General features: G+C 54.0%; 5 protein-coding genes across 6 annotated transcripts; 4 read left to right on the top strand and 1 right to left on the bottom strand.

The window, feature by feature from the left end:
* Positions 1 to 12120: 12120 nt before the first annotated feature.
* SUN5 (Sad1 and UNC84 domain containing 5) lies at positions 12121 to 26480 on the bottom strand. The gene is made up of 13 exons (XM_045833611.1): positions 26395 to 26480; positions 25932 to 25990; positions 25643 to 25717; positions 24623 to 24689; positions 23679 to 23740; positions 20415 to 20464; positions 19235 to 19269; positions 18559 to 18667; positions 15593 to 15671; positions 14535 to 14650; positions 13801 to 13968; positions 13228 to 13314; positions 12121 to 12255 (listed from the first exon to the last, which is right to left on the bottom strand). The coding sequence occupies exons 1-13, from the start codon at positions 26478 to 26480 to the stop codon at positions 12121 to 12123; spliced, it is 1128 nt and encodes a 375-aa protein (XP_045689567.1).
* A 1447-nt stretch (positions 26481 to 27927) lies between these two features.
* On the top strand, positions 27928 to 45283 carry BPIFB2 (BPI fold containing family B member 2). 2 transcript variants are annotated; one of them, XM_045833331.1, is made up of 16 exons: positions 27928 to 27999; positions 30310 to 30452; positions 32585 to 32678; positions 34159 to 34263; positions 34932 to 35078; positions 36455 to 36515; positions 37856 to 37916; positions 39780 to 39871; positions 40112 to 40297; positions 40538 to 40591; positions 41155 to 41325; positions 41840 to 41907; positions 42058 to 42103; positions 42872 to 42935; positions 43306 to 43382; positions 44891 to 45283. In XM_045833331.1, exons 2-16 carry the CDS (start codon positions 30344 to 30346, stop codon positions 44930 to 44932), a joined length of 1377 nt encoding a protein of 458 aa, XP_045689287.1. In that variant the 5' UTR covers positions 27928 to 27999; positions 30310 to 30343; the 3' UTR covers positions 44933 to 45283. The 2 variants fall into 2 exon arrangements, with proteins under 2 accessions (XP_045689287.1, XP_045689286.1); XM_045833330.1 differs by lacking the exon at positions 27928 to 27999 and adding an exon at positions 29521 to 29567.
* A 5261-nt stretch (positions 45284 to 50544) lies between these two features.
* On the top strand, positions 50545 to 62973 carry BPIFB6 (BPI fold containing family B member 6). Its single transcript, XM_045833517.1, has 16 exons — positions 50545 to 50645; positions 51313 to 51420; positions 52710 to 52809; positions 53811 to 53915; positions 54380 to 54529; positions 54691 to 54754; positions 55214 to 55274; positions 56044 to 56135; positions 56932 to 57108; positions 58000 to 58053; positions 58423 to 58596; positions 59290 to 59357; positions 60847 to 60892; positions 61708 to 61771; positions 62207 to 62283; positions 62941 to 62973. Exons 2-16 carry the CDS (start codon positions 51321 to 51323, stop codon positions 62971 to 62973), a joined length of 1365 nt encoding a protein of 454 aa, XP_045689473.1. The 5' UTR covers positions 50545 to 50645; positions 51313 to 51320.
* Positions 62974 to 70578: 7605 nt separating this feature from the next.
* BPIFB3 (BPI fold containing family B member 3) lies at positions 70579 to 87962 on the top strand. The gene is made up of 15 exons (XM_045833304.1): positions 70579 to 70690; positions 71407 to 71563; positions 73704 to 73808; positions 74285 to 74425; positions 75855 to 75918; positions 77972 to 78032; positions 78733 to 78824; positions 78961 to 79149; positions 81004 to 81057; positions 82966 to 83136; positions 84036 to 84103; positions 85322 to 85364; positions 86139 to 86202; positions 86727 to 86803; positions 87660 to 87962. The coding sequence occupies exons 1-15, from the start codon at positions 70579 to 70581 to the stop codon at positions 87687 to 87689; spliced, it is 1428 nt and encodes a 475-aa protein (XP_045689260.1). The 3' UTR covers positions 87690 to 87962.
* Positions 87963 to 93774: 5812 nt separating this feature from the next.
* On the top strand, positions 93775 to 116519 carry BPIFB4 (BPI fold containing family B member 4). Its single transcript, XM_045833489.1, has 16 exons — positions 93775 to 93880; positions 94808 to 94870; positions 95447 to 95966; positions 96883 to 96987; positions 97786 to 97929; positions 100726 to 100789; positions 101244 to 101304; positions 102403 to 102494; positions 104057 to 104257; positions 104926 to 104979; positions 107427 to 107597; positions 109855 to 109922; positions 111909 to 111951; positions 113701 to 113764; positions 115735 to 115811; positions 116496 to 116519. Exons 1-16 carry the CDS (start codon positions 93775 to 93777, stop codon positions 116517 to 116519), a joined length of 1857 nt encoding a protein of 618 aa, XP_045689445.1.
* Positions 116520 to 127101: the final 10582 nt, after the last annotated feature.

Below are 127101 nucleotides of genomic sequence, written 5' to 3'. Positions count from 1 at the left end.
AGGCTCTGCCTTCGCACCCTGGACCCAGAGCAGGCTCCTCCTCGGGGCGCGGGCCCGAGGCCACCTGCACTTGGGGTCACAGCTGCCGGGTCCAGGTTCCGGCTTCCCTGTGGGACCGTGGGCCTCCTGTCTCCTCTGTAAGCGAGATTCCACTGGATGTCCATTCCGCTTCGATGGCCAACAGATGTGTCAAACCCACTTAGTCCAACCGAGTGTCGCTGTAGCCCTGTCTGCCCCCCAGGCTCCTCCTGTGTCCCCTTCTCAGAGGAAGGGTTCCCTGCTGGAGATCATTCCCCTTCCCTGCTTCATCGCACCCGCTCCGTCAGCACATCCTGCGGATCCAAACTCTTTGCCTGGCCAGGCAGGAGGTCACAGTGGCTGTGAGCCTGGCTGCCGGAGCCCCACCCACCGCCCGGCTTAGAACCCCAGCGCACCCCCTTCCAGCTCTGTGACCTCGGACTCATTACCGTGGAGCTCTCCGTGCCTCATTTTCCTTGTCTGTCAAATGGGACAGGACAGTCGGGAGGATTTAGTGACAGGCGATTCATACATGGTGCTCTGAGCACAGCACACAGCAAGCACCCGGAGAACGTAAGCTGCGTGTGCTCCTTGGTTTCTTGCCATCACTTCCTGGCCACACACTGTGGGTGGGAAAACGCTTGGGGAAACCCACTGTGTGCTTGTGTTGCCAGGCCGGTCTAGAACCCTCCAGCAAATGCAGGCCCAGCTCTCGGGAGGAGAGGCTAACAACCGAGATGCTGCCGGCAGTGTGGGCGCTTTTACCCGCCCGTGTAACTGCAGAGGGCTTTACAGCTGCAGCAGGGGTTGCGCCCTCGGGTGGGGGGCTATGGATGGTCTCCCCCCACCGCCTCCTAGTCGCTGAGGGTGGGAACTAAGGTCCGGGGAGGTCCAGTGACTCCCCTGGGTGCGCTGGGTAGCCCAGGACCGGGGGGGATTCACACCGTGCTCCTGAGGCTGGGGTTTCTGGCACACTTGCCCCTCTTTTTCTCTGTGTGTTTCCTGGGGGAGGGGGCACACTGTAGCCTAAGCTCCTGGTTCTGGCTGCTACCTGGTCACCTTAGTGCCCCTCAAGGGCCAAAGCCCAGGAGGGCCGAGGAGGACAGAGGGAGGTTCTCCTGGAAGGTCCAGGAGACCTGGGTATTCTTCCTTGAGGGGCTGCTTTCAAGTAGATGTCGTCAAGGGTGAGTCACCAGGCACCTGCCACGACCATTAGCTAGCTGCACACCCACGGCCATGCAGATGGAGACTCCTGGAGTTTGGGGCAGGGCCTGGGCTTCCCCTACTAGCTGTGCGCCCTTGGGCAGGTCACTGAAACCCTCTAGGGCTCCCAGTCTCTCACCTGAACACGGGGTGACAGGGGTTACTGTCGTCTCCCTTGTGTGTAGGTGAGCAGCGTCGAGGGGGGGCCTGGCCCACTGTCCTCACTGCCCCAGCCGTTGGTGCAGGCCCCTGCTCCTGGTGCTCTGAGTTCTGTCCGCACATTCTGCTTCCGGCCTCCGCCTTCGCCTTCCCTTCCGAGTATCCGCCTGCAGGAGCTGCCTAGAAATGCCCCTCCCTTTTGTCTCCAGATGGAATCCCTCTCTTCCTTCTTCAGTTCGGAGTCTGTGCAGTGATCCAGAAAGTAAAATACAAGTTCCTTAGCTGGCCGCCCCAAGTCACCTCCCGTCTCCTCCCACCCAGGCCTGTCAGGCTGGCCTCTCTTCCTTGGACATAGCAGTTTGTTTCTGGGACAGGCCTTTGCTGGTGGTGTCCCCTCCCTGGTGGCCTGTGTGAATTCCGTCCACGTACGTGCTAAGGGAGGTTGGCGCAGGCGCAGAAGGGCACCTGGCCTGCCTGGCTCCCACCGACTGCTGGGCAGCGCACCAGACGCTTCAGCTGCCATGGTTCCATTCATCCCTCGCAGCCTGGCAGGTCGACTTCCCCTTAGTGCGCCGTGCAGACCGGGGTTGCCAGCAGGTGTAAACCAGATGGGACGAAACAAACTGTTATACGTCAGTTACATCTCAGTAAAACTGGGGGAGCAACACTGGGGCACACCGAGGGGCAGACAGTGGACAGTCAGTCTTCCTGCCCCCAGACCCTAATGCTTCTCCCTGGAGGCAGCTGCTCTGACAAGTTTTGGGGTGCTCTTCCATGGATAGCCTATTCAGACACCACCCCCTTTCTTGTTAAGTATACAGATGGTAGCACATTATAATGCTGCTTTTCGTCTTGCTTTTTTGCTTAATAATGTATCTTGGCAACTGTTCTTTATTGGTATGTACGCAGTTCCTTCACCGTTGATGTCTGTGTGGGGTCCCTTGCACGTACTGCTCTGTGAGTGCATGTGAGCACGTCCATAGTCATGCTCAGGAAGTGGGTCCTGGGCCGCAGACTCTGCACATTTACAACTTTGAAGAAATGGTCAAACTTCTCTAAAGGGTTGTAAAGATACCGGTTTTTTAAGCCCATTTTACAGATGTGGAAACTGAGACTCAGGGAGTTTATCCAAGGCTTGGTCATTAATAGCTGGTGGTCACGCTAGGCTTGTGACCAGGTCTCTGCCTGGCTCCATCACCTCAGGTGGCAGGGGAGGCTGCACGGGGACCCCGTGCTCCTGGTGTGCTCTCCTGGGGAAGCCCCCCAGCCCAGGTCTCCTCTGCTCTTCCCCTGGCCGGATAACCAGATCCAGCTGCTCCACAACCAGCAGATGTGGGTCACCGACCTGGTGTGTCTCCATGACATGAGCCTAGTTGCGACTGTGTCTACTGACCAGAGGAGAGGTGAGCGCCGGCAGCCGCCCCACCCTGCTCTCTGCCCTTGGGAGTGGTGCATCTGCACTTGGAGAGGTCTGTCACCTCCCCGGGATGACTGCGAGCATGGATTAAAATCCTCTGGGGCATTGCCGGGTGGTGAGCAGAGACTGCTCACTGTCCCCAGAGACCCCGAGGCCTGGGCCGTAGCTTTGGGTTCTGTGCTTGCCTCTCCCCTGTCTCTTCCCAGAGTCCTTTCATTTTAGTAACCACACATGTGTCCGGGCTTCACCTCCATCCGCCTGGCCAGCTGTGTCCCGGTCATGGACTGCTGGGGAGTCTCACAGGAGACTGGGGCCGGGCCTTGGCCGCAGCCACATCTCTCGGTCCAGATAGCGGTGAGTCTTTATGGGCACTTTATTCAGACGGCTGGCGAGCTGAGAAGACGGATGGTTATGGACTCGAACAGACCATCTTACGTTTCCTTCTTTATAAGGAGGAGAAAGTGTAGGGAAGGGACTTGGAATTCAGGAAGGAGGTTGCTCAGATAAAAGCTGCAGTTCAGGACTGCCCCGACATCCTCTCGTCCGGTGACCAGTGATTCTCTGCCTGTGCCCTGTGTCCCCTTGGAGGAGGAGGAGTGAGGAAGGGCACTGGACGATGGCTTGAAAAAGTCCCTTTGAGCCCCACTCATGGGCCGGAACCCTGGTTCTTGTACTGGGCCTCTGAGTCTATCACGTTTCCTGTTTAAGGTGGTCTGGTCGATGTGGAGAAGCTATTGTTAACCAGAGCCACCCTTAACCAGCAAAACACAAGTACGCACACATCAAATACACCCACACATGCATGCACACATGTGTATACACACGTGCACACATACATGCACACACATACATTTCTTCCATGGGCTTTGATCATTGCAGTGAGGGTCCTGGAGTCATGCAATTTTTTAAAAAATATATGTACTTTCCTGGGCAGGTATAATATACATTTACATAGTTCAGAAATTGGTATTTCCCTGATGACTAATGAACTTGAGCACCTTTTCATTAGTTATCAGCGAAATGCAATCACAGCCATAATGTGATACCACTGCACACCCACTAAAACGACTAAAACTAAAGAGGCAGGCAATCCAAAATATTGGCAAGGATCCACCTACCTCGCCTGGAGTTTTCACAGCTGGTGGGAGTGTAAATTGGTGTAATCACTTTGGGGACTGTTTGGGGAGCTCTAGCTCCTAAAGCCAATGTGCCTACTCTACAACCCAGCAACTTCTAAGTTTATACCGAAGAGAAATCTATGCTCTAAGAAGTGTGGGTAAGAATGTGTGAGTAAGTGTGAGTAAGAATGATAGGATTACTATTTGTGTAACTTCACCTTTGAAACATCTCAAGTGCTCATCGGCGTAGACTGGAGAAGGGAACCGTGGCCAACATGCTGTATCGGGTGATACCCGGCATCGGAAATGGGTGGTTTGCATCTGTTCACTGCAGAATGGGGAGCTCTTCCAACGCTTTCAGTGAAAGAAGTCAGACACAGGAGCACATGCACCGAATGTTGCATTTATGTAACACAAAACAGACACCACACACCTATTCCATTAGAAGGGATGACCCATGCGGGGCTGGGGGTGGGGGGAGCGAAGGGGCCGGAAGACGCCACGGGAGGGACCTCAGAGGCCGGCAGTGCTCTGCCTCGTTATCTGGGTCTGATCGAACGGTCGTGTTCTGTTTGTGAAAACGTACGATGCCTGTACTTTCCTGTGTGTATATTACACACCCATGAAAACTTTGAAAATCAGGTGATGTAAAAAGGCTATTAAAATGAGGAGTGCAGCCTTACTCCTGTTCTTCCCCAAAATAGTTCTTGTTCCCTGAAGTAACCACTTCTGTTGGTTTTGGCTGTTCTTCCAGTATTTATTTACGCAAACACGCATGTGTAAAGTCATTTCTTCCTATTTACATAAAGGTAGCATGGCATACACACTGGTGTTCACCTTACTTTTACTGCGTACTGTATCCTGGAGATCTTTGAATATCATCAGTACATTACTTTTTATAGCTGTGTAGTAAGCCATAGGATATATTATTGATATAGATTCCTTTGAAGGGGAATTGAAGCTGAAAATTTTACCCTTTGCAACAGCATGGATGGACCTGGAGAACATTATGCTAAGTGAAATGAGCCAGCCAGAGAAAGACAAACACCACGTGATTTCACCCACATGTGGAATCTAATGAACAAACTGAACTAACAAGCAAGACACACAGACTCATAGATGGAGAGCAGGTGACAGCTAGGGGGGCTGGAGGAGAGGTTGGGGGTGGAGGGACTGAGCAAAAAGAAAGATTCATGGACACGAACAGCTGTGTGATGATTGCTGGGGGGCAGGGGGTATAAGGGGACTAAATGGTAATGGAAAAATAAACGTTTCTAGTAAAAAATCTTTGTTTTTTTTATTCCAACAATTTTAACACTACTAGATTTCTTCAATTCTCAGACATCATTTTATTTCTCTTTTAAAGTACATTAATCAAATTAAATGCCACTATTTCAGACATTATTATAAAGTTGTGTTAAGGAACAATCTTAAAAAGGTTTAAGAAATTGGGATGCAGCCCTGGCTGGCATAGCTCAGTGGATTGAGCTCGGGCTGCGAACCAAAGTGTCGCAGGTTCGATTCCCAGTCAGGGTACATGCCTGGGTTGCAGGCCATGACCCTCAGCAAGCGCACATTGATGTTTCTCTCTCTCTCTCTTTCTCCCTCCCTTCCCTCTCTAAAAATAAATAAATGAAATCTAAAAAAAAAAGAAATTGGAATGTGTCTCACGATTGATGGTTGCATTCAGTGGATTTTTCCCCTTGGACAGCGGGCATTTCAGGGGTGGTGTATTCTAGAACAGAACCAAAGCACTAGACAATGAGGGCAATCCTGTGGGGGAGGGAGCGCCCCCTCGTGGAATGAGAGTCTCATGGCGTTGGTGTTTCTTTCTCAACAGACAGAGCTGGCTTCACTCTGGGGGCCACGAGGACCCCTCCCCTGTTCTCCACCCTTCCTCCCGCCCCCCCCGCCCCGCCCTTCCAGGTAGAGAAGGTGCAGGCCCCGGTAATACCCAGCCTTTCTCTACAGGTCTGAAGACAGGAAGTATTGACAAGGCAGATGAAACCCACACACACAGGGAGACCTTCAGATGTGGGGTGGTGGTGGCTCCAGGAAGGTTAATGGAACGAGGGGGTGGTTGTTCAATAAGCAGACACTTGTAGGGAAGAAGACGCTGGGAGCCAGGCAAGGTTGCTGGGCCTGGCCTGCACCCAACCATTGCAGGGACCCTCTGTCCAGCGTCCTGGATGTCAATGTAGTGGTGTCACCATGAAGACTGTCCAAGCAAGCGTCCGTGGCGTGAGCCCCGCTACCAGCTCTGGGCCTGCCTGAGCTCAGGAGATAGGCCTGTCTCTCCGTGGCCCCCGCCCCAGAGCCTCGCTCTCCTGGTGAGAAATGGCATCATTCCGCCTCTCCGAAGGCTTTTCCTACCTCTCACCCCCAGAGGAAGCCAAAGGGCAGGAGGCGGCCCGACCGCTGTGCAGACAGGGTGGCTGAGGCCTGCCGGGGACTTGGCTGGGTCTCAGGCCTCCTGCTTTCCAACCCGGCCCCTCCTGCCCACCTGAGCCTCCGTGTTCTCCAGGGAGCACTGCTCCTGTGTCACTGACCCCAGACTTGGCAAGGATGGTCAAGGAGTGTCCCCTCCGGACGTGAGGAGCCTGGTCCACACCCGGGCTCATCCTTAACGGGCCTTACGCCACATCAGTGCCCTGTTGCCCTGTCTTTGTTTGTCCTTGATTCTGAGAGTCTGAGCCTTGCTGTCCCTACTGCTGGACAGTTCAGGGTGTCAGCACTCCTCCCGTGCACTGTCTGCTCCTCCAGCTCATGTTTATTGACCACCCAGTGTGTGACAGGCTCTGGGGACGTGGCGTGGATAAGACCAACATGGTACCCGCCCGCGGGGCCCTCGTGTGCAGCAACGAGGGAAGAACAATCAAGTGGTGAACCAACGTCTGATAGAGGAGCTAACGAAGCAGCGGGTGGGAGAGACAGCTGATGCGGGGGCAGGTGACAAGGAGTCCATCAGGACGTGTGATCAGGGAAGACTTGCAGGAGAGTGATGTCTGAACAGAGACCCGCGGGACTGAGAAGCCAGCTGGGTGAGCGTGTGCAGGGAGAGTCCCAGGTGGGGACACAGCAGAGCCCACGGCCCTGCAGTGGGAGTGAGGCCAGTGTTCAGGGAGCAGCGGGGCAGCTGGTGCCGAGGAAGCCAGGGTGGGGGCAGTGGAGCAGAGGGGCTCAGCCAGGGTGATGAGAAGGGGCGTGGAGGTCACTGCTAGTGAGATGCAGCCACGTCTGGGGGTGCAGCTGGGGAGTGGCGTGGTCAGATTGGAGTGGGCCGTGGAGGAGGCTGCTATGAGCAGTGGTGGTTAAAAAGAGGGGTGCATGGGGGTGTCCAGGCTCCCCACTGTGACCACACCTTTGGCTCCTCCTCTCCAGGGAGCTCCCGAAGGGTGACAGTGACCTGAAAAATGACCACTCTGGGACACCCATTGGCTTGGGTGTATGGGGACGCAGAGTCAGATTTGACCTGAGGGAATAAAGACTGTGATACTCCCCTCCCTTCTTTATGTGAGGGGTTCATACCCATTTCCAGCTAGGATCTTGGGGGCCTCCTCAGTCCACCTCTGTCCAGGAAAAGGGGAGGAATGCACATGGGGAAACTGAGGCTAAGAGGGTGACTCCCTGCAGGTCACACAGTGAGGGAGCACAGGGCAGGGGTGGGGCCCAATGCACTGTCTCGTCACTGGTCCAGGGTCCCTGAGTCTCAGAGAAGCCAAGGCCCTGCCTGCGTGCCCGACCCTACCGGCCTGGTGTCCAAGGATTATGGGATTAGCTCAAATCACCGGGCTGCCAGTAGGCTTAACAGAGGCGCCACTCTGGGGGCCTGGGGGTGGCTTGGCACTCTGTACCTCCGGCCCTGTCTTGGTCACCACAGATCGCTGGCTGTCCCCCTGGCCGGCTGCCCACTCCTCTGCTCCAGTCCCGTGGGTTGGCCACGTGGTGGGCAGGCGGCCAGCCTTGTGCATTGTGGACCTGGAATGAGGGTGGGAGAGCAAGGCCTCGGCGGGGGGGGCGGCCTTCCTTCTGCTGCAGGACCCTGCCCCAAGAAAGAGCCCTTCGTGGGCCGGAGCAGGCCCCTGACCCTACTGGGCTGTTGGGCTCCTGATGTGGGCCTGGGGGTGGGGCTGGATTCCTCTCAGGGCCTGTTCCTTATTCACGTGCTCTGCAGACAATAGTGCCCACCCCAGGGCCCACCCCAGGGTCCATTGACCTTGGAGGACAGGAGCTATGGGGTGTGGGGACACATGTATGGGACAGGGGAAAGGGGGCCTGTGGTGAATAAAGGGGAGCTGGTAGCCCGGGCAGGCTGAGCTGCATGGAGTGGGTGTTTCTCACGAAGGGCAGGGCTCCCCATGGACTGAGCGCCTACGGGCTCTGCTGTTTCTGTGTGGTCCTGCGGTGGGGCTGGGCGGGCAGCCTGACCCCCAGGGCGCAGCTGGGGCAGAGCCCAGGAATCCTGCTTCCTCCCCTCACGGTTCCACCGTTGGTTCACCCGGACCTACAGGGACCCGGCATGTCTGTGGGGCGGGTTGGAGGGGACAGCAAGCACTTTGGGGCCTGGAAGGTCAGGGCTGGGGCTGCAGGTCCACCAGGACTCACCGTGAGACCTTAGGAAGGAGGCTCACCACTCTGTGCCTCAGTTTCCTCATCTGTGGGGATGCTCCATTCCTATAGTGAGCATCCCCACAGATGAGGAAATGTGCGTGAGAGGCGATGTGCGTGAACACACCTGTGCATTACGGAATGCTTGTGGAGGACATGAATGTCCTTCTAGAACACTAGGGAGAGTTTACCTCAACCCTCAAGAGGGAGGGGACGGGGTTGGGGCCAGTGCCACGTGAGTGTCAAACAGCCAGAGTTCCCTCCACAGCAGCTCTAAGCACAGAAAATGACAATGAGGGCTAAGATCCCATTTATAATCCCCCTAAAGCTGATAAAATACCCAGGATTAAATCTGACCAGGCAAGTGCAGAATTCATTTGAAGAAAGCAATGACACTTTACTAAAGATGCTGAAGGAGAAAACCTGAGGACGTGGAAAGAAGATCCCATGTTCCGGAAAGAGAAGGGCTGCCATGGCTGAGAAATGCATTCTCCATCCACGAATCTGTAAAACCGGTGCCGGTCCAGCTGCTGATGGATGCGGCCTGACTCGCTGATTCTGAGGGTCGCCTGGAAGAGAGGTGCATGAGGAACAGAGAAATCAGGAGGACGGTACCCACTACAGCACACATCCATAACTAGAGGATCCCGAAGGGCCTGGTGCTGGTGCGGGCCGAGGCGGGGGCTGGATGAAGTGCGAAAGAGGCAGCACCTCCACACTGACCCCATTTCTGAGCTACAGAGGGGAGATGGGGGCTTCCAGGATGGTTCCGCATGTGGCCTTTGGGTAGTAAGTTGGCAAAAATTAAACTAGACCCCTACCTGACACCACGCACAAAAGTCAAGTCCGGATGCAATAACGCTTTTTTACATCTGAGTCTTGTGTGTGCACCAGAAAGCATGTCTGTCTCTCTGCCCTTACACGTGACAGATATGATAACGTTGGTAGAAGGAAATACGGGAGCATATTGCTATAGTCTCGGAACTGTGAGGCCCTTCCTGCAATGCATGCCAGTTATCAGCCATAAAGGAAACGGCCGATGTAGCTACATACAAATTTCCAAAAGACCTGTTGAACACAAGCACGTTACACAGAGCTCAAAGACAATCCAGGGGAGAAAACATGTAGAGCAGCGGGAGGAGCGAGGCTGGGGGAGCGTCTGCGGAGGAAGTGGGCTGTCTACGGGCTCGCTTGTCACCAAACCCCGGTATGGTGTGGACTTTAAACTTTTATTTTCTTCTAATCCTCGCCCAAGGATATATTTATTGAGAGAGAGGGAGGGAGAGAGAGGGGGGAGAGAGAGAGACAGACAGACAGACTTCAGCTGCCTGCCCCCCGTAGGCATCCCCAGTGGGGATTGAATCTGAAAACTTTGGGTGCGTGGGACGGCACTCTAACCAACTGAGACACCGTCCAAACCAACATGATTTTTTTGTTGTTGTTACTGATTTTTTTAATCTTCGCCTGGAGACATGTTTATTGATTTTCAGAGAGAGAGGAGGGAGGGGAAGAGAGAGAATGTGAGAGAGAGACAGAAACACCGATGTGGTTATACAGGATGGCACTCAACCAACTGAGCAATACGACCAGGGCCCTGGAGTGGCTTTTTAATGACAAGAGTGGTTCTTACAGAAGTTACAGCAATAATGCCAGGCTGAGCAAGTGTGGCTCCCAGGTCCACTGATTTCTGGGAGGGAGCAGGGAGTGAGTGGCAGGAGTGTGAGGTGACCACTAGAAGCCCACCTACTCTGGAAACCACTGGAGGGCAGGCCCCAGAGCTGGATGCTGGAGAGTTCCAGGGGCTGGTGGGGAGCCTGGCAGATGGCTAGGGGGGTGGGTTCTGCACCAGCGCAGGGCCTGCCCACTGCGCCCTCCCAGGAAACAAGCACATTGCCAACTTGTCTGCCCTTTTAATGCCCGGCTGGACCCGCACCAGGCTCTCCCTCCACCTGCCTCCCCTGCCCATAGGAATTCCCTCCCTTGCAGGCTCTTGTCCATGCCCTTTCTGTCTTGGCCACCCTGCTGCACTCTGGGGCCCTTGGTAGGGGCAGCCTCACCCCTCCCAGAGGACTGGGCCTCCTGCCATCTGCCCAGGGCTGGAGGTTTTCAGTGATCAGTCACCCAGCACCTGCAGAGCAGAGCTGTGTGCCCTGCTCTGTGCTGACGGCTCCGTGGGTGGAGTCATAGTGGATTCTGGCAGTAGAACCAACTGCAAGCTCTCCAGTGAATACTAAAACAGGCAGGACTCAGCTACAGCGAAGACGATGTATGCAACGTGAGTGACCAGTATAATTTTTTTTTGTTGTGACAAAACATAACATAAAATGCACCATCTTAACCATTTTTAAGTGTACAGTTCAGTGGCATTAAACACATTCATAATGTTGTGCTGCCATTGCCACCATGCATCTCCACGGCGCTTTTCATCGTGCACCTCAGCATTTCTTTCCTTTTGAACTCTGAATACCACCCCCCGACGTGTACACCATTCACTTGTTTATCTGTTCCTCTGTTGATGGACATCTGCTTGGTTCCGAGGTTTAGCTACTGGGGACAATGCTATGAATGTGGGGTACAGATTTCTCTGAGACCCTGCTTTGAATTCTGTGGGCGCATGCCAACTGGGGTTGCTGGACCCTAAGGACACTTCTGTTTTTAACTTTCTGAGGAACGACAAGTTTTCCACGGTGGTCACACCTTTCCAGGTTCCTGCAACAGTGCACACGGGTTCCAGTGCCTTACATCCTTTTTGACACTTACTATTTTTTTTTTTGACAGTGGCCATCGTAATGGGTATGAGGTAGTATCTCACTGTAGGTTAGATTTTCGTTTCCATAATGATCAGTGATAGAATTTTGCATGTGCTTATTGGCTGTTTGGATATCTCTTTGGAGAAATGTCTGTTGAGGTCCTTAGTTCACTTTTTATTTGGGTTGTTGTTCTTTTGTGGTTTTTTAGAAATTCTCTATATAACCTGGATATTAATTCTTTATGAAATATATGATTTACAAATATGTTCTCTTATTCTGTGGGTTGCCTTTATATTTTGTTGATGTCTTTTGATTCACAAAAGGGAAAATAAATGTTTATACCTGGAAAAACTAAGGTCCAGAGAGGGTGCGTGTTCTGCCGAATATCACACAGTGAATTGTTTGCATGATGTTGAAATACTCCAAGGTGGGCAGGGGTGAGATTTCCCATTTCCCACCTCATGTGGTATAACAGCCAGATGTCCCCATTGTACAGATGCAGAGACTGAGGTCCTGAGAGAGCGGGTTGGGGCAGGCCTTGAAGCAAGGGAGACAACTCAGGGACAGACGTCAGACTGCCTGGGTTTGAGTCCTGGTGCTGCCGTTTGCTGGCTGTGACTTCTGGCAAGTCACTCTGTTGCTGGGAGCCTTCGCTGTCCCCATCCGTGAAATGGGGCCTCGTGGGGCTCCTGCGAGGACATCTGGGCACCCAGTACAGGATCAATAATCGCTGACTGTGGTGTCAGACAGCAAATGCTAGCCCACCCTCCTCCCTCTTTGGGGCCAAAGATGCACAGACTTGGGCTGGGCCATGAAGAATAAACTTTAATCTGTCTCAGGGTAGGGGTCAGTTAGGCTGCTGCCCTCTGGGTGGGGTCACAGAGCCGTGCACACGCACGCGGTACAGGCAGGTGAAGCGCGGGTTCCCCCAGTTGCTCGATATCTTCACCTTGACGGCCCCAAAAGTCCGGGTGGGCTGGTTCTAAAAGCAAGTCACAGACACGGGGCTGTTCACTCCCAGAACCCCACTCCGCCTGTCCAGAAGGCCGTTTGGGAGTGGAAGGGACCCATTTCATAGGAGGGGAAACCGAGGCTCAGAGAGGAAAGTGGGCAAGTCCAAGGCCACTCAGAGAGCCAATTCTCAGGGGCTGGGTAGAAGGTGCTGATGCCAGAAGACAGACGCTGTGATTAGAGGAGTGTCCAGCTTCGGGGCCCTGGCACGTAAGTGCTGTGGGACTCCGAAGAAACTGCTACCCCTCTCTGGGCGTTAGTTTCCCCCTCTGTAGAACCGGAGTGGTAACATCTGCTCCCCGTGGTTGCTCTGAGCATGAAACGAGATCTTGGAGCTGGAGGCACTTGGAACATAGATGTACAAGACTGGGTGGTCTCTGTGTCCCAGGGAACTACACACGGAAGACTGAGGCCCGGCCGGAAATGGAATGGCCCAGATGACACAAGATTTATGGCCGGGCCAGGATTTGGGCCAGTGTGGGCTCCCAAGCCTAGACCTCCCACTGAGTCTCAGGGCCATGCCAGCAGCCACCCCTCCAGTCCTGCTTCCATCCCCTGCTCCCTCCCCTCCGGGCCTCAGTTTTCCCTGGACCAGTGCTGACAATGGACCTCCCCGTATGGAGATGCTAAGTCTGAGGCCCGGATTTCTAGCCCAGTGGGCCCCTCTTGCTCAACATCTGCTGCCCCTGGAGGGCTCCTGGGCGGAGAAGGGAACTGGGCAACTGCCAGATGCTGCGTGGTTCTCCCCAGGGCCCCGCTCTTGGCCTGGGGAGCGGCCCCCTCACTCTGAGCCTCAGTTTCCTTCTCTGGCAAGTGGGTTTGTGACAGTTGTGTACTTTCTGGGGCTGTTGGGAGATAAAGGAGGGTCTCCTGGGTAAAGGCCGGCACACAGTAGGTGCTGTGCGTTCAGTAGGTGCTCAGCAGGGCATCTTTTCTCAGGTACCTGGAGCGGGAACATCTGAATGATGTTTTCCGGCTGAAATTGAAATGCCCCCAGGAACACCTCCTCCTTGGGGGAGCCTTCCATGCCCTGTAGACTCGGAACCAAGAAGAAAGTGTCAGGTACAGGCAAGGCCTTCAGAGAGTGCTGCCACTCTCCAGCTGGGACTTGCACACCTCCCAGGTTGGGGAGCTCCCTACCTCTTTGGGGACCATTCTGCTGCAGTACAGAGTAATGGATAGAAAAGAGCACTTCACTAGGAGTCAGAAGGCTGAGGGTGCAGGTCTATTCTGCTTATAGGATTTGGGTGCTTCCCTTAGTGTTCTGTGGGTGTTGGGCTCCTTATCAGTGAAAAGGGACTCTGGCCTCTGAGGACTAAAGCAGCTCTGCAAAGCTTGGGTTGAAATAGGGTCGTTTATCCCCTGTCGTTGGAGGCTGCGATCTGACTCTGACATTGGACATGCCCAGCCCCTCCAGCCGCATGAGTTGTGCTGTTTACCACTGTGCCTGCAATACTGCCATAATGAGCCTATCCCTTAAGGAAATACTGCTCCCTGCCTGCCAGGGCGTGCTCACATAGATGACAAAGTCCTTGGGGGCCGTGTCCAGGCTGCCTGACAGTGAGATGGTCTTGGGAATATGCTGCAGGGTCAGGTTGGACAGGTAGACCTTTTGGGCCAGCCGGATGGTCACCTGACCACGGTCACCTGCGAAGGCCCAGCAGTTGCCAGGTGTCACGTTGGGCTGGAAGGGCAGATGCAATGAGGTTATGTTGGGTGGGACGGATTCCTCACCCACCCTGGCTCCCCTAGACTTCCTCTGCCTTACTGGATGAGCCAGACCCTACCTGACTACAAAGCTTGGCTTCAGTGCCACCAACTCCAGGAAGCCCCCCTGATTGCAGGCAGTGAGGATGAGTCTTTCCTTCAGCCCAGTGCAGTGAGGGCAGGGGCCTGCCTGCTCGGGGCCCTGAGGGTTCTCTGACCCTCAGTCTTTAGGGCTGCATGGGGCCCCTTCTAGTGCTAAAGCAGGCTGTCCCCTACCCCTGTGCCTGTCTCCTGCTGCTGCCCAGCCCCTCAGTGGTCCCTGCTGTCTGTCCTTGTGCCTGACTCCTCCCTCTTCATGGATTGTGGCCTTCCTCTGCCCCCTGCCCCCTGCCCCCTGCCCCATCTCTGTCTCCTTCCTTAATCCCCTGACCCAGGCCCAGGCCCCATCCCCTTCACTCTCACCCCCAACCTCAGTTTTCAGCAGTGACCCCAGACCCCTGACCACACCCCTGACACTCTCTCCTTGCCCGCCATTCTCCCTGCCTCGAGGATCACGTCCGGGGGCTGTGCATAGTTCCACAGCCGGATCCAGTTCCAGTAGGAGCGGGCCTTGTTGTGGTTGTACGTGGCTGACGTTTGCTCGAAGTCAATGGAGGCCCCTGTGCGGGAGGCGGAGGGTGGGAGGGTCTCAGCCCAGCGGCCCGACTCCTGCCTGGTGGAGGGGAGCCTCACTGATTGGGCGCTGACTCTGTGCCCATGCACTTTGGCCGAGTCACTGGCCCGCTCTGGACCTCAGTGATCTTCTCTGGGAAATGGGAGTAACAGTAACAATAATAGAAGTAACGATAGATAGCATCCACTTCACAGGGTTGTTGTGAGGTTGAAATGAGTTAATACTACAGAGTATTTGTCCAGCAGTGCCTGGTGCTGAGTCAGTGCTCACGTCTGTCATTATCATTACTGTGGCTGTTATCACACCCATTCCCAGAGCAGGGGACTCTGGCCCTGGGTGAGTAAGCTGATGACCTCTGACCCTGCACCTCCTTGGGCCTGGGGGTGCCTGGGTCAGCTGACGGCTGCCTGGCAGAGGCAGTCTGCCCTGCTGGCCCCGCCCCCCTTCCTCCGGTGTGCCCCCGCCTGCTCCTGCTGTGTCCTCACGGGGGCACCTTTCAGGTCGGTTCCTTTGGCCTGGAATGCTTTTTTCTCCTCGCCAGGTTTCAGCCCAAATGTCCCCCCATTCTGTCCAGGTCCCCTCTGTCCCAGCCACCTGCTTCATTTTTCCAAAGCAACACTTGCCAACCGTAATTTGGACTGGGTTGGCTTTTAATGTGGCCAGGCTGGGGTGGGGACAGCTCTGCAGACCACTAGGTTGCAGGATGGTGAGTGGGTGGAGGGGTGGTAGAGGGCCTCCCCTCCTGACGTCAGACCCCCATTAAAGAAAACTGAAAATTGTAGCAAGAAAGCCAGCTGGGCAGGGGAGGTTTGCTCTGAGGATGGACTGCCCAGCAGTAGGGGGTGCGCTGGATGAGAACTGAACTCCACTCTCCAAAGAGTTTCTGAGGAAACCTGAGGGGAGCAGGCTGGGGGCGGGGATCACTGACCTATAGACTTTAGGGCGAAGTCCGGCTTTTCAATGTAGTCTCCTTGGATCATCTTCATTATTTTCTGGGCCATTTTTTGCTGGAGGGGCAGAAAACACAAGCTGTGCACTGGTGTGTTCCCACAGACCACGGTCCGCCGGTGTGTTCGCCCGGGTGACAGGCAGCTGCGGGCCACCCCGGGCCCCTAACCGCTTGCCCCTGCCTGTGGGAGCTGTGGCTGGTGCACGCACAGGATCGCCCCGTCACGGTACCGAGGAAGCCCAGGTGACCCAGGGCCACCCCTGCCCCACCCACTGGGTGTACTCAGTGCTTTCAAACCCACTGTGACAGGGTATCCCATGTGGGAATGGAGTCTCAGTGAAGTTAAGGGCAGGGGGCCTGGAGTCAGACAGGCCTTCACTGCTGCGGGGCCTTGACTTTCTCATCTGTGAGATGGGGCAACAGTCACTGGCGTGAGGCCTGGACCTAGGACTTAGGGAGTCGCCACTGTGTGCCACAACTCCTCAGCCTCACACATGTTTACTCCTGGTTCCTCTCAGCAGCCCCGGGAGGTAGGCACTGTCATCATCCCCACTTTAAAGATGCGAATCCTGAGGCGCAAAAGGATGACTTGTCCATGGTCACACGGCTGGTAAGCGGCAGAGCCAGGCAGTTTGGTTCCAGAGTTCAGGCTCCTAGCCATTCCACCGTGCTGCCGGATGAAGACTGTGGAGCACACAGCAGTCAGTGCTCGACAAATGCCAGCTGTTACTTTGATTAGACTCTTCACAGCTCCGGCAGATTGTATTTTCCAAAAATGGCTGCAACGAGATCTCCCATTCCACGCTCTTCTTTCAATGTGACTTTGACATTCTTCCCATTGGGAGATGGGACTGAAATTCCCTCCTCATCAGCCTGAGTGGGCCTGTGATCATGGCAGGAGGGGTGCCCTGTGACTTCTGAGCTAAGTCCTATGAGGTGATACAGCACTGCTTTGTTCTCTGGGGACACTCCCTCTTGGAAGTCAGCCGCCATGTGGTGAGGAAGCCCAGACCACATGGGGAGGCCAGTTTGGGTGCATTAGTCAGCAGCCCCGAGTTCCCAGTTGGCAGCCAGCATCAACCTCCAGACATGGGAGTGAAGACACCCCCAGATGACTTCAGGCCCAGCTGTCGAGTCACCCCCAGCCTTCAAGTCTTCTCACGTGAGGGCCCAGGCATCATGAAGCAATGAGAAACCACCCCTGCTGTGTCCTATCTGAACTCCCAACCTGCAGAATCTTGGAGCATGATAAAATGGTTGTTTTGCACCACTAAGTCTTGGGGTGGTTTGTTATGCAGCAGCAGTAACCACAACAGTCGCACGGGTGCTCGCAGGGCAGTAATTCTGACTCTCTTTTGTTGATGTGGAAACTGAGGTGCAGAGAGGTTGGTTCCCATCTTAAAACTACACGTATAATTCAGTAAGTCTGGGAGGGGCCCATTAATTTGAATTTGTAACATTTTTCCAGGTAATGCTAATTTTGCTGGTGTAGGGGCCACACTTAGAGAACTACCTCTCTAGAAGGAGTGGTGAATCAATACCGAGCGGCTACAGCTGGTATGGACTTCATCTGGGGGCACTACACCAGTTATGGGCACAATTAAAGGCTGAGAGTCCAAGCTTGCCCCCGGCAGGAAGTCTGCCACCAGGGTCAGAAACTGCACCTGTGCAAGGTGAGGGGGAAAAGTAGGAAACTTGAGAGGCTCAAACATGGGGTTAGTCTTTCCCATCAGGACAATTATCAAATTTTTGAAGCTGCATGGGCAGGAGGCTAAAGGGTTAAACTGAAAACCTCTGTCTAAATCTTATAAAAATTGTAATCCAGGTCACAGCCAGCTTGACACACATCTACATAGATGGGATCAAGGTACTTGGTCATCCTCACAAAGAAAAGGGGGAACACTCACTGGTAGAAGTTGTAATTATCTGGCATACCTACAGTTCTTTTGCATACGATGTCCAGAAAACACTAAAAAATTACTAGACATGAAGAGGCAAGACCATATGATTGATACCTTAAAGAAAAAACAGACAATAAAAGGAGACCATAGATGGTTCAGATATTGGATTTGGCAGGTGAGGATTTTAATACAACTATGACCAGTATGTTAAATAAAATAAAGGAAAAGATGGACAGCGCAGATGAAATGTTGGAAAGTTTCACTGTAAAATTAAAATCTGAAAAATAATCAAATGTATACTCTAGAACTGAACAATGCAATAGAGGAAATTAAGAACTTAGTGGAAATATTTAAGAGTAGACTGGACAGAACAGAATACAGGATTATCAGTTAACCTAAATAAATGTAAATAGAAAATAACAAAACTTAAGCACACTGAAAAAAAGAATGAAAACAAACAAACAAACCACATAATAGCATAGCAGTTACGTGGAACACATTTGAAAGGTCTAGCATAAATATAATTGGAGCCTAAGGAAAGGATGCAGGTAATAAGGAAGAAGAAATATTTTAAGAGATAATAGCTAAGAATTTTCCAAAACTATTGAATAACATCAATCCATAGATCTGATAAACTTAGCACCCCACAAGTGAGTTCAATATGGAGTACTGAGGATAAAAAGAATGTCCTACAAACTCCCATGGATGAAAGAAACAGACCATACTCAAAGGACCTATAGTACAAGTACTATTATGCTTCTCAGCAGAAATAGTATAAACTACAACACAATAGTGCACTGTTTCAAAATTCTCAGAGAAAAGTATTTCCTATCTATAATTCTATACTTAGCCAAACTATCAATCAAGTATAAGGGTGGAATAAAAACATTTTCAAACATGCAAGTTCTAAAAAAATAAATGCACCTCTTATTTCACTCTTCTTCAGGAAGTTGTTGGGCAATGCGCCACACCAAAACTTGGGATATGGGAAACCGCATCCAACAGAGGAGTTCGGTGTTTGGGGCAGAATGACCAGCATCTCACCTCATCTGACATGGCTTCCATCTCCTGGAGCTTGGCAATGAGCTGGGTTATGTTACCGCGGAGGTCCTGGATTTCCCCAGTGTGATGTCGCACCTTCTCCTGGTACATCCTTATAAGGAAGGAGTGATTTGTGATGCTGTTACCACCCTCAGCTTCTACCTTTCCCAGTCAGCCCATTAAAAACTAGCTTTACACTTTTCCACTCTCTTGGGCCCATCCCTGACATATCCAGGTTCTTAGCTCTAAAACAGTACTCATGCTCCTCCTCCTGCTTGGGATATTCTTTAACTCAGCTCCTTTCAAATATTCCCAAGTATTTCATCTGCAATTAAGGATACTGCCACCAGGGAATATCTTGGTTAAAATTCTTCTCAGCTACCTTTTGCTGAGCACTAACTATGGGCTAGGAGTTATTCAAGACAGCTTATATCTTTTTTAACATCCATAATTACCCAGATAAAATGGGTGTTATGTCTCATGTCATAAATGAGGCATCAAAGGACCAGAGAGGTAAAGTGTCTTGCATGCGATTAGCTAGGTAGGGAGTGTGGGGGTGGGGATTTTAACCCAGGCTGGTCTGACTTCAGTGCCCACGTTGTTAGTCAATACATCCCAGATCCTGGCCGTAGCTCTGGTTTTTAGGTGTTAATAGAACTATTTAGCAAATTCTTCTTACCTCAAACTCTGCAGTGGACTATTTATACTGTCATCCTGGTGGGGGGTTGAGGAAGCAAGGAATCTCCTTCAGATGGTCTAATCTGGGTTCAACAGAGCTTCACCCATCCATTTTCCCACAACCATAAATCTGTCCATTCATCTACCTTCCTATTTACTCTTCTATCCATCCACCCATCCACCATCTACCCCAAGTCCAATTTACCTTCCTTTCTATCCATCCATCCATTCACATCCACGTTCACCTACCCTCCCGTCCACCCACCATCCCATCCATCTACTCCATTTATCCAGTCTTCCTCATCCATCCACACTCCCATCTACTTACTTTACCTTATCCATTAATCCTCCCATCAATCCATTTATCCCATCTATCCAACCATCCATCCATCCATCCACCCACCCACCCACCCATATACTCCATCTGCCTGTCTACCCATTTTCTCATCCATCCACTTTTCCATTCATTCATCTAGCCCCCAAACACTTCCTCCAACCCCTACATCCATCACTTTCATTCTCTCAAATTTTTTAGTGTTTTCTGGACATTGTATACTCCAGTTGTATTTATGTTAAACCTTTAGAATGTGTTCCACATAACTGCTCTCCTATTACTTGGTTGGTTGGTTTGTTTTTCATTATGCCTCTTTCCATTCACACTCCCATGTGGCCGTACTGTCATCCTACATTGATAGTGTCAACCCTGTGCTTGGCCCTGAGGCAGACAGACACTGCTGGAATGGATAGGACCTGGCTCTGCCTTCAATGTTGCCCGTACAGTTGGGAGAATAGCCATGATTCCCCCAGGAACCACAGAGCAAATGGTCTCATCTTATTGGAGCAGAACAAACTGTCTTGAGTGGAGAGAGTGATGTGTTTCCTGGCCTCACCCTCCCACTTTATGTGGGGGCCTTGATAAAGAAGAGCTGGGTTGTCTCTGCGAGTGAGTGACAGGAGGGGCATCCTGGAGGAGAGAATATTGCATCTTGTCTCTGAAAGCCACGTTTTGGTGGGAGAGATGAGTTCCAGGTGAGTGGCATGCCAAAGGCAGAGATTTGGAGTGGGGATGAATAAGAAACTGATTAGGGCCCAGGTGTGGCGACAGTGAGAGGAGCCTATAGAGGTGACACTGACCAGGGAGAGGCCAGTCAGCGATAGGGCTGACGAGAGCACATACTCACCTGCCAGAATTCCACTTTGGATGGTAAGTGTATAGAAAACATCCAGAATCCTGTGGGGCCAGAGGAACGAGGATGAGCCATTTGCGATGAAAGGTTAAGAACTTATGGTCTGGAGTTAAGGCATCTGGGTTCAAATCCCAACTTTGACTCTTACTAATATTGTGCAGCTTTGGGAGAAGTTACTTAGCCTCCGTATGCCTCAGTTTCCTCATCTGTAAATGGGATAACAGTAATACACACTTCATGGCTGAATGATGTCATGTATGCAGAGTATCTCACATAAACCGAACAATCCATGTCTTCTCTCCCTCACCTGTCCCAATCCTACCATGGGTAATTGATGAAGTGAAGAAGAGGGGGTGCTCTCCCCTGCATTTTATGATATCTGTGTTGTCTGAAATCCTACTGTTCAAGCCATTAATAAAAGCATAAAAACCTACTGGTTGTTCAAATGAAAACGCTCAACAAAATAGAAATAGAAAGGAACTTCTTCAATGTGATAAAGGCCATTTATAAAAACCCACAGCTAACATTATCTTTAAGGATGAAAGATTGGATGCTTTCTTTCTAAGATCAGGAACAAGACAGGGATGTCTGCTCTTGCCATTTCAATGTAAAGTTGTCCTGGAGGTTCCAGCCAGGTCAATTAATCAACAAAAAGAAATAAAAAGCAGATGACATGATCTTGCATATAGAATCCTAAAGTATTCAAGACTGTGTATCTTGCCCGGTGTCAGAAGTAATAAATGAGTTCAGCAAGATTGCAGAATACCAGACCAATATATAAAAATCAACTTATTTCTAAACACTAGGAATGAATAATCTGAAAATAAAATTAAGAAAACAATTTCATTTACAATAAATCTCATAGAATAAAATACTTAGGAATAAGTTTAACAAAAAAGTACAAAACTACAAAACTATAAAACATTGTGGAAATCAATTAAAGAAGACACAGAGATGCCCATCAACAGTGGAAAGACAGCCACGTGCCTGGGTTGAAAGACTGCATGTTGCTAATACTTTAACAATACAGAACAGTGCTCCCTATTGATCCATCTGTGGGCCAATGCAATCCCTGTCAAACTCCCAAGAATATATTATTTTTCACAGAAATGAAAAAGTTGATTCTAAAATTCATATTGAAACATTAGGGACCCACAATAACCAAAACAACGCTGAAAAGAACAAAACTGGGGGACTCAGACCTCTAGATTTCAAAACTCACCACGAAGCTAGAGCAGTCAACCCAGGGCTGTGCTGGCAGACAGAGGGACACATGGGTCAGTGAGACCGGACCGAGAGTCCAGGAATAAACTCTCCCATTTATGGTCACATGACTTTCAATAAGTGTGCCTAGACAATCCAATGGGAAAAAGAACATGCTTCTCAATAAATGGTGGGGAAGCTACTGGGTATCTATACTCAAAAGAATGAAGTTGGACCTGACCTCACACCATATACAAAAATTAACTAAAAAATGGATCCTGGACCTAAATGTAATGGTCAATCTATAAAAATCTTATAAGAATACATGGGAATAAATCTTCATGGCTATGACACCAAAAACACAGATAACAAAAGAAAATAGATAAATTGACTTCATCAAAATTAAAAAAAATTGTGCTGCAAAGGACACTATCAGGAAAGTGGAAAGACAGCCAATAGAATGAGAGAAAGTGTCTGCAAATCACACATCTGATAAGGGACATGTAACCAGACTATACAAGAAATGCTCACAACTTAATCACACAAAGACAAACAGCCCAACTTAAATATAGGCAAAGCCCTGACCGGCATGGCTCAGTTGGTTGAGCGTTGTCCTGCAGAGTGAAAGGTCACTGGTTTGGTTCCCAGTCCGGGCACATGCCTGGGTTGTGGACCGGTCCCCAGTTGGGGGCATGTGAGAGGCAACCAATCGATGTTTCTCTCACACAGTAATATTTCTATCTCTTTATCCCTCCCTTCCCCTCTCTTTAACAATAAATAAATCATTTTTTTAAAAAAGTAAAATAAAAATGGGCGAAGATATGAATAGACATTTCTCCAAAGAAGATATACCAATGGCCAATAACACATAAAAAGATGCTCACCATTACTAATAGTTAGAGAATGAAATAAAAACCAGTGAGATACCACTTTACATCCACTAGGATGGCTAACATAAGAAAGACAATAACAAGTGTTGGTGAGCATGTGAAGAAACTGAAACCCTCGTGCGTTGCTGCTAGGAACGTAAATGGTGCAGCCACTCTGGAAGACAGTTTGGCAGCTCCCCAGATAAGCATAGGGTTACCACATGACCCAGGAACGTTGTGCCTAGACATACACCCAAGAGAACTGGAAACACATGTTCACGCATGTCCCTGAAAAATTTCACAGGGACATTAATAGCAGCATTATTAATAATAAACCCAAAAAGCAGAAACAACTGTAGTATCTATCAACTGATGAGTGGACAAACAAAATGCCATGTGTCCTTTTATTCAGCTACAACAAGAAGTAAAATGCTAACATATTCTACAACACAGGGAACTTTGAAAACATTATCGGTAAAAGAAGCCACAAAGACCGCATGTCGTGTGATTCCATCTATAGGAAGTGTCCAGAGTAGACTAATCCGTAACGACAGAAAACAGATGAGTGGTGTCCGGGTCTGGGGCCAGGAGCACGGGAGTGACTGGGGAGCTGCTTTACGGGGCAGCTGTGAAGACCCTGGGCTTTGCCAGTGCTGGTGAGCCCTCAGCTTTGTGAACACACCCGAGTGACCGAATTACACACTTTAAAAGGCTGATCTTTATGGTACAAGGATTGCATCTCAAAGCTGTTATTTTAAATTATCTTATTGGTTGGGCTAAGTTTCCTGGGAATTTCTGGGAAATCCACCCCTGTCCGCTTACATCGGAGGGCAGGGAGAATACTTCCTGGGAGCAGAGCTGTCATGTGGGAGGAGGGGGTGGTGGCTGGAAGGAAGCCATGGAAACCCAGAGAGGGGGAGTAAAAGTCACCATAGCATGGTTTTTGGGGAGCTTTACAGTTGTCCAGGCTTCTCTGAGCTTTCAAAAAAAACTGTATTGGTCATCATTTTAATTAATCCTCACAGCAACACTCATCAGACAGATGGGGAAACTGAGGCTCAGAGAGGGGCAGTGTTTTACCCACTGTCACCTAGGCAGTGCCAGAGCCCTCACTCTTTCCCTCCCCGGGATGGGCGGGAGCCAGGGACACCTCCACCCAGGATGGGGCAGAGCCCCGGGAACTTACCAAAAGCACAGAGGACCAGGACACCTGTCTTTTCCACGAGCTTCTGGAAGAGCAACTTGCATCTGGAAGACAGAGAAGCAGTGACCGAGGTGAGGTAGGGCTTTGCACAGGCTGGCCAGTCCCTTGTGCAAAGGCCTTTGGCTCTTTCCCACCCTGGGGGAGGGTCCTTCTCTGGGCAGTGACACCCTCTCCAAGACGCTGGCCATGTTCCATGGCTCCGAAGCATCACAGAGGAGAGCAAGCTCTTACCCCAGCATTTGGGGCCATCAGGGATCAACTCACGGTGGCCATGGCCATCGTGTCCTCACCACTCCCCTTCTCCATCTACACCCTGTTTGTTCCCTCCCATCTTCCCTCCTGGAGAACACATTCTTCAGGGTTCAGCTCAAAGGTCCCCTCTTCCTACAACCTCCAGACTCACACTCCCCACATTCATACGGTTTTTGGTGTCTGCTTTCCCCACCCAGCTGGGAGCCAAGGCTGAGCCCAGAGTAGGTGTTAAGGAAACATTTAGTGTGTAAACAAGTGAATGAATGAGGGGGAAAGCTCTGCAGGAATTCAGAGGAGTCTGCAGAGGCAGAAGGGTAAAGGGAAGGGATGGGATGGGCATTCCAGGCAGGAAGAAAAGCGTAAACAAAGGTGTGGACGCAGGCATAGAAAGAGTGGGTCCAGGGAGTGAGAACCCTAGCCCTGCTGGCCCAACAGGTCCACAGCTGGAAGTAGAATGAGGGCAGCTCGGAAAGAAAGGATGAGACAGGGTTTCAGAGGACTGCAGGCCAAGGTGGTGGAGCAATGGGGAGCCACAGTAGGTTCTGGGGTGAGGAGGTCTGATAAAAGCCAGGTGTGGGATAGGTTATCTGGTCTGGAGATCGAGGGGAGGTTCAAACCGGGGAGGGGGCTGCTACAGTCCCCCTATCACCCGTCCCTCACATGCCCCTGCTCACCTGCAGGTGTTGAATAAAATGTGTTGGGCCTGAGTCCTCAGGAAGCAGGCCAGGCAGGTGATCCAGGCTGCAGAGGAGATAGAAGACCAAGGAGTATTTGCACCCTTGTTCTTATTCTACAATGACTCGCCGACTGTCCTGGAGCTGGGAAACTCCCCTTGACTTGCTCGCTGAGCCCAGGGCAGCCCCACTCGGCTTATGGGTAAGGGGCAGTGTGGAGTGGGTATGAGTGCTGTAGGTGAGCACTGCTTACTAGTGACACGGGAACACAAAAAATGTCTGGGATGTGTGAATGCCCATTCCTAGACTCTGGGAGCTTCTCAAGGACATGATCCTTGTCTGGCCCATCGTGAGTACCCAGCATTGCCCAGTGTGGAGCTCGACAAAAAGCAGGAAACCAGGATGGATGAGTAGGTGGGAGGATATGCAGATAGAATGGTTTGGAAGATGTATCAATAGAAAGATGGCTGAGAGGATGGGAGAATGAGAGGAAGAGTGGAAGGATGGAGGGGCCAATGACTGATGGATGAAATATTAACAAAGGTGGGCGAATTAGTGGATGACTTGGTGAACGGATGGATGGAGGAACTAAGGGATGCACGGGTGCATTGCAACAGGTGGCGGCATGGACAGATGGTTGGATACAGGACTGTGTGGATGAATAAATGGAAGGATGGGCAATGAACACAGAAGTAAAAGGCCCACCTTTAGGTGGACTGAAGTGAGGGCAAGCTGCACCAGACCACTCCCCTGACTTCACCGGGGTTCTCTCCTGACCCAGTGGCCAGGCTGGTGTCAGAGTCGGGGAGGGCTGGCGGTCAGCTCCTCCTCCAAACTGCACGTCTCTCTTCCACTCCCTCCAACCACTAAAGAGATCCTGGCTGGAATGACATCCCTGATGCCTCTGATGGGAAGACCTCCAGAACTCAACCTGCAGCTCCCTCCCTCCCCTGCAACCCAGCGCAGACCTTACCCCCCAACCCCAGGTCAGCCCGGCCTGAGGTGGTTGGATATACGTACACACACATCCCAGCATGCACTGAGTCAGGACTGGGGTTGTGGTGTTGAGACGAATTGACGTCAGCAAGTCATTATCTGCAGAGAACACAGGGTTGTCGTGTCACCTCTGACCTCTGGGCCATGGTGCCTGCAGACAGCTGGGAAGCTCCTAGAGCTTGGCGAGAGCATCCCTGCCCCGTGTCCTCCCCCTTGCCACACGCGTCCCTGGGTTGCCCTTCTGACCTTTCTGAGCCTCAGCCCCTTGCTGTCCACAAAGACCCCAGGGCTCCCTTCTCCCCTCCTGGCTTACTCGTGTTCAGCAAGGACTCCTCTGTGGTCCTGTTGGGATTCCGGCCTCTTTGGACGACCCTAGGGCTGACAAGAGTCACAGTGACGTTTTACAGTTCACAAGGAACATGGTGCCCACGTTCCAGACTGAAAAACGGAGTTGCAGAGAAGCTTGCCCAAGACCACCAGCTGCTGAATCAGGGACAGACCCGGGTCTGCTGACCCTGAGCGGGCACAACACTGGGCTCCCAGCGCTCCGCCCAGTGCCTGGCACGCGGCAGGAGCTCAGTAGACACAGGCTGAAAGGATGGCCGTTCCACCACTCCCTGGCAGGGGGACTTTAGAAAAGCCACTGTCAGACCCTCTGACCTCAGTTGCTGTGTCTGTGAAGTGCAGGTGGCAATGCCGGCTCACCTCCCAGAGCAGAAGGGAAGGACTGTGTGAACTGGAAAGGGCTGGGCAGAGGGAGGGGCTGCCAGCCTCACCTCCGGGGCCTGGGATTCCTGCAGGGGGGCGCCATATCTTCGGGTGGGTCACACAGGTCCCTGGGGCTCCTTGGGCACCGTGGCATCGATGTCCTTCTCTGGGAGTCGGCGAGGAGGAAGCTGCTGCTGCCGGAGCCTCCTAGCGTTCCCTGGAACCTGTCATGTGGAATCTGCCTGGGTCACGTGGAGCTGTGGGCACTGTGACCTCACAGAGCAGGGGTGGGGGGTGGGGTCTGCCCTGTCACCAGCTTGGCCCTGGAACTTTCTCTTGGAGGAACCCACTCTGACCAGCTTTCCACTTTTAAGATGGGGAGATGGAGGGCTCCAGACAGGAAGGGTCACGTCAGGGCCTTAGAGGTGGGACAGGGGCAAGAGCTGAGGCTCCAATATCCGGGCCATATGTTTTCCTGCTCCAGAGCCCTTCCTGCCCCAAGTGTCCTAGACTTGCCATCTTCTTAGGTTCCTTGTTTGTTTGTATTTCTGTTGGCCCTGCCTGTGGAGAGGGCCTATTTGGATTGTGAAGCTGAAATGAATTCACTTTGCCCCCTGGTGGCCATTGCTCAAATTGCAGGCTAAGTACCTGTGGGTAGCTGAATAATGGTCCCCCAAAAAGGCCTGTGTACTAAAACTTGAACATGTGAATATGTTTGGTTACATACAAAGGGGAGTTAAAGCTTGCAGATGGGATTAAGGTTGCTAATCAGCTGACCTTGAGATGGGAGAATCTCCTAGATTATGCAGGTGGGCCCAGTGTAATGACAAGGGTCCTTCCTTATAAGTGGAAGAGGGAGGCAAAGGAGAAGAGGGATGGCAGCCTGAGGAGCGCTCAGCCCAACCTGCTGGCTTTAAAGATGGAGGAGGGAGCCATGAGCCCAGGAATGGAGGTGAGGGAACAGATCCTCTTCTACAGCCTCTAGAGAGAGAACAATACCCTGGTTTTAGCCCAGGGAGACCCAGTTTGGATTTCCAACCTCCTATAATGCTAAGACAATAATTTGTGTTTTAACTTACTAAGTTTGGGCTAATTTGTTATAGCAGCAATAGGAAACTCATACAGTGCCCTGAAGAATATTTGGTGGAGGGGAAGCCCAGAAATGTTGCCATTATAATTGTTACAAGGGTCTTACAATTGTACATTCATTATTCATGCAGCCTATACTTTATGCTGAATTACGAAGCACCTGGTGTGTTCCAGGCAGAGGCTGCAGGGGCGAGCAGACGCAGCCCCCGCCCCTGCGGATGAGGCAAAGGGACTGGCAGAATATCGTGCACGGAGCAGGTGCCGCTGGATGGTGCTTGCCATGAGGTATGGAGGAGGGGCTGGTGAGAATCTCCCTCTTTTGTGTCTGCTGGCTGCCCTCGGTGCCCCTGAGCTGGAGATGCTGAGGAAGAGGAAGTGCTCATGCTGAGAGCAAACACTGCGAGTGGATTCTGTCAATATTTGAGCCCCTCTTCACGGACTCTGCTGTTTGTCTCCGCTACGGTGAGGGCCAGGAGGGCTGGACAAACCAAGGCTGGGAGTAGGGAGTTAGTGAGTGCGCAGCTGGCTCGTCTCACTCCTCTTCACCTACAGGATAGGGCAGGGGCACTCTGGCCGGAAGGCAGGTGGGTCCACGTGAGCTCTGGCCCCTGGGGGAGGGGGAGGTGGTGTCTGTGGACTCCATTGGTTCTGTTGCTCTAGTGGGGACCCAGCATGGGGTGGGCCTGGGTTCTGGGTCTGACATTTGGGCTAGTGTGGAGTCAGTGGGAGCCGTGGAGGGCTCTGGAGTGAGCGGGCCTGAGGTTTTTATCCTTGTACCCCAGGTGGGTCACACAGAGAAACAAAGGGGACTCCCCTGCAGTTATGCCACCACCTCCGGTGCCCACACATGTGTGCACACACACACATGTGCACCCCTCCCAACACAGGAGGCAGCTCACGGTACGCATGCACACACACACACATGCACTTAGCACCATGCACACACGGTCCCGCAGGCATACTCAGTACACCAAGCCCACATACACCGAGTCCTGCAAAAGTAATGCCTGCTTGAGTGTGGTTGGTGGGGTAATAATATGGGTGTAATAACTTATAGTTTTACTTTGAACATTTCACCTAAAGTGTCATAGGGTATACTTGAGTCATATTGTTATGTTGCAGAATTCTATGCTTATGATTTTGTAATAAAAGATTTTGTAATAAAAACAGGCGTTATTTGTGCCAGACCCTGTGTGTACTATGTACAGAACTCCCCACACCTGCACTCACGTAAGGTCACATGACCAGGCATGTAACACCATAAACCAATGCGACAACATGACCTTTTCATGGACACACACACACTTTCCTCTGGTGTTGATAATTATGGCCTAACACATGTGTACATATGACTAGGCATGCATAACCACACACAAACACAAACACACACAAAACCCTCACACACATGCATATGCAAACTTTCTTCACATTTGCCCAGTTCCTTGGGCCCATATAGCCAAGGTGGAGCCCGGGGTTTATACTGCAGAAGGAGATAACGGGCTAAATCCATTCTGAGTGGGATTGGCATTTGGAGCGAGTTTGGGGTGTTAAGTAGTGGCGACTGGGCCATCCACACTCCCTTGTCTGTTGTCTTTTGAATTAGGGCTCAATGTCTGATGAGGATCAGGGTGGCGTCTGTGACAAGGGATGGGGTTCTTGTGAGACCGGGATCAGGACCCAGCCAGTCACTGGGGTTGGGGCTCAGGCAGCCTCCTGTCCCTCCTAAAAGGGTCAAGTTTCTGGGCCAGCGTGGAGGCACCAGGCCTGAGAGGTAACTGCGGCCCTCCCCCTGACTTCGGGCACTCCCTCCTGCCTGGGCTTGGCCAGGCCTGGCTGGGGTGATGAGGGGTCCCTACTGGGAGCAGACCTCCCCACAGAGATCTCCAGAGCTGTCCAACCCTAGGGTCTTGCAGCAGTTGGCAGCGAGGCCAGGCTACGTGGCAGCCCCACCGCTGCTGTGGGATGAGACACCTTGGCACAGGCCGTGTTTGCAGGGAAAACACTTTCAACCACAAGCAAACCTGTCCCTCCCCATGTCCCTTCCCTGTGGGTCCTACGCACCAGGGAGGCTTATAAAGCAGCCTCCATACCTGCCTGGGGCAGAGGAGGGCTTGGCTGGGGCTGAGAGTCCACCCGTCCCGGGACGCCTGAGGTAGGACTCAGGATGAGCTGGCATTCCTCCAAGGAGGAACCTCACCTTCTCTGTCTATTCAATGGGGACACTACTTTCAATGGCCTTCTGCAGAAGGGCTCATCCCTGGTCTTGCTGTGGGACTCTGGGGAGGGGCTGCCTTAGCAGGACTCAGCCCATTTGAGCAGTGGCCCCTCATTCCTGAGTAGCTCCTTCTCTCTGAGCTGGACACGGGTCTATCTGCCCACTTGGCTGGGTAGGGGTAAATAGGGCCAGGGGGTGATGAAGAGGCCCACTTTCTGGACATTTCCTTACCCTGGCACAGGACAGGATGAGGACAGGAGCCACCCTAGGTCCTCCGCTGGCTAGACTAGGACAGCTGGACCCCAGAATGGGCTGTCACACTGGGCTGTACTCCTGGTATCAGGTGACGCAGCCCTGGGCCTCGGGGCGGTGGGCCTGGGCTTCAGTTTCCCTGTTTGGGAGTCCCACCATCCTCTTCTGGCATGGCTTGGGTCCTGCACTGACCCCAGTGTTCTGTGTGGCCTTGGGCAAAGCCATGTCTTCTCTGGGCCTAGGGGCCCACACCCCTCGAGGTTCCTGACAAAGCAGGCATGGGAAGGCAATCTTCCAGATGCAGAGATGCAAAGCTGTGTAGAGCCTGGGGCGGGGCTGGGATCCCGCTCAAGACTTTCGGCCTCCAGGCTGGGGTGGGGTTTGGGGAGATTCTGGACAAGCTCCCTGATGCTTGTCCCCACCCCAGCCCACAGATTTGGGGGGCAGTGACCAGGACCACCATGGCTCAGGTGTGCAGGCTGGGCCTGCTGCTGGTGCTGCTCCTGCCTGCGGTGGGCGCCTCCATGCCAGGCACTGTGATCAGACTCAACAAGGCCATGCTGAGCTACGGTAAGAGTCGCGTCACTGGGCTGCCCCGCGTGGGTCTGTGCTTGAGCGTGTGCGAGTGAGTGTGTGTGCAATCCTAAGTGTGTGTGTGCATCTATGAACTCAAAAGCCCACTGAGGACCCACTCGGATCTTATCTGTCACTGTGTCCCTCACCCCCAAGAAGTTCCTGACACAGTGCTTGCTGCTCAACAAATATTAAGTGAATGCACAAATGGGGGCGTTTGTCATGTCCAATGTGCACGTGTGCCCGCAGGGTTGGGCACACGGGCCTAAGAGGAGGCATGGCCAGCTTGAGTGGGAACTTTGCTTGTGTGTGCCTGTGTGGGGGTTTGACAATTCATGGTGATGTGCCCACACGTGTCCTTGAGTGTCGGGCAGGTGCCTGACCATGGGCATGTGTGCAAATGCCATGGTGCATGGATGTGTGTTTGCAGGTGTGGCTGCCCACCCTGGTTGTACGTGTGTGTCCATGGAGGGGTCTCTGTGTGCATGTGTGTGGGAGAGCATCCTGGAGTTAGATCCCTGCCAGGGTCACAGCGGGAAGAACCGCCGCTCACCGGCCCAGCCAAGGCCTTTGTCCTAGACTCTGCTCCATCCCCTGGGGAAGGTGCAGTGAGGAAAACTAGGCCCAGGGAGGGACAGAAGCTGTCCCCCCAGCTGCCCCTAGGGTGGCTTTCGGGGTCCAGGCTACAGTGTGAGGGATTGAGGGATTCGGGTCAGAATGTAGAAGGGACTTTCCGAGCGAGGCCCAGGCTACGAAGCAGTGAGGCAGCGGCTCAGGGAAGCAGCAGGGCGTCCTGGTCGTGCACGCCTTTCAAGACCCTGTATCTGGACAGACAGGCAGGTGGTGAAAGGGGGTCAGTGATCCGTGTTAGAGCATGACTGGCACAAGGGACCAGGCACGGATGCCTGCAGGGAGGGACATGAGACCACTGCCCCCCACTGGCCACCTTCTCTCCACCTGTCCCATGTGAGCCTCCTTTGTCCCAGACAGCCACGCAGGTGCACCTGGCCATGTTTGTTCTCGGTGGAAATGTGGCAGGAGGCCCGGGCCCCACACGCCTCCTTCCAAGGCCAGGCTGGCTGGCTGGCTTCTTACCAGTGTCGTCTAATCTCTGCCCTGTGCGGGGAGCGCCGTAGATATAGTCCAGAGGCCTGGGCATGAGCCTTGGCTCAGCCACAGATGGTCAGGCTAAGAAGAGGGGCATTGGGAACATAGAGACCACTGCCTTTATGCTTGGGTCTGGGGAAACTGAGGCCCAGAGGGATCCAGAGGCCACAGTGAGTCTGAGCAGAGCCTGGGCCTTTGGACTCCTCATGTCATGCTCTCGCAGCACCATCCCCTCCATTAATCCCAGTCACATGTAGTCAGCACCTTTCCTGGCCCAGCAGTACAGCTGTGTGAGGAAGTCCAGGGCCTTGGGAACCGGGTGCCTCAGCCCAGATCTGACTTCTCCTTGCCAGGTGTCCTCACCTCTAGGTAACCGGGGCGTCATACAGGACCTACAGCACTGAGTTGTGCTGGCACAAAGGAGGCACTATAGAATGATAGCCATTACTATCCCCAGAACAAATAGCAGCAGGGAGAGTGAATGTTAATTGTGCACTGATATGGTTATAAGGACCCTCTGTAATGGGTACCATTGTAATCTCTGCAAATTTATAGGTGGGGAAACTGAGGCACAGAGCAGTCACACAGATAGTAGCAGAGCTGGGGTTTGCACCCAGAACCTGAGGGACTCCAGAGTCCTCAGCACCCAGCTCCCAGGCCTCCCCACTCCTGTTTGATTAGGGGTCCCCTTCGGCTTGGGGACTTGAGGGGGCTCCAGAGGAGGTAGGCTTCCTGCCAGAGTCTGGGAAAAGGACAAAAGATGTTACTGTTTCTGAGGAGCAGGGTAGACAAGCAGGGACTGGAGAGACAGAGAGAGAGGGAAGGCATGGCTGGCGGGCCTGGTGTGAGAAGTGCACCCAAGGAGGGCGTGAGGAGGGCTTGGCCCCCGTGTGCCGGGTGACAAGCCTGACCCTTCCAGGCTCTGCGGCCTCTCTGCTCAGGATGGGGTGCAGGTGCTGGGTGGTGTGGTCTCCCTCAGTGGCTCCTGAGACCGCCTAACCTCGCCCTGTCTGGCCCCACAGTGTCTAAAGTCGGGAAAGACCCCCTCCAGCAGGCCCTGCAGGTCCCTGTCCCATACTTCCTGGAACAGAGAGGAGAGGGGTTTCAGCCCACCAGGTGAGTGCTCCTGTCCTCCAGATAAGGTGCTCGCACCATCACCAGGTGAGTGTTCGCACCGGTGGGTGCGCGCTCTCACCCCCTGGGAAAGACGCTCCAGCCCAGCAGACAGGCGCCCTGGTCCGCAGCGGACGCCTCCTAGAACAGCTGGGTGTGGCCCCCTCACCAGGTCGGACACCCCCACCCACTCGGCGAGCGGTCACAAGAGGACTTGGAGATGGGACCAAAGTGGAGACGTGGGGACTGGTGCCTCTGAATTGGTAGCATTCTGTCCCCAGGGGCCAAGACTGTGGCCTCTGGGTCCCCAGGGCTGGCAGGACTCTTGGCTACTTCCTCCAGAAGCTAGGCACCGAATTTAGGGTGCAAGTGGGAGCCTAATTTTCCTCCACACCCCTCGCAATGCACAGAAACTCCGAGGCAGAGACAGGCAGGGGTGTCTCCGACTCAGCTGTCCCCGGGGCCTGGGCCAGGTGACCCCATCCACGTGGGGATGCAGACTCCCTGTTGTAGGTGTCTGGATTCCCGAGAGAACTTACAGAATCTGTCAAGGTTTGAATGATGACAATTAAGTATAAACATTTAACACCTGGGTGGGCACAAGCCCAGTTTGCTCGAAGGCCCCCAGTGTGAGTTCCCTGCGGCTGGGACACCGCTCAAGGCCCGGCTGGTCACAGTGGAGAGCGGGGAATGACAGCAACCCCTATGGCTGAGGGCTCCTGAGTGACCTGTGGCCTGGCCACAGGCGGGCAGCGTGCTGCTGGTTAGGGACAACTCGAGTGTCCTTGTTGGTAGGTGTGGGAACACACCCAGGATGGCTGTCAAGGGAAAAGAAACAGGTTCTAGGTCAGCCTGTGTCCTAGGGAGAGTCACGGAAGGATGTCACCCAAGTGCTAACAGTGAGGGCTTTTGAGGGTGGAGTTTTGATGTGACTTTAAAAACTTACACCATTTGTAGCATCTGAATCACACCCCCCCCCAAGTACTGTGTAGGGAAAAAATGACTTTCATTTAGGGGGGAAAAAAGCAAACATAGGTTAGTTGGAAAGTCTTAGCAATCTGAATAACTTTGAAGGGAGTGAGTTTCCCATTGCTGGAGGGCTACAAGCCAAAGCTGTTCACTAGAATGGTATAGAGGGGATTTCTGCTCTCTGTGCCTCTCAAAGTTTTTCTTTCCCCGCATTCCCAGCGTTCCAGACCTCAGTCAGACACTAAAATCCTTCCAAGGCCTGAGAAATCATCTGACCCTGTCCAGGGCTAGGGTGCTCTCTGTACCTTTTCCCTACCTGGTGCTTGTCTATGTAGGGCTTGCATGCCCTCGTGATGGGGAACTTGCTGCCTCTTCCTTGTCCCATATTTCCAATCGTCAGAAAGTTGTTCTTTATTTATAACGTGGCCAGTGTGGCTGTGGCCCGGGGCACCCACCCAAGTTGATTCCGCAGTTTAGCGGGAGCTCCCTCGTCACCTCCTCTCCTACCCGGCAGGATCCAGATTCTGGACGTCCACGTGCCCCGCCTTTACCTGAACTTCATTGACGGTTTGGGGGTACGCTTGCGGGCAGCAGCCAACTTCACTGTCAAGGTCTTTCGGTGAGTGAATCTGCTGGTTGCAGGGGGCGGGGCAGGTCAATTTTCAGGGGCAGTTAGAGTCATTTCATTTCTCCAACCCTCAGTTTTGTCCTCTGCCAATGGGATGAATGTTTGCAGCAAGACTATGAGGGTCGCAGCAAATGGATTCATTGCTGTAACTAAAATTGCATCCCTCTTTTCACAGCACAAGGCACATAGTAGGTGCTCAATAAACAGCTATTAGAATTATTTCTGTGCACCAGCCACTTTACATTCATTTAGTTTTCAAAATGTGAGCTGGGCCTTCAGAGGGATCTCTTATTTGAACCCTGGGCACTTCATTCTACCAGTGCTTAGTGCGGGCCAGGCTCTAGGCAGGGTGTCATCACGTGACCACTGCGTGGAAAACGCAGCACAGCCCTGTGAGGTCGGCACCACCAGTCTTATGCCCCTTTACAGAAGAGAAAACAGGCTCCGTGCGGGGAGTGACTGGCCCAGGGCCTTGCCATGAGAGGGCATGGAGAGCCAGAGTCCACACCCATTGCTGTAGCGTCTGTGACCCTGAGTGGGGGTCCTGTCTGTGTTTGCTGGGGGGCAGACTTGGCCTGGGGGTTTGCAGGGCCTGGCACCAGTCTACACGGGGCCTTGCTGGGCGGTGCTGCTGGGGCTCAGGTCTGGCATCTCCGTAGAGCCCCCGAGCCCCTGGAGCTGGTCGTGCCTGTGGTGCTGCTGGCTGACGCCCACGTGGCCCAGGGCTCCATCGGGACCCCCGTGGTCAGCATCTCCACCTGCTTGTTACTCTTCAACAAAGCCATCGTGTTTGATGACACTCACAGGTAGGTGCCTGGGCTGTGGTCCTTTCTTGAACTTCCTACTCAAGCCTTTATCCAGTCACTACAATGGGTTTAGAGGCCCCTAGTATCACACCTGTTTCAAGGCTGAGTACACTGAGGCTCAGAGAGGGGGAGGGACTTGCCCAAGGTCACACACGGCCTGGGCCGTGTCCCCTCCACCGCCCAGCCCCACACCATACGACAGTGCACACACACACACACACACACACACACACACTATTTTTGAAAGGATTCAGGACTGATGCCTCTGTTAGAGATTTCGGAGGGCTGCCCCTCCCTGCAGAGATGGGGCGTCCGAGGTTCGGGGTTGGGGTGGGGGGGCTGGCGCATGCCAAGCTCTCACTGTGTCGGGTGGCCCTTCCATGTCCTCATCTAAAGCGAGCAGCAGTGCTGCCTCCAGCGCGCCTGCTGTGTGCTGGGTGGGATCCCGGCCCTTCCTGAGCAGGGTCCACAGTAATCCTACCGGGAGGGTGTCAGTATTTCCCCCATTTCACAGGGGAACAAACAGAGGCCCAGAGCAGTTAAGTGACTTGCCTAAGACCACACAGCTGGCAGATGGTGGTGTTCAAATCCCCGCAGCCTGACTGACCTACTGCTTGGGAATCCTCTGACTGATGTCCACACCTTCCCACACGTGGCTGGGGGTTCCTGGGGAGGCGCTCGAGCCTTCTGACAGGACTGTTCCCCGGAGAAGAGCTGGGTACAAATTCACCCGGGCTTGTGTCCCCCGGTCACCGCGTGGAACTCTCATCCCCTCACGGTGCTGCCCATGGACGAAAGCCCCGAGGTCGATGGCAGTAAAAACACAGATGCCGTTCTCCCACCTCCCCTGGAGGCAAGCCAGTGAGCTTGGGCTGCAGCCTGGACCAACATTTTAGCGAGGTTCCTAGGCGTTCACTGAGACACAGGAACCCAGACCCATCTCTCGTTGTTCAGAGAGGACACTGGGGCCCAGGCCCAGGAAGGGGACTTGATGAAGGGTGTCACGGGGAACTGGAGTCCGAGCAGGAAGCAGCCGCGCCTTACTGGGCTCGGAGTGGATGTAGGGCCAGCTGCTCACGGACACGGCACAGCCCAGCTTTGGCAATGCCCTCTCCGTCTCCCGCAAGCCCGGCCTCGTTTTCACGTCTCAGCCACTTCCAAACCCCGAGATCAGCGACCTCTTCTTTGAGGTTCAGTTTCCTCATCTGTGGGCACAAGGGTGCCAGCACCGTGTCCAGCCCACGCAGGGTGTGGAATGGGGATCACCGGCCCCTGGCTGAGGGGAGAGATTCTCTTCCTGACCGTGGCCTTGCCAAAGAGACAGGCCTGGAGGCACCGACCCCGGCTCAGGAGCCCTTTCCGTGTCCCTCCCTCAGCGCACCCCCCGAGCTGCTGGTCCTGGTGCAGCAACACATCCGAGCCGTCCTGCGCAACAAGGTAAAGAGCGGCCGGCCAGGCCTCGCGGGCAGGAGGGCACCGCTTGCCTCGCAGGCACGGTGAAGGCGGGGGCACGGCAGGCATGGGGAGACGGGGATGGGTACGGCTTATTTATTTTTGTTTGTTTCAGAAGAAGGCCCTTCATGGGGCTCCTTCCCTTTTCCCAGGAGAGCGGGGAGGGGGCTGTGGCAACAGGCCAGGGCAGTGCCGGGGAGGCGCGAAGGAGGGCGGGTGTGGGGCTGACGGGGGAGGGAGGCTCAGTCTCTGAGGCCAGCCCCAATTTTGTGCTGGAGGGTGGGATGGGGACAGAGCTTTCAGGGACCACGTGGCTGTGAAAAGAAGACAAAACGGGACTGGACAAGGGTGTGGGCCCTGGGTTCGAAGCCCCGTTCCCCTTCTTCCCAGCTCCAAACCTTGGATGGGTCACCTAACCAGTCTCTGCCCACCTGATCCGTCTGGGCCTTTCCCCTCCGGGCCCTGATCCCACCTGTGCAGTGCAGAGAGATGGGCTGGCTGTGGGCTGAGGGGCATTAACACCCACGAGGCGGTTAGGACAGTTTGGGCAGTGTGAGTGACGCTGTTAGTGTTTTAGCCCTTGTCACTCGCTGCCTCTGGCTGACTTGGTGAGAGCTGGCGCCCCAGGTGCCAGGGTCCCCCTGCTGACGGGGGAGCCGGTTCTCCAACTCTGCCTCTTCCTACCCCGCCTCCCTTAAGGGGCAGTAGTGGAGACCAAACCAGCCCACTGCATGCCATCCCCCCATCTTGCAGGTGAGAAAACTGAGGTTTGAGGGTTGAAGGCAGCACAGCCTGACCCGGCCCTCTCCTCTGCCTCCTGGCCTCGCCTAGCCCAGCGTCACCAGCTCTGGCCTGGACCAGGCAGTGACTGCCCTGGCATTGCAGTCTCTCTCCTGCCCCACCCTCTGTCACAGTGACCCCACCTTAGTGTGCTTCTCTGGCCCCACTGTGCCCCGGAGAACACTAGTCTCCCGGGCCTTGCTTGCTGACCGCTGCCTGCCTCCACTTTGGGTGGCATCCTCCCACCGCTGGCCCTCTGACACAGCAGGCTCCTGCCTCTGCTGCCCAGGCCCCGCTGTGGCCACCTCCGCGGTGTCCCACGGTCCTGTTCTTTCTTGGTGCTCATGGGTCCCAGCTTCCCCCCCCGACTCTCCAGTGCCCAGAGGAGGTGCCCAAAGATGCCCACTGGTGTGGAGAAAGAGGGTATTCCAAGTCTCGGTGTCCAGTTTGGGGGAAGCTTCCATATGGGGACCCTAGATTCTCCCAGGTTCACTCCCTCCAGCGCTGAGCGCCGCTCTAGCCCAGGCCGCTTTGTCTTGTCACAGGCGTGTCTGAGCATCTCCAACCTCGTGCAGAGCCTCAATGTCCACCTGGGAACTTTGATTGGTAAGGCTGGGCAGTCTCGGGGTGGGGGAGGGGAGCTCTGAGACCCTCTGAGAGCCCTAAGACCCTTCAAGATGCCCTCTTTGGATCAGCTTAGACCTCCGGGAAGTCACCTGTAAGATGACTGAACAGTTATTGATGGAATCTGGGAATCTTCAAATTCTAGAATGTCTTTGAGTGTCTGGGGCACCTATGCATGTGTGTGTGAGGGAGGCACATATGTGTGTGTGTGTGTGAGGGAAGCACACGCAGCTTGCTGTTGCCTCCTGCCCTGCCTGGAGATTCAGAGACCCCCTCCTCCGCTGGCTTTGCTCCCACATCTCCCGCATTCTTCGCTGGACTCTCTGCCCCTCTCCCCTTTCAGGGCTAGGGTGCTTATATCCCATTTCCTCCTGGACGCCTCCCTGCGGGTCCCACAGACCCCTCCGACTCAGCATGTCCTCCACAGGACTCCAGCCCTTCTACCCCCAAGGGCCCTGCCCCCAAGGGCCCCGCCCCCGGTTGCCTCCTCAGGGGCCACCGCCATCCAGGGTCACAGCTCCCTCTCCCTCCACCTTCCGTCAGGCTTGTCCCACCTCTGGTTTCTCCAGGGGGCCTCATTATCCAGGGGGTGCTAGGAATATACTAGCAGAAGGCCCTGTCTTAGGCTAATCCCCCAGAAACAGATCCTAGGATGAGGATTTTAGTGTAAGAGGCTCAGGCGGGGGTGGCTTTAGGGGAGCCCTGGCTGAGGAGAGGAGTGGTGAGAGAGATGTGTTCACGAGCAGGTACTGCTGTGGGCACCTGAGGCTCACCCCCAGGGGAGCTCTGGGACTCCGAGTGGAACACACCGAACACCCTCCCGAGGGGCGGGGCTGGGCATACATCCGCCAACTCCCATCAGCCATTGCTCACCTCCCCACCGCCCCGAACACCTTCCACCCCTGCTCCTGTCTGATTTTTCCCTTTTTTAAAAAAGAAAAAAAGAGACAGAAATCTGAATGGACACACACACATACCTCTCTGCTATCCAGAGACTTTGGGGGAGGAGCTAAGAGCTGTGCTTTCCCGACAGCGGGGTTGAGTCCTCACCTGCCAGCCCACCTAGCCTGGCCAGCTGTGTGCAGGGGTGTGGTTCCCACGAGGGCCTCGCCCTTTCCAGTGGGAATATTCTGAGCCTTGGGGGAACTCCTCCTCCTCCTCCAGGAAATGGACTGTTGGCTGCGCCTCCCCGGAAGGCACTGCTGTGCACCTGAACTGAATGGCCCGGGGGCCTGGGCCTTTTGAGTTTCTGTAGGAGGCAGTGTGATTAGGGGAGAGTGAGAGGGGCTTCTGAGCCGGCTGGACCAGGTGTACACTCCTAGGCACGACTGCAGTCACCAGAGTTTGTGTGCGCGCTCACGTGTGTGTGTGCGTGCACGTGTGTGTGTGTGTGTGTGTGTAAAATGGGCTCCTAACCTTACAGGACTGCGGTGAGGATCGAATGAGACGGTGTAAGTCAGTCAAATGTCTGGACCGTGGGAAATGTGGACTCCCTGCTTTTTCCTTGTTGCCTCTAGCATTTCTCTGTGGCTCCGTGCCTAGGGTGACCCTTCCCCTTCCTTCTGATTTGGGGTCTCTAGTCTTCCACCGACGGGGAAAGCAGAAGGCAAACCTGTTGGAAGTGTGTCTGCGCTAAGAGTCAACAGGTCTAAGGGGTTGAGTCTTCGGTGCTCGCACTTTGCAACTTCAGTTTGCTTCCGCGGGGGCCTTCTCCTACCCACTTTGTTCCCTGGCCCGGGGCTGGCTAACCGAGGCAGTTGCAACACGGAGTGTTCTGGATAGACGAGGCACTGGTAGATGAGGCTAAGTATGCCCTCTTTTCTCCTTCATTCCGGTTTCCTTGAGGCCTCAAACCTGTGGGTCCGGAGTCCCAGATTCGCTACTTCATGATCAATGCACCCAACATCACTAAGGACTACATTTCCTTGGATGTCAACGTGAGTGGGTCCTTGTCATCCCAGAGCTGGAGGCCGGTGCCTCTGGAGTCCTCGTGTTCTGCGAGATGCCTCAGAGAGCAGGGGAGTTGAGGGGAGAAGGGCTGGAATGGCATTCCAGGTGTGAGACTTGGATGTGTGGCATCTCGGGGTGGGTGGCATCTCTTTGCGCCCAGGTTATGTGATGGAGCCATCTCCCTACTGATGTCCACCGCTTGTTTCCCTCTCTGGCCGCCCCCATAGGCTGTTCTCTTCCTTCTGAGCAAGCCCATTCCCATTCCCGTGAATTCCACCCCCTTTACGCTGCCGGAGCACGTGGGCACCAGCGGTGCCATGGTGACCTTGGGCCTCTCCCAGGATGTGTTTGACTCTGCTCTCCTGCTGCTGCAGAAAGCTGGTACCCTCAACCTGGACGTCACAGGGCAGCTGGTGAGGGCCAGACCTGCTGCCTGGGGAACGTGGGGCAGGCACATCTTGTGGCCCAGCCTGGGGAGACCCCACGGAAGCCAAACCATGGGCGGGTGGGGCGGCTGGAGCTTTAGGGTTACAGGGGGGCTGTTGGAAGGGTTAAGCGGGGTTAAGTTGGAAGGGGTAAGTGGGAGGCAAGACGTGGTCTAGCTGGGGAGCTGCTGCCCTAAAAGCTGTCATGGTGTGGGGGGCCAATTTCAGAAGTCCAAGGACAACCTGCTGAACACCTCGATGCTGGGCCAGCTCATCCCCGAGGTTGGTGACATTTCTGGTCATTCCCGGGACCCAGACCCAGGATTGGGGTCGGGGGGGAGGCGCTGTCTGGGCTGTGGGATCTCTGCTGGCTCATATCTATCCGGAGTGGGGTTTAGCATCCACCCTCACATCGGCACCGCGCCCTCTCAGGCAGGGCCCCTGCTGCCCGGACATCACACTCTTTTCTCCTCCATAGAGAAGTACCCAAGCACCGCCTTCCGCTCGTAGTATCCCTTCTGTTTCCTTCCCCTTGTCCATCTTCAAGACCCAGCTCAGGATTTCTTCCTGGGACCAACCCCCTAGTCTGGTTCAGGAGGCTCCTTGACCTTCCATGGCCCCCCAGCTTCCCTCCCTCCTGGCACAGACCGCACAGGCTATGCCTGTTCTCATGCCCATTTCCCATCAGACCGGCGTTCCCAAGGGCAGGGGCCTGGGACGGTCCTGATCTGTGGACTAGTTACGTACAAGATGGTTTGATCAGCGTCAGAGGAATGAGGAATGGAGAGCCCACCCAGCCTTAGCCCCCTCATGGCCTCCTTCCTCTCTCCCCTCTGCCTCCCCAGGTGGCCCACCAGTTCCCTGAGCCCATGCCTGTGGTGCTCAAGGCGCGGCTAAGTAGCACCCCTGAGGTCATGATCCACACCAACAACGCCACGCTGCAGCTGCAGCCTTACATTGAGGTCCTGGCTGTGGCCTCCAACTCGGCTTTCCAATCCCTTTTCTCCATCAACGTGGTGAGTGAGGTGGGCTGGGTGGGGCTGGCCGGGAGGGTGTGGACTCTCAGGGAGACCTCACTTCCTGCCCCAGGCTCCTCATTTGCTCAGCTCAGTCCACACTGTTCTCGTTATTCCTTTGATGTTCCAGGATATTTCTCCCTCAGGGCCTTTGCACATGCCATACCCTGTGCCTAGGACACTCTTTCCCTGGTTCTTGGCATGGCTGGCTTTTCGGGTCTCAGCTTAAATGTTGCAGCCTTCCTCAGGGCAGCCTTCCAGGACCACTCTGAGAAAGATGGGCCCTATCAGCCAGCTCTCTCCATGCCACCATTCTGCCTTCATGGCACCCACTACTCCCTGAAAGGATCCTGTCTGGTTACTTTAGTTATTGTTTACCACCCCCATTGGCGACCTGTGCCCCACAAATACCTGAATGAGTGGGGGATGGGTGGGAGTCAGGGGTCACTGGTGGCCAGCTGAAAGGTTTCACATGTCCCTGCGCCCTTTCACCCTGCTGTCTCTACTCACCTAGACAGTGAACCTTAGCCTCCAGCTCTCTGTGTCCAGGGTGAAGCTTCAGGGGACAACGTCTGTGTTGGGGTAAGTGAGGCCTCCTGGACCCACAGCCTCAGTGTGTTCCTCTGCACCATGGGCTGGAAACCACCCTTCACAGAGCCTTGGGTGCAGCAGTCGTGGCATGGGGGCGGACGGCGCTGGCCTTTGCCTCTAGCTCTCTTGCTTCCCTTTCAGGGATATCCAGCTCACTGTGGCCTCTTCCAATGTGGGGTCCATTGAGGTAAGTGTGGGGGTCTCCAGATACCCCCTCACTGGGTGGGCAGGCCATGAGCCTGGGCAAGGGGCACGTGTGCATGTGTGCCTGTGTGTATATGTGCCTGTATATGCCGCCACGACCAGGCTCCCTTCTGGGGTGCCCAGGGACAGTGGTCGGTCAGCAGCCCGTCCATCTACGATCAGCTTTTCCCGTGATGTTTCTCTGCTGACCAGCCATTCAGTCAGCCTTGGCTCTTCAGGGGGGTCAGTCAGTGGGTCTGCCTGTCACTCTGCCTGGTGGTCGACAACCTGTTAGCCCAAGAATCACTGACACCACTGGTAAATTGGCCAAGCCAACGTGAGATGGTGTTGGCTGCTCCGTCAGTCAGGGGACACGGCTGGGCCACCATGTTTCCCTTCGTCCACAATGGCCTGCAAGTCAATATGCCCCATCAGTCTTTCTACTGGCCAGTCCACCTGTCAGGCAGCGTCAGTAGGACAGCCAGCCTCCTGTTTGTCACACAGGGAGAGAGTGTCAGTCAGATATCTACAGGTGCTGTCTCTCAGCCTTTCCACAGGCGGGTGGTTCCTGGGTGCCTTATGCTCAGAAGGCTGACCTGACCTGGGATAGCTGGTCTCTGCTTGAAGCCGGGACAAGAGTGACCTGCCCTCCTCCCTCCCTCTGTTCCTGCTCTGTCTGTGTGTCTGTCTGTGTGTTCACGTGTGTACTGCTTGTCTGTCTCGCCCCACCCCTTGCTGGGTGGGCCCTGTCTCCGTGGCTCCGCGGCTGCAGATGCATAAGTTGCGAGCACTCATAAACACCGTGTTCAAGAAGCCCCTGCTGGACCACCTCAATGGTAAGCCCTGCCCTCCCCCCAGTTTGGTCCTTTGGCCCCCTCCTGCCTTACACCTGCTCCAGGCTGTGTCCCGGCCCCTCTCCCATCTCCGAGGCTCGGAGGGTAAGAGGGCGGCTTCCGGAGTCCAGCTGCCCATGTGCACCTGTTGGCTTGGCTGTTCAGCAGCTGCGGGATCTCAGCTAAGTTCCTTTCCCTTTCTAAGCCTCCACTTTCCCTCCTGCAAAGTGAGTCTAATAATGGCTCCCACCTCTGGTGTATCTGTGGAACTCAGTGTCGCAGTGCACATGAGAACTTCAGCACTGACCAGGCTTAAGATGACGCTCCATCACTGCCTTCCGGCTGAACTTGGTTTCTCTTTCTCTGCCTGCAGCTCTCTTGCGCATAGGGGTTACCCTTCCCAACGTGGTCAACCTAAACTATGACAACCCTGAGATCTTCATCCGAGAGGTGAGAGCTTGTGGATACGACTCAGTCCTTGGAGGGAAGCTGGGCTTTGCGATATGGGTGTCACCTCTTCCTCCCTCCCTGCCAGTGCAAACACCGGGACCTCGAGGTCAGCCAGTCCTGAGGGTGCCCCCTGCCTCTGCCAAGACCACACCATGAATCCTTAGGGGCAACAAGATGGGACATCCAGGACTTGAAGAGACACTGGAGGGAGGGTCTCACCAGCGCTTTAGTCCCTATCAAATATCACACCAGGCCACAGCCAGGGGCCTTCAATTGTCCCTTGATTCTGTGCCCTGGGTGGGCACAGCCCCTTGAGGGTGTCTGGGGCAGAATGACAAAGGGGTCCCTCCGGGCTTTGCACACAAACCTCTGCAGGCTGGACGGGAGAAGGGGCTTCCCAACCCTCTTAAAATCACTTTCCCAGGTCAGAAATTGAGGGTCCAGAGTGACACTGATCACATGGCTGCCCAGCATGAGACCCCACAGCTGCTTTCCGTTTCACCCAGGACATAAAAAGATAATATTCTTCCTAATTCACTCAATGAGACATGTGTAGGGCAGCAATCTTAGCCAAGGTGCCTCAAGTCCAACATCTGGGTGTTATGGACCCCCCTCCCTGAGTGAGAACTGCTGATGTATTTCCAGGGAGGATGTCCTTGTTGCTTAAGAACTATGGCCCCAAGGCACTTGGGTGATCCACTCCCCTAAGAAGGAGCAATAGGCACAGCAAGCAGCCAGGGCTATTACTGGGAATTTCCCCAAGACTCCTCCAAACAGGCATGGGCAGTGGTGGACCCACAAATCCAACCAGCTGGGTCTGAAGTCAAAGGTCCCTGCACTGGGGCTGTTCAATAGGACGGACTCTGCACTGTCCATCACAGTAGCCACTGTCGGCCACTGGGTACATGTGGCTCTTGGGCACTTGAAATGGGGCCAGTGCAACTGAGGAGCTGAATTTTTAATTTTATTTAGTTTTAATGTGATCAGCCACAGGTGGCTAATGGCCACCATATTGGATCGTATAAGAGCTCCATGTGGGAGGGACTTGGTCTGGCTCGTGGCCTGCTGGGTCCCCATCACCTGTCACAGGGCTTGGGGCACACAGTAAAGACGTGCTAACTGAATGAATGACAGGCAGGCCCCCAGGGTGTTCTGCAGTGCACTGTAGACAGTAGAAGACATCCAGGGAGTGCCTGGCTCTGCTGAGGAGCCTTGGACTTGGAGGAGACACTCAGTGGTCTGGACTCCCAGTCATAAAACTGAGATGGTGCCGACCATGTGCGGACGCATCTTGTGCAGGCCCCATGCTGAGAGCTCTGCCTGCGTGGTCTCACTGTGTCCTCGTGGTAGCATTTCTGAGGTGGGCCCAGAGAGGCAAAGGACTGTCCTCAGGACACAGAGCAAGAGGGACAGAGCATGAACTCAGAGCCAGGCTGATGGGACAGCGGAGGGTCCTACGGGTCCTCGTGTGGCCTCTGACTTGGCCCACGGCCTTCTTTGCCCTTCAGGGTTACGTGGTGGTATCCAGCGAACTCTCCTACCAGAGCTGAGGCAGGACGACTGGGAAGGCTGAGAGCGGGTCGGCTCCCTGCTCCGGGGGCCCCTCTTGTCTCAAGCCACTTGGAAAATGGAGGCAAAGCCACATGTAGCCTTCTCCGACAAGCCGTATGGCCCAGGCGGGCTGTTCAGTCTTTGCTGCGTGCCTGGACTCCTCTCCTTCACTCCCTCCCTTCGTTTCTCTTCTCCTTTAACCCTCCCCCTTCCATCATCTATTCCCTCCTCCCTCTAACACCCCCTCAGTGTGGGGAGCACATTGCCCCTCCAGGCTGTGCAGACTGGTGCCTGCCCTCTTGTATTAAATATCTTCTCTTGAGCTGCAACTTCCAGCCAAGCCCAGCGAACTCTTTGCATAACTGATGCCAGTTCCCTGTGTGCAGTTCCTGGGCCCAGCCTGTCCCTGGAGCCACCAAAGCTGCCTGGGAGAGGAAGAAGACGTGACCCCACCCCTGTTGTCTTCCTTGCCCTCCTGGCCCAGGGGAGCTCATGTTTTGAGAGGACCATGGAGAATGACCCAGACAACGTGGAAGTCAGGGCTGCCATAGGGGCCCTCGAGCCACCGTGCCCTACCCGGTGGCATGCTCCATGCCTTTTTCCCCCTTCAGTGTCACATCCCATCCTGTTGCTAGGATCCCGTAAGAGCCCTGTGAATCGGAAAGGCAGGATGTGGAGTCCCATTTCACAGATTCAGGGACTGAGGGATCCAGTGAGGAGAGAAACGCAGCCAGAGTCTTAGAGCGGGATGGTGGCCGATCCCCAGGCCTGGGACCGTGCTAGAATCCAGGCATAAGATGTCCAGTTTCCTCTTCCATTCACCCCCATCTCCACCTGGCTCTTGTCCTCGAGTCACGAGCCCCGGGTGTCAGAGAGTTCCCTGCCTTCTCATGCGCGTCTCCACCCCTGGTTTACTTGTGAGCAACATTTTTGTTCGAAGGAGGCAAGATCCACCTCCTGAGCCCATGGCCTCACTGAACACGTCTAAGTCTCTCTCCCTCCGAAAGCTCCTCTAACTCAGCGGGTCACACGTGACAAGATGGCCTAGGGAAGGCAGGCTGAGGGACACAATCACGAGGGACCAAAGCCACGTGGTTTTCTGCTCCTGCACCCCCACCCCCAAAGCTGATCTTTTAGCGAAAGACACTTTGCCTTCCTGCCTAGATACACAGGATTTGTGTTTTGCTTAGGTTTCCCTCTGGAGTAAAATGTGCCCGGATTTCCACCACCAGAGAGTGAAGTCTTCGGTACTGACGCCTCCTTCTGTGTTGGCTCATCCCTCAAGTCCCAGTGAGACACGCTGAGGGCTTGGAGCCAGCACAGAGTCTGGGTGGCGAGGAGGAGACGGGGGAGGAGCTGAGAGCATGGCGAGGGCAGACTGTAAAGTCCAACCTCATAATTTTGCTCAGGACAGCATGGCCTTTATTTCATTTGGTTGCTTGTTAATTAATTCATTAACCCCACTTTTACTGGGATTTAATATTGGATCAGCCCAAGGCTGAGGTGGTTTGGAATATGGGAGACAAAAATTTTAAGGCACAGACCCAGCCCGTAAAGGTAGTAATGGCAAAGATCATGAGTTCAATATGTAAGGTCCATCCATCAAGCAGACGGTCCAGTGACCCAATCTTTCTTCCATCTGTTCAACTACCCACCTATCAGACACCCATCCATTTGTCCATCCGTCCGTCCATCCATCCATCCATCCATCCGTCCATCTTGCCATTCGCACATCCACCCATTTATCCAATCACTTTTTCCAACCAGCTAGGTCTTTGTACCCATGATGCACTCTGTTCTACATGCTCTTTTAGTAGCAGGGGAAGAAATGCCCGAGTTGAGCTCCATGGCCAGGAGGGAGCTATGGTCTGTAGAAAGAGAGATAACTAGCTCAGTCCCGAAGGGGACACAAGAGTGTGGCAGTCTGTGTCCATTCAGAAGGTAGAAACCACACAGTAGCTTAAACAGGGGACATCTAATACGAAGAATTATTAACTGTGGGAAAACAAGAACTAGAAAAAAACTGCATGGTGCTCTGAGGCAGAGGGAGAGTACCCACGGAAGGAAAAGTTTGGAAGGGCTCTGACCTCACTGGAGAGAAAGGGTGTTACTCAACTTCCTGGATGGCAGAGAAGTTTGCCGCTTTGACCGGGTTGGAGCCGGCCCAGAGTTGCTGGGCAGACCCTGGACAGCTGAGCCCTCCGGTGTGCACGTGCAAGCAGCATGGGGGGAGGGGAGAGAGGGGGAGGGGGCTGGGGGAGTGAGGGAGGGAAGGTGGTGGGGGGGCGTTGCGCTTGCCTTTTTTGTGTCTGTTCTGCGTGTGACCATGCAGGGGCGCTTACAGAGGTGGTCAGGCACTGCATGGGCAAGAGGCCTTCAGAGTGGGTGGGCCAGGGGCGGGGCTGGGATGAGCTCTCCGGTTCCGTCTGGAAAGGGCTGTGTGCCGAAAGGCTGTCCCCAGGATGCCGCTGCCAGGTTACAGAGGGATCTCATTCTGGGCCCCCAGGAAAGGCTCTCTGTTTCCTTAAAAAATTTTATTTTTGTTTATACCTGGCCTTTGGAACTTGGTTGGGACCGCTTTACTTTGCATTTAGGGTACCAGGGAATGGCATGACTGTCCTTTTCCTGTCCAGCATCGCTGTTGTTACTTTGCCCACTCACCATAAAGAGCATAAAACAGCAGCTCAGGGAGGTTCAGGGAGCCCCCCCAGGCCACACAGCTTATGAGGGCAGTGGCTGGGGCCCAGATCCTTGAACCTGTGCAAGGAGGTTTCTCCAGCCTCTCCCACCCCATGTCCTTCCCGCTCTCCTTCATCCCCCAATGCCCAGGATGGCCCTGGGAGGAGGCAGGGAGGGGCCAGGTGACCAGAGGCGCACCGGGTGGATTTGTGTGCAGGAGGAGGTGAGGCCTGCCTGCCCCTCAGTCACTGGGGGCAGATCCACAGGGATAAAGCGATGCTATCTGTAGCCTTGATTCTCCAGCTCAGGGTGGAGACCAGGCTGGGCCAACCTGGGTTCTCTTACCCTGTCCCGACCCTGGTTTCAGCCCCCTGACATCAGGCAGGGCCCTGCTCCACCCCCCACTTTGGTGGCCCCATGTGCACAGTAGGCATGTAGCTTCCTCAGTCTTTCAGACCTGTGGGTTCCCTGTGTGGTGGGTGAGGACAACCTCAGGTGCCCAGTAGCCCTCCCCAGCCAGGCCTCCCTAGGGCCTCATGGAGAGCAGAGCCGAGGCTGGTACCCCGAGACCTGGGTTCTAGCCTCTGAGGCCAGCTCGCTGTGTGGCCTCTCGGGCTTCACTGCGCTTCAGCTCTGGATACAGAAAGAAGCCCTGTCCCCCTGGAATTTATCATCCCCTGGCATCTCCTCCAGGAGCTCCCCCACCAGACAATTAGCTCCTTGTGCCCCTTGTGAGTCTCAGAGGGGGCACAAGGCCTGATGGTCCAGCTAACATCTCCCAGGCCTTTGCCCTTGGCAGCCCCCTCCCGAAACACCTTTGCCTGCCTTATAGAGCTGGCTCTGCGCACCGTCAGACATCAGCTCCAACATCCCCTGCTCCAGCGGTCTTCGGCTCTGACCACAACCCTGTTCTTCCCTCCCGGCTCGTCCCCCGGTTCCGTGGCTTCCACCACTTTTATCCCTGGGGAATGACCTGGCTTTGTGGCTGTTGACTTGCAGTGTTCATCCCCCCCCACAGTGCCAGGAGACCCCTCAGGACAAGAACTCAGCTGCTTGTTCATGAGGCATCCCTGCAGCCCTGCACAGGCCTGGCACATAGTAGGAGCTCAATAGATGTTTGTGGAAGGGACAGAAGAGTGCCCACTGTGTGCCCAGTCTTGTGGGAGGCACTGGGTCTAGGCAAGGGGGCAACGTGAGCCCTCACGCCTGTTCTGGTGACCACTCCCACCCCACCCCTACCCTCCTCCTGGGTTCCCAGCTTCCTTTGTCCTCTGTCCTATTTACGTTGGAACAGACTACAGCATCACGTGAGCATTGGGGCTCCTGTTCTTCAGGCCTCTAGATAACTATCTGGGCCTTATTAAAGCCTTAATTATGCAGGCAGCTAATCAGGCTCCCAAATATAAGGGCGTCCTCATCCCCAGGGTTCGGCGGCGGGCTCAGTCATCTGCAGGACGTCCCCAGGCTCAGCAAGGTAAGGACAGGCCCGCATGTGGAACTCCCCTCAGGGTGCGTCTTGTCCAGGCCTGTGGACGTACAGATGAGAGCGCTGAGGCCCGGGGAAGGGGAGGGGCTTGCCTGAGATCACACAGCGAGTGAGCAGGGTCAGGGCTTAGATCTCTGTCCTGACCTCTGCCCAGCACTCCCCACCTGACCGGAAGCCACTGGACATTGCCACCTGCAGGTGCTGTAGGACTTCGGAAGGATCCAGGAGACAGCGGGTCTGAGGGGCGGCCCTGAGCTCCATCGGAGGCCCAGGCCCTGCTTTGCAGGAGCTCAGGGCTGAGCTGGGACAATGGGCAGCAGGGCGGGAATGGAGGAGAGGGTTGGTGCATCCAAGAACAGTTGCCAGGCCGAGAAAGGGAAGATCTCCATGTGGAGGAAAACCCATGGGGAAGAACGTGGTTGGGAGCAGCGGGAAGCACTCATCAGGGGGCCGGATGGACTGAGACCATTGAGGACAGGGGGCAGTGTGGGGTGGAAGGGAGGCTTCTTGGTGGGGAGGCAAGGGCTGAACATAGGTCTTGAGGGATAAGCAAATTATGGACGGTGCAGGGAGGGCAATTTAAGAGGGAGGGACAGCTTAGGCAAAAGCACAAGGACAGTCAGAGACAAAACCCTGACACTGACTGTCCCGGAAATGCCCACCTGCCTACATTACCCCCAGCTACTTAGTATTTTAAGAGGGCAAAAAATCCTGACCAGAATGGCCTTAACCCCTGGCACCAGCACTGGCCTGGGACTGGGGGGATGGAGTGGTGCTCAGTCTCAGGGTCCCGTCTCCCCACCTGGGAGATATGTCTGGGGCTGGAGGAGACCCTCGCCAGGCCCCTCCCAGCTCTGTCGCCCTGGCACTGAACTTCACAGTCCCTTCGGGCACGATTTTCAAAGAGATTTGACGCTGAGTGTGCATATGCCCGGCACCCGTCCATGGCACACGCTTGTGTTCACAGGGGTTGAGGAAACACCAAGATTGCTTATTTTCAGACCCAGATAGATGTTTCAATGTTGAATGAAATGAGAAAGAAGCTTATCCTTTCTCTTAGCAAATATTGATTATAGGATTGAGCGGTCTGCCTTGGCTTTTTCAATGCTTACCTCCCACCCCATCTCTCTCTCTCTCTCTCTCTCTCTCTCTCTCTCTCACACACACACACACACACACACACACACACACACACAAATGTATCCCATTCTATTGCGTCACTTTAAGAGTTGGGAGGAGCAGGACTATTTGCCATATCTACCTTGTAGCCTGGTCTGCCTGTCACATAGTAGGCATCGATAAATGTGAGTCGAATGAATGAGTGAATAAATGAGTGAATGAATGAATGGGCTAGAAGTGGGTGCCCATCTCTGTTTTCAGATCAGTGGAGCCCTCAGTGGCCGGAGCCTGCCGTCAGCAGGAGCCCAGCTGGACTCCCCTGCGTGGGTGACACAGGCCAGGCCCTGCGGCCCGTCCTTGTTCTTTCCAGTCACAGCTCAAACCTGAGATAAACACGTGGCCTCTGGTTGGGACAAACTGAGGTCTTGGTAAGTGGGAGGAAGGGACTTCTGGAGGGTCAGGGGTGGAATGGGAACTTGGAAGGGTCTGGATTGGGAGGTCCTTACTCAGTTCTCTATTCGCTGGGTGTGAGACTTTGGGTATGTGCCTCAGTTTCCCCATTGGTGAAGAGCATTTCAAGAGTCCATAAGAGGTTAGGAGCTGAGATTTCTGGAAGTGAGGCTGACCTGAAAGAAGTGGGGGATGCCACTGGCTGCAGTGTCAAGGTCGGGGAGGGGGCTTCCCTCATTCCCACACTACAGGAGGAGTTTCCCGAGTCAGGACCAGGTTGGAATCCCCTCTGTGGCCCCAGCATTGCCTGGAACTGAGCCACACTTGAACTCATGAAAAACTGCAGCTGAACCTCCCACCAACCCCGTAGTGCAGACTGGGCAGAACGAATCATGCCCACGGATGAGGAAACTGAGGTTTAGAGAGGGAAGAGCCCCGATGGGCGTGACTCCAGAGGTCCTGTCTTCGGTCTGGACACTCTGACCCCTCTGGAAGGCAGTAATGAGGTTGGCTTAACCGCTTGGATTCCAAAGGCTCCTGGACCCTGGGGATCACCCAGGGGCCCTGGTCTGCTCTGGAGTATGGGAGGTCTCCAGGGGCAACTGGGCCTGTAGGGCTGCACCCAATTCCGGCCCCGTGGCACAGGTGGAGCCATGCTGCGGGTCCTGTGCCTGGCGCTCTGCGGCCTACTGACCCACGCACGGGCTGAGCCCGGGGCGCTGCTGAGGCTGGGCATGGACATCATGAACCACGGTGAGCTGGTGGGTCCAGGGTTGGGGGGTTTGGGGGGCCAGTGGGGGGGATAGGGCATGCATGGGTGGTACACAGTGACTGCTCATGTTTGCATGGCCTCAAGCATCCTGGGATCCTCAGAACACACTTAGAAGCAAAATGGGGTGACATGCCCCAGGTCTCTTCACAAGTTGGGGGCACGGCTGGAAATCCTGCTTCCTTGGAGCCTCTCCTAGGCTCTGAAGGCAGCAGTTGGTGGCCACAAGTAGGTGGTAGGAGTGACAGACATAGCCAAATCCCAGGTCACCCAATAATTTGCTGTGTGACCTCAGGCAATGGACTTACCCTCTCTGTGTTGCTATTTGTATACTTGTAAATGGAAAGAAATGGCCAGTCTTTGCCTGGAAGGATCAAAGAAAATATGAGATTAAAATCACCTGGGGGAACTAGAGTAAAAATTTATTTTCCACCTTTGAGCTCTGTGACTTCAAGAGAAATGAAGTCCCATCCAGATATAAAAAGCGCTAATGACAGTCCAGCCAGCTCCGTATCCGTCCCCTCTCCAGGAGTTAGCTTGCAACCATTGCGGAGGTGCTTCAGGCAGTGTTATTTGGGGCTGGGGACTCCAGGTGTGGGAACCAGAGAGTCTTGGCTTCAGGCACAGAATCTGCATTTTCACAAGATCCCAGACGAGTTCGCTAATCACACAGCTATGAGAGTGGCTGGGGTTCTCGATCGTGTGCCCCCTGTGAATTGTGCCCCCTGTGAACCGCTCCAGGCTCTGTCATGTCCCCCTCCACCACCCCCTCCACGCTGCATTTCTCACTCCCTCCTCTCCATGCCACCTGCATTCCCCACCCCCCATGCCCCCACTCCGTCCCACACTCGATGTGCCCTCCCCCTGGAGTAGCACCCCTTATCCCTTGCTTCCTGGTGAAGGTCCCTATTCCTCTTTCAAGGACCAACTGACACGTCACCTCCTCCTGGAAGCCTTCCCCAGTTACTTTTTTCCTGGCCCAAACCCTTCATGCGGTTCTTCCAGCTGCCTGCATTTATTATGGCTCTTGTCACTCATTACTGACATTGCTGGTGACTCTGTCTCCCCTATGAGGCTGGAGGAGGGCTGGGCATGACTCAACTCTGGGTCCCTGGAACATAAGGGACTGTGGCACAGTGACACAGTGACTACATAGCACAGAGTGGCACCATGCGTAAGTGGCCTGGGTCTGGGAGGCCAGAGAAATTGGCCCAGGGCAGGGGAGCAGCGAAAAGCTCAGCTGAGTGTCTCTCCGGACCCTGCCCCCTTCCAGAGGTCCAGAGCGCCATGGACGAGAGTCATATCCTAGAGAAGATGGCGGCTGAGGCTGGCAAGAAACGTCCAGGGGTGAAACCCATCAAAGGCATCACTGAGTGAGCAGGAGAGGGGCTTTGTGTGTGTGTGTGTGTGTGGCGGGGGGGGGGGGGGTGATGGCTAGGGGGAGTGCTGTGCCAGGACCTGAGAAGGCAGGTGGGACAGCTAGTGCAGGGTGTGGGACCTCTTCCCTGCCCTGTTGCCAGCTTGCTCTGAGGCCCTGGGCAGGTCACCGCTCCTGCCTGGGCCTCCGTCTGCACAGTCATCCATTGAGGACAATTCCTGGCCTGTTGTGAGCAGGGTCAATGGGAGGAAGTGAGGTTGACAGTCACACTCCAACTCATTGCAAGTGCCATATGGCGTTGATTGATAGGGGCTGCCCGGAATGATGTCCTGGGGAGGCACCCTCTGGACTGAGCAGGAAATAGGACTGCAATCAATTAGCAATGTCTGCTGAGAGCTCAGGGTAGGCAGGTACTCGTAGATGAGCCACATCTCTGTTATCCTGGATCTCAGACTGGAGGTTTTCAGCCAGGGGTGACTTTGCCTCCAGGGGCATTTGGTAACATCTGGAGATATTTTTGGTTGTCCTGACTTGCTGGGGTGGGGGGGGGGTGGGGGGGGGGTGGGGGGGGGGTGGGTAGAAGCCAGAGATGCCACTAAACATCCTACAGTTGCACAGGGCAGCTCCCCTCAACAAAGAATTACCCTGCCCAAAACGTCAGCAGTGCCGAGGGTGAGAAACGCTGAGCCTAGTAAACCTCCCCACTTTGCCAGAGAGAAAACTGAGGCTGAGAGAAGGGAAGGGTGCAGGTCAAGGTCGCACAGTCAGCCAGGTGTCGTAACTCACACATAATGGGTGCTTTCTCTGTACAAACTGGTTCATGTTCAACCTTTTGTTTGTGTTTTACGGTGGGTCCTAAGGCAGGCTCATCCTTAGAACATGGGGTAGGGGATCTACCTAAGGCCTCCCAAGCATGGTGGTGGAGGAGCAAGTTGAGGGCCCGGCAAGGTCTCCCCTGCCCGGTTCTCACTGCTGTGGATGTCTGTCTCCTCCCAGTATGAAGGTCAAGGATGTGAAGCTGCCTGTCATCACACTGAGCTTCACCCCAGGGGTAGGCATCTTCCAATGTGTGTCCACGGGCATGACCATCACTGGCAAGAGGTGAGTATGGCAAGGGAGGAGAGGAGGGAAGGAGAACGGTATCCTTGTCTCACCCTTACACACATTTATTACCTACTGTGTACCATCTGGGTGCTGTGGTCTGAGATGATGCAAACTTGATTCCTACCTTTGCTGGAAACCAGACCTGAGCAGATGATCGTAGAATGAATGATTAACCTAGGACAGAAGACCCATTGGCAGGGTGAGGGGATCAGGAAAAGCCTTTTGGAGATGATGAGAGCTGAGCGGGGTTCTGAAGGATGTGTAAGAGTTCACCAAAGCAAGAGGGGAGAGGAAAGACTGGTTTTGTGACCTTGGGTAGGCCCCATCCCCTTTTTGTCCGGTGTGGGTGGTCCCCCACCCTGTCCCCCTTCCAGAGCAGCTGAGAATGTGGGCAAAGAGGAGACGAGGACAGTGGCCACAGTGGAGATACACCCATGATGTCTGCCTGCCCTCTCTTCCAGCTTCATAGGCAAGAACATGGAGATCGTCGTGGTTGTGAACATCACAGCCACCAACCGGATTTTGCAGAATGAGGAGACGGGCCTCCCCACATTCCAGAGCGAGGGCTGTGAGGTCATCCTGGTCAGCGTGAAGACCAACCTGCCCAGCAAGTGAGGGGCTCTGCGGCTGGGGAGGAAGGCTGGGTTCACGTTGTGCCCCGCCCCAACTCAGCCCCCCACTCCCTGAGCCACAGCACTTCCTCAGCCATGTCCCTGTATGTCCCATCCTAACCTCCTACCATCTGTGCCCCGTCCCTGTTTTCTCTTCCCAGCATGATGCCTAATGTTATCAACAAGTTCCTGGACAGCACCCTGCACAAAGTTCTCCCTGGCCTGGTGAGTGCCCAGAGCGAGTCTCTACCCCTCGCCCACAGGAGCGCTTCCACCAGGGCTGGCAGCTGCATTTTGTCTCAGGTGCTGACCCTGATTGACAGATAGTTGCTGAGGAGGAGACTGAGGAGGTGGCTGGCTCAGCGGGAGACCATGCTGTGATCATCTAGTGATGTCTGCCTTGAGCGCAGGAAAAGGAAGCGATAGCCTGCACATCAGAGCTTGCCAGCCCTGCCCAGATCACCAGTCACCAGGAGTGCATCCGCACTGATCTTGCAGGCTGGGGTCAGGAGATCTGGATTCTAGCTCAGGCTCCTCCACTGACTTTCTACTTGACTGTGGCCTCAGTGGCCCCTCCAGTCCCTGTCCCTCCAGAGCCCTTGGGACTCCCTGGGGAGTACCGTTCAGCTGTGAAGAGTGAGGCACTCCATGCAGGGGCCCCATCACCACCTTCTCTGCTTCCAGATGTGTCCAGCCATTGATGCGGTCCTGGTGTACGTAAACAGGAAGTGGGCCAACCTGAATGGTGAGTAGACCTAGCCATGCCTTGCTTGCATAGGGGAATATCAGGTTGTGTGGACTTGGATGCCCCACTCCCCATTCAAGTGCCTGCTCCCAGCCCTGCCTTGGGACTAGAGGAGGTCTGAGGTCATGGTGTCTGTCTGTCCTTCCAGATGGGAAGCCTGAGACCCTAACAAACACTGGGGTCCTAGCTTCTTAGCTCTCCATCCCCCATTCTAACCATCACCTGCCCCTTCAGATTCCAAGGACAGCAGCCATTGAGAACTTGCCCACATACCTTGCACCCCGAATAGCAATCCCGATAGTGGCAATACCTCCTCCCTTTGCCAAGAGGATGTGTGGCCTCCATCATCTCAGGGTTCCCAGGACTCTCCGGTGTGAGAGAGAGGAAAGCCCAGTAGCTGGGAATGGAGAAGATGGGTTTATGTGCCCAGCAGTGTGGCCCAGGACAAGTCACTCCACTCCTGTAAGCCTCAGTTGGCTCATCTGTCACACAGAGCTGATAACCCTGACCCCGCCAGGCTGTGGGGGGAACCGGGCTGTGACAACCCTCAGCAACCTCTCAAGGGGCAGGATTTTCCAGGTCAGGTGCCCACGTCTCCATTCTACAGATGAAATTACTGAGGCCCAGGGTTGCTAAGCGAGTTGCCTTGGGTCACACCGAGGGCGAGGGTTCCTGGCACACCGGTCAGGCTCAGGTGGAGGTTGGCGGATGCTGGCTTCTCTGAGCTGCCTCCAGGTTGGCACCTAAGCAGAACCTCCTCTTTGCACAGCCCCCATGCCCATAGGCCAGATGGGCACCGTGAAGTATATCCTGACATCCATGCCAACCACCACAGCCAGCTACATCCAAGTGGACTTCAGTGTAAGCCCCAGGGGGGCTGGGGGGCTGGGGTCCCAGGCTCATCTGCCTGAGCGGCGGGGGCTGTCTGGGGCTGTGGTCCTTGCAGACCCAGCCCACCCAGGAGATCAGTCCCTGACACCAGGGTCCTTTCCCTCTTCATGCTCTGAGTACCTGAGCCGATTTCCTGGGACTGCCAACTCTACACTCACCTCCCAAGGTGGTCTGCTTCTCCCAGTGAGCGGCTCACCCGGTTGTACCGCACCGTTCCTTGTACAGACAGGAACAATGAGGCCTGGGAGGAGGCAGGGCCTAGCTGGTGCTCCACCGTGAGTCGGTGGCAGAGTTGAGTCCTCACCTAGGTTTCCGGAGCTGCCGGTGACTAGGTGAGACGCATCTTCCAGGAATGGGAAGAAAAACCCCAACGAGTTATCTCCCTGCAAAGTCTTCTTCCAGCATGGTTCTTACAGGGCCTGCATTATTTCCCACTTCTTACCTTTTTCTTCTGAGAATAAAACAGAAAGCCTATTCTGCATAAACGAAGGTTCGGCCCCTCAGAGTCAGATGAACTGAGGTTACTTAGACAATGCCAGGAGGAACCGCCAGTGCTTTAGTGACTGACTTCCTCGTCCTACAGGCCTCTGTCTGCCCGTCTGCACCTGGGGACGGCCGAGCCACTGTAGCCTGCTCTGGCTGTAATGTCTGATGACTTGCTGACTTAGGGCCGGTTTGAGTGCCATTAGTTTGGAGGACTGAGGCTCACCCCTAACCACAGTCCCTCATGGCCAAGGCTGAGCTTTGCTTTTCTGCTGCCCCACAGTCTGTGGTGCAGCAGCAAGGGGGCAACGCCATCCAGCTTGCTGATGCCGGCGAGGCCCCCAAGTTCCCTGAGGACTATGTTGAAGGCTCTTCACAGCTGCTGCTCTCGGCCGCCCTCCTCACAGCAGAGCTTGCTCTTCTGCAGAAGTCCTTTGACTTGAACACCCAGGACAGGAGGGTGAGCTGCCCAGTGCCACGTGCCCCCCCATCTGCCCCTGCCCCTGGAATGATGGTCTCTGTCTGGTGTGTTCATTCTTAGAATAATCCTAAGGGGTTGTGGGCAACATGAGGCCTGGGAGATGCCAGGACTGATTTAGGTTTCTATCATGAGTTAACCCTGCTATCCGCCATCTCTCTCATCCATCCATCTGAGTACCACCACGTACTCAGTGGCACAGTGCGTCCATGTAACCACCATCTACCCATCCATCCATCCTTCCATCCATCCCTACTGATCCATCTATCCATCCATCCATCCATCCATCCATCTTCCATCCATGCACCCACTATCCACCCATGTATCTTCCCATCCATCCTCACATCCATTAATCCACCCATCATCCATTCTGTCATTCATTTATCATACTTTTCCACCATCTTTGCATCCACCCATCCTCCCATTCATTATTCTTTTTATTCTTTCACCTACCCGTCCAACTGTCCATCTGTTATTCATCCTCCTTCATAAACATTCCCCTATCCATGCATTCTCCCATCCACTCACCCCACTTATCTCCTTATCCCTTTTCCCATCCATCCATCCATCCATGAACCCATCCATTCACCCTCCACACACACATACCCATTACATCCATTCATTGTCATCTACCTTCCTACCATTTCATCCAACATTTTCTCAGTGTTTAGTCATGTGCTAAGACCTATGGGTGTTGGAATGTGTAAGACATTGTCTGGGCTACCTAGGAGTTCACTATCTACTCAGTCACGGAGGGACAAGTGTTTTGATAAAGGGACCCTCAGAGGGCCCACCTGGTTGAGTCAGAGGAGATGTGTGTTAGGATAGGTTAGGGAAGGCTTCAGAATCCTAACCTTGATTTGCACTTTGTAGGCTGGTAAACTGCCCCGGCTAACCACTAAGACACTGGCTGGCTTCATCCCTGAAGTGAGTGCCCCAACTGCCCATGATCTCCACATCTTGCCCTGCTCTGTTCTCCTGTAGTTGAAGGGACAAGAAAACTGGGGAAGCAGCTTTTCGACGCTCATCTCCCTTGTGGAGGGTGGAATCACCTGGACTTCCCCAAAAAGTACTCTTTGGGTCAGCGTTTGTGCATTTTTACATCCAGTGTCCAATGTAGAAATAGCCAGGGGGTCTGTTTTGTTCATTTCATTTCTTGATAGTCACATCCCAGACTTTGTATGTTGTACTCCCTCTGCCCAAGGTGGAGTCACCTATTTCATGATGGACTCCTGGTTTCAGTGGAAGCCACCAGGCTGAGGACCGGCTCTGAAGGGCCTTTCCTGGTTTCTGCAGGTGGCTGAGGCCTACCCCAAGCCAAAGCCCTTGGTGACTCGGGTGAGGATAAACAAGGCCCCCAAGGTCACCATGGAGACAGGGGAGAGCCTGCTGCACCTCCATGGCACCCTGGAGATGTTCGCTGCCCGGAGGCGGGGCAAGGCTCCCGTGTCCCTCTTTCTCCTGGAAGCTGTGAGTGGAATCTGCTCCCCGTTTAAGCCCAACCTCTTGGAAGGTGGGATTTTAGTTGATAGGCAAGTAACGGATTGAAGAGTTCTTAGCTCATCTCAGTTGTGGGGCCCTAACCTCTCAGACCTTGTCACCTGGTGTTTGATTATTGGCTCTGCCATTGAAACTTGGAATGGCTAGAAATATCAACAGTTTAGTCCTTCCTTTTTCTCTCCTCCCTCCCTCCCCACCCTTCCTCCCTTCTACATCCATTAGCATGTGTAAGGGCAGCCGAAGGGCTCAACTAGGGGACTGTAGGAGCCTAGAGAAATCCCAAATCCAGTTTGAGGAAATCACAAAGGACTTCCTAGAGGAGGCTACCTAAGCAGGAAGTTGAAGGTTGAGCAGGAACTGGCCAGGAGAGGGGTTAACGTTGGAGAGGCTGGTGATGGAAGGCACTGCGTGCCGGAGAAATTAAGTGACGCGTGCAGGAATCCACAAACATGCCAGGTATTTTTGAGAGTGCTGTCCTGAGCCAGGTGCAGGGAGGGATGAGGAGCTTGGGCTGGGGCTTGGTTCCTGAAGCTGAGGATGAGGCAGCGAGGAAGACCCCTGCTGTCTTGGCAGTAGTCACAGTGTTGGGAAGGTTGTAAAACTTCTGGATTTACTAGCCCTGATGGGGGCCCGCTGCCTTCTCCCTGCTTCCCCCTGTGCCAGCACTTCAAACTGAAGATTCAGTATTCAGTGCACGAGAACCGGCTGCAGATGACCACCTCCCTGGACAGGTAGGAGTCCGCTGCCCATGCTGGCATCCCCGCACCCCTCCATGGGCATCACCAGCACCCTTTGTTTTCCTGCTCCAGGGTCTTTCTCTGATCCATCAGGCACAGCCCACACTGCCAGGCTGAACTGGTCACCATTCCCGCTCTAGAACCCTCAGGGGCTCTCCGTGGTCTACATGATCTTTTCTCAACTCTTAGCCTGGCACTCAAGGCTTTTCTCGAATTCCCTCACCACTGCTCTCACTGTCCCACTAGGATCTTGCACAGTGGGTCTGATAGTGAGCCTGTGTTCCTATTTCCACTTAATAGGCCTTTGCCCGTGTTGTCCAAATGCCACCTATCAGTGCCCAGCTCAGATGACACCTCCCGGAAGGCAGCCTTTCCTTATGCTAACAACAGCTAACATTTAGAGAGCTCTGTCTACGTGTGAGGCACTGGCTACCTACAGTATATTCATTATCCCACTGAACACCCTAGTTTTACCTTTAGTTGTGCATGAACTTTTGTATTTGCCTCAATCTTACATCTGACTTGTCCTGGGCCAGGATTCTTTCAGTTGCAAGAGACAGTTCCATCTTTAACTGACTGAAACTCCAAAGGAAATCTTTTGGCTTATGTAATAGAAAATTCTGGAGGCAGGCTTGCTTTCAGGCATGGCTGGACCTAAGTACACAAATAAAGTCCTCAAGATCTGTCTCACTCCTCCCTTGGCCCTTGTAGTCCACTTGGTTGGCTAAATTCTCAAGCAGCCTCTCTCCCCAGATGGGGGCAAAGGGACCCCAACAACAAGGGAGGTCCCTTGTCCAATAGTTCTAACAAAAATTACCAGGGCTGCTTTTCATTGGTTTGCCGTGGATCACATGACTAATCCTAAGACAATCACCATGGCTGCTCTGATCGGAATGCTCTGATTGGCCATGTCTGAGTCATGTGCTCAGGCTGGGGGCTCTGGGTTTAGCTGCACCTGAATGTGATGAATGTGATTGGAATGATAGCGGAAAATGGAGAGTCTGCTACTGGAATAGAGAATAGGTGTGGGGGAGATAAAGCCACCAGACGACCATTGCAAGGCCCATATTCTGGTGCCAATATTTATTAGTGCCTACTGGAGGTTGCGCAGGGGATGAAACTGGGTGAGGAGTCCTAACTCGCTGTCCTTCAAGGAACTGGGACTAATCAGTTGGGCTGCGAATCTCTGCATGCCCAGCTTTGGGCAGGAGCAATAGACATGATTGGGGGCCCCGGAGGGAAGAGTCAGGACCAATGAGAAGAGGCAGTGGTTTGAGCTGTGGGAAACAGAATGGGCTGTAATGAAAGGTAGTGAGTGCCCCATCAAAGAGAGCATGCAAGCAGAGACTTATAAACACCTGATAGGAAGGGATAGAGGGAACTTCTGCATCGGGGAGGGGTTGGGGTATTTGAGTTCCCCCTTCTCCAGAGCTGGGGCAGTGGCTCTGACTGCCCTCCCCACTCCTTGTTTCCTTCTCCACAGATCACTGAGCCTGTCCCGAAAGTCCTCATCGATTGGTGCCTTCAGTGTAAGTGTCCAAAGAGCTTCTGCCTCATCTGGCAAGACTGGGCCTATTCCCTCCTAGGACTCCAGGGAAGGACCCTGAAAGGGAGACAAAGTACACAGAGCAGATCAGTGTGGGGCTTGGGGACCCCAACTTGCTCTGTGACCTTGGGAAAGTCACTCAGCCTCTGGAGCTCCGGTTTTCTTTTCTGGGTAGAATCTGGACGTCTCCTTGGGTTGACTGTAAAAACATTATCGTGCATAGCAGCAGCCTGAGCTGGCTCGGCTGGCCCGGCTTTCCTTTGTATGAGTCTCTGTAGCCTCACAGGCCATCTCAGAACCTGGTCAAGTACATGCTAAAAATAATAATAATAACAACAGTAGCACTTACTGAGCACTTACTCTGTGCCATGTGCTTTACCCAGTCTCAGTGAAGCCATGGGAGTGAGTGTAATTATATTAATTACACTTGTACACATGGGGAAACTGAGGTACAGACAGGTAGTGAATGAATGACTGATTGAAGCTACTGAGTTTTCTATAGGAGCAGAAATGGGGTCCACAGGCCACCCCGTGTCTCCTGAATTCCCCCACGCCTGCACAATGACCCCAGGCCCACATGTCACCCGAACAGGGAAGGGACAACGCAGAGGTGAAAGGCATCGGCCTATAGTTATGCAGGGTCAGGCCCAGTTTCGGTGCTGGCTGGACAAATCATTTGATGTCTCTATTATTCGTTCCTGTGGTCCCCAGACCCAGTTGGAGTGAGGGCTAAAAAGCTTTGTTGAATTGACTTGAATAATGGGATGTGGGTATTTTCTCTTTCTCTCTCTCCCTCAGGAGAAGCAAGTGACTGGCTTCATCACCGACTTTCTCCAAGAAGCCTACGTCCCTGCTGTCAATGGTGAGGGCTCCACCAGGCTTTGATCTGCTGGTGCCCAGACATACTCTGAGCTGGCAGGGATGCCGCCTTGGTGGTCTCAAAGCCCGCCCCCTCCGCTGGCCCCAGATGGGAAAGCCTAAAAGGGAGTGGATGGTCACTGCTGAATCTTTGAGGCTAATGTAGTCTGAATGTCACCTGTCTAGGGACAAAGACTTCTTTGTCACAAAGGCCACAATTTGGGATCCTTGACCCTTGACCCCACACCATGAGTTAGATCTTAACCCAGGCCTGGGATGTAAATACAGGGTGAGCAGGCCCATGCTGTCTATGCCTGCAAGGCTCACAGACATCATGAATCAATCACAGCACTATTTCCCACTACTCTGCCCCAGGCCCGCCACTCCTTAATCAACTGCAGAGCAGTCAGGCTGAAATGACTCTTACTGTATTTCTCAGATGTGCTCAAAGTCGGGCTTCCACTTCCAGACTTTCTGGGCATGAATTACAACCTGGCAGAGCTGGACATCATCGAGGTGAGAAAAGGAACTGGGGAAGGCCATGGCAGTCAACACTTTCAGCCAATGAGTGATGAGCGAAAGCCTGCCTCTCTCAGCCTGCGGGGAGGAGGGCCGAGGAGGGCTCTGGCCCTCAGTACATCCCACCAATCCCTTGAGCAGTGCCCTGCCCCGCAGAACCTGCCCCCACTTGGCTAGGGGGTCCCCAGAAGGAAACACGAACGAATTCAGCCACTTTCTTTCCCTGCCACCTCAGGCTAATTACTTCACCTTTCTCTGGGCCTCCATTTTTCTGTGCTGAAAATGGGGATGACGGTATGGGTACCTGCCTCTGAGAGCTCCTGTGATGATTCACGGAAATGATTTACCTAAAGGCATGCAGTAAACGTTTGTAAATATTAGCTTTTCACTGCTTGCCAAGCATTGCACATGGAGCGTTAAATGTGCGTTTTGTTTCTGTCTCTCTGCTCTGGGAGGTAAGAGTGTTTGGCCTGTTTGACCATTGAGATAACTGAAGCTCAGAGAGGTGAAGGATCGTAGGGCGAGCCACATTCATTCTCCGCTCTTAAACACAGGCTTCTGTTTCCTGGCCGTGGTCTGGTCCATCCCATTCTGCCCTTGGGTGGCCCCATCACTGCTGCCTCCATCCCCATCTGACCCTTTGCCTCCTCCCAGAACGCTCTGATGATGGACTTGAAGCTGGACTGACCGGGACAGGATTCAGCTGCCAGTGCCTGCAAACCACCGATTGGCTGCATACCGGCCTCGAAGGAGCCCCTGATTGGAGCCTGGTGGACCTGGCCCCTCACTACCACTCGCTGCTTTCTTTAACAAGGAGTGAACAGGGCGAGGCCTGGGCTGGGGGCTTGGCAATAAACAGAAGAAAGGCCATCACAAACATCTAATGTTTGGACCTTGTTATTTGTAACAAGTCGACGTGTGGTCTCTCTTCCCCTTTGGTGGGTTTTGGTGTCTAAGACCAGCCTGGGGTCTGAGGGAAGCTGGTCACAGCCTTGGAGCAAGCCTGAGCGTATATTGAATACCTGCTGAATACCGTGCTCAGGGATTTACTGCCACCCTCTCATTGAATACCCACAGTCACCTTATGAGAAGAGGCAATATTGCCATCCCTACGTTATAGACGAGAAAACTAAGGCACGGCAAGGTCAGTTCCCTTGCCCAGGGTCACACAGTTTTGCAAGTGGCAAAGTTCTTCCCACCTCTTCCCACCCACCTTAGCTACTTGCCCCCATATCTTGGTGACTGAGGATGGCCCTGTTCATAGGGACCTGTAGAAGGCCCGGGTGCCCCCGGGAGTCCTGCCTGCGTCACCTCCTGCAATCCTCACAACAGGGGAGAGAGATGAGGCTGTCTTCACTTCACAGCTGCGGAGACTAAGGCTCAAGAAAAGTGACAACTGGCCCAGGGCCACCTGGCAAGTCAAGGGACTGAGCTGGGACTGGAGGTCTGGAGCCAGCCTGCCTCGGTCCAAATCCTGACTCTGCCTCCTCACTGCTGTGTGCCCTCGGCAAGCCCCTTCACGCTCTGAGCCTCAGTTTCCTCACCTGTAAAATGGGGATAATGACAATACTGGCCTCAGCAAGGTTGTCATGAAGATTAAATGAATTAAATCATGACAGGTGCTTAGCATAAGCCTGGCACAAAGTAAATGCTCAATAAATGTTAGCCACAGGCAAATCTCTGAGGCTGAAAGGCATGAACAGGTGAGTCTGTGCTGGAGTGTGTGTGTGTATGGTGGGGGGGGGGGTAACTGTGGGAGACCAGGCGTCAGTGCTGATGGCCTGTGGATCAGAGCGGCTGAGGTGTCTGTGCAGGATCCAGTGGTACGATTGTGGAGCAGTTTGTGTGTGAAAAGACCTCTGGTATCTGTCCCTGTCTGCATGAGTCTGTGTGTCCCGTGTTCATGTGTGTGTTAACTGAGCTGAGGGTGTTTCCACGTCTCACAGACTGTGCTCACGTGGGGATCAGCTCCCGACGTTTGTCTCATCTGCCCCCCCCCTGTGGATTGATACAGGTACTGTCCTTTAGACTGACTCCTTTTTACAAGTAAATGTATATTCACACATAATACGTTAAAAATACTTTTTAAATAAATGTATTCTAAGGGGACCCTGAAAGTCAGTGTCATTTGCTGGACTGTAAAAACAAAACCATGACTTTGAAAAAGAAACGTGTGTTGGGGCCGGCTATGATCACAGGGTGCTCCGAGGCTGGAGGCTACTGGGGGGTGGCCAGGCGCTGGGGTGGGACGTCTGTGTGGTGTGTGGGGTGGGTCTTTGCACGTAGGGGGTCCAGGTAGGGCTCGGGGACAGGAGTCTGAGTCAGGGGCACACAGGTGTCTGTGGTGAGGCCAGAGGCCTGGTCAGGAGGCAGGTGCTCCTGGAGCTCACGGGGCCCTGGCAGGTGGGCCCAATCGCAACCTGGCCCAGGCCCACGCCGGAGAGGAAGGAGGGCCCTCCCTCGCCCCTGGCCAGATGCCCGGCTGTCCCCTTGTCCCTGCCCATTAGCCCTAATCCCGTCACCTATTAGTTCCCTGATTCCGGGACAATGGCAGCTTTGAGACAGGCCTGGCAGATGCAGATGCCTGGGTAATCCGTGAGTGGCCAATGCCCGACCTGAGACATGTTAGAGACACCCCACCCGCACCCTCACCCCACCCTCGGATGATCACACAGCACACTCAGGGCCTCCTAAAGCCTCCCCACCACCCTCCCCAGGCCCAGTGCACAGATGGGGCATCCGAGGCACAGCTGTGCGAGTCAGGAGGCCTGGGTTCTCACCGGGGGCACACGATGGCCTTGGAGAAACAGCATTCCTCTCTGAACCTCAGTTTTCCTATCTGTAAAAGGGGAGAGGGGCTGCATGCCCTGGCCTCTAATCTGATTTCAACATTCTTGGAGTGTCATTTTCCCTGGATTTGCCCTGGGCACAACACGGGGGCTAGGCTGGCAAGGGGAGCCCCACACGGTGGCTCCACCCCCTGGGGAGGCGTAATGGAAGCTCCGTGCCCATGGGCTCTGGTCACCTTCCAAGACTCTCCCCGAGCCTTAGATGAGGAAGTGGCAGCTTTGAGACAGGAGGTGGCCAGTCCCCTGGTGCACAGGCACGTGTGAAGCTGGAACTCGAACCCCGTCTGTCTGAGTCCAAGTCTGCCCCTTGCTCGTCCCACCACACTCAGCAGCAGAATGCGTTGTCCTCCTTTAAAGAAACCAAGGTCAGGGTCCAGACAGGGTGTGTGACCGGCTCAAGGTCTTTGACGCTAGGCCCACAGCTCTCAACCTCCAGGGGCCTGCAGACAGCACAACATGCCCCACAGCTGTGCCCACACCCGCCACTGCCCACCTTCTCCCTTCCCAGCCCACTCTCAGCTCAGGTACCTCCCGGAAGCCTCCCAGGGACCTTGGCATTGTCCGGGTTTCTCTGGTACCTTTGGCACCTTCCCTCAATGCTCTCAAGTTCATTTCTCACTGTCAGACCAGTTAGGTGAGGGTGGGCACCTTTAATATCAGCCCATTTGGCAGATGGCAAAACCATGTCTCTGCGTGGTAAGTCACTCAATGGTGCGTAACAGAGCTGGGATTTGGCCCCAGGAACTTGAGCTCCGGACCCTTCACTCCAGGAGCTAACACCCAGGGCTATTTCTCCTCATCGGGCCCCTCTCCTGCTCTAACCCCTTCCTTGGCTCCCCGGCACCCTCACTAGGGCTCTCGGAAGGCTTGTTAAACACGGCAGTTCCCGGGCCCTCTGTGCTCGGCCTGTCGAGTCAGGCTCGCAAAGATGAATATTTTAGGAATCCCTTCCCAGGGCCAGGCCTGACCCCCCACTCGGCTTTGGTGCTGGAGGAGACTTGCAGGTGCCTGGGGAGCTGCTGGGGTCAGAGTACCCTCTGAGGTGGGGTCCGGAAGGCCTTGGAGACAACAAGGCAGCCCAGAAACTAGGTAGCATCTTCTGCCCTTTCCAGAGGCTGGGCTGATGAGTCTTAGAATCAGATGGCCTGGCTGGACGTGACCTGGGACCAGCGGCTTCTGCTTATAGAGTTGTGGCTCCTGCAGTGTGAGACTGGGAGGTAATGACAGTGCTGACTTCACCGACCACTGTGGTGGCGATACAGACTCACACTTTTCAGTGCCTCGTACGCAGTAAGTGCTCAGTGAATGTCAGGTGCTCGCTCCCCCTCCTCCTCCTGCAAACAAATGCTGTAATGGTGCTTGTGATGCCCAGCGCTGGCGAGGATGTGGGCAGCTGTGACTCTGCCCGATTGCTGGTGGAGCCCTGGCGGGCAGAGCCCCTTTGGAGAGCCCTGGCAGTCCCGGGAAAGCTGAGCCTGTGCACACAGGCCTGCGGCCAGCCGCCCTGCTCCTGGCTAGTTACCCCAAAGAAATGAAAAGTGAAAATGTGTGTCCACAGAACGGCTTGATGAGAGTGTTCACTACAACTTACTCATCAAGGTCAGCAGCTGCAGAGCCCAGGTGCCTCTGGGCGAGAGAGTGGATGACAGACTGGCCTGCTCCCGCAGCAGAGTGGCATGAGCTCATATAGCAGAGAAGAACAGATCCTCGTCTCACCCACAGGAGTGGGTTTCACAGACATCGAGAGTGAGGGATGCTGCACATGGAAGGGCATACATGTGCCATTCCATTTCCATGACCCTCGAGAGCATCCTGGGCCCCCCACTGCGTGAGAGGTCAGGACAGTGCTTTCCCTTGGCGGGCAGCGACTTGGAGGGACATTGGGAGCTTCTGGAGCATTCAGTTTGTGAAAATTCATTGAGCTGTATACTTGTGATTTGGGCCCTTCTCTGTATGTGCTTTATAGGTTAATTAAAACTCTATTTTTTAAAAAGCGTAGTGTGTGGTTTAGTAGCCCGGCTCGTTCCTAAAGTCATCAGGATGCTCCTTGCGCGGGGAGGGGCTCCCAGGTTATGAGCTGGACCAGGCCGATACCATCACTCCTCCCATCTCGCAGGCAGGGGACAGGCCCGAAAACACCCAGAGGCATGCCTACAGTCCAGCATGCCTCAGATTCTGGGAAAGGAAAATCCCAGAGGGCTGTGGGATCACAGCCAGCTTGGGGATCAGGAGGGCTTCCTGGAGGAGGGGGTACCTGAACTGCTACCTGCAAAAGAATTACAAATAAAAGTTAAAGTCTGTAAGTCTGTACAGTAACCTGCAGGGCCTGTTACTTGCTTGGCCCCGTGTTCCCCCCCACCCCTGCCACTACCCTCCACCACACAGGCCTCCCTAGGGTTCCTGCATATATCGCCTGAGGGCCTTTGTACTTGCCCTTCCCTCTGCCTGTCTGGCTTTCCCCCAGAGAGCCACCTGGCCTACTCCTTCTCCTCCTCCTCCAACTTGAGGCCTCCCCTGACCACCATATTGAACACTGCACCCCTTCCCCTACTTTATTTCTGCCGTCAGCCTCTGATGTACTGTATGTGTTGTGAGGTGCTTGTCTGGTTCCTCCAGAGCTGTGTTGTCCAATACAACGGCCAATATCCATATGAGGGGACTGAGTGCTTGAGACGTGGCAAGTCCATATTTGCAGTCCTGTCAGTGGATTTTATAGACTTAGCATGAGAAAAAATACAGACCATCTCATGAATTATTTTACATGGATTAAATGTTAATTAATAATATTTTTTAAAAAATTATTTATTTATTTTTAGAGAAAGGGGGAGGGAAGGAGAAAGAGAGGGAGAGAAACATCAATGTGTGGTTGCCTCACATGTGCCCCCCACCAGGGACCTGGCCTGCAACCCAGGCATGTGCCCTGACTGGGAATCAAACTAGCGACCCTTTGCAGTCTGGTGCTCAATTCACTGAGCCACACCAGCCAGGGCAAATAATAATATTTTAAAAGACTTTATTTCTTTATTTTTAGAGAGAAGGGAAAGGAGGGAGAAAGAGAGGAAGAGAGACATCAATGTGTGGTTGCCTCTCATGTGCCCCCTACTGGGGACCTTGCCTGCAACCCAGCCATGTGCCCTAGACTGGGAATCGAACCAGTGACCTTTTGGTTTGCAGGCTGACACTCAATCCACTGAGCCACACCAGCCAGGGCTAAATAATAATATTTTGATAAACTATACCATTAAAATTATTTTACTTCTTTTTTTAACCTTTTTTAAAAATGTGGCTATTAGAAAAAAATTTATTGCATTGTATTTTTACTGTCCATCTCCTTCAGTGCTGGGGATTTGTTTCTTTTAATTACAGCTGTACTACTAGAACCTAGCAAACAGTAGGTGCTCTACAGATGCTTGCTGCAGAATGAATGAATTGCTCTCCACCATCATCTGCACCAGCCTCAGGAAGGGAAAAGAACAGCCTGCTCTGGATCTTGGGGGACATAGAACCTTGGAGAGGGGGTTCGGTGCCTCTCCCCAGTGTTGGCCTAGAGTTCCTCTCTGCTAGGCCTGGGGTAGGGGGTGGAAGAGGGTCAGAAACCCCAGCAGCTTTAAACTCTTTTGTGCCCTCCCTGAGCCTTAGTTGGCATAGGCCTGGCGGCAGGGTGGATTCTGCGTTGGGTGGCCCTTGGGGAACCCTGGAGGGAGACCCTATCATGCACTGAATGTTCAAGACCCCCCTCCCCCATGCCAGGTCTCAGAGGGGGAGGCTGCCTCTGCAGCTCCCGGGCACCCACCCCAGCTCCCCCGCTCCCCTTTCTCTCTCCTCCAGAAGGAAGGCTTAGCCAGGCCCGCAGGAAAACCGCAATTTGCTTCTGACATGACACATTGACGGGTTTCTGGCGGCTGTGCCCCCTTTGTGTCCCCAGAGCCCTTGCGGGCATATAAGGGCCTTCCCCAGGCCTGACAGGGTGGAGGAGCCAACAGCAGGCTGGGAACTCCCACCCGCCCATCGTGGAGCTGCTGGAGCAGGTAAAGCAGCCTGTGGCAGCCCTGGCCTTGTCCGGTCCCCACCTTCGACCCTGTGACCTGCCTGCTGTCCCACCTGAAATACAGGCGCAGAAAGAATTCACCATAGGAGGGCACTGGGGGTATCTGGAGGGTGATGAGAGAAAAAGGCCATTTTACAGATGGGAAAACCGGGGCTCAGAGATGAGTAAAGGCAGGGACAGGTGGGTCGAGGACAGAACTGTCCTGTGGACAGGGCTGGAGGGGCACCCAGTTTTCTCTAAGCCCCTTGGTTTCCCACTGTGGGGACCTTTCCCTCTGGGAGAGACTCTGAGGTTATTACAGGAAGCCGCCCTGGGACTAGTTGTGGGGAAAGCAGGCAGACTCTGCCGAGACCGATGCTGGGTTGTGTGCGACCACACGCACCTTGTGCCACGAGGATGACGTGCCCTCTCTGGGCAGAAAGAGCGGCGCCAGGGCAAACTGGGGGCGAGCAAGGTGGGGCTGGATTTCCTCTGCTCTCACCCCCACAACCGGCACCCCGTCCAGCACACAGCCACGCAGGAGGCCCCGGGCACAGTCCCTGCCTCTGGAGCTCACAAGGCAAAGGACACAAACGCAGTGCCTAATTGCAAACAGTGATAAGTGCCTAAAAATAAAAATTCTGGGTGATGTTCAGAGAGAGACAGGCTTCTTTAGACAAGGTTATGGAGAGAGGACTTTCCCAGGAGGTGACAGGTGTTTGGAGCCTGAAGGGTGAGGAGTCAGTCATACAAAGAGCGAGAGGCAGAGCCTTCCTGACTGAAGGAGCAGCCGAGGAGGTCAAAGAAGCAGGCAGGGGCCAGTGGGACTGGTGAGGGGCCTGTTCTAACCAAGAGCAGCGGGGAGTGGGGTCCCCCAGGCAGGGTGATGTGAGGGAGTGGGACGGCATCTGGCTGAGTGGTGGGCAGGGCTGGGACTCCATCCAGAAGACCCTATTGGATGAAGCTGGGAAGCTGGCCGTGCTCTCACCTCCTACCCTGCTCCTGTCTTTAGTATCATTCAGGATGGGGCGAGAGAGGAGGAGAGAAAGGAGACATTTAAGTCAGATGGACTTGGGCTCAAACACTGGCCCTGTCACTGATAAGCTCTGTGACTTCGGTCAAGTCCCCACCTCTCTTCGCCTCAGTTCCCCCGCCTCTGAAATGAGCTCCAATGAGGAAGGGGCTCAGAAAGTGCCCCGGAGGCCGCTGCACTCAACGAGGCTGCACCCTGCGGCACACGTATTAGCCACTGTCTGCACTGGGATGGGGAGGGCTTTTCTGGGAGGGTCGCTGAACTTGAACTGTGCCAGGCCAGCAAGAGGGCCCTAGGTTGGTGATGGGGTACAGGGAGGGGAAAGGCTTGGGCATGAGAAGCGCCTCAGAGTCCCTGCTTCCGTCCCAACAGGTGTGCCGCCAATGTCGGGCATGTGGTCCCTGCTTCTCCTCTGGGGCCTGGCGACCCCATGCCAGGGGCTGCTGGATACGGTGGGCACCCTCGCTCGGATTGACAAGGATGAACTCGGCAGAGGTGAGCCTGGGGTGGACAGTCTGTGAGGGGCCCAGCTGCAGCGTAAATGAGCCCACTGATGTGGTTAGAGCGTCTGCTTTCAGGAACAGATGAGAACAGGCTGCGATTCTCAACCGCACAGAGAATTCAGGGGTTTGCTTGCAGACTCCAGCGGGTGATGAGTGCACTTTCTTCTAGGAGGCGGACTGGGTGATGCGGGCTGGGGCCGCGTGGGGCTGTGTGTCTGCCTCAGGGATGGGGATGAGCAGGCCTGAGGTCAAGGGTAGTGTGCTGGCTGTCCCCCATTTCTGGAGTGCGGGAACTCAACTAGGTATTCTGCGCTCCAGGGTCCACTGCCTAGAGTGACAGCCTTATGGGCAGTAGAGCGGTCATGAGCAGAAAATGCTTCAGGGAGGGCCACCCCCCACTGCCCCAGCCCCCACAAGGGGCCCCTTCTGTCTTGCTCTTCTCACAGTCTGCGCAGAGTCAGGCTGCAGGTGCCCAGGAGGAGAGAGGTCGCCTCCTCTGCCTTGTTGAATCCCTGGTGGCTGTGTGCTCCTTCCTTTGCTTCCGTCTTCCTTTTCGGTGCTACAGGGAGGCCCAGGGCCAGGAGCCCTAGTCATACCATTGGCCCCAAACCCAATTTGCTATGAGACTTTGGGCAAGTCTCTGCCCCTCTCGGGGCCCTAGTTTCCCCACCTGTAAAATGAACCTCTCTCTCCCCACCCTCCCTGCAGCCATCCAGAACTCGCTGGTCGGGGGCCCCATTCTGCAGAATGTCCTGGGAACGGTCACATCAGTGAACCAGGGCCTCCTGGGTTACCAGGGGCTGCTTGGAGGAGGAGGCCTGCTGGGCTATGGAGGAGTTTTTGGCGTCGTTGGGGATCTCTCCGGGTGAGTCCCTGCAGTGTGACCTCCTGACTGTCCACCTACTGTGTGCCCTACAGGAAGGCTGGGATCTTCTTCACTTCAGGGAACAGAAGAGAGAGCACCTCTCTTTAATTTGTTGGCAGGTAGTGGGAGTGATGAGGGGAGCCCTGAACAGGGAGTCCTAGGGCCTGACTCAGAAAATAACGAGTGTTCTGCACGTCAGGCATGGCAGGACTGGCATCGAGCCCCTAAGGCTGCGTGTTCCTGCTCTGGGGTTGATTCCAGTTACTCGCCGTGGGGCCTGGGCAAGCTGCTCAGTCTCTCTGGCCTAATCCGGGTGTCTGCTCCCAGCAGTCCTGCCCTGACCAGCCCTTCATTGTCCCCTCCTTTTTTTCAAGTTCTCCGGGGGACACGCCCTTCCCCTGCACCCCACGCATTTCACTGGTTTCCTGTCCACTCAGGTAGATTCACACCCCAGGAAGAGTGGGACTTCCGTCTGACTTGTTCACAGCCATGTCCCCAGGATCATAACTAGTGCTTGACACATACTAAATGCTCAAAAATATTTTCGAGTGAATGAAGCAAATCACATAATAACTAATATTTATAACTTAATGCCACCGAGCCAGGGTTTTCTGGGTGCCTGGTGCTGTCCTAAGCACTGTAGATGACCTATCCCACGGAACCCGTAGGTAGGACTGTTCTCCATGCCATCTAATGGGTGAGCAGAGGGAGGCAGCGAAAGGACCTGTTCAAGCTCACCCGGTGGTGGGTGGTGTCAGTAGGGGGTCTGGTCTGGGTGTTTGCTCACAGGCCATCCTGCCTGCGCCTAGCAGGTGGAACCAGTCCATGTGGGGTGGGGGGGGGGGTGAATCAGGGGCAGGTCAGATGACAGGCCCCAGGTGGGAGGCAGAGGGCCAGGGGTCGGGGTGTGGGGAAAAGCCCCTGCACAGGGGGAAGTGGCTTGCTGGGGGAAGAAGAGGGAGTGGATGGCCACCTCCCAGAAGAGCAAATGAATACGTATCTGGAAAGAGGGCTGGTAAGGGCTGACCCTCGTGTTGCTGGAGAGTCATTGTATGTCATTATGGTTGGTGTTATCAAAAATCCCTATTTTACAGATGGGGAAACCGGGACATGCAGCAGCAATGTGGTTTGCCCAAGGTCACACAGTCCGTAGGAGAGCCAGGATTTGAACTGCTGTCTTTTATGGGCTGCACTATGAGCAGCTCTGCAGGGGGTTGTTGCCAGGACAGTGACTTCATCTGTGTCAAACAGCTAAAAGAGAGGCTTACATACACTAAATGCTCGATAACTATTAACTGTTATTATTATTATTATTATTATTAATAGATCCAGTCCCCCTCCCACCAGAGAATCCCCCTGTTGCATGAGGCTGAGGCCTCAGACACCAGCCAGATGTCGCCCTCACCTCAAAGGGCCCCCAGCAGGAGGCCAAGCCAGCAGCGGTGATGCTGTGAGCTCAGGGCAGGGATGCGGGCAGCCTAGGCAGCATGTGGAAACTGGCTTGGAGGGCAATTGCTTAAGTCAGGGATGGAGGGAGGAGGCCTTCCTGGAGGAGGGGATGCCCTGGCTGAAATCGGGAGAGTCGAGAGGTGTCAGCTAGCTGAAGGGGGAGCCAGGATGGAAAGAGAGGCAAGAGAAGAGTGTTGCAGACCGAGGGAAGAGCCTGCACAAAGACTCAGAGGACGGAGAACATGATGAAGTGTGGGAGCTGTGTTTGAGAGTCCATTCGGGTTGCACGTTCGTGAGCCAGGGGTGCGGGAGTGGAGGGGCATTGATGTGGGCCAAAGGCAGGCCTGAGGCCGTGGGGAGGGGGTGGAGAGAACACTCTCATTGACTGAGCCTTCGGTGAGGACGGTGATACTACATTTATCGAGCGCCTGCTATACCAGCTTTGGCACCTACATTATCTCACATGTCTTTGTGACATTGCTGTGAGGTGGGTGCTAGTATTATTGCCGCACTCTCTCCGTGAAGAAACCGAAGCTCAGATAAGTGAAATAACTGGGCCCACATTTGAATTTATGGCTTACAGGTGGGGTGGGAGACACACCCAAGGGGGCTTGTAGGCCCCTCCTGGTCTGGGATGTGCCAGGCACTAAGGGGCTGGTCCTGGGCGCCCTCCCCCTGAATCCCACACCAGGTTGAGGATCCAGGAACTCACACTGCCCCAGGTGTCGCTGAAGCTGCTGCCGGGATTTGGGGTGCAGCTGAGCCTGCACACCAAAGTGGGCCTGCATGGCTCTGGGTGAGTGTGCCCTGGGAACCTCTACCTTATTGCTCCTATCCCTCCCCACTGCCTATTAGGGATCCCGACCCTATTGTCCCCCCACACCCACCCCATTGCCCCCTATTTCCTCCCGCTCGAGTTCCTCTCCAAGGGACTCCCACACTACTGTTCCCTTCCCTCTGAACCCTGTTACTCCTCCCCAGGAACCTCCATCCCACTGACCTCCAGGGACTTCCATTTTATGCTCCCTGGGGACCGCTACCCCATCGATCGGAGCTCCCTGAAGGGGTGGGGGAAGGATGTGCAGGGATGAGCAAGATGGGGGATGTGCTGGGAAGCAGAGGTTGAGAGGAGAACATCGGGACTAGGCCACTCTTAAGGCCACCCAACTCGCTCCTCATCGGGGTTCCTGTGCCGGGGTGGGCGTGGTTAAGGCGGGCCCTGTTGGGTGGAGCCTGGCAGCCTAGCCAAGCCCCCAGCATCGGGTCTCGCAGGCCTCTGGGGGGCCTCCTGCAGCTGGCCGCGGAGGTGAACGTGTCGTCGCGGGTGGCGCTGGGCATGAGCGCGCGGGGTAAGCCCATCCTCATCCTCAAGCGCTGCAGCACGCTCCTGGGCCACATCAGCCTGCTCTCGGGGTGAGTCCGCAGGCTCCAGACCGCGAGCACTGGGATCTCTTGGGTCTCTCCGAGCCTGAACTCATACCACTCCCAGCCGATCCTGCTCCCCTTGTACCCTCATCCCCCGCTCCAGTGAGACCCTACACGGACTCTGGCCCAGCACTGCTTGTGCCACCCACTCCTGGGTGTCCTCTTTCTCTGGCCTCTGAGATCCTGCTGTCCCCTTTCCCAGACGGATCAGGGGCCCTCTGTGGTCTCCTTGATCGGATCTACCTGCATCTCAGTCCCTGCTCTCTGCACATCAGAGACCCAGTCCCGCCCCTGACTTGCTGTGTGACCCGCCAGGGGAACTGTCCCCTATCTGGGCCTCAGCGTCCCCATCTATATAATGAGGGCTTGTATTCAACGGTCAGGAAAGCTCTGGCAGTTTCACATCATCTCTCCCCCATCCTCTCTGGCACAGCGGCCCTCCCCGCCCTTGTGTTGAATGATCACTTCCCACTTCCTGGGAAGGACGGAGGCCGGAAGAGGGAAAGGGATGTGCCCACCTCGCACGCACAGGCAGAGGCTGGTCTCTGGACCAGTGCTCTGCACCACCCTCAGTGGCGCCTGCCAACTCCCCTGCCTCACGTTCTGTGTCTCCCCCGAGTTTCCACTTTCCAGGCCTAATCGCATGCCCACACCCCATCTTTGCTGGGTGGCCCTGAGCAGTGATGGGTCATCAGGCAGCTCTGTTTTAGCTGCCAGGAGTGGGGCGAACCAGGCTGGCTCCTCTCTCCAGAAGGGCCTTACTTAGTAAGGAGATTCCAGACAGGGTCTTTGGGGCCCTCGCATCCCACTGGCCTCCTCCTGCTCCTCTGGGCTGCAGGGAGCCTTGGGGGCAGCGGAGCCCAGGACCCAGGACGGTGTCGGTGTCCTGTGCTTGTGGCTCTGTGGTCACCACCCTCCCTCTGTAGCCCTATAGTCTTTAAATAGACCTGAGCCCGTCTACATGCACTTTTCATCTGCAGGCAACCCTCTGATTCATTCATTCATTCATTCATTCATTTGGTGAATATTTATTTATTCAACAAATATTTATTGAGCCTTCACTCTAAGCCAGTTGCTGGTCTAGGTTCCAATGTCACTTGTCTGCAAATGTTGGAGGAGACAAAGGGGACAGATGTTTACTGAGCAGAGTGAAAACCTGGCACATACACACTCCCATCTAATCTCGGCAGCAACTCTGTATGGCAGGCACTGTACAAATAAGGAAACGGACTCCTCCCCTGGGGCTCCTGGTGAGGTAGAGCCAAGATTTCAAGCCGGTCTCCAAAGCCCCAGCCAACCAACCCCACCGAGAGTGGAGACAGGAGTTATCCAGGCCCCCAGGGCCCTCCCTGCCCTGATCCCGGTGGGCGCTGGCCCGGTGTGAGGGCCACACCCTCAGGCTCCTCACTCTCCCCAGGCTGCTGCCTGCTCCGCTCTTCGGGGTGGTGGAACAGACACTCTTCAAGCTGCTGCCAGGACTGGTGAGTGTGGGGGCCTCGGGCCAGGCATGCCCTCCCGCTGGCGCTGTGCCTCTCCTCCCCAAGCTTTGAGTAAATCTAGGTGCCTGGCAGGATTAGGCTGTTCTTCCCTTCTACACCCACCAGGTAATCCCATCCTGGCCCGTCCACAGCCACCCCGGTGCCGCCTGCAAGTCTGTAGCGGCTGGCACAGCCCGTCCCCAGACGCCCGTCCCTGGACCTCTGAATCCTAAGTTTACAGCTTCAGGTCACCTGACTCTCTTGCCCCTATATTCATGTCCCTTTTTTACCCCCTGCTCTGTCTTTGCCGCCTGCATTACTATCTACTTTAAGCTTTGTTTTAAACGAGCTTTGAATTCAGCTTGGATCCCTTGGTGATTTTCAATGAGCCCTGTGCTTGGCAAACATGTTCAGAAAATCACATACGTGTATGTTAACACTTCATGAGAGAAACACTTTATGATTAAACTGCTCCAGGATGCTTGTGGGTGGTGGGCCCCAGACATCCTGGCTTCTCCCAGGGGACATGGACCACACTTGAGAAAAGCTGGTCTGGCCAAAGGCCCATTTCATTGAGGCCACAGAAAGGAGGGGTTTTCCGAGGCCACAGGGTCAGCACAGGGACATCAGGCCGCCTTATCCCCAACCTGGTGGGACCTCTCTCATGGCGAGTCCTTGTGAAGACCACTTGTAGAGGTAGCACAGGCGTGGGGGCCTGAGGTTGGCACGACCACCCTGGACTTGAAGAAGCCGGTCAGAGAGAAGCTCGGGGGAGGAGGGACGCTCCCAGCAGCGAGGGCCCCACCCAGGCCCACTTCGGGTGGATTCCAACAAGGGGGTGCGTTTAAATCACCGCGCCTAACTAGGTAAGGTCTCTGGGACAGCTCACTGCAAGACGGGATTTGTGTGACTCAAAGAGGTTTTAAAAATCAGAGCTAATCACTAGCATTTAGAGATTGGAGACTTCTCTTAGCAATCTGATTTCTGGCTTCCCTTGTGCAATCAGCCACCCCGGCCGCAGGCACACGGCTGGCGCCAAGGGGCCGGCTCCCCCACCCATCACGGCCCCTTTGAGGTCCTCTCGTTTCCGAGGCGTGCCAGACTCCAGAAGCCATGGAACTTGAGGTCCCAGACTTTACATAAAAAGGCAGCCCTCTCTGGTCTCTTTAAGGACAGTTGTGACCTTGGGCAGGTCGCCTTTCTTCTCTGGCCCCAGACGTAGACTGAAGGGCCTGGACTGGGCCAGCTCTGAGGTTCCTGCTCCTGTAGACTAAGATTCTGTGATTCGCAGACTCGGGGTTCTGGGAGCCGAACCACTCGCTCCCTGTTCGCACAGCCCAGGGGTTTTCAGGAAACACGCGGTGGTGTGCGCAGTGAATGCCCGGCCCAGGCCCGACTCTCTGGGGGAAGAGGGGGAAGCACCCTTCTTCGGGGTCCGGATGCTGGCTCTCCCGGTGTCTACCCGGATGGCAGGAGAGGCCTGGGACCTCAGAGGGAACAGCTGCCCGTGTCCCCTCAGGGAAGGGCCATGTCCACACGCCATAACTGGCCTCTGAAGTACCGCATTTTTAGGACTAAAAGACACACACCTGGGTTTTAGAGGAGGAAATTAGGGAAAAAAATTTTGAAGCAAAAAATGTGGTACAATATTTAATAACCTGTGACCTTGCTCCACTGTCGCCCCCCCCACACACACACAGTGAGCCAGATAAGCTACATTCAGACTATAACGTGCACCCCCATTTCTTCCCAAATTTGGGCGGTGCGTCTTATAGTCAGAAAAATATGGTCTATCTCTTTCATTCCTCCAGCGTTCTTCAAGATTTTCTAAGGGGGCCACGTAACTGACCCTCCGCATCACCACTCTGCCCTCCCAACACATGAAGCTTTGGCCCCTGCCCTGTCCCCGTGTGTCCCCTCCCCCCTTCTCTACATTCTGCCTTGCCTTGATCTCTGGGACCACATAGCAAAACATTTATAGAAAATGCAGCTGTCCCCTGTGCCAGGCTGGGGCCCACACTTATTTTCCTGTAACACCCGTCTCCTCCGGACACAGCTGTGCCCCGTGGTGGACAGTGTGCTGGGCGTGGTGAATGAGCTCCTGGGGGCCGTGCTGAGTAAGTTGGTGTCCTTCCCTTTGCCCCTTCTCCCACCGGCTTCCCATTACCCCAGTGGGAGGCGGTACCAAGGGAGCAGGAAAGGACAAGATTCTGGGACCTTTCACTTCCTCTCCGGACTGATGAGGCTGCCACTTCGAGGAGGCCAAACAGGGGAGGTCTGGGTTGAGGCTGGTTCAGCAGGGTATGGGTGCAGATGATGATGATGATGATGATGATGACGATGATCATCATCATCCCGACATACAAGATGACCAAGGCCCAGAGATCGAAGTAGCCCAAGGCCTCACAGCCACAGCGGCCACCTTTCTCTCTGAGCCGTATGGAGACACGGATGCCTTTGGCGTTCCCAGGTGGGCTTTAGAAAGTATGAAACGGTGCAGCTAGGATAAGGATAGAGAAGTGGGGGCAGATGTGTCTCTCTAAGTGGTGTTGTGTGAGAAAGGCAGGGTAGCCGTGTGGTTAGCAACACCAGCGCTGGAAAACGGGAACCCTGGTTTGCCACCCTGTGGCTTATGTGGCCTTGGGCTGGTGACTCCCTCTGCCTAAGCCTCAGGTTTTCTATCTGTAAGATGAGGATGACGGTGACGCCCAATGAGTATGTAGCAGAGTGCCAGGTACTCAAGAAATGGAAGGAAGGCCTGTTATAATTGGGGGCTGGGCTCATGGGGTCTTTCTCCCTCCTCCTCTCCCGATGCAGGCCTGGTGCCCCTTGGGCCTCTTGGGTCTGTGGAATTCACACTGGGCACGCTGCCGCTCATCTCTAACCAGTACATAGAGCTGGACATTAACGTGAGTGCCCTCCGAGGCCCTGCCCACTGTGGGGTGGGGCGGGGTACTGGTGGAGGCTGGGTAGGAGAAGCTGGGTCAAAGCCGCATGGATGAGCAGCCCCGAGACCCTCGCATGCCCTGTCTCCCGCCCCTGCAGCCCATCGTGAAGAGCGTAGCTGGTGACATCATCGACTTCCCCAAACCTCCCAAACCCCCCAAACCCATCAAGGTGCCTCCCAAGGAGGACCACACATCCCAGGTGACCGTACCTCTGTACCTCTTCGACACCATATTTGGGCTCCTGCAGACCAATGGTGCCCTGGACGCAGACGTCACCCCTGAGCTGGTGAGTGTGGCCCCCTGCCCTGCTGTGCCCTGGAAATGCTCATGAAGACCCGGTCACGTCATCACTGATCAGCTTCGATGAGCCCTTTTCTCTGTAACTGGACAGAGTTGCACAAGTTTATAGCATGCACACGCCTACTCATGCCATTGTGGCAAGCATTTCTAGTTGCTAGTGGCCCTCTGATTGGCTAAATCATTCTCAACATGCCACTCCAGGAAGTCACTTTCCATTAGTCAGAACTGGCATGGGAAATGTAGCCAACTTTCCACCCCGGCATCAGATGAGTGCTTTCAGAGTCAAAGCCCAGTTTCACGCCAAAGTGTGAGTGATTAACATTCAACTGCTTTCTCGAGCAGATGTGAGTTGGAGAAGGAAAACTAGGGTCGGACTATTCCAAAGGCCACTTGGACGTTTGTTCTGAAGCCTCCAAGGCCTGTCTGATTCCATTCTGGCCCCTCACCCCGCACAGACATCTGGAAGGCTGAGAGCCCAGAAGCCTCACCCAGAGGCAATTTCTTGGTCTCAGCCCTCCCCAAAGGCAGGGAGCTTCAAGCCACCTGCTCCCCTCCCCCATTCCATCTGCAGCTCAGGTGCAAGGGAGCAGGGGTTGATCACTCACTTCCTGCATGTAGCAACCAGCGAGCGTTGGAACAGGTTCCTGAGCTGGGAGGCAGGTGTCCTCTAGCTGGAGGGAGGTGGCAGTCACAGCCAGGGAGGGACTCTGAGTATGAGAAAACACGCGTCTGAGCAGCTCGTGTGTGTGTGTGTGTGTGTGTGTGTGTGTATGCGCAAGAGAGAGGAATCTCAGAGGCCGGGTGCCCTCCATCCCCATGAGCTGATGGCCTTGTGTTGGGTGACAGTCTGGGGATCCTCTGAACAGGAAAGAGTATGTCTGTCTGTGAATAGGTCTGTCCAGAGAAGCGGATGTGTGTAGTTCAATAGCCTCTAACATCAGGGCCCTGGGAGCCTAGGCCATTTTCTTTCCTTTAAAATAAAAGATTTTATTTATTTGTTTTTAGAGAGAGGGGAAGGGAGGGAGAAAGAGAGGGAGAGAAACATCAGTGTGTGGTTGCCTCTCACGTTCCCCCTACTGGGGACCCGGCCCACAACCCAGGCGTGTGCCCTGACTGGGAATTGAACTGGCAACCCTTTGGTTCTCAGGCCGGCACTCAATCCACTGAGCCCCAGCAGCCAGGGCTGGGGCATTTTCAACGAGCAGAACGAAGGAAGCAGTTCTCGTAGGGCTGTAGTGATCTGGGCACCATGTGCCCCGTTTCTCAGGCAGCTGCCACTCAGCTTCCCCAAGGCGGGGGGGTACAGGCCCATTTACAATCAGATTTTCCAATTTTTCAGCCATAAACGAGCAAATTTATATGACAGCTCCTGATTTATACATACTGGAAACAAATTCATAGTTTTACAAAAATACTGTTTGGATTAAAAATATCTTGGATCAGAGCCCTGGGCCTTCAGAGTGTGAGCTCTGGCAGAATGCTGGAAGGTTCTGGAATTAGCCTGCCCAGGTCGAGTCCCGGAGCCACCACTCACCAGCTTATGAGTCTGGAGAGGAGCCTCAAGTTCTCCACCCGTAAAATAAGGGTAATCAGAGCACCCGCCTCTGTGAGCTGTTGTAAATGTGAAATGAGGAAAGGCATGCAAAGCCCTTAGCACGTGCGTGGCATGCAGTGGACACTCGGTCAGCATTGGCCAATGGAGGAGCACCAGTGTTTGCAGAGCTGTGTATGTGACTGGTGGGGCTGGGGTCGGATGTGGAGAAAACTGCTTTGTGTGTGCTGAGGGACCCCTGTCCTGTCTCTGTGTTCACCACCTCGTCTCATCTGGTCTTGGGCCCAGGTTCCCAGCAATATCCCTTTGACAACGACAGACCTGGCAGCTTTGGCCCCTGAGGTGAGTGACCCTTCTCATGAGCTTTGATCACTGTGGCTCTCTCCTGAGGAGTCTGAATGGACTCCAGAATCTTTCTCAATATGGTTGTCCAGAGAGCTGCAATTGAATGTTGAATCTAAATTCACACTAAATTGTGAATGGCTAATGTTGTATCCTTTCCTGACAGCAGAGTGGAAAGGACCAGGTTTTAACTGCCCCAGAAGTCAATTGGGCATTTGTCCTATGGCTGTTCCTTTTCTTTCAAGAAGAGGACAGTGGAGTCTTCCAGCTTACTAGTCCACTCCCTCCAACTGCCTTACTTCATTTTAGTCTTGATTTCGTCTGTCCCAAGAGAGAAGGCTCCCAGCACTGGCCTTGGGAAGAAAAGAGAAAGGAGAAGATTCAGGGATGTTTGACTAGTGGACATCAGTATAAGACTGCAGGGCCTGGCTTCAGCTTTCCTATTCGTTCAACCAGGGCTGGACCAGATACTTTCCACCTGTGAGAATCTCAATTCATACTGAAGTTGAAATGACTACCACAATGTCCTTCCGTAATAGCAGATTCTGACAGAGATTGGAAAGAGGTGTACAAGATCTGAGTTTCTACCAGAGAGGATGGAGAGGGAAGCTGAATTTGGGGACATGGAAAAACTCTGTGAATCCTTGAAGTGGTGATTCAGTCAGCCTTAGTGGGCATGGTTGGGGCCTCTGCTTCTTGGAGTCCCTGGCTAAAGGGCCCAGGAGTCTTGGGGATGAGATTGAAGCTAGACATTCAGAAGCACCTCCTGGGGGCAGGAGTCATAAATGGTGGAGAGGGACTTGGGGAAGGCACAGGTGGCAGGAGCAGGGACCCATGGATGCAGCAAGCCGGGCCGTGTGCCTCCAGCTGTGGGAGCCCAGGCCCGTCCCTGGAGGCTGAAGCCTTGGTTTTCCAGTTGTGGGCCTTGCAGTGTCAGAGCCCCGTAGCCCTGGCTCTAAGTCGGGCTCCGTGGCTTTAGAATCTGAGGACACCTGAGGGTGGAACCGCTGGTTCCCTGTCTGTCTGATCCTGCAACTCTGGGAGTCTGGGTTTGAGGAACTGGTCCCCAGATTCCGGCATTCGAGTGACTCCAAGCCTCTGTGACTCTGGCTTCCAGAGACTCAGAATTGATTATGAGACTCAGAATTTCCTGATTGTGTGATTCAGTCAGTCAGTCAACTGATACGCACGGAGCACCTACCACATACCAGGCTCCATGCCAGGTGCTGGGCATCCAGAAGGGGCCAAGGTGAAAAACAGACAAAGTCTCTGGGTTCCAGGAGCCGTTGTCCTGAGGAGGGTGATAGACACAGAACAAATAAATCAGTAGAAGAGACACAGTATTAGAAGGGGGAAGAGAACAGAATGGCGAAAGCAGATCAGGAGGGCAGGGATGGTGCTCCCGCACAGGGCACTCTGCAGCGTCTCACTGAGGAGGCGACATTGGATCGGAAGGCTGAAGGGGGTGAGGGCAGGGAGGCAGGTATCAGGGGAAGGCATTTCCGGGCAGTATGAACAACAAGTGCAAAGGCCCGGAGGTGGGCGTGTGCTTGGCAGGTCAGCGCAACGGGGAAGTAGCTGGTGAGTCTGGAGGGGAGAGAATAAGGGACTGGCAGTGGAGGTGAGAGGGAGAGGAGACAATGGCTGGATCAGGTGGGGCCCGAGGGCCTCAGGGGCATTTGGAGTCCAAGTGAGACACGAGTCTGATTCGGTTCTTCGGTGGGTGGGTGGTGTCTCCCCGCACCTGACGACTGTCCGCCTCGTGGAGGATGAGACCAAACCCGTCTGGTTCAGGCTGTAGCTCAGCACCCAGCGTGGCGCCCGCAGTGTTCGTTGGCTCTCTGATGGGTTCTGACGGTGGGGTATCTGCGCTGCCCTCATGCCCCGTTCTGCTCTGCCTCCCTCCAGGCCCTGGGGGGGTTGGCCCCAGGCCAGCAGCTCCTGCTCTCGTTTTGGGTAAAGAAAGCACCCACGGTCACGCTCCAGAACAAGAAGGCCACAGTCTCCATCCCAGCCGACATCCACGTGCTGTCCTACCTCCCTGCAGGCACTCCTGAAGCCCTGTTAGAGCTGACCGGGGTGAGTGGCTGGGGACAGGAGCCCGGCCCTGGGGCTCTGAGCAGGGCTGACCCTTCCCAGGCCGCTAGGGGGTTGCCTCCCTGCCCAATGTCCGGGTGGCATGGCACAGGAAGTCCCTTTCCTTTATTGGCATCATCTGAGCTGAAACCCGAGTGCCCACTTACTCCTTCCTTGCTGCAATCTGACCAGGCCCAGGCCTGTCCAGTCTGCCTTGTCAGGATTTCAGGAATGACTCCCCGTAGCTCCAGGCTCTCTGTGCTCAGGTATCTCCTGGATGACCCTCCAACTTCCTCCTGCCCGCCCTCTCCAGTCTGCTCCTCTGTACCCCACCCCCACTAGTTTTCCTAAGCACACATCTGGGCAGAGGCAGACCCCTCCCCTGCCCACTCTCTGCCCCGGCTCCACGTGGCCTAGCCCCATTCAATGCCCCCACCCCCACCGGCTCATCCTCTGCCTTTCCTGGTGCCCTAAACCTCAGTTACTCAGGGCTACCCCACCCCAACTTCCTACCTTTGCTTATGGAGAGTCCACCACCTGCAGCACTGTCTCCCCCTTTCCCTTGCCTAACTCCTCATCTTTCAAGATTCAGCTTCTGTGTCACCTCATTGGGCACCCTCCCTCAACCCACTCGAGGCTGGATTGAGGGTCTCCCCAGGCTTCTGCAACCCCAAAGCTCCCCCTTATACAACACAGATCACCCTCAGTTTTAATACTCTGGTTCTTGAACACCAGAACCTTCACGTTACCTCCTCATAGTGCAGCACGGGCCCTAACACACAGTAGGGCCTCAGTAAGAGTTATTGGGAGGAATGGATGGTGGAGATTTGGCCACAGTAGACCTGTCTTCAAGCTCCTCCTGAATTCTGAGTAACCAACCTCTGCCTGCTTTTCCCTCGCAGGTTATGACTTTCAATGCCCAGCTGGCCCCTTCGGCTACCAAGCTGCACCTCTCCCTGTCCCTGGAACGGTAACATGGGGACCTGGGCCTTGTCTTTAGGAACAAGAACTAGGGATCAGCAGGAACTTCCTTCCATTTACTGGGCACCAACTAAGTTGCAGGCGTTTCACCAGCATCTTCTCTGCCCCCAGGACCTGCCGGGGAGGGGCTAGTGTTAGCCTGTGGTACAGATGAGGCAACTGTGGCTCAGAGAACCTGGTCCAGGGCGGGCTCCCTCCACAGCACCTGCTTAACACCTGGCCCTGGGGCCACACTACTGCCCGGATGTGGAGTCCAAACTCCTGAGTTATCAGCCCCTGAGATAACTGCTTGCATGTTGTGAAATGCTTTGTTATTCAGGTGGACTCGTTATTTCTCTAATCTCTCCACCCCTGTGGGAACTAGGCCTGGTGGTTATCCTTACCACCTAGAGGGAGATGTTGTTGACAGTCCTGCCTTCCATAGGAATGGCTCTTCAGCCTTTGTAAAGCCTGGGCTGGCACAGTGGGCTGTCCCTGGAGGCCGGTCTGCCATCCGGGCCTCCACTCTCCCAGCTCAGTGCCTGTCGGTCCCTCCCCTGGATTCTGAGGCTTCCCCTCAGGTCTCTGAGATCTGCCCATCCTGAGCCATAGGCACCCAGTGCTCCCCTGACCCCACTTCAGCACCCTCTGCAGGCCCCTCAGGCTACTTGCAATTGTCTCCTGCAAGGCTCCACTGCTGCCCCCTTTCGAAGCTTTCCTACTGCCCGAGTTCGTCTCCCCTTCCTGGTGGCAGTTCCTGTCTCTGCCCTTCAGGAGGTGGAGATCGGAGTCCAGGCTCTGGCTCTGGACTTGCATTTGGGCCTGCTGCGATCCGCTAGTGGGTTGCTGCCTTTAGGGCACACCTGCTGGATACAGAACACCCTGCGTCCAGGGCTCAGTCTGTGGAGGGCCCCTCCTTAGGGAGGCTCACCCACTGCCCTGAGTCCAACAACTGGGAGTCAGACTTAGGCTTCAGGGCCATGGAGTCGGTGGGGGTGGTCATGATATCTCGGAAGGAGGTTCGATCCCTCCAGGTCCATTTTACAGGTACGAAAACCGAGCCTCTGAGTCAAGGCTGGAGAGGGAGAACACTGGGTCTGCAACCCTATTTCCTGACCCTGGAGAGCTAGGGGTGGGGCAGGCTGGGAGGGGCAGGTCCGAGCACTGCTCAGCAGGTGGGGGTGGGGGTGGGGGCTGGGGTCCCCAACACCTTTCTTCTCTTCACCAGGCTCAGTGTCAAGCTGGCCTCTTCTTCTGCCCACCCGTTCGATGTAAGTTCCTGGGAGGGGGAGCAGTTCAGCAGTGGTGAGGGTCTTCTCAGGACTGGAAGCGAGGTGGGATGAGTCACGGGTCATATGACAGAGCAGGCCTCAGTCTGGGCACTGCCCCAGCAAGCCCGGGTGGACGAACACCAGGGCAGGGGTGCGCGTGTGTGCGTGCATGTGAAACAGTCATCATCTCAGGAAGTGAATCCGAATCTCATGATCTGTCGGAGTCTTAGAACCACACACAGTGGTAAACACCTAGAATCTCACAAAGGCTCAAATTTCTGCAACTTCACACAGGTAATAAGGCCCCTGCACTCTCTCCTATTAGAAATAGAAATCTCTCCTATTTCAGGGCCACACAGAGCCCATAGGTCCCTGCTTCTCACAGAGCTCTGTGGTCTGGAACCTCACCGTAACTCAGGTTCTAGAACATTCTAAGGGCTCCTACATTGGTAGGAATCTAGGATCAGACAGCTCAGAGTTCCACTGGAGCGGGCTGCATTTTCCTCCCTCTTTCTCAGGCATAGGCCCCACAGACCCTCCCTCTGGGGAGGCAGCCCTTCCCAGCTCCCGGGCCCAGGGAAGCTGTCCTAAAATCACAGAGTCCCCTTTGGGGTCACTGGCAGATGTCCCACCCCAGGGGGCCCTGTGCCCCCCAGGGCCTGTGTCCTCCAGCTTGGGGGAGGCTGGGCAGCTGGACCCTGGATCTCCCTCCCTGGGGAGGGGGCACTGCTCCCCAGGAAGCCACACCCCCGCTCCCCCTGTGCTCTGTTGCAGACGTCCCGTTTAGAAGAATGGCTCAGTGACGTAGTCCGGGCGGCGTATGTGCCGAAGCTCAACGGTACAGTGGCCTTCGATGTCTTTTTGGACACGTGGGGTGTCTGACTTGGGGCTGTCAAATCTGTTGCCTCTTTCCTTGTTGCGACAGACACGGAGGCTGGAGAGGGGTTGCACTCCATTTCTAAGATGCAGAAATTGAGGCACCAATGTTTGCCTTTGAACCACACGGACTAGCTTCTCCATCATGCCCACCTCAGGCCCCAAGCCCTCTCTGACCTGGCTCCTGTCCTCAGGCTTGCAACCCAGAGGGAAGCAGTCCTATAAACAAGGGATTAGAATGCACAGCCCAGAGTGTGCCAGGGCCGGACAGAGCCTCGAGGAGGCTCTGCTGAGGGGAGCCACCGGTGACAGTACAGAGAAGGGGCATTTTCGTCTGCCTGTAGTAGGATGAGCAGGATCTGCCAATAAGGGAAACTGAGTCCCCAAGAAGAGAAATGGCTGGCTCAAGGCAAGTGGTAGCTTAGGGTCAGCAGGTCCCATCCAGCACCCTGCGTATCACTGCTCCCACCCATTCCCTCTTCACAGTGGGCCTGGATGTTGGCATCCCCCTGCCTAAGGTTCTCAATGTCAACTTTGCCAACGCAGTCCTGGACATCATAGAGGTGAGTTTCCCGTGCAGGTGTGGCCTTGATGGGCCTAACGCTTGTCTCTGGAGAGCCCTGCTTGCAGCTCGTGAGGGGAGTGCTCTGCCTCGTCATCCGGTCTGCCCCTGCACCGTTCTCTAAGTTGCTCAGGGAATTACAAATGACTGAATGTGGAAATGGCAGATAGATGACGTATGTTCTATACCACTCCTTCCTTACTGGGCCAGGGCAGACATTGCTAATCAATCACAGAGTGATGAATTCAGTGATCACTTTCCTGATGAATTCAGACCCATGTCTGGCCTACAGAGTGGAGTCTCAGATTCATGCAGAGAATTGCAGTTCTCCCGGTCCAGGGGTGGCAAAAAAAAAGGGGGGGGGGGAGGGACATCTGTCCCTCCTTATCCTGTGACTGTGACAGGATAAATGCTAATAGATGTCAACACTTTATTTTGTTGAATATCAATGTGGCCTCACAATCCTTTTCAATCCAGCACAACTTTGAGTTTTGGAACAGTTCTGGGAGGTAAACAGAGCAGAGTGCTCTGTACCCATTTCTCAGATGCAGACCAAGGCTGAAGGAGGTCAAATTTCAGATCCAAGGTCAACACAGTAAATTAGCAAGATAAATGGCACTTGAACTTGGGTCTCTTAAGTCCTAAGGTCAGTAAGTCTTTCCCACACTGGATGTCATTTATTCGTCATTCATTTATTCGTTCATTCATTCACTTGGTATGCTTGCTGTATTCCAGGTAGAGTCCTGACCCCAGGGCATGGGGCGCGGGCACAGAGACGGGTGCAGGAATGGGGGCCTGGCAGATGTGTTGGGCACAAGGACTCAGAGAGCCTAACCCAGAGCTGTTGCTCCTTGCAGAACGCCGTTGTGCTGACTGTGGCATCCTGAGGCCGAGAGATGGCTGCTGCCCCTCCCTGTTGACCACCAGCGTCCTGTCCATCTGCCTACTCCGCCTCAATTTCCCTCCTAGCCTCTAGCCTGTGTTGGTGACAGTACAAGTGCCCCTTTTCCACCCAGGCCCACTCAGGCGCTCTGGCCCTGCAGCTCTGCCCCAGCCTGGGTGGGGAAGGCAGGGCAGCCACAGGACTCTGCTTCAGAGAGAGCTCTGGGGCCTCAGTGGCCAGTGCAGAGCTTTCAATAAACTTCTCCTCTGTGTCAGCATCTCCTGCCTAGTCTGTTCTCAGTCACACAGGGGCCACCTTGGCCTCTGCCTCTGGTGCCCCCCTCCCGCTCTGGGCAGGGGCTCCTGGAAGGTGAGGGGACTTGGGGCCTAGTCACTGTAGCTTTGTGTCCCAAGCTTACCGGGCTGGCCTGCCCCCCTTCCCCTCTGCCTCCAGCTCCCTGTGTCCCCCTCCCCTTCTCTCCGCTCTCTTTCTCTCTGACTTGGGGACATTTCTCAGAAGTGACATCTGCACTGAGTTTTGAAAGACAAATAGGAGTTTCCCAGAGAGAAAAGGAGCCAGCAGTCCAGGCAGCAAGGATGAGTGGAGGAATTCCTGCCCTGGAGGAATCCCCACTGGCTGCACACCAGCCATGGACGCACTCAGGAGAGACCAGAGCTCAGCTGTGCCGATTGCTCATTGTGCAGAGGGGGAAATTGCTGTCAGAGAGGGGGCCTGGTTGACCCGTAGCTGCACAGGGACGGAGTTGGGGTGGGGCCCAGCCAATCCCTCCTGAGCGTGGAGAAAGCAGAGTTATCCCTGAGCCTCAGGCTCCTCATCTGTAAAATGGGAACACTGCAGGACTCTCTCATGGGTGGTTTGAGGATTAAATGAGGCCATTGTAAGTACTAAGAAGAGTCCCTGGCACGTGGTAAATGTCCCTGATGGGTAGTCAGGCCTTCCCATGGCCCTTCCCTCTTCCTGGAGCATCCCTGTGCCCAGGTGTGTCAGGAAAACTCTTATTACCCCTCAACACACAGGGCACCTGCAGCTTCCAGCTCCCCTGGGCCCCAGGCAGGGCCTGCTTTGTATTTGCCACACTGGGCTGCCACTGCCCCTGGTCCCATTCTCCCCCTGACCAAGGTCAGGGACAGTACCTGCTTCACTGTGGTGAGGCATGTGGGTGCACGGAGTCGTGAGGGGAGCAGCTGACCTCCACCGAGTCCGTGTTGTATACCGGACACCCTTTTGGACAACTGCTAAGTGGTAGAGCCAGGATTCGAACCACATCTTCTGACATTGACTCCAAAGCCTGAGCTCTTCACTGCCATGCTATAAAAGTAATACTCGCTATATGGATTGTATGCTTATTAAGTGCCAGACGCTGTTCTAAGTGCTTTAGATATATCATGTGACTGACTCCTTGAATCAACCCTTCTTTCTAGGACCTATCTTTACCTTCCTTCTACAGTTGAGGACATCGAGGCACAGAGAAGTTAAGTGACTTGCCCAAGGCCACACAGTTAGGAAGGTTAGGATTTGAACCCAAGCCCCTGAGTCCAAGGCCCAGACTCTGAACCATCGCACTCAGGGAGGTGGGGGGATGAAACGAGAGGCGCAGGGAGCCCCTCTGCGAGCTTGCAGCCCTGAAGGCCGCCAGTCACGAGGGAGAGAGGGGCTGAATGGACCGATTCTGTTTCCCAGTCCCTGCAGCTCCTGTGTGAATCCTCCCCCCTAACCCCCCAACCCCCACCCCCGCCCACCAAAGTGACCCTCTGTGTGGCTGAGTCACCTCTGAGTGAGTCACCTCCCAGGGTCTGGTCCCTCCAGCTGCAGACAAAGGTGCCTTTGGGACAGTAAGCCCAGGTGATCTCCTTGAGGCGCCAGAATTGCACTAATCCTCTTGGGGCCCCAGGGGGTAGACCCACCTTGTGGCCATCAGGGCCTGGCTGGCCCAGGACTGAGGATAGGCACAGAGCCTCGGTGACGGACAATAACCACTTTTGTGTGCGCACTGCCCTCTACAGTTTACAATGAGCATTGCTCCCTGCTGGAAGCGGGTGGAGGAGGCACATTGTCCTCTTTGCATCGTATTTCAATTGAAAAAGTTAACATATTTGTTAGCAAGCACTTATATCAGACTAAGTGTGAGGTGATGGGGAGCTGAAAGGGAGCTGCTCTTTACTGAGCCTCCACGAGCCTCCAGGAACATTCTGGAAGATTCCTACGTAATCCTCGAAAACCACAGTGGAAAAGTGCAATTATGCCTGCTTCTCAGATGACCGGACTGAGGTCCTGGAGGAGAAGTGACCATCTGGGTCACACAGGGCATTTGGGAGGTGGAAACTCAGGTTTGGGGTTCCTGTCCCTGGGGCCCTTCCAGCCCCCACAGATGGTGGGGCATGAGGTGGTCCAGGGTCCGGACTGAGGTGCCTCCTCACACCCCTCATCATTTTCGCAGACTTGCTGCCACAAGCAGCCAGCAGGGCCCAGAGGAGATAAGGACAAAATGCTGAGTGCCTACAGGCTGCCAGGCCCCAGCCTCAGCACTTTGCTTGGTGAAGTCACTCGCCTCTCACAACATTCTTTTGAGGCCAGGTGTTCTAGTCACTATCTTGAAACCAAACAAGCAGAAGCTTGGAGAGAACTAGCAGCAGAGCTCAAGCCCAGAACCCAGCTCCAGAGCCAGTTTCATTTGTTAGTGTGTCCACGGCAGATGGGGAAACCGAGTTCCAGCGAGGGGTGGCCCAGGGGCCAAGGGGGCCATCGGCAAACTTGCCGTCCACTGTGCCTGTCATCAGAGCCCCGCTGCCTCCAGGAGAGCAGGAGGAAGGGCCTCTTTCCAGAGTTCAGGGAATCACATTTATTCCCACTCTGACTTAAACAGGTCTTGTAGGGAGAGAGAAAGACCCCATCACTGCAGAGGAGTTTTCAGGCGGACCTAGTGGGGACAGGGAGGCAGTGACGTCAATTAAACACACAGGTAGGAACGAGGCAGGGCTGGGGGATGAGAAAGAAGGGGGACTCAGAGAGCTCCTTGTCCAGTGGAGTGAGAGCATTCATTCATTCATTCATTCACGACACTGGCATCTGTGCCTGGGCTGTGCTGGGAGGGGGCCCAGGCCTGCTTTGTTTGGTCTGCCCCATGCAACACTATCTCAGCATGGGCTGCAGAGGACCTTGAGCAGGCAGAGAAAGGGTCGAGGTTGGGGGTCATCACAGAAAGCTTTTCAGAGCAGCTGACATTTCTGCATGAGTTTGACCAGCAGAGTCTGGAGAAGGGTCTTCTAGATCGCAGGGACTGCACGTGCAAAGGCCCAGATGCAGGAGGCCGGGGCAGAGGCAGGACTGAGTGTGGAAGGAGGACTCACCTTGGATGCCAGGGAAGAGGTCTGGGCTGGGTCCCAGCAGTCTTAGAGGGGGCAGTGGCTGCCTCTGCGGGGTGGGAGCAGGTGTTGACTGGGAAGGGACAGGAGGGAACCTTCTGGGGTGAGGGAGATGTTCTCTACTGAGATAGGGGTGTGGGCTACATGGCTATATAAAATTGTCAAAACTCAGCAAATAAACATTTATGAAGTACTGTATGTAAAGTTTACATTTAAAGAAAAGGATCACAATGGCATGCTTGTCAAAGTGTTTAGAGAGACACGTACTGTTGTCTGCAACTTACTCTGAATGCACACAGAGACGGACTCACGAACACATGTGTAGATGTGTGGTGAGGGAAGGGAAACACTACTTCAATGGTAGAAGGAGCTGGTGGGTGGACGGTGACATGCGTGTGGTGTGCACTGTACAATCACTCAGCTTCGCTGTACAGGTGGACATTTCATCATGGATTATTGGGAGAAACCCTGCAGGTTGGATAAAGCCAAACAGCTTGTTTTCTTCATGCCAGCCCCAAATTTGAAGAGTCAGATCCATATACAGAACATCTCCCGGAGTTCTCAAATCAGTCCTGTGAGGCAAGTATTATGCCCATTTAACAGATGGAAATAACAAGAGGGACAGGGAAGGGAAGTGGCAGGCTCAGAGGCATGTAGTGAGTTGGGGGCTGAGCAGTCCGTGAACCTGGGTCAGCTGGCGCTGAGGTCAGCCTGGGCATGTCCTGCCTGCACAGGCCATCTGGAGTGGGCAGTGCCCACCTCAGAGCTGGAAATTAGACAGACGCATGTGGGGGTGTTTCCAATTCACCTGTCTGGGAGCCCAGCTGGGGCCTCCAGGAACGTGCCTAGACCAGGGGCTGATAAACCCCAGCTCATGTGGCACCATCCGGGGCTGAACACACAGCTCTCGGAATTAGCCGCAAACCGCAAACCCTTGTGGTTTTGGGGCTCAATGCCCAATTTGCAGAGCAAATCTGAATTCTGGTCACTCATAATTACACGGTGTTTCCCTCTCTGGGTTTGGACTCAGACTCCAGCTAGTATATAAAGGACCTGTGACTAGACTCAGCAGATGGCCCAGTGAATGAGACCTCTCAAGACTGACCTGCAGGGACTGCCCAGGGGTAAGGAGGGGCCCCTTCTCTCTTCAGTGTCTGGGCTGACTGGGAGCGGCTGAGGTCTGGTGCTTGCTGATGCCCCAAACCCCTTCATTAAAAGCCCATCTTTTTAAGTGAAGGTGGTAATGGAAAAAAAATTCTTACACATATCAGTCCTTCATATGCTAGTATAAATGAGTGCCTCCGATACCCTCCTGGGAGCAGATGGGAGCGGGGAAAAACACTTGGGGGCAGGGAAGAGGATGCATAAGTGTAGGGGACTGAAGCCAGCAATTTCAGGGTGGCCCCGATGGGAGGTGGCGACTCCCTGAGGCTGGTGAAGGGTCAGACTGGGGTGACAGAGGAGAGAAGTGGGCAGTGGCACGAAAACAGCAAAACAAAGTTTCCCAGTGGCTGACCAGCTCCTCCCAGCATGCAGCTTCAGCCATGCAGTCTCGGCCCCTGATCTCATAACTTAAGACCCACTTCTTAGCTGTCCTGAAACAATAACAATCAGGACATGATGTTGATTATTGAGTATCTATCATATGCCTGATACAATATGTTATGATTAGGAAGCAGAGATTCAAAAAGGTGAAGTCTCTTGACTAAGGATTACAGCCACATAGCTCTGATCCAGAGCCCTTTACCTTAACCAAATGGTGTAGAACTGTCTCCTGAGAAGAGGCAGAAGAGGGTGCTGGCTGGCTGGCTGGCTGGCTGGAAGCGTGGAGGGGGGCTATGTGAATGTGTTGGTAAGTGAATGGACTGATGGAAGAATGAATGGAAGGGTGGAATGAAGGATGGATGGGTAAATATATGACTGGCTTGTTGGCTGGCTGGATCATGGGTGGATGGAAGGAAAGAGGGATAAAGAGGGGGGAGATGGGAGGTTGAGTGAGTAGATGGATGAGTGGGTGAATGGATGGGTAGGTGGAAGGATGGATGGGTGGGTGGAAGGATGGATGGGTGGGTGGAAGGTTGGATGGGTGGGTGGAAGGTTGGATGGGTGGGTGAATGAATGGATGGGTGGGTGGAAGGATGGGTAGGTGGGTGAATGAATGGATGGGTGGGTGGAAGGTTGGATGGGTGGGTGGAAGGTTGGATAGGTGAGTGAATGAATGGATGGATGGGTGGGTGGGTGGAAGGTTAGATGGGTGGGTAGGTGGAAGGATGGATGGGTGGGTGAATGAATGGATGGGTGGGTGAAAGGATGGGTGGGTGGGTGAACAAAGGAATAGATGCTGGAGAGATTTCCCCAGAGCTACCTGTTTTGCTGTTTTGGTTAAAAACCCCATGACTTCTCTCCCTGAGGTGAAAAATTTCTTCTTGGGAGATAATCAAACATCCATGTTCTGGGACAGTTTAGTTAATTGGTTTGCTTTGTATCTCCAGACTAATTTCGGTTTGAAAATCTCAGAAGGTGGCATCAGAAATTCTGGACTCTGCCCCACTGTGTGACCTGAGGTCCTTTTTCCCAGTCTCTGGGCCTCAGGGTCCTGGTGTGCTTCTTGGAAGGAGGTGCATAGCTCCCCCTGCTGGCCAGGGTAGTGATGGCCAGCTAAGGCCATCTGATGCATTGCCCCCTCAGCAGGAAAGCAGCGCCAGCATGTGGACGGCTTGGTGTGTGGCTGCTCTGTCTGTGACAGCTGTGTGTGGCATCAGCCCAGAGACAAACACTGTCCTCAGGGTTACCAAGGATGTGCTGAGCAATGGTGAGTGCAGCCCTGCAGGGGGTAGGGGTGGCACTGGGCCGGCAGGGCAGTCCCACCATCTCTGACGTCCCCAAGGACCCCCTTCCTAACTGGCAGCGTCTATAACAGGTGGATGGGTGGCCTTAGTTTCCCCTTTTCCTTTTGGCTATCATTTCCTGAGTGCCTACTATGTGCCAAACACCATGTTGGGAACCTTACACATGAGGCACTAGAGTAGTGATTAAGTGCTTGGGTCCTGGAGTCAGTCCTCCTAGGGTTCAAATACTGACTGTGTGACCTTGAGTCTGTGACTTGAGTTCTCTGAGCCTCAGTTTTCTCATCTGCAAAGTGGCTGTAATTAAAGTCCTCATCTCAGAGGACAAATATGAAAATTAAGCAGGTTGGCCTTTTGGAAACTTAGCCCAACTCCCAGTGAATGGATAGCTCTCAAAAGTGAGAACTACGATTATTCCTGTCTCGAATCTCCCTGTCCCTGTTCCCATCTGAGGCTATTGTGAGAATAGAAAGTGAGATAGTTTCCTGTCTGAGTGCCACAGGCCTCAACTTCTTTACCCATCAAATGGGGACAATAATTCTGGCCTTGACTGTTTCCCTGGACTCAGTTGGGATAATGCATGAGAAAGGAGGGCTTTTTTCAGCTGTACACTGTGGAACACTTGCAAGGGTGGGTGGGGAGGAGAATTTATACAGGTTTGGCTGAACGCTGTTGAAATCCAGTTATAGTGGGAGCAGGTCAAAGCCAGCAGCTAATGCGCTCACCAGGATGTCAGGGCTGGAGTGGCCTGGAGGAGTCTTCCCATGCGACCTCGGCACTACCTGTGGGGACAGTGGGGCCCGGAGAACCCACCAGTGCTCCAAGGTGGTGCCTGGGGGCTGGAGGTGGAAGAAAGGGAGGGACCCCTGACCGACACCTGTGCTTCTCTGCAGCCATCTCCGGCACCCTGAAGCAGAGCGATGCCCTCCACTCGGCTCTGAGAGAGGTGCCCATGGGTAAAGCTGGTAGTGATGGTGGTGGGCCTCTTCTGGGGGGTCTGCTCGGTGGAGGTGGTGGGGGAGGTGGCCTTCTGGGGGGCCTGCTTGGTGGTGGGGGTGGAGGGGGTGGTGGTGACCTATTGGGTGGAGGTGGAGGAGGCTTATTGGGTGGCGGTGGTAGCAGTGGTGGGGGGCTGTTGGGTGGCAGTGGTGGAGGGTTGCTGGGTGGTGGTAGTGGTGGTGGGGGGCTGTTGGGTGGCAGTGGTGGAGGGTTGCTGGGTGGTGGTAGCAGTGGTGGTGGGCTGTTGGGTGGTGGTAGCAGTGGTGGGGGGCTGTTGGGTGGCAGTGGTGGAGGGCTGCTGGGTGGTGGTAGCAGTGGTGGTGGGCTGTTGGGTGGTGGTAGCAGTGGTGGTGGGCTGTTGGGTGGTGGTAGTGGTGGTGGGCTGTTGGGTGGTGGTAGTGGTGGTGGGGGGCTGTTGGGTGGCAGTGGTGGGGGGCTGTTGGGTGGCAGTGGTGGTGGTCTCTTGGGTGGTGGTCTTTTGGGTGGTGGCCGACACCATTACAATGACTACAGAAGCGTTGAATTCCCCCGAGGTGTTGGCGGTGTTCCTTACAACGATTTCCATGTCCGAGATGCCCCCCCCAAATATACTAATGGCAAACAGCTTGGCGGTAATTACAAGTATGGTCACATCGAAACCAATGACAACACTGCTCAGCTGGGGGGCAAATACCGGTACGGTGAAATCCTTGAGTCGGATGGAAGCATCAGGGATCTCCGCCATGGCGACTACCGCAGTGCTGCGAGTGCACCTGGTGGCCAAAGGGGCTTTCCGCAATATAAGTCAGCTAAAGGTGCAGCAACCGTGGGCAGGCTTCACCGGCGAGAGCTGCGGCCAGGAGAGATCCCACCTGGTGTAGCCACTGGGGCCCTGGGCCCAGGTGGTTTGCTGGGCGCTGGTGGCATGCTGGCAAGCGATGGCATCCTGGCAGGACAAGGTGGGCTGCTTGGCGGAGGTGGTCTCCTTGGTGATGGAGGACTTCTCGGAGGAGGAGGCGTCTTGGGTGTGCTTGGCGAGGGCGGCATCCTGAGCACAGTGCAAGGCATCACAGGGTAAGGAGGGGCCGGGATCACCCTATCAAGCCCCCTATGATGAGTCTCCAAACAGGGGAGATCACCCCCAGGCCTGGAGTTAGAGAAGTGGTGGTCTTCAGAACCTTAGACACTTCAGGCTTGGCCTCGGGACTGGAAGTCCTGAGAGTCTCAAGCTGTATGGTTTTAGGTCTGTCATCTAACAGCCCTGAATTCGAGCCCTGGCTCATTCTTTCCCCCTGGGTCTCATTATCCCCGCCTGCAGAAAGGTCATAGTAATACAGTTTAGGTGGGAAAAGCCCAAGGATTTAAAATCATATGTACTATATATTATAATTTCCACTCTGCCCAGCCTCCTCCTCATATTTAATCAAACAAGCATGAACTCCTTCCATGGCTTGGGCACCATGTTGGCACTGGAGACACGGCCTCACAGTTAGCCGAGAAAAGACGTCTCTCTGGTCCCTGTGGAGCTTGTAGGCTGGGGTGGTGCCTGGGCATTGAGAAAGAAACAGGGAAATAATCACACAATTATCACATGGAGAAATGAGGATGTGTGTTGTGGGGGAGATAGGGGAGGCTTCCTGGAGGAAGAGGACCTTGAGCTGGAAGCTGAGAATGTGTAGGGAGAAACCAGGCAAAGAGGGGCAGGGACACGCCAAAGGAACGGCACCTTTAAATTAAAAACAAAAATCAAAGGAAATACATGGAAATGGAAAGAGTGGGTCTCTGGGCAGTGGGACTACAGGTCATGGCATTTTTTTTGGCTCTTATTCTCTGTGTTTTCAAGTTCTAGCCACAAACCTCAGGTCTCTTCAGAGTCGGGAGGATCTGAGCGGGGCACAGAAAGGGGGTGAGGGAAGGTGCTGTCAGGGGAGTGGCACGGCCAGCAGCGGGGGTGACCCCTCTCTCTCGCATTGCTCTCGGCCCCGTGCAGGCTGCGGATTGTGGAGCTGACCCTCCCTCGGGTGTCTGTCCGGCTCCTGCCCGGCGTGGGTGTCTACCTGAGCCTGTACACTCGCGTGGCCATCAACGGGAAGAGGTGTGTCCCCCCGGCCATGAAGGGAACCCCAGCACCCTATGTCCTGGCTAGGAGATTCTGGGCAGGTCATTTCCCTTCCCTACACTTCAGCCTTTTTGTCCATAATTCAAACGCTAAGGCCTAATCTGTACCAGCAAGTGTGTGGCCTATACCTCTGGGCCCAGGTCACCTGTAGGTCCCCATCAGCAGTGACGGCAGTCTGCTGATGGTTAAGATCTGGGAAACTGCAGTCAGGTGACAGCCTCGGTGCAAATCCTGACTCTCTTTCAAGCTGTGTGACCTTGGGCCAGTCCCCCAACATCACTGGACCTCAGTGTCTTCACCTGCAATGGGCATAACGACATCACCTTTTCCAGGTGGCTGTGGCCACAAGTGAGGGGGGAAGGCAAGCAGATGCCCTCCTGAACGGTGCCTGCCACCTGGCAGGTGCTTATCAGAGGGTGTACTTCTGCACTGATTTCTCTCCATGGATTGGGGTTATGTCTACAAAGTTAGATCACTGGGTCATCACCTTGGAAACCAGAATTTATACACAGAGTTCATTTATGGATCCCTGTTCCTAGCCTTTGGAGCTCCCACAGATGAGGGGATGGGGCATAGATCTCTCCACTGATAACTTGAGAAACCAAGGAAGTCTTCTACTGTGGCACCCCTAGGAGATACGCAAGGGGCATCATATATACATACCAGCTAGGGCAGGGGCAGCCAGGGTGAGAGGGGCCAGGTGGGCCTGGGTGGCACTGAGCTGCCTGGAGGTGGGTTGACTCCCTGTCCCCTTGGCCTCATGGTCTCCTCCAGCCTCATTGGCTTCCTGGACATCGCCGTGGAGGTGAACATTACGGCCAAGGTCCGGCTGACCATGGACCGCACAGGCTACCCCAGGCTGGTCATCGAGCGATGTGACACCCTCCTGGGGGGCATCAAAGTCAGGCTGCTGCGAGGGTGAGTATTGGCGGCGGCGGAGTGCCTTGGGGAGTGGTGGGATGGTCTGTCTTTGCAAACCGCGTGGTTAAGAGCAGGGGTTCTGGAAGCATCCTGCGGTTCAAATCTCAGATCCACTCGCTCTTGCTGTGTGACTTGGAGCAACTCTGTGCCCTCTCTGAGCTCCTGTTTCTTCATCTGTGACATGGGGGTAGTTCTTTTGCCTTTGGAACCGAAATAATGAATATAAAACTCAAGTGCAGAATCTGGCACACTGCAAGTTTCTGAAGACACATCTAAGCAGGGGTGTCCAAACTTTTGGCGTCTCTGGGCCACACTGGAAGAAGAAGAGTTGTCTTGGGCCACACATTAAATATATTGAGAGACGTAATCACACACACACAAAATTTCATCATGTTTTAAGGACCATATTTTTTGGACCATAAGATGCACATAGGTGTTAGAGGAGAAAAATAGGAAAAAAATTTTGAAACAAAAAAATATGGTAAAATATTTAATAACATAAATAACATAGTATTTCACCAATGTAAATGTAAACAGAACTCAACAGCAGCATTAACAACCATTATCTCCCAAATTTGACAGAGGGTGGAGTATGTCTTATAGTCTGAAAAATACAGTAAATTTACGATTTTGTGTTGGGCCGCATTCACAGCCATTGTGGGTGCATGTGGCCCACGGGCTGCAGGTTGGACACCCCTGTGGGGTTTGAGTCCATTAGTGCCCAACTCACCGGGATATTGCCCAGTGGGTGCTGTCCAATGCAACCTTGGCCAGGGGGTGAGGTTTTTGGGGTTTTTTTTCTATCACACCATCCCCACAAAGTGGCCAAGCCCTCCGCTCTGACCAGAGAGGTCCCACGTGTCTGTGTATTGGCCACCACGCGCGCCCCCAGTGGTGGTCTCGGGTGAGGGCACCTCAGGGCGGCTCGGAACTGAGTCCCTTTCTCTTCCCTCCCTGACCCCACGTGGGAGCCCTCTCTGTGGCTTTTCTCTTGGAGGCCGCTGGCCCTCTTCTCCTTCCCCTCTTGTCTTACCAATCTCTCGGCCCAGTCATTCCAGCCCTCCTTTTACCTAAACTTTCAGAGCAGGAGAACTCTTTGTGCAACTTGAACCAAGAATGTCTGATCCACGCGAGCTTCTCTGAGTCTGCGCCAGCGTGGGCGAAGACAGAGGGAGCTGGCCCCCAGTATCCTCTGAGGGACGGCAGGGGAGGGAAACGCACAGAAACCTCCTAGATTTTTAAATTCACATTTTCACTAGGAAATACAGTTGGCAATCCATGATGCGACAGTATGAAAAGACACACAGGCGCAGAGCGAAGAGCCTGCCTGCCGTCCGCCTCCTCCCCACCGAGCTCACCGTCCAGTTCCTATGTACAAACGAAGCAAACACAAACGTAGATTCCCACCCCCGCCTTTTCACACAAATGGGCACAGGCTAGAAACACCGTTTTGCACTTCTCTTTTTTCATCTCCTCAATTCTGAACATGGACAGCTTTCTCGTCTAACTTTCTACAGCTGCATAATATTCCGTCACCTGGACAAGCCACTGTGTACTGGCCCGGGCCCCTGTTGATGGACATTGCGGTTTGTCTAACCCTCTGCTCTGACGAGTGTGGGTACAGCGAGTAGCCTGTAGTGGATATTTCACACGTGGACCAATGGGTCTACCGGACAATTTCCCAGAAGGAGAAAACAGGCTGTGCCCTGCATGCATGTGACTAACCTCAAACCATCCCCCCAACACATGCACACACGGATAAACACGGATGTGCATTCTCATGGGCCTTATCATCCAAGGAAAACTGGAACAAAGGCAAGGCCCCCTGAGGTGTGACTCCATTTAAAAAGGAGAACAAAAGCTTGGGGGAAATGATCTAATCAGGATTTTTATCCCAAGGAAATCTTTGCTTTTTCAAACTGGCACAGCACTGGACAGTCAGTTACACCCTGGGTGGAGGAATGGGCAGGGCCGTGTTCAGTAGGGTCAAGGGGGCTGATTTTTAAGGTGTCGAGTTGTCAGTGATATTTTTTATTAGGATAGTGATGCTTCCCTCTCCTCACCACAGGGCCTGGGAAAGAAGTTACAAGTCTGTCCGTCCGTCCGTCCATCCGTCTAAGTGTTTTGTCTATGCATCCATAATCTGTCTCCCCCTTAACTAACTGGTTAGAGCTGGGTAATGCACTTAGGACTTGGGCTGGGTCCCTTCTCTGGACCTCAGTTTCCTTGTCTGTAGAATGGATCACATCTCCCAGTCTTCTCAGCACCAAGGACTTGTTTCCTCTTGTGGACCACCTGAGCACAGATGACTGGCCAGTATTTCTCCTTCCCTCCCTTCCACAAGCATTTACTGAGCACCTGCTACGCACCAGACACTGTGCTAGGCACTTGGATAAAGTTATACATTCATTTGCTCTTTGAGAAGACTGTGCAAAGTTGCGACAAGCAGTTTATTAGAAGAGGGGCGGATGAGCAGGAGGGAATGACATTTGTGGTTAAAAACCAGGAGCATCCCAGCCTGGGCCTGGTCCATGGTAGAGCTCAAGAAGCATTTGTTTGTTGAATGAGTAAATGAAGGAATGGAGGATGAGTGAATGAATGAATGAATGAATGAATGAATGAAAAGACAATCAGTTTGCCTGAGCAGCCTGTTCCGCTAGGTCCAGGGTGAAGGTGCACTGCCCTTCCAGCTTGCAGAGCAACTTCCCGGCGCTAGCGGGCTCTCACTATTCAGACAGTCCGGGCGTGGACACGCCTGGTGAGCCCCTCCTCGTCCTGCTCCTCTCCCCGCAGGCTTCTCCCCAACCTCGTGGACAACTTAGTGAACCGAGTCCTGGCCAACGTCCTCCCTGACTTGGTAAGAACCTGGCCCGGGACGGGGGGCAAGGAGCACAGACTTCCCCATACCAAGGGGCCACGGTCCAACCTCCATCCCTCTGGGGGAGCCGGTGACCCAGAGGGAGCCAGGGGGCTGGGGCCTGTTCTTGGGATCCCTGGAGGTTCTCGGTGGACCCCGAGGAACATGGAGAGACAGATGAGTGAGAGGATACCAGGAGAATCACACAGTTTTGAGTTCGAGTCCCTGCTGGGCACTTCCAAGCTGTGTGACAAGTCATAGCACTTCTCTGAGTCTCAGTTTCCCCATCTGCAAAATGGGGATCAGGAGAGAGCCTTCCCTGTGCGGCGTGGGGAGAGCAGTACCCGGCACAGGGCGAGTCCGTCAACACCGGCTATCACCGCGGTAACTGGCACGTGCCCTCTGCAGCCCTCTGCGCAGGCACCAGGGCCTCATGCTTCCTCTCCCCACGCAGCTCTGCCCCATCGTGGACGTGGTGCTGGGCCTTGTCAACGACCAGCTGGGTCTTGTGGACTGTAAGTTCTTCCTGCTTTGTTTTATTCGGCTAACCTTTACTAGAGCCCAGCCGCAGCAGGCCTGGGGACAGCAGTGCCTGGGAGAAGGACCCAGGGTGGCGGGGGCGGCAGACCCACCTTCAGGCCCGCAGAGGGCTCAGTGACTGCCGCCTTGAGGGAGAGTCTGCCTGGACTTTCCTTTTGTCCCCAAACACCCCTCCACAGAGTCCCAGGGGGAGGAGGCCCCACCCCGACCCAGGGGGCTGCAGCTCTGGACTAGGAGTCGGGAGGCTGGGTTTGAGCCCTGGCTCTGCCCTGGCAGGTGTGTGGACTTGAAGAGACTTGCCCCCATCAGTCATCTCTGAAATGAGGGGGCAGCCTCACCCCATCGAGGAACTGGAAGGGGAGTAGCAGGAGACACTCAGGAGACAGTGCAGGGGCTCAGAACCAGGCCCCAGTGGGATTCCCGGGTGAACGTGGCTGCAGGCCAGCCCGCCCCACACAGCTGCACAGTCTGTACGGCCACAATTCCAGGGACCGCCTCTCACGTAGATGGCACCCTAGCAGGGGCACCCGAGTTGTACGGGGCACAGCCGCTGCAGCTAGGCAGGGCAGCCACTCTGACTGTGCCCGTTTCTCAGGGGGCCAGGCAGTTCGAGCATGGCCTTCCCAAGCAGGTGAAACTCCCTCCCTCTGTGGCCAGAAACAAGGGCGGGCGAGTCCAGGGAGCAGGGCTATTCGCCACCAGCAGTCAGAAAAATGCCAGATCCGATGAAGCACCACGTTGTAGAAACCATAAAGCTTCTGGTTCAGTGCACAGGACTCGACAACTTCCAAAGCTTACTAGTACCCAGGATCTCACTGTGCCCTATGATATAGTCCAAGGAGTTATGTTCAGCCTAATTCGCCGATGAGGAGCCTGTAGCTCAGAGAGGCTCAGTGTCTTGCCTGAGGTCATACAGCCAGGAAGAGGCAGAGTTGGGATTTGAACCCAGAACTCTGGCTCTTTCCGTGGTTTCCGGAGCTGGAGCCTTGCCGCCGGGACCCCTTGGCGCACAAAGAGGGAAGGTGTCTGGGAGGTTGAGGGGACTTCCCTGTGACCCCCACCTTTGCCTGCAGCTCTGATTCCCCTGGGGATACTGGGAAGTGTCCAGTATACCTTCTCCAGCCTCCCGCTTGTGACCGGGGAATTCCTGGAACTGGACCTCAACGTGAGTGCCTGGGCTTTGGGGCAACGGGGGCGGCACTCTCCCTACAGGCAGGGGTGGGAACGAGAGTCCCCCGAGGCTTCTGCTAAACACCTGGGAAGCGACATTTGAACAGGACCCTTTTATAATTGGATGAGGCCCTTCTAGGATCAGTGTCAAAAAGCCACAATCACAGCCAGCACTTGTTAAGTGCTTACTGTGTACCGAGAACATTTCCAGTCTGACCTCACAGCAACCATGTGAGGTTGGCATGCTTATGGAGGAAACTGAGGCACGGAGAGGTTAAGCCACTTGCCCAAGGTCACACACCCAATAAATGTGCACCTGGGATCTGAGCCCAAGCAACCCAGCTCCTAACTGCTAGAGCGGCCGCTCAGGGCTTGGGCTTCCCCGGGGAATGAGCCTGGCCAGTGGTGTGCTGGCAAGCACTGACATCAGCTGTCATGACGAACAAATCCCGATTTGCAGCATTTGCTGATTTCTGTGGTATAAATACTCCCACCGCGGCAAGTTTCAGGCTACCAACATGACTCACCGAACGTGGAGTCGGGAAAAGATGCGTGCACTTGGCCCCTGTGAGCTGGTGTGAGCTGGTGTGAGCTGGCTCCAGCATACCACCGAACCCAGCCCCTAACTGACTTTTGTACTCCCCCCAGGCTGCACAAACGCGGGTGCTTTCCCACTTGCTCCACAGGATACCGAGCGCAGGTGCACACCCACACCTTCATGTACACGGCACACCTGTGCACAGCTAGTATATTCATAAACACTGTGTGCCAGACTCGGGCTGGGCCTGAAGGTGCCGTGGTGCACAGGGCAAGATTTCTGACCAGATGGAGCTTGGGTCTATTGGAGGGCACAGGCCATCCGAGAATCGCTCAAATGTACAAATATAGACCGTGAGCACCGCGAGAGAAGGTCCCAGGCTATCAGAGCCTAAAGCATGAATATGATGTACCCAAGGAGGTCATGGAGGGCTTCCTGAAGGAGGTGACACTTGAGCTGAGACCTGCCAGATGAATGGAACATACAAGAGAAGAGTGTGGGGGAGGGAAGAGTGTGTGGGAGGCACTACAGTGGGTTTACTCAGGTGGTGGCAGGGACTTACAAGGCTCTGGTGGCCCTGATAAGGCTCTGTAGAGGGGGGTGAGGGGCAGAGTGGCTCAAGATGAGGTGGAGAGGACACTGGGATAGACCTTACGAGGCCTTGTAGGCCATGGAGAAGAGTCTGGTCTCTGGAGAATAGATTCATCCATGTGTAGGTGCATAAGCATGCTCACTACATCGGGGCTAGTGGGGAAGGACCCATGCCATATGTGTATTTGAAATATATGGCGATATACCATGGCTATAATTATAAGTGGTGCTAAAGTGGGAACTGCAAGAGATCCCATCACAAGTTGAAGAAGATGTCAGGACCATAAATGAGTCATTCAGACACAGTGGGTTTAATCAAGGAAGGCTGCCTGGAGGCAGATTCAGGGTCTCTCCCAGCCTTCAGCCTCCTTTCTCGATTCTTGTGCCTGCACCCTTCCCTCTGACCCCTTCCCTCCCTGCTCCCCCAGACTCTGGTTGGGGAGGCTGGAGGAAATCTCATAGACTATCCACTGGGGCGTCCAGCCATGGCTCCCCGGAAGATGCCAGAACTACCCCCCATGGGCGACAACACCAACTCCCAGCTGGCCATTTCTGCCAACTTCCTGGGCTCGGTGCTGGCTCTCCTGCAGAAGCAAGGGGCGCTGGACATAGACATCACTGATGGCATGGTGAGTCTTGGCCCCATCTGGGGGCGGGGCAGGCTGGGCAGCAGCTAGCTTCCCATTGATCCTGTAGTCCCGTGCATGACCTTGGGGAAACCGCTTTAAAGCGAGAATATGGACAGCCCACCCCTTGACTGATCTCCAGTTCATGGGTATGATCGATTATGTAAATGCTTGCCAGCATGGTGTCCAGGAAGATTTTAGGTGATTCGCAGACATGGCATTGAACAACATCAAATCATATAGTGAGAAAGTTTCTCACTATTCAATTTTATTTAAGTTTATTCCAATCTTTTTTAAAAAGCGCAATATATATTCATTTGTATGTATCTCCACATAAGTGTTTAGAGTCCTTCCACGTGGACTCACTGACGCCCACCTGTTTTAATGAAGAACTGCACTTTTAGAGCCCAAGAGTGAGGTCTTGCCTCCTGCCCTCTAAGTCATGCCTGTGGTAAGCTGAAGTGGCCGGCCTTGTCACTTAACCACAGAACAGCTGCCTGGTCCACGTGGTGGCTGCCGTCGGGCAGTGGGGCCTCCCAAGGGGTCTGTAAGGGGCAGGAGAGGCCCCCACTGGTTGTCGGAGAGTGTGCAGAAGTTAATCACTGTGTTGGCGACTCCTTTCTGTCCCCATAGCCTCAGGGACTCACATAACTCTTCTTCTTGTCCTGCAGTTTGAAGAGCTTCCTCCACTCACCACGTCCACGCTGGGGGCCTTGATTCCCAAGGTATGTAAGGCGGCGCATCTCCCCCTCTTCAGCCTCACCCTCCTCCCAGGAGCTGACACTCAGCACTTGGGTGAGATGCTCTGACCGCCCCCTCCCACCTTGGGGGTGCAATAAAAATGGCTTGAAGGCCAGACCCTTATGAGAGAGGGGCCTGGAGGGTTGAGGTGAAAAGACCCTAAGCTCTAGCTGTGGACTGGCCTGCATTTGGGGTGATCCTGGCTTGGCTACTTCCTCACTGCCTTGCTGTGTGTCTTCAGGCAAGTATCTTAACATCTCTGAACCCTAGTTTCCTCGGTCAAAAAGGGGTGCCAACTCCTATTCTGCCAGTTAATCTAGGAGGGTGAAAGGAATGAAGGACACAGGGCACATGTGGGTGCATGATGACTTCGAGGGAAAAACAACCAGACCTTAGGAGCAGATAGACATGAATTTGCATTTCAGCTCAGCACATCCCCATACCTCAGGCAAATGACTTCTCTCTCTGAGCCTCAGTTTTCTCATCTGGAAAACGGGGCGACAATGTTCACCTCACAGGGTGGTCGTGGACCTGGGATTTGAATCTAGACACAGAGGAGATATTTGCTAAATGTTCACTATTCTTCTCTTTGTTAGCAATAACAAACTCATTTTTTAAAAAAAGCAAATGCACTCTTGTCAGATTGGCAGCCATATGTAGTTGGAACAAAGACCCTCTTGGCTCAACCCTCATCCCAATGCTGGTCCCAAGCCTGTTCCCCTGGACCTGGCAGCAAATAATGTCTGCGTGTTATCGAGGTGTGAAAGATTGCTGTAGTCCACAGCCATCTGAGACATTTTTCATCTCTTTTTCACCTGTCTTGTCTAGTACTGGGTAGAATTCAAAGCAGTCAGGAAGGAGGCCAAACTCAACAAATAGTCACTATCGCCCTCATGTGGTCAAAAGCTGAATGGCAGAGCACCATGATCTAATATTACAAGCAGGGGCCCCTCCCAGGAGGCAGGTGGATCCATCCAACCGGACTTTTATTTATCGAGCCACTTCTTATGAGCCCTGCACTTTACAGTTTACTGATTTTTTTTAAAGAATTCTTTCTCTCATTTTGCTCTAATCGTGCCCCCATCCACAGGGCCAGAAGGGGATAACCCATTTTACAGATAGGGAAACAGAGGCTCGGAGAAGTCACACAATATGACAGCAGCAGAGCTGGCATAGGGACTCAGGGATGCAGGCCTTGAAAGGGGGTTGTGTCTGCAGCAGGGGACTCAGGATAGACACTGAGGAATGTGTCCTGGAGACCCAGGCTGGGGCAAGTCACCGGCAGAGGCTTGGCCAGAGCTAACATGGGCATCCCGAGCCCCCCGCATCTGTGGGGGGAAGGTCGAGGGAGCTTCTCAGCATCCCTGGGAGGACGGACGGGTGCTGCTAATTCTTGAAAGCTCTGTTTGTCGGGCCGGGGGCAGTGAGGACACAAGGCCCCTCCGGGCAGTATCTTGAGAATCCCTTTGTGTAAAGCCAAGTCACCAAATTGCCGATGTGTTGGGAGCCAGTTTACCAAAGGTGAACTCACTGAGTGGTTAATTGGCTGAATTTACTAGATTTGCCAATAGACCAGGAGGTTGTTCAGAAGACTTTCACCTTGAATGTGTCCAAGGAAACAAATGAAGTCTTCCTAGGGCCAGGGCTCACACTCCTGCATTATATATGGAAAAGTTTTCAGCTTGATGGATTTTTTTAAAAAAGTAACTCTATGGTTTTTCTCATATACTTATGCCCATTTAATATATTTAAGAAAAATGTTCTTTTTAAAAAAGGTCTTGGTAAATCAGTTATTTAGCAATTATGGAAAACTGGTTGTTTGATGAGTTGTTCCTTTGCACATTAGATTCTGTAGCAAACTGGCTCAGACCCCTCCCCCTGTGGGTCTCCAGAGACCCCAGCAAGTCCTGGGCAGGCTGCCTCGCTCCGGGACTTCAGTGTGGGACACCCCAAAATGTGGGCTTTCCCATCCCAGCTGGGGCATCTAAAGGGGGACAGGGCCTGGGCTTCTGAGTGACACAGACCTGGGCGGGACCCAGCTCTCCTGCTGGGCTCAGATAATGTGCTTGGTGTTTCCCTCTGAGCCTCAGTCTTCTCATCTGCAACATGGTGAAAAATACCCATAGAATTGTGATAATTTAATGACATCATGAATGTCTAGGAGACTCCATCTTACTCAGTACCAGGTTTCAAGCATTTTCATGCATCTGGCATTGAGTGAGCTTGTATCTTCGCTGGTGTCGTCACGGTTAATTCTCACAGGAACTCTATGGCAGAGGCTCAGAGAAGGCAGCTCTTTGCTCAGACCCAGCAGCAGGCTGGAGCCTTTACGAGTGGTTTGAGTCAAGTGATGCCCTTGGACCTGCGGTAGTCAGTGTGAGACCCCCACTACCCAGGGCCCTGCTCAGCCTGGCCTGCTGTCTACCCACAGGTGTTCCAGCAGTACCCTGAGTCCCGCCCACTCACCATCAAGATCCAGGTGCCAAACCCACCTTCAGTGACACTGCAGAAGGACAAAGCGCTGGTGAAGGTGCTTGCCACTGCAGAGGTCATGGTGTCCCAGCCCAATGACGTCGAGACCACAATCTGCCTCATTGATGTGGTGAGTGTCGGGGAGCATGGGTGACCACGTGGTCTCCGGGCGTCCACAGACTCCTTCAGATCTCTGCAGTCCCCACCAGAGTGACTGCTAGCTCGGCTCTGGGGCCAGATGATCTGATTCAAATCCAGTCTTAATCACTGCTGGCTGTGTGACCTTGGGCAAGTCATTCCCCCTCTCTGGGCTTAATTTTCTCTACCACATGGGTATGGCAGCAGGGCATTATTAAGATGCTCAGAGCAGTATCTGATATTTCATAAGGGCTCCAAAAGTGTTAGTTATTATTATTTCCATAGGTTTTATATCACAGTGCATGGCAAAGTAGGTTTTGGTCATGCATTCATCAACATGCATTCAGCAATATTTACTGTGTACCTACTATGTGTTATGCTCTCTGCTAGGTACTGGAGGAAGGGGAAACTAGACAGGTGGTACTGGCTCTCCTGTCCCTGGTACCCAGCAGGGGATAGATGCAAATATAATTTCCACAACTATTGCATAGAGAGGGATCACCTTAAAATCATGTTGCTCTCTTTCTTAAGAGGCTCTGTCAGCCCTGAATTATAAGCCAATCACCTCGCCATGGCCCACAAATCACCCCCTGGTCACCTTTTAGCTCCTCAATCTTTCTTCTGAAATGCCGGGCACAGTGCCACCCCAGGCCTTTGCACATGCTGTTCCCTCTGCCTGGAATGCTATTCCTCTGGATATCTGCATGGCTCATACCCTCATTTTCTTTAGGTCTCTGCTCAGATCTCACCTCCTGACCACCTGTCTGAAATATCCCCACCCTTCCCATCTCTCTCTCTTTCTCTCTCTGCTTTCCTTGCTTTACTTTGTCTGTACTCCTAACTGACATTGTAAAATGTACTTGTTTGTTAGTGTACTGCTGGGCAAGATGCAAATTGTCTGGATCCCCAGAGCCTGGCATAGGGTCCAGCACATGGGAAGTGCTTAGTAGATACTGTCAAAGGAATGTGTTGCAAACAGTGCCATTTCCCCCTCCACGGTCAAAGCTTTAAACTCAGACATTTGGGTTCTGCCCCATCTACTATGCCTGCCTGGTCTCTTCACCCAGAACTCAAGACCAAATGAGCCCCTTCTAGTCTGGGAGGGGGGAGCACACTTAGCCCCAGTGTGGCGGAGGGGCCTCTCATCGTCAGAGGAGAGATTCAAAGGGCTGATTCTCACCCAGGAGTGGGGATGGCTGCCCTGACTCAGCCCCACGTGACTAGTCCCCGCTGTGTGGAGCTTTCTCCATCAACAGCCCCGATGTTTGCTGATCCGGCCCAGACCTCTGCCACAGCTCCCCGGTGCCCCCAGATGCAGCCCGAGTCCTCTCCAGCCCAACACCCCTGCCTGGCCTGGCTCCATCCCACTCCAGCCTCCTGGGGTCCTGCCACCTCCTCGATCTCTGGCCTCTTCTCTGTCCATCCAGTGCCAGCCTCTTTCCGCCCCAGGGTTTGCACATGCCCTTCCCATGGCCTGGACCACGCTCATACCCTCTCCTCCATGTGGCCACATCCTGCCTCTCCTCCAGGCTCCATTCAAAAGCTGTTTCCTCATGAGAGGATGGAATAATTTCTGTGCCCAGTAGGTCTCTGCCATATACACCCAGGCACCCCAATGACCGTTATTATTGTTATTACTAATGATGTCACCTGGATTTGTTAGAAGCTTCATTTTTTTTATAAGACCAACTTATTTTATTTTATTTGTTGGGTTGGGGGAGAGACAGGGAAGCAGAGGGATTTCCTATAACAAGGCTTCTGCTTGGAGAGGGGGATGAGTTTGAACATTTTATCCCTATCATGGAGGGGAAGACAATATGATTGACAGTGATGATGCCCAATCCCATCCAATAGCTCATCTGAAGCAGGTTTCCTAGGCTACCAGCCACCCCACCCCTTTTGAGACGGCTCTGAGAAGCACAAGCTTTACACCCCTGCCAATCTTTGGTTTCTCTTCCTGTGACAGCTGTCTCTCTGAGAAGTATTCACTTGCCCTGGCTGTGATTTACTGGTGAATGACAATTGAGGGCAATTCATTACTCCTAACCCCCTCCCCTCCAGAAGGGGGAAATCGACTATACGGTGACTCAGCTTACAAAGGGAGGTTTGGCCAAAACTCAGGGAATAGCCTGCTCTTCTGCTCAGCGTTAGTGGAGCTCCCAGCCAGTGCCCACACACAGCGAGCCCTCAGCCGGCCGTGGCCAATATATGATGGCGCTGACATTTCGCTCTCCTTCCCTTGCCTCCAGGACACAGAACTGCTGGCCATGTTTTCCGTGGAGAACGATAAGCTCATGATTGACGCCAAGCTGGACAAGTAAGGGGGTTTGTGACCTCGGGCTCCTGCCCCTCAGAAAGGACACTTAGGTGCTCCGTGTCTGGTGCCAGCCCACGGAGGGACACCAGGGAGGGCTTAGCAAGCAGTCTCCTGGCGTGGCTCCAGCGCTGGAGGCTGCCAAGGTGAACATGGGCTGTGCCTGCAAGACCCCTGGCATGAGCCTGGCAGGAAGGTGAAGCCGTGAGCTTAATAGAAGGAACCTACTGCCAATAGTAACAACATCAGTAATAATAACGAGCCAGTGATGATGCCATGTAGGCTCCGCACTAGGGACTCATCTGCATTATCTTGTTTAGGCTTGCAGTAGTCCTGCAGAGTCAGGGGTGTTATTCTCCCATTTTAAAAGAGGAGAAAACTGGGGCTCAGAGAGGTGGACTTACTCACTCAGGGCCACACAGTGAGTACAGAGAAGGGCTGTGAGCCAGCCAAGGTTTCTCTGACCTAGAGCTGTGTTGAATGGTTACATGCATGGGCTTTGGAGCCAAGCAGCACCGGTTCAAATCCCAGTGTGACTGCTGACTGGCTGTGTGACACAGGCCAAGTGACCTGGCCTCTCTGAATCTCCATTTTCTCACCTGAAAATGGGGATAATTGTCCCTACCTCATAGGGCTCATAATAATAATAACTGTTATTCGCTGGACACTTTCTGTGCACCAGCTAAGCATTCAGCTAAGCCCTAACTGTGTCTTCATTCGTTTAATGTTTGACATCAGCCTATGTAGGTATTATGATTGTTCCCATTTCAAGATAAATGAGATGGAATGTAAAAATTTCAGCTCTTGCCTATTTCTTTTTTTTTTAAAGATTTTATTTATTTATTTTTAGAGAGGGAAGGGAGGGAGATAGAGAGAAAGAGAGAGAAACATCAATGTGCGGTTGCTGGGGGTTATGGCCTGCAACCCAGGCATGTACCCTGGCTGGGAATCGAACCTGGGACACTTTGGTTCCCAGCCCGCACTCAATCCACTGAGCTACGCCAGCCAGGGCCTTCATGCCTATTTCTTAAGTTTTGCTTCTTAAAACAAATATTTACAAGACAATGATGGCAGTTACTCATAGTGTGTTACTGATCAGAGAGCGTGTAAGGAGGTGACGTTGCACCTGAGGCCCGGATGTGAAGGGTCTCAGGAAGAGCTGGGGTTTCCTGCGGTGCAAGCCGCACAGGCAACCTTGGAGGGGCAGGAAAGAGCTCAGGTGTTGCAGATGGGATGATGGAGGGGGAAGGGGAGATGGGAGTGGAAGTCAGGAAGGAATAAAACATTTGTCCCTCTCCTGCTGGTTGCTTCAAGCTGGTTGCTGACTCTGCCCCATGTGGTGAGTCTGGTCTGGCCTCTCTTGGGTAGGACTGTCAGTTTGCAGGTGAGATTTGGGCACAGAGAGACTGAGGTCCTCATAGACCGAGTGCAGAGGGAAACCTTGAACCCAGGCCTCGGGCCTCCCTGCTCAGAACAGCACAGCAGCCAAGAGCACAGGCTGAGAGTGAGTCCTGGGCTCTCCCTCCCGAGCTCGTGGCCATTGCAAGTTAGCCTGCAGCCTCAGGTTCCTCCCCACAGCATTGCTGAAATTATTAAACAAGACGGTGATGACTGTGCATGCCATGTGCCAGGCACAGTTCTAAGGGCTTTACTCGAATTACCTCATTTAGGCCTTGTGTCCATCCACACTGCAGAGGAGGAAAATGAGGCACAGAGAGGTTAATTGTTTTGGCCAAAGACACACAGCTAGCAGGTGGTATAGCTGCACTTGGAACCCTATGAATGTGCTATATAAAGCCCTGGCAGCATGTCTGGGACATGGTTGGTGCTCAATTCTTGGAGTCCACCATTGTCCTTAACTCCCCCCAGATCAAGAGGGGTCCTCAGGAGGATGCTGGTGGAGGGGCTCCTGATAGCTTAGTGACATGCAAGCCCCCCGTGATTCTCAGGCGACCACTGCTTCTGACGGGCTGTCTGCTTTGTCCGCAGGACCAGCCTCCACCTCAAAACCTCAAATGTGGGCAATTTTGATGTAAGTACCAAGCTCAGGCCCCAGAGTGAGATCTTCTGGGAACGGCATTTCCCGTGAGACCGGCTGGGGCCCAGGGTGGGGGTCGTGAATTCCAAAGCATTGGCATCAGCTCCGTCAGGCCTCCTGTCACAGGTGGGGAAACTGAGGCCCACAAGCCTGGGAGGGGCAGAGCACAGACTCACTGCTGCCACCCGGCCTGGGGTGCCGCCCCATTGTAACTGCCAGCCCCAGGGAGGCCACTTGGCCCAGATCTCTTCACTCCAGGCTGGCGAGCTCAGGGTGGGGGCAGCCACGTCCCACGGGGCCCCTTTCTCCCCAGACTAGGAGGGTCTGCTCGGCCACTGACTCCCTTATGACGGTGACAATGCCAGCCCACCCTGCGCCTCTCTTTCCTCGTCTGTGAAACAGGCAGGTTTGGGTCCGTTCCTAATCTCCCTTCTAGCCTGCTTTCTGGAACTCTGCTTTTCTGATCTGAGACACTCATATTCCAGGGTTCGTCTTATTTCAGCTCTTTTGTTCTTGGGTCCCCCATCTGAATTAAGGCCTCAGAAACACCCCTCTTTAAAAAATTTTTTTTCCAATGAAACAGTTGCTTGCTTCCTAGGACAAGCTCGGGGGATTTCCACGTGTGCAGAGAAAGTCAAATACTCACTGTGTCACCCCCTTTTTAGCTTTTTGAACCCAAACAACTGTAATCCGTGGGGATGGGGTGGCCAGCTTCATCTTGCAAATGGGGATACTGGTGCTCAGAGAGGGGCAGTGAGGTGCCTCACAACCAGTTTCTGGCAGAGCGGGGGCTAGAGCTGGGGTCTCTGGGCTGAGAGTGGAAAAAGAAGCTAACAGTGTGAAGTCGGAGAACATTTATGGAGCAACTGTGATTAGCAGCAGGAAAAATCACACTAAAAAAAATAGCAACAAGCTATTCTCATTTCATCCTCACAAAAACTGAAAGATTTGAGTACAGTTATTAGCCCATTTTCCAAAGAAGGGAGCCCAGCCCAGAGAAGTGAGGTGACTTGCCCAATATCACTGGGCTAGGAAGAGGCCGTGCTGAGTTGCAAGTCCTTTGTCCTTGGCCCTGTGGTACCACATGGTCCTGCTCCACGGCAAGTGTTCTACTTGTAGGAACTGAGTCTGGTGTCGGCATCACCCTGTGAAGGAAGGATTATTCACTCCCAGTTTTGGATGTGGGAACCAAGGCTTAGAGAAGCTCAGAGAGATCATGTAGGAAGGGGCTCCAGACCAGGCATTTTACATGAGCGGCCCATAGCCTTCACAGCGTCCTTATAAGCTGAGCTTTGCGGGCCCACTTCTCAGATGAGGAAACTGAGGGTCAGAGAGGTGAGGGAACCTTCTCAGAGGCCCGTGGAGGCTGACCTGGGATGGAAACCCAGCATACTGGCTGCAGGGTCCAAGGGCCTTCGGTGACGTCGTTGTGGTTTCTGAACAATCCACCACAGACCCCGTGCTCTGTGCCTCCTGGGGAGGAGCTGGCCTTCCCTCAGTCCCTGCCTCCCCATGAACCCTGGACCTGAGGTCGCGCTGCCTGAGGCCTCGGCCTCCCCATCTGTGCAGAGAGCGAGCTGTCCAGCTCAGCAGGTCTGGAGTCACGGAGCTCTGCCTGCCAGCTCCCAGACGGTCCCAGAGCAGCTCTGCACTCTCCTTTCATGTCACAGGGCAGGGCCCAAGGGTGCCCTTGGCATCCCAGTGACCCGTCGCCGGGGCTGAGTCCTCGTTCCTTCCCTGCAGGTGGGCCTCATGGAGGTGCTGGTGGGGAAGATCTTCGACCTGGCGTTCATGCCCGCAATGAACGGTGAGAGCGGGTGCCTGCCCCCCCGGGGCACGTGGCCTGGGCAGCGGGTGGCTGCTGGTTTGCCGGGAATGTGTGCTGTGCACAGCCGTCCACCTCGATAGCACCCCTGAGAACTCCGGTCCAACTTATGTGCTGGAGCCCTGCACGCAGCGCTGCCACGAGGGCCAGACAGCGTCCGTGTTCGCTGCTTCTGCTTCGTTGACGTTTTTTTCTGATTTGGCTGATTGTTTTTGCTTTTCTGATTATCTATGTCAAATTCTGGTTGTACATAAACGTTACACGTATGTACATTGTAGGAAGTCCAGAGCAGTTTAAAAAAGAAAATCTCACCTCCAGGGTTAATTAACCTCAACATCTGGGGATCTTTCCTCCTAAACCCTTCTTTCTTCATTTTCCCCCAATACAGTCCAAGTTACTTTCTAATTTACGTTTCTATGTTTAATTTTAATTGTGGTAAAGTACACATAACATACAATTTACCTTCTTCACCATTTTAAGGTGTATGGTTTAGTATCGTTAAGTATATTCACATTGTTATGTTCCTGGCTTGTTTTTAATTGTGTATTTATTTCTACTTATATGTGGACTACATACAGACATTATTATTATTATTATTATTGTAAAAAGCTCAATTATTACAGAGAAAGCTAAAGTTGCTCTCACCGATACTCCCAGCCTCCTAACGCACGGTTGGCCTCCTAGGCAGCCATACTGTCAGTTAGAGGGTTTTCTCGCCCAGCTTCCTAAACAGAAGAGATGGCGTGTGGTTCTGCCCCTGCAGCTGCTTGTGGAACTGTGGGGCCATCTGGAGGCTGGGCCAGATGCTCCCTCAGCTGGGTAGCCCCATTAGGATGGGAAGCCGCAGTCCCCAAGCCATCCTGCTACTCAGCTCCGACTTCTCTCTCCCGCCACTGCTGTACCAGCCGGGGTCTATCGGGGAGCTCTTGATGTCAAACAGACCCTTATTCTGGGAACTGTCACAAGAGGAGGTTGAATCTCAATTGCAGGAAAGTGTGGGTCGGTCACAAAGCCCACTCACACTCCCCCAGGAGAGGATGATGTCAGGAGCCGGGCTGGGCTGGGCTGGGTGGAGAAAAGAGATGGAGACTCGTCCAGCTGGGTCCCTGGGAGGCGGTGTGACCTTGGCAGCGAGTCCCTCCATCTGGCTACAGTGTAATCCACCGTTTTCAAAAGCGAGAGACTGGATTAGACCCATGATTCCCCAAGTAGGCTCCAAGCAGAATTAGTCCCAGAGATGCTCTGAGAAGAGGGTTCCGTGGACAAGTAAGTTTGGAAAACACCGATGGTATTCCTCTGGGGCACATTCCCAATGTCCTTAGCTCCCTGCAAAGTCCCGCTGGAGTCAGAAAGTCTGTCTAACTTCAGATAGTCCAGCTTCGCCCACCTACCCATTTCTGCTTCCCTTCCTCTCTTCTTCCTGTATGACTTCCTTTTTTTCTAGAACACTAACTGGCAGGTCCACTTAGGCTCTGACCACCTACAAGCAAACAGTACACCCCACGGTGGTCTTTGCTGGCCTCACGTGCCCCCGTCCACACCTTCATTCAGCAAACATCTGCTCTCACCTCTGCCCCTGGCCCTGGGCTGGGTGATGCTGGGGACGCTGTGCTCGCCTGCCAGAGACCCACAGCCTGGTCCAGACAGGCGGCCGAAGCAGAAACGGAGAATCAGTATTGCGTGGTTTCTGTGAAGGAGTTGTTCAGGAGGAGCGGCAGGAGCCCAGAGTTGCTCGGCCTGGGGCGAGAGAGCGTCCAAACAGTGTCTCAGGAAGGCTGAGGACTCGGCAGGCAGACAAGAGTGGGGAGAGCGCTCTGGGCAGGAGGCACTGCGAGGACGAAGGCCTGGGGACATAGAAGAGATAACTAGTCTTCTTGCAAACACTGGCGGCTCTCCATAGGCTGACACGGCTTGGCCTTGCCGACTGTTCCTGACCATTTCTCCCCCCACAGCTGTGCTGGGCTCCGGTGTCCCTCTCCCGAAAATCCTTAACATCGACTTCAGCAATGCAGACATCGATGTCCTGGAGGTAAGGGGAGATAGAACTAAGGGAAGGGTGGGGCAGCAGGGGCCTCTTTTTTCAGAGGGTGGGCTGAGGCAATCAGAAACAAAGCTGCTAAGAAGCCTCAAATGAAGCTTTTCACATGCATGATCTCATCTAGTTCCCACGGCAGATGCCGTTGCCCCATCTTACAGATGGGAGTACTGAGGCCCAGAACAGCAAGGGGTTTGCCCCAGGTGGAACCGTGATGTTGTTCATTGGAACAACCTTTATTGAGTACCTGCTGTGTGCCAGGCAACATGCGAGGGGCTGAGAGTACAGCAGTGAACAAAATATGCATAATCCTGGCCCTTACAGAGCTCTGCCAGCCAGTGGGGAGATGGGCCTTTGGGTGAACACTCCCGAAGGAATTGCTAATTATAATCATGGCCAGTGCTTTCAAATTCAAATATCGGGGCCTCGTTTCCATCATAAAAACCACACGTGCTCAGTATCTGAACTTTGGAAAATACACAAAACATTAAACAAACACGTGTTTATCTTCCTAGACAGGGTGATCCTCAGGCCCCTGGGACCCCAAAGCCCCCGTGGTTCAGGGTTACTCTTTCCCAGAATGTGACTTGCCCGATCCAAAGGCAGGTGACTGTCTGCCCAGGCTGCAGCCAGAAGCCACCCCACCCACTAACTGGGTCCTCTGTTCTGCCCTCCAAGGACATTCTGGTGCTGAGTACCTGAGTGACAGGAGGGAGAGACGCTGCTGCCCGCCCTCCCACCCACCCCCACAGAAGAGAGCAGAGCCAGCCCTGGAAAGGCTCACCTAACAGAGTTCCCTGCTCCCCAAGTCCCTTCGGCCCCCACAAAAGGTCCCTTCCCAGCCCTCCCAACCTCTACCCACCTGACCCCACCCCAAGAAAGGATCCAGCCATTCGTTGCCCCTATTGGCAAACAATTCCAACCACGGTCAGCCCCCGACTCAGCCCCCTCACCGGGGGAGGAAGTTCGCCTCGAGGACCCAGGCCTTTCGACTCCACATTGGACTCCACGCTGAGCACTTTAAGCTTTCAATAAAAGATTTCACCCTCCCTGCAGTCAGAGTGCATCTCCATGAAGGACCCTCTCTCAGGGTCCGGTGTTTGCCCCGGCACATGGCTATGCCGGGGCACCTGGCACATTGCAGCTGCAGCTGGATAGAGGTCGAGTTTGTTCAAGACCAGAAAACACCAGACACCTCTGAGGCCCTGCAACAGCAGGGTGGGTGGGGGGCTTTTGATTCAGTTCTCACTGCGGTCCTCAGCACTCTGCGTGGCGGATCCCTCTTGCCTTGGTTTCCCCTGCCATGCCTCAGCACATGGGAGAGCCAGGATTCAGAAGCTACAAGTTCAAAATCATCAGAATTCACAAAATCAGTGGGATTTCTTGTAGCCTCACTCCTGTGTGCCATGATGACAAGGGTCCCCTCTCCTTTCTCAGTTTTCAATCGCCCTCTCCCCCTTCCTCTCTCCACCGTGCTCCCAGCGCCTGCTCCCAGGTCCCAGGGGCGAGGTAAGAGACTAAAAACAGATGGGCGTCAGCCCCATCCTCCTGAGAGAGAACTCTCGTTTGTTGGGCACTCACCGCCTGCTGAGCCCCGCACCGAGGCTTGGGACTTGATTCCATTTAACCTCATGAGAGCACCAGGAGGCAGGTACCAGGATGGTCCTTGTTTTGCACACGGGGAAACCAAGGCACCAAGAAATGCACAACCTGCCCAAGGTCACACAGCAAAGTGACAGAGCTGGGGCTGGAACCAGATGATTTCGCTCCAGGGCCCACGCTCTAACCGCCCACGACATTCCTTCTGTTCATGAGTTTCATGGGGGAAGCCCTTGGCTAAATTTTGCCCCAAAGCGGTTTAGTCCCCAGAGCAAAGAAAGCATCAAGAGTCACACGCAGGCACAGCAGTGCCTCTACAAGAAGAGAGGCAGCCGCTTCCACTCACATTTCATTGGCCAAAGTGGTTCACATGACCCTGCCTGACCTCAAGGGGGAAGTGCGATCCTTTCCTATGCCCAGGAAGGGGAGGAAGACCAGGAATGCCGATGAGCATAAGCGATGTATTCCACCCTCTCAAGTGGAGGCTGGACATGTGGCTGAGAGAGACCTAGGCTCCTGTTGCCATGGAGATTCTGCAGAAATACAAAGTCGCCCCAAGCCTTCAGGTCCAGCCTGGGGAAGCCCAGATGCTGCAGCAGCTTAGAAAAGGAGCAAGAAGGCTCCCAAATCAATTCTTTTTTTTCTTTTTAAGACTTTATTTATTTATTTTTAGAGAGGGAGGAGAAAGAGAGAGAGAAACATCAATATGCATCAATGTGCGGTTGCTGGGGGCTGTGGCCTGCAACCCAGGCATGTGCCCTGACTGGGAATCGAACCTGCAATGCTTTGGTTCACAGCCTGCGCTCAATCCACTGAGCTATGCCCACCAGGGCTCCAAATCAGTTCTTCATGAGCATGTCCTCGGTTAGAAACAAAGCCCAGTGCCTGTGCACTCAGCGAGGCCTAGCCCCTGGCCACGTATTGGCTGCTCAGAGCGATGCTATCTTCCCCTCCCCTCCCCTCAAGGCACCTGGCAGCCCTGCCTGCCCGACAGGGAGGGAAACAGCCAGTCCCTTCATATTAAAAACTATCAGACAGCGTTCCCCGCCAGCAGGACAGCTTTGGACTTCACTCAGCTCTTGCACCAGGAGGCCAACAAAGAGTAAGACCCTAGAGTCGGGAGAAGGGGACTCAGATTCCATCTCCGTCACTTGGTTGAGTTGGTGAGGCCCTTAGCCCTCTGAACCTCAACTGCCCCATTTATAAATGGGTAATAAAAAAAACTATGATGTGATATATTGTATTAATATAACAATGCTAACATAATTTGTCATAAAACAATAGATACAATTTATTATTATTATTACACTCTGAGTATGAGGATATTTAAAAGATCATTTTTTTCCTGAAGTTCTTAGCACTGCAGCTGGTGAAACCCCTTTTATGCAATTAAGATATTTTTGGGGGAGCATCTTTATAGACACAATCCCCCCGACAGGCCTAAAAGCCCCCTGGCATGGGGTGCTGGCACCTGGGCTTCATAAGCTTCACAGGTGGATGGGGGAAAGCCCAAGGAGCGTCGCTGTAGTCTGCCTTCCCAGTTGTGCACTCAGAGAAACTGAGGCTGGGAGGGAGCAAGTGGCACCTAGTGAGCAGGTGGCAGAGGTGGGTTAATAAGACCCAGGTGTTTGGTGCTCAGCCCTGAACTCGGTGGAGCCTGACTTACTCACGAGGTGTTTCAAGGGATTCCCCCAAACCCCAGGAGTCTGTCCCTCTCCCCTCCATGGAGGCACAAGGCAGTTCTAACAGAGTCCGCTCAGCCGTCAGCTCCCAGCCCCAGTCGCTCTCCAGGCAAAAGGTGACTCGCACAGGGGGGCGAACGTAGAAGCCCTAGGGGGGGCCTCGGAGCCCAGCTCTCAGGAGCCCTTGTTCTGAGCCCAGAGCTGACCCTGCCAGGCCCTGCTTCCCACCCCGCCCCCGCCCCCGCTCCCCACCTGAGTGCTGACACAGTCACCTGCTGACCTACGCATTCATCTGCCCCTGGGGCATTCTGCATACCCCTCCCCACCCAGTCTCTCACTGTCCTCCCTCTGCCTGCACTCATCCCTCCTTCCAGACTTCTCACAGCCCCTCCCCCAGCCCCAAGTCGCTGGGACCGTTCACACTGTTTTGTTGTCATTGTCCTGGCTCAGGACCTCGTTCCCTGGTTTTCTGGACCAGAAAGTCTCCCAGACCCTGTCCCTGCCCAGATCTCAGCGCCCGCTGCAGCCAGCTCTTCCCCACAGTCTGGACATGGAAGCCGGTGTGCCCTCCCCTTTCTCCGACTGTTCAAGGCATCAGGGACTCGTGTGGGGCATCTGCCTGCAGCCTTAGGAGACACACTGTGACTTTCCGTCCGAACACTGCCGAGTGAACCCCAAGCCTTCTTGTTTGCACTGAGTAATAGAATTTTTATAAATCAGGTGCCTCTCAGATCTCCTTCACTGAAGTTGAGTTTAGATACATTAAGTGCACACATCATAAGCATAGAGCTGGCAGACTCTGTATAAAGTGAACCTTCCCAGGTGCTGCGGGCTGGATGCGACCACCTCCCCATACTGACGTGTCGAAGGCCTAACGCCTAGTACCTCAGAAAGCAACTGTTATGGACATAGCGCTTTTAACGGAGTTAAAATGAGGCCATGAGGGTCAGTCCTAATCCAATATGCCTGGTGTCCTTTGAAGAAGAGAAGGTTGGTGCTAGGGCGAAAAGGCAAGGCAGGGAGAATGAAGGGTTCAGAGGAAGGGGAGGAATTTTGGGTACAGAGGTCAGAGAAGGCCTCACTGAAGGGACTTAGAGTAGAGACTGCAAGGGGTGAGAGAGGCAGCCATCATTACACCTAGGGCATGAGCCACCCAGGCAGAAGGGACAGCATGTGCAAAGGCCCTGGGGTAAGAGAAGCGCCAGCATGTTAGAGGAATAGTTAGAAAACCAGCAAAGATTTTGCACAGCTAACAAATGGGAAAAGAACAGGTGAGGTTGGGCAGGCAAGCATCAACAACATTTATTTTGATTAATATATTTTTCAAATTTCCTTTGACCGTAAGGCACTGAGTACTTACAATAATCTTTCAGATTGTTATTATTACAATTAACAATTATGTATGGTCTATTACAATTGTAGTGATAATGAAAAACAAAGTAATATTGATTTGGAAATAGGTGTTTTAATTAAATGGATGGGTTTTTTTCCAATTAGCTTTTTTATCTGTGAATTAGTTTAATGCTAGAAGGAATTCAGGTCAGAGATCTAGTTTTCATTTTTAGAGACCTAAGTGCTATAAAAAAATTTCTGCTTATTTGTTCAGCAGATAAGGAGATGTGAATGGGAGGGGTTGCATTAAAACAGTGGTGCTCAATCCTTTGAACTGCTTCCAATATACACGCCCCAGCTCACGTGGTGATGTGTTATCAGAAACTGCTTCTCGATAACTCCAAGTAGGTTAACACCAGTAGCAGCGGTAACACTCCTCCTTTGTTGGGAGCAAAGTGAAACCCACCGGGCTGGCTCCCTGATGGGTCCAGGGTCACTCACGGCCCCTTTCTTCGGAGCCCTGGAGGTCGCTGCTCTGGGGCAACCCACTTGAGTCAGGATTAGGGACAAAGAGGGAAATATCTTTCATAAAGAGGGACAAGGCACGTTTGTGGAAGGGAAGCTAGAGAAGGAGAAGCGACTTTGGAAAGGGTTCTTGGGAAAGAGAGCACGGGCACACCGAGAATCAGGACAGGGATTCCCATCAATAATCCTCTACAAACCCCTGGAAGGTTTTCCCGTATCCCTGCTCCAACCCTCTAGACTCACGACACGCTGTGGGAGATGCGTCTGCGAGCTTGGAGTTTAAATCCTGAAGCATCCTTTTATTATTGATGTGTTCTCAGGCTGGTTCACTAACTTGAGGAAGCCTCGGTTTCCTCATCTGTAAAATGGGGACAAGAATAAGGAATTAAAGGGCTTGGTCAGAGGACACCCGGCACATGGCAAGTGCTCAGAGAATCTTGGCTGCTAGTGAGACAATAGTTTGCATCTTCTTTACTAATGCATTATCACCATAGTTGTCATCATTACCCTCATTAATTCGGGGCTAGCTTGAGAGTGAGAGGGACCAGAGGGAGAGGACTTCCAAACCCCACCCTCTGCAGCCCAGGCAGCTCCACTCTCATCTGCTTTTCTCTTGAGCTGCCCAGAAACCCTCCCCGATGAGTGGGTTCAGTTTGAACCCCCCTAGTGTGACATGGACTGCTGATTTCCAGCTTCCCCCCATCTCTGGTCACTCTGCCGGAACCCACGTATGGCTGGGTTTAAATGTCACCCCCTAATCTCAGCAGCTTAGGTTAGAAGTATGTGCTCTGACATCAGCACAGCCTGCATTTGAAGCTGAGTTCTGGAAGTCCTCAAGTCTCTGCTCTGAGTCTCAGTCTCCTCAGCTGGAAACTGAAGTTCATGGTTGTACCCGTTGCAGAGGCCTGTTGTCATGGCCCAAAAAATCATATGCCCAGAGCTCGTCGCCCCCATCCTCTGAGGATGTTATTACACCCTCGACATTCAGGTACAAGCAGCTGGCTCTCTCCTGAGGAATCTTCTGAGATTAGCCATATCCTCACTCCTGAGACCAGCTCAGTAGTGGCCCCATCCCACCACTTGCTGGAGTCTCCTCGGCCAGGCCATGTGCCCACAGCTGTCCCATCGAGACAGGCACAGTGCCGTGGTCTTGAACGTGCCAGGCAGGCCCGGCTGCTGCTTGACGGCACAACCTTGGGCAAGGCACCTCACCCCTCCGCGCCTCAGTTTTATCGTGTATCAGATGAGGATATTTATCACACGCGTATAAAGTTATTCTAGATCACTGCTTCCAAGACATACATTTTTTCTACATTGTAACAGTTCTGAAGTTCATATGTATCTTATGTTCAATGGTATGCCATAGTTTCATTGGCAATTAAAAATATTTCCTAGTGGCACATTAATAACGGGCATCTTAATGGTACCTTGGCATGCATAACATATAGTATAGTGATTGGCTGAGAAGATATCAGGTTACTTGTTCAAAACTAGTGGCTTATTCCCCTTTGTCCTTGACTTTTAAATCAAGCAAACAATCAAGTTAATTTCTTGGTATCACAATACACGTGGTCCCAGAATGCTGAAGGAGGGGCCCAGGGTGGCTTCATCCGCACCCTCCCCGTCCAAGCTCCTTCTAAGCCTTCCCACGCTTCTGCCACCGCCCCCCACCCCCGACTCTTGGGACATCCGGAACTATGAGATTATGAGGAATGTGCTTTGTGCCACAAAATGACCTTCAGGGACCTTGGGATCAACAGCACCCTGTGCCTGCCAGCACTTGGCTGTCCAGGGTCAGAGTTTGTCATGAGAGGTCTGGGATTACTCTATAATGGTTACTTTTTTAGTGAAATTGCTGAAATTTCTACGCCATAATGATCTATGCTGTGGAATTCCTGGGACACCCCACCCCTAGGGAAGACTGATATGATGGAGTTCCTGAATATTTCGCTCCTGTGGCCAGTTGTAGAGTGTTTCATTCCATAGTGAAGGTGTTGCCATCGGGTTTTTGAGCGATCCTGTCCTCTTGATGTGAAAGTGAGGTGGTTCTTCATATTGTGGTTAAGTTTGCAGGCAATCCCACTTCATGGTGAAAAGCATTGCGATGAGGTTTCTGGGATATTCCACTACTCTGGTGCGAGAAGCTTTCCCGTAGGGCCTAGTGGTTTCTGAGTCCTAGAGAAATCGTTTAAAATCCACTCTGCTCCCGTTCCATTTCCCAAATCCCCTATGTCCTCTGTGGTGGGCGGGCAGGTGGGCGTGCAAGGAACCAGAGCTGTTCTGGATCGTCACCCTGGCCTGCCTGGGGCCACGGCCCCTCTCTGAGTTTTTCACCGAGACCGAGCCCCAAGCAGGAGGCAGAAGAAGAGACGGGACACCCGTCCCCCCTCAGGCAGAAGGGGCCGCCCGCAGTCTCCCTGAGAAGCCAGGGACGGCCTGACTCATCCATGGGTCTGTTGCAGGGAGTTTTCCATGATTCTGGTGAAAACCAGAGAAGATGCCCAAGACAAACCCTCGCTTGGACACCCTCAGACCTGGGTTCAAATCCCAGTCAAATTCCTGAGTCCCCACAATAACAGGGGCTGGAAACCCTGAGCTTCAGCTGCTTCTCACTGTACCCCTCCCGCGCCCGCACCAGAAGTGACTAGAATGCAGTGGTTCACTGATGGAGGCACAGTTCCCAGACTCCACCACCAGGGGAAGCCGTGACCCTGCTAGTCCCTGCTTCTTAGACTTGGAACAGGAAGGTACTCGCATAAAAGCAGCATTTTTTAAAGCCAGGCATTGTGCTGGGCATGTGGCTTTCTTTCATGATCTCTTTTAATTGTTAAAGCCATCCTTCACTAGTTTCATCTTAAATATGGGGCGACTGAGACGCAGAGAAGGGATATGACTCCCTTCTCTGTGTGTGGCTGGGGAGTCAGAATTCTTGGGCTCAAATCCCAGTTCTTCAGCCCACGAGGATATTTAACCTCTCTGTGCCTCAGTCTCCCCATGTACAAAATAAGACTGGCATTAACATTGTGATAGTTCATAGACTTTAGCTATTTGTTCTAATTCTCTGTCCAGTCCTGGGCTGTGTCCCTTCCGTGGGGATCAGTTCACGTGGTCCTCACGCCCACCCGAGGAGGTAACTGCTATCACTCCTGTTTTCCAGATGCGGAAACTGGGGCTCAGAGAGGTGACCTGCCTGGCTCATTTCCATGCAGCTAGAAGGAGGCAGAGTGAAATTCAAACCCAGGTCTTCTGGCAGAGAGCAAGAGGTAGCTGGTGTCCGGGGCCTCAGGGAAGAGAGATGCCTTAGATTCTTGTGCTGGCCCCTACAACTGCCCGGCCTTTCCTGGCTGAGTCGCCCGCGCTGCTCTGGTTCAATTCCCCACTGGTGCCGTAAGGAACTGAAATGCCTGAAGCTGGGCCCCCTCACTGGCCTCTGGCCCTATGAGCCTGCCTGCCCTGGGGTGGGGGCGGGGGGGTGGGACTCACAATGTGATAGACAACAGACCCCAGGCTGAAGGTGCCAGGGCTGGGGCATGGGGAGCCAGCTGGGAAAGGAGGGCCCCAGGCCCATAGCATCTCCCTCCACCCGCACAAAGCGACCCCTGAGCTCAGGCCTCTCCAGACCTCCCTCATGCTGTGGGGGCCCACGGCCTGAGGACACACCGACAGTGGTGGGGTGTAAAGCACAGCACAGGAAATGCAGTCAATACTGTTGTACCAACTGCGTGCGGTGCCAAGTGGGTGCCGTAGGGTGTGGGGGGCACACCATGGGGTATGTTGTTGTCTGACCAATATGCTACGCATCTGAAAGTAATACAAATACTGTTGCATGTAAACTGTAAGTGAAAACATTTTTAAAGATTTTTTTAAATAAAGAGGCGCCCTAAGGGATGGGGAGATTTGTGGGGTGTGGCTTCCTCAGACCTGGCTCTGGGGACTGGGAGGTGATGCAAGGCAGGTCCTGGAGGTGAGAGAGGAGGCCCAGGGATGGTCCGCGTGAGACGGAAGATGGTGGTGAGTGGAGAGCCCACGAGACATGAGTCCTATGAGGAAAGGCAGGGAGCTCCACTATCTGCTTTGTACCTTCTGTCCCCACTTCGCTGAGTGGGGGCCCCTAACCCTCCAGGCCTCTTTGGAGCACCTACCCTTTACAATAGCATGGATGGAACTGGAAAGCATGATGCATTCTTCTTTTCATTTAATGCACCCCTCATCCCTTGCTGGGGTCAGCACCTGATGGGAAAGGAGTCCAGAGAGCTGACTTGCCTTGCCTAAAACCACACAGCTGGTGAGAAGCAAGGTCAGGATAGAGACCCTGTTCTGTTTCTCACCCTTAATCCTTCCCTTGAAAGGCACTGCTGAGTTGGTTGTCTTTACTGAGCACTTACTATGTGCCAGGCACTGGGCTACTGCTTTCCTGGGTCAAATCTCATCTGATCCTGACACCAACTTCAGCACATGCACGATCATGATCCCTACTTTGCAAATGAGGAAACGGTAGTTCAGAGGGTTGGTGTCACTTGCCCAGGTCACACAGTTAGAGAGCAGCGAGGTGAGGACTCAGATTGAGGTCTGAAATTACCAAAAGCCCCTGCAAGAGAAACACACTTGTGCCTACCTCAGGTTTGGGAATTTTGCCAGTGTTTGTATTTTGTATTATCTGTCTTCCCCTAAGCCAGAATGTTACATCATTTGCTCTTTTAAGTTCCTAAGTGCTCAATCCAACTCAATTCAGTGTTTTTGAAGGGTTTTCATCCACAGTGGGCTCTCTGCCAGGGACAGCAACCGAAGCAGCAAGAAGGGAAGTTCGGATCATTTGCAAGGGGTTTTTGGCGTACAGAACATTTTCAAGAACATACCCGCTTTGTGGAAAGTCGTTGTCAGTGTGCATGTTTGCCTCCGCCCACTGCTGGTAGGGTCACGTGTGGCTGCGCAGGGACCCAAAGCCTGGATGGGCCAGGGCCAGAACAAAAGCTCCATAATGAGTGACAAATGGATGGATAATAAGATGAGTGGATTGCTGGAAGGAGGAAGGAAGAAAGAGAGGGAGGCAGAGAGGGAGGGAGGGAGGGAGTCAGGAAGGAAAGGGGGGCGGGATTCTGGATTCTTCTTGCTAGATTCTTGGCCTTGTCCCCTATACCCATCTATTCAGCCGGCCGGTCAGCCTGTCAATTATCTTGCTCCATTCACTTTAATTCAATATAATGTTTATGGGGACCCACCGAAAGCCAGCCCCTAGACTGTCTCCTGGGGACGCAAAGATGGCAGAGCCATGATTGCTAACCTCAAGGAACCCCAAGATGGCAGAAGAGAAGGGGCTAACCCGTGTACCCACGTTCCTGAGTCAGCACATTGTTGTGGGAGCATCTCCTCTGATACAGGCCCAGGGCTGGGCGATGCCAGGGGAACAGACAATTTGGAGTGCTTCCTACCCTTGAGAGACGCACACAGTCCGGGGCGTGGGGCGGGGGGACTGGGCACTATTAGGATATAAATGGCAGTGTAATGTGAGGCGCTCCGGGGATGGACTCTGGGACCAAGCTTTGTAGGTTCAGATTCCAGCTCAGCCACTTACTAGGTGTGTGACCTCAGGCAATTCACTTTACCTCTCTGTGCCTCAGTTTCCTTGCCTGGATAGTGAGAATAAAATAGTACTAAACAATCTCTCTGGTTGCTTACAGGAGTAAATGATGACACCAAGCTTTTCTCCCAGTCATGAATTGGTCACAGTGGCTCATCTACTGCCCTGGATAGTGGCCCATACCTGGGACAAGGACCAGGATCCATTGGTCTTTGACGCTAACACCAGGAATGGCAACTAGCAGATGCCCAATAAATGATCATCAAATGGACGAGTGGTTCCAGCACAAAGCAACTTCCATTTGTTAAATGAATGGACAGGTAGACAGGTGGGAGGCCCGGATCACTTTAGCCAGCAGGGCTCTGGGCCGGGATGCATGGTGCAGACAGACAATAGGTCCGATTCTGGGAGGTCCGAGAGACCAGGAGGGAGTCAGAGCTCGCTCAAATCCAGGCGCTGCTGACCTCATTCGGCCAGTGAGTCAGTCCACGCCAGTGAGCCACGCCAGGTCCTGCACTGGGCCCCGGGACCTCAGACATTTACCGTCTGGGGAGACTTAACTGGCCTC

Source organism: Phyllostomus hastatus, unplaced genomic scaffold (genome assembly GCF_019186645.2).
Source record: "Phyllostomus hastatus isolate PE091 unplaced genomic scaffold, TTU_PhHast_1.1 phas_contig_17, whole genome shotgun sequence".
Classification (NCBI taxonomy): domain Eukaryota; kingdom Metazoa; phylum Chordata; class Mammalia; order Chiroptera; family Phyllostomidae; genus Phyllostomus; species Phyllostomus hastatus.
This window is presented reverse-complemented; position numbering and strand designations above follow the sequence as displayed.

What these genes read in the sequence shown, in the direction of transcription:
- SUN5 (XM_045833611.1), bottom strand. Translation starts at nt 26,480, where the DNA reads ATGCCACGGTGCCCAAGGAGCCCCAGGGACCTGTGTGACCCACCCGAA. An exon ending in AGGAATCCCAGGCCCCGGAG is followed by an intron (nt 25,991 to 26,394) that starts GTGAGGCTGGCA and finishes TGTCAGCCCTAG; the next exon opens with GGTCGTCCAAAGAGGCCGGA. An exon ending in TGGAAGCCATGTCAGATGAG is followed by an intron (nt 15,672 to 18,558) that starts GTGAGATGCTGG and finishes CTGCCCCTCCAG; the next exon opens with CAAAAAATGGCCCAGAAAAT.
- BPIFB2 (XM_045833331.1), top strand. Translation starts at nt 30,344, where the DNA reads ATGGCTCAGGTGTGCAGGCTGGGCCTGCTGCTGGTGCTGCTCCTGCCT. An exon ending in GAGGGGTTTCAGCCCACCAG is followed by an intron (nt 32,679 to 34,158) that starts GTGAGTGCTCCT and finishes CCTACCCGGCAG; the next exon opens with GATCCAGATTCTGGACGTCC. An exon ending in GTGTTTGATGACACTCACAG is followed by an intron (nt 35,079 to 36,454) that starts GTAGGTGCCTGG and finishes TCCCTCCCTCAG; the next exon opens with CGCACCCCCCGAGCTGCTGG.
- BPIFB6 (XM_045833517.1), top strand. Translation starts at nt 51,321, where the DNA reads ATGCTGCGGGTCCTGTGCCTGGCGCTCTGCGGCCTACTGACCCACGCA. An exon ending in CATGGACATCATGAACCACG is followed by an intron (nt 51,421 to 52,709) that starts GTGAGCTGGTGG and finishes GCCCCCTTCCAG; the next exon opens with AGGTCCAGAGCGCCATGGAC. An exon ending in GAAGTGGGCCAACCTGAATG is followed by an intron (nt 55,275 to 56,043) that starts GTGAGTAGACCT and finishes CTCTTTGCACAG; the next exon opens with CCCCCATGCCCATAGGCCAG.
- BPIFB3 (XM_045833304.1), top strand. Translation starts at nt 70,579, where the DNA reads ATGTCGGGCATGTGGTCCCTGCTTCTCCTCTGGGGCCTGGCGACCCCA. An exon ending in GTCGTTGGGGATCTCTCCGG is followed by an intron (nt 71,564 to 73,703) that starts GTGAGTCCCTGC and finishes ATCCCACACCAG; the next exon opens with GTTGAGGATCCAGGAACTCA. An exon ending in CTCTCCCTGTCCCTGGAACG is followed by an intron (nt 84,104 to 85,321) that starts GTAACATGGGGA and finishes TCTCTTCACCAG; the next exon opens with GCTCAGTGTCAAGCTGGCCT.
- BPIFB4 (XM_045833489.1), top strand. Translation starts at nt 93,775, where the DNA reads ATGTGGACGGCTTGGTGTGTGGCTGCTCTGTCTGTGACAGCTGTGTGT. An exon ending in ACAGTGCAAGGCATCACAGG is followed by an intron (nt 95,967 to 96,882) that starts GTAAGGAGGGGC and finishes GGCCCCGTGCAG; the next exon opens with GCTGCGGATTGTGGAGCTGA. An exon ending in AAAGTCAGGCTGCTGCGAGG is followed by an intron (nt 97,930 to 100,725) that starts GTGAGTATTGGC and finishes CTCTCCCCGCAG; the next exon opens with GCTTCTCCCCAACCTCGTGG.